This window comes from Ahaetulla prasina, chromosome 2 (assembly GCF_028640845.1).
Source record: "Ahaetulla prasina isolate Xishuangbanna chromosome 2, ASM2864084v1, whole genome shotgun sequence".
NCBI classification, from domain to species: Eukaryota; Metazoa; Chordata; class Lepidosauria; order Squamata; family Colubridae; genus Ahaetulla; species Ahaetulla prasina.
In genome coordinates, this window is record NC_080540.1 from 135854929 (window position 1) to 135999107 (window position 144179).

A 144179-nucleotide genomic window follows, 5' to 3' on the forward strand; every position below is an offset into this window, starting at 1 on the left:
CCCCCATTGACTTTGCTTGTCAGAGGTTGGCCATCATGTGACCCCTGGGATGCTACAAACTTCATAAATGCATGCCGGTTGACAAGCACCCAAATTTCAAACATGAGACCACAAGTACATTATAATTGGCATAAGTGTGAGGACTGGCTATTTGTCACTGTTTTCAGTGCCTTTGAACAGTCACTAAACAAATGGTTGTAAGTTGAGGACTATCTGTACCTGATCAGAAATGTAAAATTTTGATAATTAAAGTGGAACACTAAGCTTTGAAAAACAAATACTCTACCAGGCTCATGCTAGCAAAATTTCATTAACGTACTTATTGGATTTATTAGTCAATAGTCTAAAGTCCCTCACAATATAGCAGTAAGTCATAAGAAACAAAACATTTGCAGTAAAAATGTAAGAGCAATTTTAAAGACTATTCCCCAAACCAGAGTACATTCCCACATCCTAGGCATCATTGCTTCACCAAAAACCCTCCAGAATGACTCCACTTTCAATTGTTTCCAAGAGGTCAGAACTTTATGGGCCAACCCCAGTTCAAGTAAGAAGCCATCTGAGAAAAGCAGCATTTACATGACTCCATAGTACAGCGGTGTCAAACTCGTAGCCCGCGAGCCAGATTCGTCATGCACTGGCCACGCCCACCCGTTTAGCAAAGGGGGGGGAGTTGTGATATATCACATGATGACGCAAGTTTGACATCCCTGCCATAGTATGTACCTCATGGAAACAGGCAACTTTCAGCCATTTATCCTGGGGCAAAATGAGTCAGGCAGGTTGATTCTAGTTAGGGAAGGCAGTCCTGAAAACCTTAATAACAGTGATGGGTTGCTACCGATTCGCCCCAGACTGGGTGAACCGGTAGCAGCAGCAGCGGGAGGCTCTGCCCACCCGCCCAGACACTTCTGCACATGCGCAGAAGCATTGCATGCATACATGAGCACATGCACAGAAGTGTCACGCGCACATGTGAGCGCATGTGCGCCCATGAGCAAACTGATAGCAAGGGGTTTTGAAACCCACACCTGCTTAATAAGGTATCTTCAATAAGCAAACTAGTGGTAGCAATTAAGCAGAAACCAGGGGCAGTCAAGACTGCTAAATATAAACTTTCTATAACATGCAATTGTACATATGCTTATTTATTTACAATTTGCTTTTGTGGTTCATCAGAAAGCAACAAGGATCAAAAAAAGGCTGTGTAGGTCAATGGAAATCCTGTCTTTCCCCTGCTGGAAATCCCGCTGAGCCCTACCTGTGGCTTCCAAGTTCCCACCAGGCATTGCCTACTCGCCTTTTCAAACTTATCTTTCCAGACATGAAAGCCCGGAAGAACTTTCTAAAAATGAAAGCTGTATTCTCAGAAGAATGCTGCCTGTGCATGGACAAAGATATTTGGTATATGGACTTAGCATCCTGAGAATAAGGGTACAATACAGTTTGTTCTGCTTCTATTTCTAAAAGGTCCTTCTTTGTAAAACCCATTTGGAACAGGAACAATTACACCAAGAACATTAATGCATCTGCGGACATTCACAAGATTCTAACTTCCACTGGAAGAGAGCGCCGGACAAAAAGCAGAAAGAAAAATAAATGCCATAAATACAACAAAAAGACCAATTGTAACAGAATTACACTGATCTACCTTTGTTCATATTCTGCAGGTGGGAAGATGCAAAAGGCAAAAACTACCAGGTGCAGAAAATTATTTGTCAAGCTGATTACCAATGCATTTCAGGCATACCAGGGCGCCTTCCTCTGCCAATTATCACCTCTTTTTCTCCTATGTATCAATCTGCAACAAGGGAGTTTAAATTTTCTCCAGTAGAATTATCTGTGTTCTGCATTTGGAAAACTCTGACTGTGCTTGTCAGAATAAAATACTTAAGTAGGACACCTTTTCCATAGAAATTCCAAAATATTCTCCATTTTAGAAGACGATATATAGGTTTGGCAAATATGGTGCACAACAAACATCAGAAGACAGACTTTTGTCAGAGGGGATTAATTTAGGCAACATGGTAGAAATAATTTTTCCTTTCCAGAAAAGATATCTGTGAGAAATTTGATCTCCAATTATGTGCACAAATTGTGTTTGTGTGTACAGTTTGCACCTCTGTTGTATTTTTTCATATTGTGACTTCTTAAACAATACAATTGTTTAAATGTGTGCAGATATATACCAAACAGTACAATTATTTTATGAAAAATTAAAGTGGATGAATGTTCATACCATAAACAATAGGGTTGTGCAGCATTTTAGATTCTATTACAAAAAGATACTTAAAAGCATGTGGAAATGTGATCTTAAAGAGTAAGAGAAGAGAGGGCAAGGGTGAGAATCCATTAAGATTCTAATGGAAGCTGGCATGTCTGTCATTTTATCACAAATTAAAAATGTGCTTGTAGGTCAATTGAGTAAGTTTCAACAACAAAATTAAAGATTTAGCATAATTAAATTGATCCTACACAAACAACATTGTTTAGGAGTAAAATTGGATTCCTGTAAGACTGATATTAACAATAAAGGTCAGAGACAAGGAAGATGGAGGTTAGATTGCCATCATTAGAAACAGAACTGCATAAAAATAATTTAAAGGTAATAGAATTACCTGAAGATTTTGGAAGAGAGGAGTTAGAAAGAGAAAGAGAAAATTTACTCAAAGAATAACTTGGCTAAATCAGAAGGAATGATTAGAAATTCAGAGACAGTATGAAGGAACTTATTTTATAAGACTCTTTTGCCTAGTTTTCACATTTATCCTCCCAAATTCACATTCTTTAAGACAATGGACACAATATTAGAATGATAAAAGAAAGGACATGATATTCCTTTAAAACTTCAGATTTTACCAGATGTTCTGATGGACATTGGAAAGAGATCTGAGATTTCGGAGATTTATTCTATAAGAAAGGAAAGTCATATAGAGATAGACTACTCCATTTTTTTCTGGAGGTCTTTATGGATGGAAGTACAGACTATCCTCATTTAGTGACTGCCTCCTTTAGTAACAGTTCACAATTATAAGTGATGCAAAAGTAACTTTATGACTAATCCTCATGTTTACAACCGTTGCAAGTCTACAAAAAAAGGAAAGCAGAAGTCAGATCTTAAGCACAGATCTTAAGCAGTGTCATTCAGCATCTGTTCACTTAACAACTGAGTTGTCAGTCCCAATTATGGTCGCTAAACAAGAACTACTTGTAAAGTCTTTGTAAATTCAATAGAGAATTTTAACAACAGTTGAGTTATTAGCTGTTGCAGGACTGGTTTTTTTTTAAAAAAGATCAGAACAAGCAGAAATTCAAAAACTGTATCAAACAGCATTTTTTCTTCATAAATTAACCTGCTATCTGGCACAATGGGTCAAGTTAAAATATTTTCAACCAACATTAATTGACTGAATAATCCACTTTTTTTAAAAAATGATCTTTTTGATCCTAAAAAGAAAAAGAGGAAAAAAATGGAAAAAATCCTACCTGAGTATCAGGTAGATAAAAAAAAAAGTAATATGTTAGAAATTCATTGTGGAATCTGGAGAAACCTCAGGATGAAAAATGGGCATTTATACTATTATGATTTCAGACAAAAACACGGAAAATAATAATTGCTTCAATTTATGTTCCAAATGAATGCAACATTTTTTGATTTTTTTCCCAATCATTTTTTGAAATTGCAGAGGGAAATGTTTAAATTCTTAGAGATATAAACTGGATTCTTTCCCTAAACCTTGATCAATCTGCACCATCTAAAAGGAATTCTACTTTCAATTTTTAAAGCAGGGATATGATGGCAGGAAAAAGATACTGTTTCTTCAAGGAGTTGAGGGCAGGTGCTCTGTTCATCCTCCCACACATTCTGAAGCATTTGGCAACAACTGGTTCAAGTGATGCTTGTTATGTTGGTAAATCATAAATGGACTGTGCTAGATAGAAATGATGTCCATGCAGGCTGATGGTGGGAGATGGAGTCACAGATAGTTGATGCTGTAGTTAAACATGTCTAGAAACTCTAGACCAGGGAAATTTAATAGTAGCTTCAGGCAAAGATCCAAAGGAAACAAGGTGAAAGCTTTGCTTAGCCTGCTTTAAGTGTTTTCAAAACTGCAGCATAGCAATTTAAAAACCAATTTGAAAGGACAAGGCTTAAATGCCTAGATAACATCTCTGCTTTGAACCATCTTTCTGGGACCAAATCTGAAACATTGCAGATCCCTAATGAACCACTTACCTTCTTTCAAATATGTTTTAATTTCTCTGGTGGAAATAAAAGTACAATGAAATAAAACCAAATTCTCACCCGTCACTTGTCACCAGCCTAAAAGGACAAGGAGTTATAAGAAATGTAGTGACCTAGAATACAAAATCCTTTTCTTCACTTAACTGACTCCTAAATAAGATATTTTTTCATGCCACTACACAGAGGGCAAAAGTGCCATTTTGGTATAGTGATTAAGGCACCCAGGTAGAAACCAGGATACTGTGAGTTCTAGTTCTGCCTTAGGCATGAAGCCAACTGGATGACCTTGGTGACTCTCACCCACCTCTAGGAAGAAGGCAGGAAAGCCATTTCCAAAAATACTAGCCAAGAAACTACAGGGATTTATTCTGGCAGTTGGCAGGTGTCAAGACTGACTTGAAGACACAAATATATACCCACCCAAACACAAAATTACAGGTCTTATTCTCTTTAAATAAAAGATAAAATATCTTGCATTGTTATCTTGCAAATTCTAGCTTCTGGACTAAAAAGTACAATTTCTATTTACATTTTAATTTGTCAAAGTAGTTTTAATACTTGTTCTTTACATAATCAAGGTAGTTGGGTTCAGTGGGGTGGGGGGGGGGAAGCAAAGAAAATACTTCTAAAGCCCAGAAATAAAACCTCAAATATTTCTTTAGCACAGAACAACTATATAGCGAAGTCTGTCATGCCACCAACCTTTCTATTTGCTAATAATTCACAATACATCTTAAAACAAACCCATAATTTATGTACATTGTTCTAAACATTTGCAGGTCTGGGATGCTTTTATTGCATTGTGCTCCGTGTTCACAAGTCTGGAGCTTGCAGATAACTGTCATTGCTCAGTTGAAGCATGTCAGTAATTAAGTAATGTGTTCACTAGCGGTTTGCAAATCTTGACTCCTCATAAATTTAAAATATCCTATCAAGCAAATGGAATATTCTGCTTTGGAAAAAGTTATTCCTGAATGTAAAACTTTTCATAACAGGAGCATGGCAAAGGGGTAGGAGAAGAGAGAAATAAAATCAGGCTAGTTAATTGAGCAATTTCTACAACCCTTTGACAGAGTCCTGAATAGGCATACATGTACCCCAAAATAATTGTCTTTGTATCTGAACTCTCTCCACACCATTCCACTTTCTCTTTTCTTTCTCCCCATCCATAAACAAATATGTTCATATACTATATAAAATTTTCCTTCCTCAGGACCATATTCCTTACATCTGATTAAAAGGATTGTAATCAATCAAACTGTAAGTAGCAATTACATTTTGAAATCAGAATTCTCACTTATAATAAGTATGCAATGAGGATCATATATGTTTCTTCGTAGAAACACCTTATTCTGATCAAATTTTCTCCCCCAAAATCTACATTACTTAACTAAGATTAAGTTGCTATTGAAGACTGAAAGAGGTTTGGAGTTGAGCAGAGATCCTAGACCTACAATATCCATCACTCTCCTCACTAGTGCATTGTAAAATACCAAGTATCCAGATGTTTTAAATATGCACCAAGGTATTCAGATAGATATGATGATGTTGGACAAATTCCGGGCTATTGGAAACTTCCATTATCATTAATATCGTTTCCTTTGCAACAATTACTGGACTTGGGTGACACAAAGATTCGCCTTGAAAATAATGGCATTTGCATGGCACTCCAAAAATGTGGTCAGGCATAAATCATGGCTAGGAGTGTCACCTGGCAAGAAAAGGAAAAAAGTGTCCCGCTGGACTTGTTCATTCCAATCCATTCTTCTGAAATTCAGGGTCTTTCAATGACCTTGAATCTCAATTGCAAGATGCTCAGTAGAACAAAGAGGCAATATAGGGCTACATATTGGGGGCAGAGAGGAATGATGACACATCCCACAGCAAATGTTTCCATGTTAATAAGCTGAACACAACAGAGCAGAGCTGGGATGCAATCCAATGTGCATATGTTACAAAGCAGAAGGTGCATAAAGAGTGACATCTTGAACCAAGTTAGGCTTTTCCCCAGAAACCATTGGTCTGGGGACTGCAGCTATTTCAGGCACACTGGAGGCCCTGGCTATGATGTGGTGGCTGAGAGCACATTAGTAAAATCTGACCATTGCTGACCTTGTGGGAGGTTTTTTTTAAAAAAAATTATCATTTCCATGCAACAAAGGGGAAAGTGCACTGAGAAAGAAAAGTACAGGAAATGCTGAAAAGAATCCAGATCATTTTGGAGAGAAGCCCAGCCTCCCTCTGCCATTTTCATTCTCAGTTAAGCTACCTTCCCTTCAATCTTCAGCATTTTTCTCCTTCCCACACTTTGGACAGATAATCAGTATTTTTCCTACAATCAAGGAATGGGTAGCCCACAGCCTACATGGGGCCCAACACTCAATTTCATCTCTTATGTCTCTTCCTACAGATGAAGGAATAATATAGGAAAGGTGGCATGGCCACGTTCAGCCGTTTCCTGCTCTTCATATGACTAGTAACAAAATGTATTTCAAATTCATCAAACCAGGGCCATCTCTCACCCATCCAGTTATAGCAAAGCTGTATTAAAGAAAACGCAGTTGAAAAACACTCCCATAGAGGCATAGCATTCCCTTACTATATTTAAAATATTGTTATAGAGGTGTATCCCCCAATTCACAAAATTTCAACTCTCATCTTCAACAGCCAATGAGATGTTTCAGTTGGGGATGATGAGAGTTCCCAGAGACTACCAGTTTTAACTGACTCCTCAGGGTGCCGTCGGCCAAACAGTGCCGGCTGGCGACACCCAGGGGAAGGGCCTTCTCTGTGGGGGCTCCCACCCTCTGGAACGAGCTTCCCCCAGGACTTCGCCAACTTCCTGACCTCCGAACCTTTCGCCGCGAGCTTAAGACACATCTATTTATTTGCGCAGGACTGGACTAGATTTTAAATTCGAATTGGTTTTAATGGGGATTTTATTATTTTATTATCATCATTTTAATTATTCGGCCAATTATAATAAGTTTTTTAATGGATGTTTTTATTTGTATTTATATGTATATTTTTATCTGGTTGTTAACCGCCCTGAGTCCCTAGGGAGATAGGGCGGTATAAAAATACGAAAAATAAATAAATAAATAAAATAAATAACAGGTCTAGCACACTCACTTCATTGTATTTCTTTGCCTCATCTTATGTCAGGGGCAAACAACCAGATCAACACATGAAGTATTTAATTAGTTGTTTAATTGTTTAAGCCTGTACACAGGAATTTTCTCAGACTGAAGGTTTTCACCTAGGTTGAATTGGATGAAGTTCAATGGCTTTGAGGGGTGGGTGGTGGGTATTTTTTTTCAGACTTAGGACTTTTGTGCCCACTTAGGAATTCTAGACTAATTTCCCTTTTGACTCCTCCCAGTTTCTCTCTAACATCCTATTATTGCTATGAAAATTTTTCTGCTTAGTTCTATTTATTCTTTTCTCCTTTATTCTTAAAAAAATTACTCAGGATGTTTTACAAATAAAAAGCAACAGTATATCACAATGAAATATAATTACAACAGATAGGCATAAATTCAGATAAAAGACTAGATGATTATATAATTTGAAAACCTGTAAAAAAAGTTTTATATTATAAATTCCAAAGAACAAAAAAAAAGTCCATTAAATTAAACACACAATTGCCTCTATTTTGAATACCATGAAAAAAGGTTATTCCCACAGAGTTCTGGCAAGAGAAAATTTCATGCTATCTGGAAGCTAATACTTTGTGCGCGTGTGATGCTAGTCTAAATGTTATTTCTTTTCATCCATCAAGTAATCATCACACAGTTTGTTTCACTGTAAAGGAGAAATTCTTTGATGAAAATGAAACGGCTCTTGTCCTTGGCTTTGAGTCTATGGCATCTGACAGAAATCAGAGACAGCTATCAAAATAACCTGCTATTTACTCAGAATCAGGATTATCATGTTCTTTCAGGAACACTGATAACAAATGAATCTGCCCTACTGGATATCACTTTGGTGTGTGGCAAGTCAATTATTACACACCGGTGATGCCACCAAAGACTAGAAATGGAATGAAATAAATTCTCCATTAAGACTTTTCTGGTGCATCAGGGGAAGGAAAATGTATTAACTGTTATGGAAATATAGAGTCAGCAGATATATCATTGACTACCAATTAAATACTGTGTTTCCCCAAAACTAAGACCCTATCTTATATTTTTTGAACCCCAAAATAAGCACTTAGCCTTATTTTTGGGGATGTCTTATCATTTTGGGGCACGTGGAACAAGATGGGGCTCGTCTTACTGTCTTACCTGATTTCCAGCTCTGTCTCCCTAGCCCTAAGCAGAGGAAATGGCGGGGACCGGCTGTGCATGTGTTTAAATATTTTCGGGGAGGGCTTATTTTTAGGGGAGCTTATTTTAGCACATGCACTCAAAAGCCCGACTGGGGTGATTATCAGGGTATGTCTTATTTTTGGGGAAACAGGGTAGAAGATGTTTCGTTTTGTGCAGCCTGGGGATGTGGTTAGGATTCTGGAAGATTAAGGACAACTATGTGTCTACTTATCCCATATTAACAAAACTGGCCCAATCAGAGGTGGGAATGGTATGTCCGCCTCTGTCAGACTTCATCCCATTTGAAAAAAAGTTCTTCTTACCAGGCTCAGCAGACTAAGTCTGTCTGTTATTAAACACAGCAGCTTGCAATTACTGCAGGCTCGAGTCCCACCAGGCCCAAGGTTGACTCAGCCTTCCATCCTTTATAAGGTAGGTAAAATGAGGACCCAGATTGTTGGAGGCAATAAAAAGTTGACTTTGTATATAAATATACAAATAGAATGAAGACTATTGCTTGACATAGTGTAAGCCGCCCTGAGTCTTCGGAGAAGGGCGGGATATAAATGCAAATTGAAAAAAATATGAAACCATTACTGACAAACATGCTTTTTAAATGTTGCATTATTAAACAAGGTTTCAACCTGGTTAGACCTTCTACGTGTACTCTGTTTTTGTGTATAGGATCTGAACGGGGGATCTGCATCACTGTGTGTTCTATTATACAGCACTTGCCTCTACTAATTACCACAAGGAAACAATAAACTGGGAGCCCAGCATTGCAGTGGATCAGTACTGTATGTCCCACTTATTCCCACTATTTACGGAAGACCAAGAATTATAAATAATGAAGAAGTGATCATATCCAGATCTGACTACTTCATTGTACTGTATATGAGGTTGCTTGGAAGATCATTTGGCTATAACAACTACTTTTAGAACATAACCATTCAAATATTCTTTGGGTCTACACAGTCAGAAATATGGAATTAATATTCTGAAACTTGCATTACTTACTGTTCTGTTTTATTTATGGCTTTTTAGCTTAGAAGGTGTATAGAAGATTTTGTGTACAGAAGTGAGATAGGGAAAACATATTTCTCATAATTTAAAACCTCATGTGAACCAATAAACCTAATGGTGCAAGATTCAGGAGAGACAAAATGAAATACATATTTTATATTGTGCACAAAACACATAATTTATTACTATAATATGGTCATTCCTAGGCAGCAGTGCAGAAACTTTATAAAGGAATTAAACAAGAAGTACCTTATCAACAGTTCCTATTCATGATGGCTAAACATCCAGTATCAATATTCACCTACAGTGGTTGAACGGGAAAATGCTACTGTCTTCAATTCTTCCTATCAAGTTACCATAAACATCTGTTTAGCCACTGCAGGAACAGAATACTGGATCAGAAAGGACTCCGATCTGATCCAAATGGCTCCTTTTCAATTCTTACACATTCCCAGGCATCATCTCAAAGAACTTGGCTTTTACTTTTAAAGGTTTAAATGTTTGAGGGCAATGTTATCTGCAAAGGGAATATGTTTATATAAACCTCCCAGGCCATGAAATCGTAGCCATGTATAGCTTGCCTGTAGCCTATTAAGGTATCCAGTATACCAGATAAAACATAAGAGATGGTATTATAAAATGAAGAAAAAAAGACTAAATCTTTTCTTCTTTTCCTACCAGCTGGTAAATATAGAAAGAGGAAACATAAAGTACTCAAATGAAAAATCTTAAAAGTTCATGACCCTCATTGCTTATACTCTAATGCTTAGAATATGGGGAATATGATGAATTTCAGCTCTTAGTACAAAAGATAAATATGACATAATAGATATAGAAAACAATTAGTGTGCTGAATCCCAGGACTAGAATATAGTAACTGAAATATAGTTTAATCAAGAGGAAAAATAGCAATAGAGATGAAGGGGAAGTTGAACTATTTGTTAAAAATATCCAAATGAATTAACTTGGCTATATTATAGAGAGCATCTATAAGCAGCAAATAAAAGCAATATCACCACCCAACTAAGCCAAAGATGTAGATGACACCTTACAATAGCAACCTGATGCCGGGAGATGTCAGTTATGCCAATAACTACAAATAGTTATGCCATTTGTATCTACTGAGAAACAAATTCTGCCAAGCACTATCCTTCCAGGAAATTATTGGCATTTCCTCTTTAGAAAATGCAGGAGGGCAGAAAAGAATCACCAGTCCTTGACTGGACACTAATGAATAGAGAAGACTTCACTGGAGAAATGGAAATAGTAGAAACATGGAAATAATAGAAATGATGATGTAATACATGCACACAAAAACAAATAATAATTTTAAAGCTTTATGGTTTGACTTCAAGTGAAAGAAGAGCAGAACAAGTGTTTTCAGTACAAAAATATCTTATTTCTCTGTTTTAAGGGAAACTAAAATTCAACACATTAAGACACATATCTTAGGCTTAAAAAAACCCCACAGATTTTAATAAACTCAAACCAATAATAAATAGGGCAGGTGAATCTGATAAGAGGAGCTCCTACAGAAGAAGATACTAAGATCACTATTTCAAAAAATTACAATAAATTAAAATAAAAATTAGACTATAGCCAAAGAAGATAATATAACTACACAAAAGGTTTGCTGAAGAGTTTTCATCAGAAAAAGATACATACAGAGAGACCACAATCTTGGAGTCCTAGTGGACAACCATTTGGATATGAGCCAGCACTGTGCAGCAGCTGCCAAAAAAGCCAACACAGTTCTGGGCTGCATAAATAGAGGGATAGAATCAAGATCACGTGAAGTGTTAATATCACTTTATAATGCCTTGGTAAGGCCACACTTGGAATATTGCATTCAGTTTTGGTCACCACAATGTAAAAAAGATGTTGAGACTCTAGAAGGAGTGCAGAGAAGAGCAACAAAGATGATTAGGGGACTGGAGACTAAAACATATGAAGAACGGTTGCAGGAACTGGGTATGTCTAGTTTAATGAAAAGAAGGACTAGGGGAGACATGATAGCAGTGTTCCAATATCTCAGGGGCTGCCACAAAGAAGAGGGAGTCGGGCTGTTCTCCAAAGCACCTGAAGGCAGGACAAGAAGCAATGGGTGGAAACTAATCAAGGAGAGAAGCAACTTAGAACTAAGGAGAAATTTCCTGACAGTTAGAGCAATCAATAAGTGGAACAACTTGCCTTCAGAAGTTGTGAATGCTCCAACACTGGAAATTTTTAAGAAAATGTTGGATAGCCATTTGTTTGAAATGGTGTAGGGTTTCCTGCCTGGGCAGGGGGTTGGACTAGAAGACCTCCAAGGTCCCTTCCAACTCTGTTATTATGTTATGTTAATTAAACTCAAAATTTCCATTGATAAGCAAGACAGATGATTGAGTTGTGCCTCATTTTATGACTTTTGCCAGTTGTTAAGCAAATTACTGCAGTTGTTAAGTGAACAATGTGGTTGTTAAGGGAATCTGGCTTCCTCCATTGACTTGTCAGAAGCCAGCTGTGAAGGTTACAAATGGTGATTTGTGACTTTGGGATACTGTAAAGGTCTTAAATACATGCCAGTTGCCAAGCACCCGAATTTTGATCACGTGGGAATGCTGCAATGGTTGTAAGTGTGAAAACGTACAACTTCGTAAGTCACTTCTTTCTGCATTGTTGTAACTTTGAACGGTCATTAAATGAGTGGTTTTAAATTGAGGACTACCTGTACAGGAAATTTTAAAAGGGCCAGGTCATAAAGGAAGAGTGCAGATGGCTAAGAACCATAGCATTGATTCCATGGAAGCAAAAGTTTAGAGTGAACTGAGATCGATGAATTTTTTTTTTTTAAAAAAAGGAATACATATATTAGCTGCTCTGTAAAGATGGCAAAATGAAACTACTGAATTCCTATTTTAATTCAATCTGCTCCCGCCAAAAAACACATCTTCCATCTGGAAATTGTGAAGAGCTGGGTGAAGGGGCAGGCTTGAAGCTTCATTGAAGATTAATAGAAACATGATCAGGGAATACATTTTTACTCTGAATGAATTTAAATATCTAGGGCCAAATTAATTGCATCTTATGGAAATGAAGGAGCAAGCTGCTTGTTTGGCCCAACCTTTATTTCATGTATCTTCCAATTCTGAGAAAATCTGGCACACTGGTGCCAAATGCCTGCAGGAGAGAAAATATTGTTTCTTTCTTCAAAAAGAGAGGAAAAGGAAGAATACCAGGAACTAGTCAATCTGAGATCAATCCCTGGGAAGCAGAGCAGTTCAGCAGTAGTCCATAAGCTACTTGAGCTATAAGCATCTAGCAACAATGCAGTAATTACCAGAAGTTGGCATGGATTTTTTAAAAAATAGATCTTGTCAAAATAAGCCACTAATTTCTAATTAGACAAATTCCTTAATAAATTCTGACCCAGCTGTAGACATAATATATCTTTGATTTCATCAAAACATTTTACCAAATATCCCATAATAACCTGATTAGGAAGATAATCAAGTGTGACCTAGAGGCTATGTTGATTAAATAGTTACATAGTTGACATGAAAATCAATGGTACCTCATTCAGTTGGAGAAAAGTATCAAATGGGATGCCTCAAGTATCACTATCCTTAATCATTACTTTGATGAAGAAGGGGGGGGGGATTATTTTCAAGTGTGCTGATGTCACCAAATGGGTGGGATAGATAATATATTACAAGACCAAAAATAAAATTCAGAATTATTATGCTTGGTTAGAGAACTAAGCTGAAAATTAACAGCATGAAATTTAACACCATTTGTACGTTATTCACATAGGAAACAAAAATTAAATGCACAGGTATATTATGATGACAATATCTGAATTGCTACTAATAGTTCTCAAAATGACCTTAAAATAGTAATTAACTGCAAAGTGAATATGAGCCAGGAGTGCAACATGGCTGTAAAGAAGACAAATACTATTTTAAGCAGCATCCGTGCAAGTATAATTCCCAAGTCATGGAAATGGGCGTTGGTCCTGAATGGACCTGAACAACATTTCTAGTAGAGCTAGAAGAGAGCATCCAGAGTGGGTAGTAGCTCTATGTTCTGCATACAGACTGAACACATGATCTTCATTTGCATTCCTGGTCACTCCTCCCTCGCCTGGTGCTTCCCCAGTTCGGCGAAGGTCAAGCGGTGCATAGACTCGTGTCCTGTAAAAGAGCAGCTCCTCCCAGACTGTGGACCAGACAATAGTAAAGGTGGGGCTGAATGCTCTCTTCCAGCTCTACTAGAAATGGCGTTCAAGTAGGACCAATGCCCATTCTCCCTAGAGCTGGATCGACAGCATCCAGAGTGGGACATACCAAAGCCAGCCTGTCCCTTTAATGGGTGGGTAATATCTGGTCCTAAGTCCCCCCGGCATTATGAACCCTCTGAAGGACCCTTCACCCAAAGGCCACTTCTGCCAAAGCAAAGGTGTCCAACTTATAATGCGGAATGGTGAGGGGGAGGACCAAGTGGCCACTCAACCCACCTCCTCAACGGAGGCCTGTGTCACCCATGCCACTGTGGTAGCCGCACTCCTGGTGGAATGAGCCGTTATGCAGCTGGGAGTTGGGAGGGCCTGTACTTCATACAGCTTAGCTGTGCAGGCTCTCAGCCACCGACCCACTGTTGAAGGAATGACCTGTTGCCTAATGTTGATGGTTGGAATGAAACAAATAATGATTCTGTACATCGGAATGAAGCGTACGTTTGATATAAGTACGGAGGGCCCTTCTGACATCCAATGTATGCCACTTGTGTTCAAGGACACGTTGTGGCTCTGGGCAGAAATTTGGTAAGATCAACTCCTGTGCCCTGTGAAAACACGTGTTAATCTTGGGAATGAAAAAAGGGTCCAGCCGCAGTACAACCCTGTCCTGGTGAAATATGCATAAGTCTTGTCTTATTGACAAGTTCTGAGATCCTATGAGCTAAAGTGATGGCAATGAGGAACGCCACCTTGAGCGTTAGAAAACGCAGTGCGGCTGACCGTAAAGGTTCAAAGGGGATGCCAGTGAGGGCTTGCAGAACCTTAGTCAGGTCCCAGGTGAGATACCTGTGGATGACTGGAGGGCACAAATTAGTGCCCCCCCCAAGGAATCTGCATACCATGGGATGTCTAGAAAGTGATTCCCGTGTTCCTAGGGATAAAAAGGAAGACAACACTGCAACCTGTCTTTCGATAGTGTTGGGCGTCAATCCCTTATCTAACCCCTCCTGGAGGAACTTCAGGACCTGGCCCACCGAGGCTCTTGATGGAGCTATCTGTAGCCTGGAGCACCATGTGCAGAAAGACCACCAGCTTGCATTGTAAATTCTAGATGTGGACTGTCATCTAGATGCCTGAATGGTGTATATAACCCTGGGAGAGAAACGTTTGCTCAGGGTCCGCCACTCAACCGCCAGGCAGTCAGTTGTAGCCACTGGGGCTGTGGGTGGATCAAAGCCCCCTGACTGAAGTGGATTCTGTTGTCTGGAATTCTCCAAGGCCGTTCTACCAATAGACTCATCAGGTCAGTGAACCAGGGCCTCCTGGGCCAATGAGGAGCCAAGAAGATCACCTCCGCCTTTTCCTCCAACAGCTTCCTGATGAATGCTGGAATCAGGGGAAGAAGAAGAGAGGCATATAGAAGACCAGGGGAGTGGAGGGCATCTATCCCTTCTGCTCCCCATGTCTGGTATCTGCTAAAGAAGCGAGGGAGCTGGGAATTCTCCGGGGATGCAAACAGATCCATATTGATCCAATAGTTGCTGGAAGAGCGAGGGATGTAATTGCCACTCCGCTTGATCCACCGTTGCCCTGCTGAGACTGTCTGCCTGTACATTCAGAACCCCTGAAATGTGCTCAGCCTTCAGCGACAGAAGGTGCCACTCTGCCCAGCAACCCAGCTGTCCTGCCTCTGCCACGAGGGACCTGGAATGTGTCCTCCCTTGATGGTTGATGTGTGCTTTGGCCGTCACATTGTCTGTTAGAACTAACACGTGGCAACCAGAGATTGAGCTCTTGAGAGCCAGATGAACCGCTCTGAGCTCCAGCCAATTGATCCTGTGGGTCAGGTCCCCTTGGGTCCACCTGCCCTGGGCTAGCATCTGCTGGCCGTGTGCTCCCCAACCAAAAAGGCTAGAGTCGGTTGTGATGGTGACTTGGAAGGGTTCCTTGAACAGGCAACCCTTGCAGAGTGCTGTTGATGTCCACTACTGTAAGAAATGCCGCACGTTTGACAGGAGTCTTACCTTGTCCTGAGAGTTGCTCTTGTCCAATCTTTGAAATGGCAGTAGGAGCCATTGCAGCGTCCTGTTGTGTAGTCGTACCCATGGAACTATGGCGATGCATGACATCATTTTGCCAAGGAGCTGCAACAGTAAAGGTTCTCGGTGCTGATGATAGGCCGAAGAGCATGGCTCTGTACTTATAATGTCTGTCCAAATAGGCAAAATGAAGGAACTGTCTGTGTGCTGGTTTGATCAGAACATGAAGGTATGCTTCTGTTAAGTCTATCGAGGTGAGGAAGTGGCCCTCACGCATGCTGTCTAGTATTGATTTGAGAGACTGCATTTTGAATTGTTTGAACTCCAGACACTGGTTCAGGTGCTTTAAATCTAAAATTGCCCTCCATCCACCCAAATTCTTTTGGATCACAAATAGGATCAAATAGAATCCCTGTCTGTGCTGTTCTTGAGAAACTGGCTCAATCACCTGGATTTCCAGCAAATGTTGGATTGCTGTCTCCATCAGGCACCACCTGGAAGTGTCCCTGGATACAGGGCAACTGAGAAAGAAGGTTGTGGGGGGGAGAGAAATTCCAGCACCAACCCTGATCTTATCGTGTTGAGAACCCATTATGTCTGAAGTTGTGGCCTCCCACTCTTGGAAATGGAGGCTGAGCCACCCACCTATGGGTGGTGCGGTCCTGCAATCACTTTGCATGGGAGTAAGGACGACTTCCTGCCCCTTGAAAGGGCCACTTGTCCTGAGGTTAATTCCAGTTCCTGAACTCTGACCTGTCAGGGTGTCTCTCCTGTTGGTTAGAGTACGTCGTTGAAAGTTTGATAGTCATGGCCAGGTTCAGGGGCCTGAAAGAGCTGTTTCCTATAATAAGGAGACAGCCGGTGTTCTCCCCATCGATAAATGGAAGGCATGGCTTTACCCTTGCCTCTGGTTTCCACTAGTATGGGATCCAGACTTTCTCCAAATAATTTGTCACCCAAAAAGGGAGCTGAGACTAATTTCCATTTGTTTCTATTGTCGGCCTGCCAGTGCTTAAGCCAGAACAGTCAACGAGTGGTAATTGATGATGCTACGGACCTTGAAGCGAACTTAGCCGCATTCAATGTTGCATCAGCTGAGAACTCAGCAGCAGCAATTAATTTATTTATATCTTGGTGTACCCGCAGATCTTCTGGTGGAATGCATTCCTGCATCTGGCGAAGCCAGAGCAGGAAGGCACGATTAAAGAATGAAGCCGAAGTGGCAGCCTTCACTGCCCAGGCAGCCGCCTGATAGGACTTAGGTAACAATGCCTCAGCTTTCTTGTCATCAGGTCTCGGACAGTCCACTGCATCCACTGTAATCAGAGCAACCGATGTCAGTGCTGCCACTGGCTTATCCACCATGCATTTTGGTGGATAAAATGTCTGCAAAATGTCAGCCAAATCTGAAGCTACATTGTATAGCTTTTGTTCAGTTCTGGAAAAGGGTAATCCTGCCCCCGGATTATGCCATTGCTGTTTAACTATGTCTAAAAATAGTTTGGGCAATGATACCACCTCAGCCTCAATTGCAGGCTCTGTACAGAGCAAATGACCAGGACATCCCAGGTTGAGATCAGGTTCTGTGACTGTCTCAAATTCCATCTTTGTAATGGATTTGGTCTTGCGAAGCAAGGGCTTGAAAAGATCTGGCTTGAAAAGGCCTGTAAAAGGAGAAGGTTCTGCACCTCTCCTTTCATCCTCAGAAAGGGCCATCAGGTCCTCCTCCTCAGCCGAGAAGTCTCACTTCTAACTGAATGGGCCACAGATGGAATACTTTGAGGCATCATCCAATCCAGGTTGCAAGCCTGTAGGCTGATGGAGTGGAACCCCTGGAGAAGGTTGGTTCCTTTGTTGTAAACCAAAGGCTATTCACTGAGTAATAGCCTGAGCAATCAGTTGTTACAACTGTGTAGGCATTGCTGACATAGTTTCCTCCTGTGGGCAGATTCCCGCTACAATTGGAGTAAAGGAAGCCCTGGGGCCTGAAGTAGATGACTGTGGAAACATCGTTGCAGGCAAATTGGGATTTGCAAATGCAAAGGCCTCTGACCTATCCAAAACCTCTCCTAAAGTGGGAGACGAGGGCTCCCTGGTGCCCTCTGGCGACCAGGCCTCATGGGAGGCAGGCTGCAAAGGAGATGGATCATTTGTGGGATCCACTGGCTCCTTTCCTGAGGATGGGAAAATTCCGTCCCTCTTCTGGGGTTTTCATTTCGCTCCTGGCTTTCTTTAGCCTTCTGGAGCTTAGCCAGCTCTTTTTTTAGGGCCTTTTGATGCCTGTCTGTGACTTTTTCGGCCAATTTGGAGCCCTTCTTGCCACTTGAACTGGCTACCTGGCTCATGGTAGTTGCTCCTTTGGCTGCAGTTCTCTGGCTGCAAGCCTCTTGATTCTGGCCTGGGGAGGAAATAGGACACACCCTCTTCTCCCCTTTCTGGGCCTGCTGGCTGGTAGAAGGCATGCGCTACGCCATTACCCCATTTAATAAAGGCAAGCCGCTCACAAAGAGCTGAGGTTGCTGCCATTGTAATTAGTGCTCCCACACGCTCCCATCGCTTCAGTGTGTCCAGGCAATCTGGGCAGGGACTGATTCCCCCTCTGCCGTCTAGTGGGAATGCCTGCCCCCCGCCCCCCCGGCTGTGATCAACCACCTCGCAGTGGTGGGGACTTTGGCTTTGAAGCCAGAATGGGACCTTTAGCTAGCAGACCAGCTAGCGGTCTGATCGCTGAAGCAATCCTCCAAACAAAATTAATTGTGAATCTCACACTTAGAAGATCACAGATAGAAAGGCAAAGCCGCTCTTCGATTATGTCTGCTTGCAATGCAGACTGAGCCAAACTGAGAAGCACCAAGCAAGGGAGGAGTGACCAGGAATGTAAATGAAGATCACATGCTCAGTCTACATGTAGAACATAGAGCTACTACCTACTCTGCATGCTCTCGATTCAGCTCTAGGGAGAAGTAATCATTCCCATGTATTCTTTTTTGACCTCTCTAAACCTAGATACTGTGTCCAGTTGTGGGCACCAACCTTACATTAAAAAAGATTTAGAGAAACTGGAACAAGTTCAGACAAACAAGGAAAATTAGAGAGCAAAATTGTATGAAGAGAGAGAAAGGAAGGTAGATATATTTAAACTTGAGACAAGACAACTGAGGTAAGTTAAAACAGCATCTTCAAATATTTGAAAGGATGTCACAATGAAGATCAGAAACGGTTCTTTCTCATTCCAGAATGCAGGACTCAGAATAATTTATTGAAATTACAGGAAGATAGAGATTCCTATTTTGAGGGGAAAGAAACTTAACAGTAAGAGCACTGGAGGGGATAAGGAATGACCTTGAATGACAGGAGGAAGAACCGCTTCCAAGGCAATGCTTAGGTAAGACAGACATGAGCCTGGGCCAAGAAAACAATGTGAGAAAACATATAATTCCTGTGAATTTCTGCTTGTGAAAACTCTTAACCCTTGGACTGGCTGACTAACATGATTTAGCTCTCTGAACTGGGACTGGATTTTGACTATTTTTCTGTGTGCTCCTGTTTGAAAGTGAGATCACCTGAGCAAGTTTCCTTTTTTCAGATACTTTGTTTTGGTTTACATTCTTTTCTTTGTTTGCTGTCATCTGTTCAGCCTTAAATAGATTCTACCTAGCAACTATGTGTGAGTTTGAAACTTGAAAAAAGACAGAGGGAGAAACATTCAAGTTTGTACAATTCTGTTATTTTCCCAAGGGGCCATGTGAGAAACTGGCATTGTTGGAGAGCTGAACCAATGTACTCTGATTTAATGTCCTCAAATTCCATCACCTCAGTTCCTCAGGTTTCTCCAGGTGAGCGTTGAGCACTGTGTAGATGCAAAAAAACCCACTTTTTCTCCTCTCCCTCCTGTAGCCAACAGCTGACTGAAGAAGCACATGCTGACTGTGTGGGCCTGACTAGGCTTCTTCTCCTATCCCGTGTGGCATACTTATTTACCTCTGATTTTTAATTTCTGATTGACCTCAAGCAGGCCAGACAGGGGCAAGCAAAGGGCTGGATGTGGCTCAAGGGCTGTAAAATGCCCAAGTCTACTATAGCTGCTATAATAAAAGCAGTTTTGACTTATACAGCATTGGTTTCTTAGTTTGGTCTACCTTGTTGGGCTGACAAGTAGTTTGATAGTAGATAGTCAGAAAAGTGATAGGGTTCCACATCTAACTCTGGGTGTGTTTAGGATGCTTAAAGCATTTTGGATGCTGAGGTGCTTTTTTTTTAATTTGCATTTATATCCCGCCCTTCTCCGAAGACTCAGGGCGGCTTACACTATGTCAAGCAATAGTCTTCATCCTTTTTTTTTGTTTGTTTGTTTACATTTATACCCCGCCCTTTTCCGAAGACTCAGGGCGGCTTACAATGTATAAGGCAATAGTCTCATTCTATTTGTATATTATATACAAAGTCAACTTATTGCCCCCAACAATCTGGGTCCTCATTTTACCTACCTTATAAAGGATGGAAGGCTGAGTCAACCTTGGGCCTGGTGGGACTTGAACCTGCAGTAATTGCAAGCAGCTGCTGTTAATAACAGACTGTCTTAGCAGTCTGAGCCACCAGAGGCTTTAATTTGGATCCCTACATTGTATCTGATGGTTCACATGGCTCCTCCCAATTCTATGATTCTATTAAATCTAGGAACAAGGGTGATGTAAGAGCAAGCAAGACTGTACCTAGGGAGCTGGCCTTGGAAAGCATCTTGCTTAAGTCTACAGAACCATGAAATCATCACTAAGGCTGAACTGAAGTTTCATATTCAACTGTATCGTTTCCTTAATGATGTAGGGCTATTAAGTAAGTTAGATTGCAATCGCTGAAAGGTTTATTTTTTTTAAAAATGTTAAATTGCTGACTGTTTCTTTGCAATCTTTCCCTTCTTGGTATATTAAAATCTGACACAGAATAAGAAAAAAAAGTCTTTAATATCCTCATCATATGTTAGATATTATTGAAAATATATTCTATGGTTTTCTAAAACATACTTGCCTTTCAAATTCAGAGAAATGAGTACAGAAAATCTTCACATCTTTTCACTGAATGACTTATTACTAGCACCAACCCAAATTAAATTTACTTAAGCGAGGTCATAAATGTAACTTTCGCTAAACTGTAAGGCCTCCTGAGTGAATTCTGGTGTTCTAAGAACCGACAATGAATATATTTCTGTTTTACAGCTCACAAAGTACTTTTCTGTATGTTTTCTGAGTTTGATGGAATGGTACAGAATTGCAACCTTAGCTGCAAATCCCATCTATATGCTTCTTAGGAACAAGGCTCACTGTCTGAACTGCATTAGCAGAATTACTGCCATTTTGGGGGAAATTAATCTATTTAAATGTAGGTACTGAAAAGGAAGTGGAGAGGAAAAAATGTACAAGTACAACTTAACAATGATTTTAGTGTTTTAGACCTCCAACATGAGGTATAGTGACATTTTAGAGTTAAAAACATGCTCTTCTTCATAGCACAGCACTTAATGCAGTCATTTATAGGGTTTTGTTTCCTTAATGAAGTAGGCCTACTTGCAGACAAATAAGCAACCTCCCCCAAAGGACAGGAATCTCCTCCCAGTCCTGCTTTAATTCTCAGTTTTGTGCTGTGTGAGCACTCCCTCCCTTGTAGCTGCAATGGGTTCTAGAAAGCAAACAGCACTTTTACCATTCACAAAGAAACAAACAAAAACTATTTTCTGAATGGATCTCAGAGTGAAGCTCTCAGAAACATTTTCTGTAGAAAGCATATAAAATGGCCTTGAAGGACAGGAGGAAGAGCTGCTACCAAGGCAACGCTCAGATAAGTGGGGCTGGAGACTATTCAAAGGAACCAGTTTGAATAAATGTTTCAGGGAGGCCCCTCCCAAGTTCACACTAAGTCAAAGGGAGGGAGGAGGGCGCACAATCGTATATGCAAGATTCAGTTAGTGTAGCTGCTACACTAAAAGTGGTCCTAGCCTATATGGAATTGGCTTCTTAAGCCTGGATCAGATTTTTGCATTACTGCACGTCAAAGAAGCCATACATCTGTCATTCGGAGATGGTTGCATAACTGTTGCACTTATAATTAAATTCTCTAGCTGCTCCATTTTGTCCTTTGTGCCTTGCCTTCTGCCCATCTACCAACAGGAAGTCAGATCACCAATCAGCATGCAGGATGCGCATCTCCACACAAAGTGTCATTGACATTTGCACGTTGGCCCATCTGCAACCTACGCTTACCCTTCAACCTCTTTTGCAGCATAGCTATGCGTTGATGTCTATGTGCAGTTGCAGACAGGTCTAAATCAAGCTCTGGTCTGTCTTATAGGGCTGATACTTTCTGATTGAATCCTCATCCCTCTACAGATAAAAGCTAAGCCAATCAGCCTTGATATTTAGACAGCTTATTCAAATGTATGTTCCCTAGAACTGAATTTATCATCTGCCTGGACTAATATTCTTGCAGCTACTTTTTTGACTAGGCTGTTGCTTTCAAAATTAATATCGCATATATTTTACACATAGTAAAACTCCCCTTATCCAAATAATACATGAGGAACAGGCAGAGAGAAATATTTGTGGATAATATATTAATTCAAAGTTCAAAGAAATATAATGATTTACCTCAGCATGGTTCACGCATATTGAATTAGAGTAACGATGGTTTAGACAGCCCAATTTTCTTATTAGAATAATGAAGCCCTTTTTTATTTTTTAAGTAAAGAAATTCAGTTTTGAGACGGCTGGGAAAGCCATTTAGACTTTGCAACAGAAAGCTAAATATAATGATTTATGTCTAAGTGTATTTATAGAACGTCTGAGTATGCCACGCCAAATTAAACCTTGAACAAGAGACACAATAATTTTCGTCATCTTTGTGGCCAGAATGCTAGGTACAATACAAGTCAAGTACAGCACAACAGTTCAAGGCATGGTCATAATTCTTTTTATTTATTAACTGGTTTACTAAAAATGGATACCATTCCAACTGAATAGCTAAAAGAAAGAAGACCCATTGCAAGAATGTACTAGTTTGGGGAAAGTGTGATGCAACTTCAAAGAGCAATTCCTAGTTATTGTGTAGATAATCAGGCTGAACCCGAGGTAGGGGTCAAACATGTCATCAGTCTTGAGTCCCTTCATGCCCACAAGACAGCTAAGTCCAGCCCATCTTGAATTCCATTGACTCTTATCTATGGCCATTTTGCTTTAACTGTTAATAGTTCAGATTCTTGTAGAGAACATTAGCATTCAATAAACCTGCAATCATTTGAACCACCTTGCTTCCTGGTTTCCAAGTCTGACACTATGATAGAACACATCATAGTTTATACATTATGAATATCCCAGTTTGTATAACAGGTTTTCATATTCAAAGAGTTGGATGAGGTAAGAACCACTGCCACAATAACAGGGATAAATACATGACATTTTCTACATAGAGCAGGGGTATCAAACTCGATTTCATTGAGGCCCATATCAGGGTTGTGTTTGACCTTGGGGGGCCGGGGTGGGCATGGCCAACAGTCATAAAAGAATCTGTCTTGCTTTATATTACTAAAATTCAATATTAAGATGATGAGGCAGAGAGATGTTCAGTAATCCTAGTGCCAAAACAAAAAGCTGTTTGCATAATGGCAAGCATGCAAGTTGCTCCAGAATACTTTTCTTAATGTCAACAAAAGTCACATTGATTCAGTAAAGAAGCAAAATCAGTGTTGGGCTGCTGCCAGTTCGGACCGGTTTGATCGACCGGTAGTTCCAACAATCAGCTGGCCCCAATCACCCGCACCCACACCTGCCCTATCCTGTCCTATATTTCCTGCTTTCTGGCTCAGCTGATTCGCGCGGTACAGCTAATTTCTGCGCCTCTGCTGTTCTACTTACCAGGGCTGCCTTAGAAGGTAAACAGCTGAGCTTCAAATTGCTGTATTTTGAACACTGCACGCAAGCAGGTTAGGAGCATGTGTGTGCGAAGTCTGCGCTCACAGAACCGGTTGTTAAATTGGTTGTAGCCCACCATTGAGCTAAATATACATATAGAAATCTCCATATTTCTAGAAATATGAATAAAATCCCCATATATATCAATACCTTATTCTTATATTCTGCACCTCTGAGATGGATGGCTCCTGGTACCCTACTTTGTCAGAATCTGAATCTAATCAAATGCAGGGTTATTTTAGCTTTTTTCTCTCTCTCCTGCTTTCTTCTTTCCTAGAACTGAATAATCTTCTCTGAACCTCTTTCTCCCTTTATGGTTCATTCATCCCTTCTCCATGCCTTGCACCAGATTTATATTCCATCCCAACAATTGACGATTTACTGTTTCTGCTTTTTTCTTTGAGCCTTAGTTTCCCAGCTGTATGGTAACTAATATCAATTTTTCTCTTATCACAGTCACAACAGTAAAAAATGAGAAGTAAAAGTGGCTACAAATATGATTAATAGTGAGCAGAACGTTACCTTGATTATTTCCATTGCTCACTTCAGTGTATATTACAGTACTAAGACAATGGTTATTTCTGCTGCTTTCATCTATAATCATAAGTAGAACCAAACTGCATTTAGTGGGGATTTTGATCGGATTCTCAAACTAAGAATGCTATCCTTCAGCTTAATGCCATCCATTTCAAATGATCTAAATTATTGACTAGGAGAGAATCAAGGACTCTGATGAATTCCATCACCCTGCTGCTGGCCTGCAGATATTCTAGAGAAAGAAATGCTTAAATCCATGTCATCACCTATTGAGTCAGTAGGTAGCAGCATTTGCACAACCTTTTCTGGATTTAGAAGCTAAGTGGGTTGGGTTTGATTAGTACTAGGATGGGAGACCACCAGTGAATACTCACGCTGTCAGCTAAATTGGAAAGTTTAAACCTAACAAAGGAAGCGATGGCAAAGCATTTCCATATTATTCTCAAGAAAACTATGTAGATATAGATGTACTGTATGCAGGAACTGAACTTGACTCCAAAGAGACTTTATTACATTTACATCATCCTTTGCTGAGAGTACAAGCTCTTGTTACCTTGCTATAATTCCATAAGGTAGAATTTATTCTGTATACTTAGGACAATAGGACATTTATTTTCAGCTTGCTACAGAAGTCTTCATCCTATAGTAGCAAACCATAATTATTTCCTGTTACAACTGGAATCATAAAAGATTCGGTCCGTTTACAATTTTATGCAGTAAAATTGGTAAGAACTACTTCTCATGCAAAATAAACAATCAGACTTTCCCTTAAAAGGTTTCCTAACTAAAATCACACAAACAAGCCTCCTAGGCTGCTTTTATACCCGCTAAGGTTTTCAGAGGAAAAATAATTAAAATGCAAAATGGGTCAAGAAATTCCTTTCATTTATCCCTTTCTCTTCTCTCCACTTTTCTCTTCGCTTCTTTCTCTCTCTCTCAAAAAGTAAATAAACCAGACATTACATTTAACTTGCAATCTTGCATATAAAGAGAGCTTCTTATTTTTCATGTGAAGGTATAGATTTTTAGAACCCAAATCTCCTCAAACATCACTGAGCTTCACCTGGAATATCATCTCCAGCACTAGCAGATCCTCTGACAAAATCTGCCTTACAGTACGGACTATATTTATAAGTAATATAATTGGTTAATTCGTACCAAGATACTGTAATTCCAGATTCTGGAGAGATAACCAACATTGTGATTATTATTTTAGTTACAAAAAAATGTTTATTTTCTCACATCAGATTCAATTTCACTTGTCTTAATTTGGAAATTTGCACCTCCAATTTGACTTGGTAATCTTGCTACCTGTGGTTTGCACAGATTATGATGAATCCTTCCCAAATACCTTCAGACTTTAATAACCACTGCTCAGAGCTTGAAAACAGCTGGGTAAATTAATAGTAGGTTCCCTGACAGTCTTAAGGGTGAGACTATGTTAAATAACCCCGTTTGCTCATTTTGCTTATGCTGCAATCCCCACTCTGACAGATTAGGGGGTTAACATAAATGGTTGTCTGAAAAGGGGAGACTGAAGGGGTAATCTATTCCCAGAGAAAATAATGAAAAAATAAATAGAAAAAGATAATTGAAAATATATTGTGAGTGAAGCTGTTCATTAAGAGGGATTTTTAAACCCTCTCCTGCAGGGGAGAAGTAGTACAAAACTGTGCTGTCTCTAAATAACATGTAAATGTATTTAAAAGTAAAAACTATCCACTGTGTAATATTAAGGTTGAGCTTTGTCTTAAAACATCACTTGCAGAATGGAAAAAGTCAATTAACTGCAGGCCAGCTTAGCATTGGCCAGCTAACAATTCTGGATGAAAAAATACAGTTCAGATATCTCTGCTTTGCTTTTATTTCCACTGTATTTTAATTTTAAACCAAAACTTTTCTCCTTTAGTTTAGCCTGCGCATGCATTTTCATTTCAGTCTTTCAATGAGTCTTTGCTGAGAATGTATAATTCCCTCCTGACTTCAATCCTGCTAAGATTGCTTTTTTTAAAGACTGTTAGGCTTTAATTCTAATAAGCTATCTTTTTTATTATTGAACCAGTCCACATTGACTTGATGCAGCAAGAAAAAGAAGGGGAGAATCCTTCGTTAGAAAGAGGAAGGAAAAGATGAAAAACAAAAGTGAAGAATAGAAAAAATGGGAAGAAGCCCGAAGACATATATTTTACCCAATTTTAAAAACCTGAGGAGGGTTGAAAAGCATGGACAATAAAAATAACTGTAACTAACATAATAACAAAATGTTAATTTTCAAAGTTCAATTTTTCTTCTCTCTTTCATTTACTTAATATAAAAAACAGGATTGATGAAAAAATGAAAGTGCAGTAAGCTACCTTAATGTATTCTTATTTTGCACTGCATAAACTACCTCAGTGTAATCCATTAGTTTAATGGATGGTGCACGTCCACCATCCAAGCATACATATAAACTCCTCCAAGCAAGGAATATAGTTACTTCAGAAAAGCAATACATTCTGCTCTGCAACCAGTTTAACAACAGTCCTAACACAGTTGTGGAGGGCTGCATTGTTACTGAACTCCAGCAGTGAAGCATAAACTCAAAAAAAAGTTTGCAAAAAAGCCCACTGGTTTGAGGAGGAGGAGGAGCTTCAGTAGCATCAGTGCCAAAGTAGCATAGTAGTAAAACACTCAAAGTTAGGAGAACTTTAGTGTTAGTCATTTGTCTAATTAAAATCAATATGTAACTTATTAATCATTGGTGGAAGCCAAAACAAAGTTGTAGCAAAAAAGAACTTGGAGGACATTCCTTTAGAAACAACAACCAGGAGCTAAATTCCATGGAGGAAAATCTTTCTACAGCTGATGATGATGCTTCCAGCTCTGCTTTATTACTAGATTGTAGTACTGTATTGTATTTTGAAGTTATCATTTATTTATTTATTTATTTATTTCAATTTTTATACCGCCCTTCTCCCGAAGGACTCATAGATTGATCTGTAGCTATTGTGTGTGTAGACAAGCATAAACGGTTCAAATGGGAGACGGTTCCCTTGTGAAATGGATAATACAATGGCACTCAAGAGGAAAAGTACTAAGGGTTGGGAGAAAAGTACCACATTGTCTGACCAAGCCTTGTTGGAAGTTATGAAAATGAATGAAAATGGTACTTCAGAACCATCAGACAGACTGAATATAATGGGTTTCCCACCCAAGTCCTTCAAGAATCTGAATCTAATGTAACTAGCAAGACTTAGAGTTGGGTAGCTATGAGTAGGTTTGTATATATGTATAAGAATATAAAATTTCTAAAAAACTAGAATTTAAAACTTTTCATTTACAACATGAATAATACAAGTGGTAAAGCTGCATTCACTACACAAAAAGCTTAGAAGTGTTATAAAGCCTCTTTTATGATCTCTCTGTGCAACAACTTTGGTGTTAAAAATTGAGTACAGTACTGTAGTTACAGAATACCTCAATCTTTACTTAAGACTAAATCCAAATTGGGAAAAAGGCTAAAACATAGAGCATACCCAAGTGAAAGTTTGTATTCAAAGTAGAAGCGGAGATTGAGGTTTCAATAGTTAATCTCTAAATACAGCTCACTAACTAGGTATTACATATTGTTCATTTAGTCAATTTTCATCTCCATTTGAAAAACAGCTTGAAAAATCAAACTATATGTATGGGAATTTCACATTCAGCCACACTCTTGTTGTTTCAGAGTGGCCCCAAATTATATTCTTTTCTTCATTCCCCTTTCTACTGTCAATTTCCTTTTTAAAAATCCCTGGTTTTAGGATTAAGAAAGCAATAGCAATAGCACTTAAGACTTATATACTGATAAGTGGTTTACAGAGTCAGCATATTGCCCCCAACAATTTGGGTCCTCATTTTACCCACTTCAGAAGGATGGAAGGCTGAGTGAACCTTGAGCCTGGTGAGATTCAAACTGCCAAATTACAGACAGCAGGCAATCATCAGAAGTAGCCTGCAGTACTGCACTCTAACCACTATGCCACCATAGCTCATGGTGATTACCCATTTCCTGAGGCTTGATATGCATTTGTCACAAAATTCTATACCAGCCTAACTCATTATGACTCAAGGCAGTTTACAAAGTTAATGATATTTTAACAAGACCTTCTAATTTAATTGATTATAACATTTGTGGAGAACTAGCCAGGACTATAAAAGTAAGACATAACTAAGAGGGGAAACTGTTCTATGAGCATCAAGACTTCATTGTCAATCTCTTCCCAGCAGCTCACAATTCAGAAACCAGGATTCTTACCAATTCGAAGAAAGTAAGTTTATTGAGTGAGAAAGGTGGTAAGTTACTGAACATTGAAAACTGAACTTGGTGCTTAGAATACTTAAAATAGTACCCTTTGGAGACTACTGCTTTATTTATTATATTTATATTCTGGATCAACCCAAATGGAGATGGCTTTGCCAACAAGGGGATCTGGTCATAGAATAACTCTAGGAAGAAGATTCTATTGCAATAAAAATACTCTTTTAGGTGGGGCCTTCTTGCTGCTTTTAATCTTTATCACTGAATCTTGGTTTAACGAGGATATCTTAACTGTTCTTGTTCTGTAGAATTCTGGAAAAGTCTATTTTGACTCCGAAGGTCAGAGAATTCTGCCACAGACTCCTACGGCACTGTCTCAGGTCCTGGAACAGCGCATGAAGCTAAGCACATTTGTGAAAGTTAAAGCGTTAACCCTCTGAGAATAAAGACTTTTTACCTTGCTTTTAATAGGAAGTAACTTAGTCTTTTCAAGCAAACCCATTAGCCGTTTTAAAATACACTTATGAAGGTAGATTGCTTTGAGTATTGCAAATATAGTATATATGCACCTGCTAGCGTAACAGTGCATTTATGCAGAGCGCAATAAGCGTTTTGCTTTTAGAAAACCCATTCACACATTCCTTCGAGGGTTGTTTGGAAAAGCTGAAAAGGGCAAAGAAATGGGTGGGCCAGGCTTTAGAGTGAAATAGTGTGTCCAACTCCCTAGAGGGGCACCTTCTTTGCGATAAAGAAGCATGAACATCTCAGGAAAGGAAGATATCATGCTGAGGGAAAAAAAGAAATGTTCCCTGTTTTGAGCTGCCTCTGAAAATATATGAGCCTTGATGGGCTTGTGGTGGTGGATGATTTCATTATTACAAAAGGGTTTCAATGACAAACATAGCTGTGAGATCCTGAAGTCAATTTTGCATGGAACCTAGAAGGATTTTTATTTTTAATGTGAAATGAGAGAGAGGGACAGATAGATATCTTTCTACAAGACAATCTAACTAGGCCACCTGTCAAGTCATACAGTTACCCTTCTGGGTTCAAGAAAAAGTCGTATTTTTTTCTCTTGAGCATTTTAGGATTTTGTTCCAGGATCTTTGTAACAAGCCTGGCCCTAACTGACCTACCATGTTTAAATTTCCAAATTAGTTAACTGGGCAGCTGTTCCATTTCCCAGCCAACTTTGCTTTGCAAAAGCACAAAAATGCCTGGCAAAAGATTTGCCACTTCCTTGCCCATTTTCACTAATTAGGCAAAATAATGGAATTAAGTGTCCCACTGATGGTTCTTCTCTTGCCTATCTGCATTAATATTATTATACCTGTTAGCCATGAGAAAAGCATCCCATCAAATTTGTTACCTCTACAACCTGATAATGGGACCCTTTCTTTAATACCCCACTAAGAAGTGACTAGTTTAGATTAAATTTTCAGTAAAAAATTCGTTCAATTGGTATGTGCTTTCTAAATTTAATTTTTCCTTCTTTTATGTAACCCACCCAGAGAACACTTATTATCTGGAGGACTAAAAATACATTAAATAAATATTCTGCGTATATAGCTAACAAACAAAACTGAGGAGTCTTAATGCACGACTGCAGACAGGAGCAATTTACATTAGTGAAGCACCAAGAACCATTTAGCGCTAACTAAGACTTATACAAAAGGGGCAAGCATCCCAGGATGAGAATGAAAGGAGCCTGCTGGTATTTAAAATCAAAATGGTGCCAGAATTACTTTTAATCTGAACCTTGAGGAAAAAAGCTTGAAAAAGCTGTGGGATATCCTTTGGAGATGAAACATCCTCAGCAAAGCTGAAGAGTCAAAAAGAAAAATACTATTTTTAAGAACTTAATTGGAGAAGAATGCAGTATACAAGTACTTCTGTTGACATGGAATAAAACTAAACCTGAGTTGAATGGAGTGTGGGAAACTTACATTATAAAAGGCTAGTTGAATTTTCCACAAGACTAATTATAGAACGTTTTGACTTAGGGAAATTTATGAATTTGGGTTTGGCTTAGTATCTTGTATGAATCTAGCCAACTGAGGTCACAATAGAAATATGGCTGAATAAACTAGAAAGAATCTGGTATCGCCTTTTACGACTGGCAAAGTTTATTAAAAGGCATAAGCTTTTGTGAGTTCTAGATCACTTCACCAAATGTGTAGAGTAGCTAAACTAATAATGCAGGATTTAAATTGCTCCCATAAACTCTCTTGCTACAATGGCTGAATAAACGAGTCCATCAGTTAAATTATCTTTGGAAACAAACCAGGAAGGAGTTATCAGATATAATATTTCTATGTATGTCAAAGAGGGCAATGTTAAACAAGCTAGAAACCTCAGTGAGGGAGAAACTCTCAAAAGAATAATTGTGAGTGACAACATCATATCCCAAAATAATGTATTAGCTTCTAACCAGAATGCTTAGGGCAATCTTGAGATACATAATAAAATCAGAGAGGAATGCAAAGGAGAGACGAATTGTAACAACGACTAACTTCATTTGTGTGAGAGTTTATGTCTGTATACAGATGGAAACCCCGTTCTCTGTATTTTGTGGGATGAGTGTATTTTTTGTAATGAGTGTGGGATTTGCTCCGTTCATATATTGGACTTTTCACGTTATGTAATCCATGCTTACCACGTGAATATGTGGGCTGTATGTTTCTTTTAACCTTATTGCTTTTTTATGATACAAAACAAAGCTTGGTATATTTTTACATTTGCAGAATGAGGCATTTATTTGATGGAAGGGATTTAATATTGAATAATCGCAAAACTGAGAGCCAGTTTATTCTGATGCAATGTTTCTCAACCATGGCAACTTTAAGATATATGTGAACTTCAACTCCCAGAATTCTCTAGCCAGCACTGAATTCTGGGAATTAAAGTCCACACTTCTTAAAGTGTCTTTGTTTGACAAACACTGCTCTAGTATTAAAACACTTGACTAGGTAGGGAAATCTGAGTAGTAGTCCTGCTTTATGCACGTAAGCCAATAGATGACCTTGGGTCAGTTATTTTATCTCTTCTCTTAGAAGAAAGCAATATAGGTAGTCTTTGAGTTATGACTGTAATGGGCAGACTCCCACCTGATCAATTCCCACCACTGCTCTTCCTGATGCAGCAGTTAAACGATAGGGCAGGTTGTTAAGTGGAACATGGTGTGCCTCGGGGTGGTGGAAGCCCTGGGGGCCCAGGACAAGCAAAGGACCTCTGCCCCAGACCTCCTGTGGCCTCTCTTACCTCTGGAGGCACCCCATGCTCTTCTTCCCACCCCTCAGTGTCCCTGCAGTCCTTGGGTCTTCTTCCTTTCCCCACTGGATCCTCAAGACTTGGGCCTGCTTTCTCCCCCACTCCTCGGTCCCCACAGGCCTTGGGCTTGCTTTCCCACACAACTACTGGTAGGTTCATGCAAGACTTGGGTGTGCTCCCAATTCCCTCCTGAACCCTTGGGCTCAGAGGCTACCAGCATGCAAACAAGCTATTGCAGCTTCCAGGAAGAAGCCTGCCCCTCAGCCAGCTCTAGGGTCCAGCAGAAGCTTTCTGTTTTTCTGCAGCTTCTGACTGAAGCGCCCAACCAATACAAGGCTCAGCTTTCCTACCTATGGCAGGCTCTTGCCATTCTGTGAGCAGGTGCCGTTCTCAACTATTCTGCAATCCTTTGGAATGCTCGGTTTTGAAGGAGGCTCTGTTTTTAAGAGGACTTGGCAGGGGGAGAGGGAAGGGGAGGAAGCCCCAGGGGTGGGGATGACGACTACAAAGCAGCATCCCTGCAGCCAGTCATATGGGCAAATGTCTGTGGTAGTCCTGCAGTGGCCATAACTTTGATTTTTGGGGGAAAGTTCCATCATAACTTTAAATGGTCACTAAGCAACTGATCATACATCATGGACTACCTGTAGCCAACCTCTTCCAAAAAAAATAAAGAAAACTGCGTGTGCTTGCCTATGCACCTGCGAAGAGCAGACTCATACCCTCCCGCCCTTTTTTCCTCAAACTAAAATAAACTGGTTATTGATCTTTTTCTCTTAAATTTCCAGTAAAGCAAGTATTTATTTAAATATTATTTATTATAAGTCCCTTCGATGCAAGTTGATAAAGGTAGAATTTTATCTCTTTTATTCAAAGCACAAGGAAATTTCTTCTTGCAAGGGAAATGAAGATTCTATCAACAATTCTGTCTTCAGTGGCGTTGTAATAACCTATAATTTGTTTCATGCAACATCAGGTATAAAAGATACTTCCAACCATTTCAACAGAGAGACATATAATTTACATACATGTATTTGCATATTAACAGAGAAATGTGCTACTTCCCCCATGGTCTTAAATCTTTTTTTCTACATATAGGGGAAAGAGTATAAATTAATTAATGGGACATTTCTCCATTAGGCAATCTGGGAAACCTATCTCTAAAATTTCAGTCGTAGTTTCACAGCAAGGAAACATAGAGGTCACAAATGTAAAAGAGGAATCCCTAACTCTCATAGCTTGAGAAGAGTGAATAGAATAAGAGCACTTGATCCGCACCCAAATTTTCAGAAGCTGAATCCCTTAAAAAATTTATTTCAAAAACTGAATGAGGAGAAGGATTGCAAGAAAAAGTGATGCCTCAAACTCTAGTTGGCAATAACATTTCTTAGCAGACAATACTGTACTGTTTTGAACGGACATATGGTCTAGTTCTGAATTAGATACCATATTTATGAGAAATGAACCTGGGAAGGAAAGCGGAATAGTCTAAAGGGAAGCAATATGGCACTCATTGCTCAAAAAACATAAGAGGCTAAAAGAACACATGAGCCACATACTGTAGAGCAGTGCATCAAATCTATTGCTGAACTGACAAGAATGCTAAGGAAGCTAAGTACCTCTGGAAGGAGGAGAGAAACATTTTCTCCGCATTTTATTCTATTTTTCTTTTATACTGCCTGTAATTATTCTAGCATGGGAGATGGAGACGTTTTGTTATTCCAACAGTCCCAAGAGGTCTGCGTTAAAACATTCCCTGTTCTGTGGTTCCTCCGAACTGCCATAGCTGCAGCTTCTCTTTTGGTGAGGAACATAAACAGGATTTATGGCTGGCTGACATTAGGGATGTTCCCTTTGTTGATGTTTTAATTCTTGGTGGCAGCACAGCTGCATTTAAGGTAAGAGAGAGGCAAAGAAGCCACCAAGTATGGGGGTAACCATGGTAACTTCATGGAAGTTAAATAAAAAAAACTTCTTTTAAAAAATAAAGATAATGAGGTCCCTGAATCAAGCTTCATGAGCCTTGTTGTTTCAAAGATAGAGATAGAGCTACCTCAGGACTCCTAATTACCTTTGCAACAGAATAGTATAGCAAGACAGATTATACACAGAAACATTCACCTCTTTCTGCAAACACAAAACCCAGCATGCAATTTAAACTGCATCCAATACACAGAGACAAAAGAGGCACAAAATAAAGGAGTTAATGTCCCTTTGCTAAAGGCAGAGCAACCTATAAAAGTAGGAGTCAGTACAACAATCTGCAGTGAGAAGGCCAAGGAAGCCCAGCGACTTAACTATGGTGGACACTAAGGAGAGAAATGGTTTCCTTTATGTATTATAGATAGAGACTGTTGACAACACAATAGGGATCGGTCTGTGTGTTTTCTTCCTGCTATATTGCTGCTTTAACTCACTGCAGCAGACAGTGTACTTTAATGCAGATTACCTGCAGAGCCTTTCAGCATAGAACAGCACGCTCCATCCACATCTGCCTTCCAGACAGGTATACAATATGACAAGACAATACAACCCAAACACATAAGCACACAATATGTCCAACTTGGTTTTGTTTTTTAAAGATAGATAGATAGATAGATAGATAGATAGATAGATAGATAGATAGAGAGATAGAGAGATAGATAAAGAGATAGATAGAGAGATAGATAGAGAGATAGATAGACAGACAATTAGATTTTTACATTATTAACTGTGCATATTTTATACTTTTTAGCTTTTAAAATTATTAATGGTTTGTATTTCACTCTTCCTATGATAGTCTATGACCATAATAACAATTTGACTGAATGTGAAATGTCCAGTTATCTACCAGCTAATACCAACTTGGTTTTTCACAACAGTGCTATATCCTAAACTTCAGCTAATGGGACTATAACCCTTGACCAACTGGCAAATAAATCTTTGGGCATCTTCAGCCTATGTGAAATGTCATCATCTATTCCATTATCAAATTGGAACAGTATTCTGGGCTCTATCTTTTTATAATCATTCTTTCAAAAACATTTAATATACAATGAAAGAGACTGAATTTGATTGTCTGAATAGCTTGGTGAAATCAATTTTGTAAATTTAAAAAAGCCAGACTCCCCCTGTCCCAAAAATATTTGGGAATAAGGCAGGATTAATCCTAGTATAAAGCAGACAAATGGCAAAAGAAAAATACGTGTAATTATTCTATGTTCATTAGATAGCATATAATTGACAGTCTCTCATTATGAATACAATAGATATATGTATTTGAGGAACAAATGATCGCCAAAAAGCTACTTCACTTTTTTGTCTCTCCCAAATCATAAAAAGTGCTAAAATAAAGTGGGTAAATTCTTCAATGCAGTGTGAGAAGTATACCCCTGTAAGAAAGTTAACACCCACCCATCTCCTAGAAGAATGAAATATTCTAGGAATTATTAAAAAGGCAGAATATTATATTTCCCTGGATGAGAAAAGCAGAAACATGTTTTTAAAGACAAAGCAGCTTCCTGCAGCTTCCTGCCTCCCACTTCAGCTCCAGGGCGATGGGATGAAGACCTTCACCCTCAGGACTTGATAGGATTAGCTTCATCACCCAGCAAGATTCAACCAAGTTTGGGACTCACGACAATCTACAAAGTTATCCCTGCATGGCCCCATGGGAGTTTGACAACTAATCAGGATACTTGCCTTTACACCGGAACAGGAAGTTCCAAGGCAGGGCCCAAGAGAGGGTATAAATCTATCTCTCTCTCTCTCTCTCACCCATGTGCTCATTTTGCCCAGGACTCAAAAAACCCGTGTGGTAATGTCCATCATTAAACCATCTTTCCAAACAGTGTCCATGTTTCCAGTGTCTTTCTCCCCACTTGGAACTGAACCCAGATGGACATTTCTCCCAACACCCGAAAAGGACAGTGCCAGAAACCCCACAGCATCAGAAAACAGTGCCAAGAGACTCAAGCCAGCCCTCCCCCTTTTAAGAAAACCCCAGGCAAAAGCATTAGCTGAAAGGAACACTTAAGTAGAGCTATTAAGATAAGGGAAATCAGGCTATTTTATTTATTTATTTATTTATTTTATTTTATTAGATTTTTATACCGCCCTTCTCCCGAAGGACTCAGGGCGGTGTACAGCCGAAATAAAATACAAAGTATATACAATTAAAAGAAATTAAAAGAAACTATTAATAAATGGCCGATAATTTAAAAATTTACAAATATTTAAAATCTCTAAAACCCCAATTTAAAATCAACTATTTATGCCAGTCCTGCTTGAGTGAATAAGTATGTTTTTAGCTCATGACGAAAGGTCCGAAGATCAGGCACTTGACGAAGCCAGGGGAGTTCGTTCCAGGCGTGGTGCTCCCACAGAGAAGGCCCTACCCTGGGAGCCGCCAGCCGACATTGTTTGGCGGACGGCACCTGAGAAGGCCCTCTGTGAGAGCGCACGGGTCGATGGGAGGCATACGGTAACAGCAGGCGGTCCCGTAAGTACCGGGTCCTAAGCCATGGAGCGCTTTAAAGGTGGTAACCAGGATCTTGAAGCGCACCGAAGACCACAGGAAGCCAGTGCAAACTACGGAGCGGTGGTGTTACGTGGGAGCCTCGAACGGCTCCGTTACCACTCGCGCAGCTGCATTCTGACTAACTGCAGCCTCCGGTGCACCTCAAGGGCAGCCCCATGTAGAGAGCATTGCAATAATCCAGCCGAGACGTAACCAGAGCGTGAGTGACCGTGCATAAGGCATCCCGGTCAAGGAAGGGACGCAACTGGCGAACCAAGCGGACTTGGTAAAAAGCCCTCCTGGTGACGGCCGCCAGATGTTCCTCAAAGGACAGCCGGCCATCCAGGAGGATGCCCAAGTTGCGAACCACCTCCTTTGGGGCCACTAACTCGCCCCCAACAGTCAGCTGCGGGTGCAGCTGACTGTACCGGGGTGCCGGAATCCACAGCCACTCCGTCTTGGAGGGATTGAGCTTGAGTCTGTTTCTCCCCATCCAGACCCGTAAACTGTCCAAGGTAAACCAAAACTCACCTTTTCCTGCCTCCTTGACAGGATTAACTCCTAGAATAGGAAAAACAAAAGACCTGGGACCAAGATTAACCCAGGAAAACAAAACCCAGAAACACATCAAAACCCATCAAGCTGCAGGAGCTTCAAAGGGGAATTAAGCATAAAAGGCTCAGAGTCACACTTCCAAGTTTGCTTGCAAGCCAGGAACCCTCGAGCTGTGTCACTACTTTTCTTGCCTTCCTGAATTAAAGGGTCCCTTTTCTGGCAGCTGCTTCCATGTCTATTTCTTCTGAGCATCGATGACTGCTTCCCAGCTGGGAACAAACCAGGGAAATTTCTTCCAACAGCAGTTTCAATTCATTGCATCTCCATACTCCATACTCCATACTCCATACTCCACATCTCCGACGTGGACAGGCTGTTGGGGAGGCTTCACGCCACAACATGTTTACTGGACCCGTGCCCTTCCTGGATGGTACTGGCCACTCAGGAGGTGACATGAGGCTGGCTCCAGAGGATTATCAACGCTTCTCTGTTGGAAGGGGTTTTCCCTGCCGCCTTGAAAGAGGCGGTGGTGAGACCCCTCCTCAAGAAGCCCTCCCTGGACCCAGCTATTTTGGGTAATTATCGTCCAGTCTCCAACCTTCGCTTTGTTGCGAAGGTTGTAGAGAGTGCTGTGGCGCGACAGCTACCCCAATACCTGGATGAAGATGTCTATCTAGACCCGTTCCAGTCCGGCTTCCGACCCGGATACAGCACGGAGACAGCTTTGGTCGCATTGGTGGATGATCTCTGGAGGGCCAGGGACAGGGGTTACTCCTCTGCCCTGGTCCTATTAGACCTCTCAGCGGCTTTTGATACCATCGATCATGGTATCTTGCTGCGCCGGTTGGGGGGATTGGGAGTGGGAGGCACCGTGGTGGTTCTCCTCCTATCTCTCCGACCGGTCGCAGACGGTGTTGACAGGGGGGCAGAGGTCGACCGCGAGGTGCCTCACTTGTGGGGTACCGCAGGGGTCGATTCTCTCGCCCCTGCTGTTCAACATCTACATGAAGCCGTTGGGTGAGATCATCAGTGGCTTCGGGGTGAGATACCAGCAGTACGCTGATGACACTCAGCTGTACTTTTCCACCCCAATGAAGTTGTTGAAGTGCTGTCCCGGTGTTTGGAAGCCGTACGGGTCTGGATGGGGAGAAACAGGCTCAAGCTTAATCCCTCCAAGACGGAGTGGCTGTGGATGCCGGCATCCCGATTCAGTCAGCTGCAGCCGCGGCTGACTGTTGGAGGCGAGTTACTGGCCCCAAAGGATAGGGTGCGCAACTTAGGTGTCCTCCTGGATGATCGGCTGTCGTTTGAAGATCATTTGACGGCCGTCTCCAGGAGGGCCTTCCACCAGGTTCGCCTGGTTCGCAGTTGCGCCTTTCTTGATCGGGATGCCTTGTGCACAGTCACTCATGCGCCGTTACCTCTCGCTTGGATTATTGTAATGCTCTCTACATGGGGCTCCTTGAAGTGCACTCGAGGCTTCAGCTAGTCCAGAATGCAGCTGCGCTGGTGATAGAGGAGCTACGTGTAGCTCCCACGTAACACCGCCTCCTGCGCAGACTGCACTGGCTACCTGTGGCCTTCGAGTGCACTTTAAGGTGTTGGTTATGACCTTTAAAGCGCTCCATGGCTTAGGGCCTGGGTACTTACGGGACCGCCTGCTGTTACCACATGCCTCCCACCGACCGCACGCTCTCACAGAGAGGGACTTCTCAGGTGCCGTCCGCCAAACAATGTCGGCTGGCGGCCCCAGAAGGTCCTTCTGTGGGGCTCCCACACTCTGGAACGAGCTTCCCCCGGGTTTACGCCAAATACCTGACCTTCGGACATTCCGTCGCGAACTGAAGACACATCTTTTCATTCGCGCGGGGCTGGCTTGAACTGAATTTTATTAATTTTAAATTTTTATTAATTAATTTTAAATGGGGTTTTTAGTCTAGTATATTTTAACCTATCAGGCTAATTTTAAAATAAGTTTTTTAATCTGCATTTTAAATTGTATATTGTATTATCTGTTTTATTTTTGCCTGTACACCGCCCTGAGTCCTTCGGGAGAAGGGCGGTATAAAAATCAAATGAATAAATAAAATAAATAAAAAATACTGAATGCCTTCTTAAACAGCCATCATATTTTTTAAGGATCCAAGGTATAGGGAAAGTAGAACAATTTATTCATTGTTAAAATACATGGTTTGGAATAACGAGATTTAAAAAGTTACACTAATGACTTTGGCTTCCAAATGGCAACATTTAGTGAACGCTTGTATCATACTATTCATACCTTCTGCTTGAGTAAAAGATGAAGTCTGAGGCCAGGAGGACCTTCACACAATTACATATTGTGCGTCATTTGCAGCTATTTCTGCAACATAAAGTTTCGTTCTTGGTTATTTGAGCCTAGCAACTGGACTACTGCAATTGTCATCATATGGGGCTGCTCTTAAAATCTTTTTTAAAGCTTCAGCTGGTTCACCTATGTAATACACTAATGTGGGAGCTAACAAAACTGGCTATTGGGGTATGCAATTCAAGGTGCTCATTTTTCACTTTAAAGATCAATGTGGCCAGTGGCGGGCCTAACACGCTTGTGTGCAGCATTCAGAACACAATAATTTGAAGCTCAGCTGCTTACCTTCTAAGGCAGCCCCGATCAGTAGAATAGCAGAGGCACAAAAATCAGTTGTGCCATGCTAATCAGCTGAGCCAGAAATAAAATATAGGACAGGATAGGGTGGGGGCAGGTGACGGGGGGGGCAGCTGTTGGTCAGAACTACCGGTTCGCTAGAACTAGTCTGAACCAGCAGCAGCCCACCACTGAATGTGGCTCAGGGCTTTTATATCTCCAAGATCACCTTCTTTGAATTGATTCTACTCACCCAGGGAAATTTAACAAAGTTGCTTGTTCAGAATCCCAAACCTGAAGGAATGTCATGCTCAGATCTTCCCAGCAATGGTCCCTACCTTTACAGGGTCACTCACACACACACACACACACACACACACACACACACACACACTCATGCCAACCCCATTCCACTTTCAGACAACCATTAAAAACATGGCTTTTCAGAGATGTATTTGGGGCCACTTAAAACATTTTACTGTTTCAATAGTAACACATCAGGGCTTTGTTACTTGTTTAGCTTATTGCCTTTTTATACTTCAAAATCTCAAGCTAATTGGAGATTTTGAAAATGGAGCAGCAAAATGAATGTTGCAGATGTTCTGAAATTGTAATAAATTGTTGAGTAATGGAGAGTCATGAATTACATCTAACTGCATTTATGCCACCTTCATCATGCTAGCTTGAAAGGCTTAGACCTCACCATCACTCTCTAATACGACACTCCAGAAATATTCTCTGCATGTTTTAATACATTCCAGTAGAGAGAACTACTGTAAAACACTTCATTGATTAAATTATTGCTATTTAAACTATTAGTTGAAAAGTAAGAATAGAAAGAAATAGTCTTTGAACTTGCTTGATGTTAGTTGATTATGTTTGTTTTATTACATTTTATTTTATCTGTCTGGCTGTCCATCTCACTTCAAGGTCTCAGAGCAGCTCACAACAGATGAATTTGATGGAATGGGAAAATAATTATGATGCAAAAACTGCCTTATAAGAGGAGGGAGCATTGTGAGGGCTGGAAAGGTGATATGAGATCAGGACAGAGATTATTTATTTTTTACATTTATACCCCGCCCTTCTCCGAAGACTCAGGGCGGCTTACAATGTATAAGGCAATAGTCTCATTCTATTTGTATATTTTTTTACAAAGTCAACTTATTGCCCCCCCAACAATCTGGGTCCTCATTTTACCTACCTTATAAAGGGTGGAAGGCTGAGTCAACCTTGGGCCGGGCTCGAACCTGCAGTAATTGCAGGCTCTGTGTTCTAATAACAGGCTTCTCTACTGCCTGATCTACTGCCTGATTCTATTTCAGAACATATCCATAGATATTTTCTGGGCACCCGGAAAGCAAAAAGGAATTGCCAAATTCCTTTTTCATATTCTTCTCATTCTCTTCATATTCTACCTATAGTTTCCAGATAATTCACTTTTGCTTCATATGCCTTTATTTATTTATTTATTTATTTATTTATTTGATTTTTATACCGCCCTTCTCCCAAAGGACTCAGGGCGGTTTACAGCCAACATAAAAAACAATTGTATAAATAGAATTAAAAACATTTTAAAAATCTAATTCAATTTGGCTAACCCCATTTAAAACTATTAATAGAAAAATGATAAAAACCCCAATTAAAAACCATAATGCATTAGGCCAACCCTGCGCGGTAAAGCAGAAAGGTCTTGAGTTCACGTCGGAAGGTCCGCAGGTCGGGGAGTAATCGTAACCCCAGAGGCAGCTCATTCCATAGGGCAGGTGCTCCCACAGAGAAGGCTCTCCCCCTGGGGGTCGCCAGCCGACATTGTTTGGCTGACGGCACCCTGAGGAGACCCTCCCTGTGTGAGCGCACAGGTCGGTGGGAGGCTATCGGTGGCAGCAGGTGGTCCCGTAAATAGCCCAGTCCTATGCCATGGAGCGCTTTAAAGGTGGTAACCAACACCTTGAATTGCACCCGGAAGTCCACCGGCAACCAGTGCAGCTTGCGCAGGAGAGGTGTTATATGGGAGCCACGAGTAGCTCCCTCTATTACCCGCGCAGCCGCATTCTGGACCAGTTGGAGCCTCCGGGTGCTCTTCAAGGGAAGCCCCATGTAGAGAGCGTTACAGTAGTCCAGGCGGGAAATGACGAGGGCATGAGTGACCGTGCAAAGGGAATCCCAGTCTATGAAGGGGCGCAACTAGCGTATCAGGTGCACCTGATAAAAAGCTCCCCTGGCGACAGCCGTCATATGTTCTTCTAACGACAGCCAAGCATCCAGGAGAACGCTCAAGTCGTAAACCCTCTCCATAGGGGCCAATGACTTGGCTCCAACAGTCAGCGATGGAACCAGCGGCATCCACTGCGACTCAGTCTTGGAGGGATTGAGTCGAAGCCCGTTCCTCCCCATCCATTTATCACGTTTTTACATTTAAAATTCACTCATTACCAGTTTTAATGTTCTTTTTTTCCTTCCTAGCATTTTCCCCCCCCCCCACTGCAAGTGCAAGGTCTGTTTCCCCCAACCCCACCCCAACCCTGATCAACTAAGTGTTGATCTGTTGATTGTGACAGGAATCGACTGACTGGCTTATTGCCTGAGCCTGAGCCTGACGTTATAGATTGAGAGAGAGAGTGATTGGCACAAAGTCACCCAACTGGCTTTCATGCTTAAGGCAGGACTAGAACTCAGTGTCCTGGTTTCTAGCCTGGTGTCTTTACCACGATTATCAGGCAAAATAAAATTGGTGTTGTCTGTATTCTAGGTTTTGTGCTGCTATCTACAAAGATAATGGCATCCATATCTGTCGTGTCCCACTCCTCCGCTGACGGCTGGGTCCGGGAAATCCGAATCAGGCGTGCCTCTGCAGCTCTGTCCAAAGTCCTAGCAAAGTCCTCAGAGCAGGCAGGAGACCAGTAAGTGACTTCAGCAAGATAAGTTTGACTTTTTGCCTGACTCAGAGACTGCCAGAAAGTAGCTCCTTTATATAGGCCATGGGGTGTGGCACCATGACTCAGCACTCATTAAGGCCTGCCCCTCCCTTCCCTCTGTAGCCTCCGCCTCTCCAATCTTCTGATGCGAGGGTCACACCAATCAGCTGTTCTTGGGAGTAAACCCTCCTCAGGCTCACCTGCTGTGGAGGAGGGGGAGGGGTCTAGCTGCTCCGTTTGCCTGGGCATGGAGTCAGGGCTGGGGCAGGGAGATTCTCCTTCTGCAGTTTGTGTGGGCATGGAGCCAGGACTGGGACCGGGAGGCATACATTCCTCAGTGTGCGGGAGCAGGTAAGAAGGCCCCGGCTGCTCTGAGGGCGGGCAAGACACAACAATATCCTAGAACAGGGGTCCCCAACCTTTCGGACTTCAGGGACCACTAAATTCATAATTTTAAATCCCGTGGACCACTAATATGATCTGCCTAAAGACTGGGTGGGCGTGGCTAGGTGTGCATGGCCAACTCGATGTCACTCATGTCGAGGAGTGCCTCGTGGGCCTTTACTCGCCCCTCCCCTCCCAGCCACTCCTTGCCTGCCCACCCGGGCTCTTTAGGGTCCCAACAGGAAGCAATTCTTGGAGCTAAGCAGCCACAAGAAAAGAGTTGCCAAAACAGCTGGCTCAGTTCAGATTGGATCTGACTGAGAAGGAGGCTCAGCAGAAGCACCTCACTGAGGACTAGGAGCATAGGCTTTCCAAGCAGAGGGAAGACCTGCAGGAAGGCAAAGCCAGGTACTGGCACCTGGAGGCTCAGCAGGATGAGATGGTCAGCCAGTTCCAAGCCATGAGGCAGTCCCACCAGCGGCACTTCCCTCCAGCCTTCGCCCAAAGCCCCGTACCGGGAGACTGAAGCAGATCCCAAGTTGGAATTTCTGCTCCACTCCGACTCGCATAAGAAGACCCCAAAGGGGGAGACTCTCTGCAGCAACACAAATGTTCATTGCACATATCCATTCCAGGGGCCATAGTTTGAGGACTCCTAATTTAGTGCAATATAAAAAATGCAAATAATTTTTCTGCAGACCACCAAATTTTTTCGCGGACCACCACTGGTCCATGGACCGCCAGTTGGTGACCGCTGTCCTGGAAAAACATCTGGAAAGCTAGTTGAGCCAGAAGATGACAAATGACAGTCTCCATGAATTACTAGCATCAAAAGACTGATGCTTCCCCAATATCCTTCAAGGGAAAGGTATACATGGTTGTATGCAAAGCTACTACTTTTGCTTAGGGCTTGTCACTTTCCTGCCCACAACCCCCTTTCAGAAAAACAAAGAGCTCAATACTTGTAGAATTTTTCATTCATTCATTCATTTCATTCAACTTAGATATCAAATATAAGTTGCAAAACTAAATGGTAGCAAACTTTATAGCTTTCTGCAGCTATTTGCTAACATCTAAATGTCTGTCTGGATTTTTGCATTTCGAATCCAATAGTCCTAAAAAGACTCTTATAAATTTAATTAAACTCTTTATACCTGTTCTGATGATCTGACCTCTGGCAAAATGAAACAGAATCAAGTCATTCTGAAACTCGATGAGGAAAAAATCGCTCAAAATGGGTTTCATACGAAGTCTTTGGGTACCGTAAATTAGTAGTACTCAAACACAGTCCAGCAGGAAATTTCCAGGTATCCTATTGATGGGTTTTAGGGATTTTCCTTTTTTGCAGTTCTTTAATTGTTTATCACATGAACAAGAACACTATAACTATTACGTGGTGAGGTTGCAACCAAAGTTTCTCAGTGATTCAGAAGAATGGATGGAATTTTCTTTTCCTCTGGAATAACTGCGAAGAATGCTGCATAGACAAGATTTATCAATGCAGCAGGAAAACGCCAGAGATCTGCAGTGCTCCTGCTAAAAGATATTGCATTCTGATTTGCCATCACAGTCTCAGCAGGAATTTAACAAAGAAACGAGGGGGCAGGATATAGTCATCCATGGCACAAATAAATTAATACACTGAAAAGCTACGCCCTTAGCACATTCCAAGTTTTAGAAATATATTTCTACAGAACTATAACCAATCTGAGGCGTATTCATATAGTCCAGCAGTTTAAAATATATCTCCATCCTTTGTTAATATACTGGTAGTGGATTGTACACAAATCACACAAGGACACATCAGACAATTCTACATGGACTATAAACCCATCAACTGCTCCAACCATTGTCTTATTGATCCATCTAGCTCTATGGGCTAGCAATCTGACTCAGAATAGCTGTGGCCAAGAAATACAATTACTTTTGTTGCTCTTAATAACAAAAAAAACACATATTCCTTGTTCGCATACATCATGCTAAGACATAATCCAGTTTGTTTGGCTCATTATTTTGTGTGATTGTGATCATCGTTACTGTGATTTGTAAGTCATATTTATGTTGTGTAAACTGAGTAATTGTAGTAGATTCAACAAGCGGTAGCTAAACCATAGCTTAATGCAGGAGGAGCAGTATTTTCAAACAGTGGATGCCACTATGAAATTTTAAATGATGCTGCAGTTCTCAACAAGCAAGGCAAGGAAGTATATTTGGAAATATGGGTAAATGTGTATAAAAACATAAGTTAAAATGACTAAAATCTTATCAGATACCATGCAGGAATATAGATCTTATAAGACTGGGGTAGTATTGTTTTGAAAAATGGAAAGCAGATTCTATAGGACAATTGTGGGTATTGGGATATTTTAGTTTAAGCTGTAAACCCCATTTGTTGAATTTCTAAACTTCAGTAGTCTTACAAAATTCACAGAGCCAAAAGAAATAGGGGAAAAAATAAAAATACATTTTGCCAGAAATTTTTCTGCAAGCAAATAGAGGTACCTCCTGGTGTGTGTAAATGTACGTGCAGATACACACACATATAATATATGCTAATTAATGTGTAGTACTTGATTTTTTATGATCATAGTGAAAAAGAGTAGAAGGAACACTTTAGAAGGAAAAAGGATATTTCATTTCACACCAACATTGTCCCAGACAACTGTTAAAAGCACTCTGAATGCAAAATAATGGCATTATTTCTCATACAAGATTCGTGTTTTGTTACTTTTACAATTTAAAACATGTTTTAAATTTTTAAGCAGTTATTACTAATTCCCAGTTGCTAAAATAAATCTGGTAATTTCATAAATGAGTCAGTTGAATTGCTTAAGAAGTCTTGTTCAGTATGCAAATAGTTCTATCAATACTGAATGTTATCTGCTTAAAAATAGAAATTTGGGGAAAGTGATATTTTGAATTTCAATTTTAAAAAACCTGGCAGAGGTTCAAAGTACTTAGGAAAAGTTCATGTCTTCAAATTTCAAGTAGTTATCATACAGCAACCTCAATTAGGACCAGCAACTTGGTTGTTAAACAAAGCAGTTGCTAAGTGAACAATCACATAACTGTGGCTAAGTTCATAATCTTACTTCAGCTTTCCCTTGCTTTACAGACCTGTGAAGGTCATAAATAGTTGCAAAGTTAGTTTTTCATCACCATTGTAACTGCAAATGATCAGTGTCTGAGGGAATAGCTAACCCAAGACTACCTATATAAGCTTACTCATTCTTGACATAAACAGGCCATTTTCCAAGCTGGCTGGAGAGAATGGAAATGACTTATATGAAGACAAAATGAAGGAAAATATATTCCATCATCAGTTCTGAATACTCAGATGTGCATTTTGAGCAATGCTTCGTGATTGAGTTTTTGACTGCCAAAGGAACCATTCAAATTGAAATTTATCTCCAAATGCTGGTTATTTATAATTATGACTATGTTGACAAAAGTATTGTGTGTCCCTGGCCAACAAATGTACAAATGGTGAACCAGTAAGAGCTGATCTGTGTAATCAAGAATGAAGTGGATGAGCTGTGACAGCAACTAATGAGTTTCACATGAGAAAGTCTGATGAGCCAATTAAGGACAATCTTAGGATCTTCAAAGGGAAATTGTTATCAAGCTTAATATTTCACAGGAATTTGTAGGTCACATTGGTGATGTTTTTTAATAACTGAAGATTTGTGCAAGATGGTCCTGTTATGCTGATGGCAGAGATGAAAGCTTCAAGAGTTGAAATTTGCCAAAAGATGTTCTTTGCCTATAAGAATGAAGGTGAGGAATTTCTTCATAGAACCCTGACATAGAAACATGGGTTCATCATTGTGACTTAGAAATGAAGTCTATGGAAAACCTTCATAAAACTTCACCTCTGGGGAAAGAAAATTCAAAACTAGATTTGAATGCAGTTACTTTTTTTTTTTAGTATACTGAAGATATTATTCATGTGGATTTCCTTGAACCTGACACCATTATTAATTCACAATACCATACTGTAGCGGACAAAATCTTGAAACAAGAAACACAAGAAGAAACTTTTTCTATAAGATATCAGCAGTTGGCCTCACACCTAATGAGCCACCCAGGGGACAAATGTGAAATTGGATCTCTTTGGCTGAAGAGTGAAGTTTTCATGATGGCTTTAAGAAGCTTCTCTGTTGGTTGGCAAAATTGTGTAGTGAATTGTGATTACGTGGAGAGGTAAATATAGGTAACCAAAGAACTTATTTCAAAAGCCATTTTTCTGTTTCATTTATTAAAATATCCCTATTTAAAATTATGGAAGTGGAAGCATTAACTTTCATTCAACCTCTTATTTGCTCCCAGTTTCTACAATATCAAATAATAGCCATTTTTCTGTTTTAGTTTCAGCTGTGTTTGAGCGGATTATTCTGGTTTAAGCCCCCCAAATTTAAGAAGCTAGTTTCAGACATAATGAGCCAACTGGAATTTGGATTCACATGAAAAGCAGACATAGCATCTGTTTTATTAAGATGCTGCTATGCATATAATTTAAGATAGGCAATTTCATTATTAGATTGGGTCCTAACCTGAATGGTTAAATATAAAAGGAAACATAGGAACTACAAGTTAAAATTACATAAGAAATGAACATAAACATCTTGTGCTATTATTTGATATTGAAACCTGCTTGATATAGAACAATGTAGAAAATAAACAGTACCTTTGTTTATATATTTAACAATTTTTCTACCATACCTAACCTAGGTAGAACATTACAAGATAAGTGCAGAATTTACCATCAAATATACAACCAGTATAATCTATACAGTGGTGGGATTCAAATAATTTAACAACCGGTTCTCTGCCCTAATGATTTCTTCCAACAACCAGTTCAGCAAACTGCTCAGAAAGTTAACAACCGGTTCACTCGAAGTGGTGCGAACTGGCTGAATCCCACCACTGCATCTATAGGAAGGACAGGAACACCCATTTTCCATGACCATAGACTGCTGATAAAAATAAGAATCTACAATACAGCTACGGTAATCCTCAATTTACAACAGTTTGTTTAGGGACCGTTCCAAGGTTACAATGGCACTGAAAAAAGTAACTTAGGACTGTTTTTTACACTTGAAACTATTGCAGCATCCCCATGGCCACGTGATCAAAATTCCGACACTTGGCAACTGGCATATATTTATGATGGTTGCCGTGTCCCGGGGTCATGTGATCCTCTATTGCAACCTCCTGACCAGCAAAGTGAAGAAGGAAGTAAGATTCATTTCACAAGCATGTTATAATGCTTATGATGTACAGACATTCACTTAACAACTGTGGCAAGAAAGGTTGTAAAATGGGGCAAAATTTACTTAACAATGTCTCACTTAACAACAGAAATGTTGGCCTCAATCGTGGCCATAAATCAAGAATTACCTGTATCTAGTTCTACAGACATGACAGCCGTGTCATGTGACTTAAAGGACAGAATTTTTTTTGGACCAGAGTTGAGGTCTACCCCTTCTTACAATGAGGAAGCTGTTTCAGGCAATACATAAAAGGCAAGCAATGGGAAATACTGAGTCATGTGGCTTGCCCTCCATTCCCTAAAATACTGCCAGTGGGGCAATTCTGCCATTTTGAGGCAGAAGCTCTTGCCTGTTTCTGTCTCATCACCAACACTAAAGCAAATTTGCTATTTTTCTTCAAATGGGTGTAGAAAAATGGTATCTTATCACTTAACTATCTTGGGTTGGCCTGGATTTCGGCAGCATTGTGAGCAGTCTGTTTTTCTCAAAGCTGGTAATTTTTAGCTAGGATAAAAGAAGAATTAAGAGGGATGTGGTAGCATTATTCAAATACGTGAGAAGACTGTTACATAGAAGAAAACCAAGACTCTTCTCTCTTGCTCCAAAGTACAAGAACAGAATAATGGACTGAAGCCATCAGAAGGTAGCATCCAGTTAAATGTTAGGGGGAAAAAACATTCCTTACAGGAAGAACATTTCAAAACCGGATCTAATTGATATGAGAACTAGTGGATTCACATTGACTGGATGTATTTAAGCAGGGGTGTCAAACTCAAGGCTTGTGGGCCAGATCCGGCCCACGGGCTGCTTAAATCTGGCCTGTGAGGCCGGCCTGGAAATAGCAAAGGACTGGCCCGCAGTGCCTCTGGCAGCTAAAACTGGGATGGGGGGATATGTGGCCCCCCGCGCCCCATTTTTTACCTGGATAGCCTCCTGTAGCACTTCACCGGCCAAAACGGGGCACGGAAGCCAGGGGTAAAATCTAATTTATTTATTTTTGCTACTGGTTCTGTGGTCGTGGCTTGGTGAGCGTGGCTTGGTGGTCATATGATCGGGTGGGTGTGGCCAACTTGTAAAATGAGGTTAAACTCACTTAACAATGCTCTTGCTTAGCAACCAAAATCTGGGGCACAATTGAGGTCATAAGCTTTCTTTCTTTCTTTCTTTCTTTCTCTTGTCTCTGTCTCTCTCTCCCTTCCTCTTTCTTTCTCTTTCTCTCTTTCTCTCTCTCTCACACTCTCTCTCACACGCGCAAACACACACACCCCTAGTCTGGGCACATAGACAGAGCCCTTCCCAGGGAATTTTCCTGCCCGGACGCTCCTGGCAGCAGCAACTGTGGCGGCGGCGGCAGCAGCAGAGCTTGCCTGGGCTCCCCCACCATCCCGAAACTGTGCTGCGCTGGGGAGTTTTGCCACGTGGATGATCCCGGCAGCAGTGGCGGCAGCGGCAGAACTTGCCTGGGCTCCCCCGCCATCCCAGAAATGCACTGAGCCAGGGAGTTTTCCCACGTGGACGATTCCGGCAGCAGCGGTGGTGGCGGCAGAGCTTGCCTGGGCTCCCCCGCCATCCCAGAATTGCACTGTGCCGGGGAGTTTTCCCATGTGGATGATTCCAGCAGCAGCAGTGGCGGCAGCAGAGCTTGCCTGGGTTCCCCCGCCATCCCAGAACTGCACTGCGCTGGGGAGTTTTCCTGTGCGGCCATGGTGCCAACAGCTGCAGTTGCAGCAGCGCACACCCTGCCCTTCAGGGACTCGAAGGTGGGTGGCCCGGCCCAGAAGCGATGCGTTCCCCATCATGGGCTGGATGCGGGGGGGAAGGCAAGCAGGCGGCAGTCAGCCAAAGGCCCCGCGGAAGCCAAGCGCAAAAGCCGAGCACACCATGCCCAAAAGGCGAGTGAGACCTTGCCAGGTCCCCCTGCGGCCGAGCACAGTAGGTCTCCCTCCCCCCCACCTCACTGTCAGTATTGGCTTACTTTCTAGATCCTCTCCCTGCAGCCCTGCCATGCTTTCCTCAGTTTCCTGCCTTTCACGTGGCCATCCGCTTGCCTGCCTTCACATATGGCTGTGGGCCACAGACTGGTTCGGGGGCATGGCCAGCCAGCGATTGCTACCAGTGCTCCGAACCAGCCCCAATCTCCGCTACCTACTCGCCCGATCTGGTCCGATCCGGTAGCATTTCACCCCTGACAGGGGCCGATATGGCCCCCCTGCACCCCGCTTTGGCCAGCAGGGTGCTGCAGGAGGCGTCCATCCTGTCTCTCCACCCACCCCTGGCCAGCCAGCAGAGGAGAACTACAATGCTTATCCAGCCCTTGAAAAATCCAGTTTGACAGCCCTGTATTAAAGTGAAAGCCAGGCAACCATTTCATCAGGAATGTTTTAATTTGGGTTTCTGCTGTGAGAAAAAGGTTGGACTAAATGGCCCCATCCAACTCATGAAACTATGAAATCAAAACAGTTATTACCATACAACCATGGTTAGAATTATTGTGAAATGTATCATTTTCCAAAATGGTTCTATGCTATCTCCTAAGCACTACAACTGTTGTTGTTAGTTGCGAAGTCGTGCCCGACCCATCGCGACCCCATGGACAACATTCCTCCAGGCCTTCCTGTCCTCTAGCATCCTCTGGAGTCCATTTAAACTCATGCCTACTGCTTCAGTGACTCCATCCAGCCACCTCGTTCTCTATCGTCCCATTCTTCTTTTGCCCTCAATCTTTCCCAGCATTAGGCTCTTCTCCAGTGAGTCCTTCTTTCTCATTAGGTGGCCAAAGTATTTCAGTTTCATCTTCAGGATCTGATCTTCTAAAGAGCAGTCAGGGTTGATCTCCTCTAGAACTGACTTGTTTGTTCGCCTTGCAGCCCAAGGGACTCAATATCAAGCACTACAACTAGCAGCAGCTTTTTTTATAAACAATAGAAAGAATGGTGCCTTTACAAAAGGGTGGCTTCTCCCCGAAATAATTTTGCGCATACTCTTTTTTTAAATTTTTTTATTTGCATTTATATCCCGCCCTTCTCCGAAGACTCAGGGCGGCTTACACTATGTTAGCAATAGTCTTCATCCTATTTTTATATTTATATACAAAGTCAGCTTATTGCCTCCAACAATCTGGGTCCTCATTTTACCTACCTTATAAAGGATGGAAGGCTGAGTCAACCTTGGGCCTGGTGGGACTAGAACCTGCAGTAATTGCAAGCAGCTATGTTAATAACAGACTGTCTTAGCAGTCTGAGCCACCAGAGGCCCTACTCTCTTTTGCAGGAGGTCAAATACACACAACATAGACTGAAAAGAAGGATTGGGTGCATGATATTTGCGAATTATTGTGTGTGTGGAATGGGTACAGGAGGGTTTTTGTTACTCCAGAGACTGTGCTGTAAACAACTGGAAAAAGAATTGATGGCGTTCCTCACTTGTTCTTAGAACTTCGAGGCCGGGAGAAAATTGTTGAGTTTCTAAGTACTGGGGAGAGGGGTAGAAATATAGTTAATGATGTGCCATGATGCTATGGGGTTTTTTCCCCAGTGTCTGGGACTGAAGATGGTGACTTGGAAAACATGCAAATTCAGAGCATCTGCTCATTCTTTCCAAGCAAGTAACTGCTTGTCAAAGAATTGGTACTGTCAGGAGTAAGGAACCAGAACAACTCTGTGAGTAGGCTCAAGTAGTTTCTTTACTGTTATTCCTATGCTTACAAAAATCTTGCCAGACTAACTGCATTTTCTTGGGAACAGATGTCTTTGAAAGTATGGCCTCTGTTGATTCCTTCCACAAGCTAGACCAGGTGTCAAACTCGATTTTATTGAGGGCCGCATTATTGTTGTGTTTGACCTTGGAGGGCTGGAGGAGGGCGTGACACGGGACCTGTGGTGGCCAAATGCTGAGGCAGGACTTCCCTGAGACCCTCCCTCACTCTCATTATAATCTCCTTCCTTCCTTCCTTCCTTCCTTCCTTCCTTCCTTCCTTCCTTCCCTTCTTCTTTTTCCTTCCCTCTTCATTCTCCTTTCTTCTTCCCTCCCCTTCCCTTATTTTTCCTTCCTTGCTCTCTTCCCATCTTCCTTTCTTTTTCTTCATCTTTCCTTTTTCCCTTTCTCCTTTCCTGTCCCTTCTTGCATACTCAAATGTAAAAGAGGAAACATTTCTCCTTTTGTTTCATTTTTGTTTTGCTAGCCCTCTGCCAGTGAAATCAGAGCTTGCACACACACCCTCCCCAGCTCCATTTTAGCTGGCAGAGACACCGTGGGCTGGTCCTTTGCTGTTTCCAGGCAGTCCCCATGGGCAAGATCTAAGCACCCCGCAGGCCAGATTCAGCCTGCAGGCCTTGAGTTTCACACCCCTGAGCTACACCATCTTTTTACTCCCCCTCAGCTCTAGATGGAGATTCCACCACAGGTATCAAGAGAATGTAGTCCACCTACCAATTTTTTTTTTATTGGCCAAGTGTGATTGGACACACAAGGAATTTGCCTTGGTGCATATGCTCTCAGTGTACATAAAAGAAAAGATACCTTCATCAAGGTACAACACTTACAACACATTCAGAAATCAGTTGGGTCCTAAAAATGAAAGTATTCAGTTTCTGTAACTTAATTCCTTTTCTCTTGTAATAAATCTGGGTAGAGACCCTTCTGTAACAATCTTGTTCTTTACTGTGCTCACATATGACACATATGAGAGAACCATTCCAGTTTTAGGTCCTCATTCCACCTTCTGTTTCCTGGTTCTTTATGATGAAAGATTACAGAATTATGTCAACACCAAAGCATAAAATGATTCTTGCCAATTAACTGTTTTATGCAGCCATGGTTTATTTAATGGGGACATATACCAATATATAATTTTTGCTAGTTTATAATGTGGAAAGGGTAAATATTGGCACTGATTACGTTAGGAATGGAATTTACAAACATATGGGGGTTATCAGTATGAGATCAGAGCTGAAGAAACTTCTTGGATGAGAAGTGAAATATCTTCAAAGAAAAACCAGAAAGTCCAGTTGCCTCTTGAAAAAGCACTTTTGGGACAACCATGACCTGGGTGACTCAGAATCTCCATAGATATTTATGAGATCAAAAGAAATTATTCTTGACAGCAGCAGCAGCAACAGCTGAAGTAACTAGCACCTATGATTGGTAAAGGAATTATTTCAAGGAGGCATTTGAGACTGGTGAATATATTGAAAGAACCAGGACAGCCAAGAAAACAGAACAGTGAGTCTGGGGCTTGTCTAAAACCAGTGATGGATTGTATATAAATTGATGAATTGAATTCTAATCAAGGAAGACTTTTGAGTCAGTAGGAAAGCTAATCTAGGCTTAGAAATATAGCCAGTACTGGCTTTCTATGAATCACATCTATATTTGTGAAAGATTTGGACCTGACTTTGTCCCCATTTATTATTTATTAACAAGATTTATAAGGCTGCTCAATTCAAAAAGTGTGACTTGGGGCAGCATACAGCACAAAAAAACAATAAATCAACCTCTACCCAAAACCTTATAATACTAAACATATACAATTAATTAAATTTTAAAAAAATGGTCATTTGACCAAAAGGATACTTTCATTCAAGTAGAATTCACCTAGAATTAGAGCCTGTCATATTTCAAGGGGGGTGGGGAGATCAATCCATAAATTATAATAAATTATTTTGGTTGCAGTGATTTCTACTAATTGTTTTTCATAATGTATTATTACACCCATTTTTATTCATTTGTATTCGTGTTAATGGATTACTAAACAACTCAACCCAGAGTTCTCACTTGAGGCACAAATAATCAGGCTCAAATTATCAAATTTGAGCCTGGACACATTGCCTGAAGATCCAGTTCTCTGGAAAAGTCTCTAAGCTAACAGTAGGAAAGGTGGAAGGAAGGAGAAGAAGAGGACAACCACAGCAAAGTAGATGGACTCAGTTTTTACTGAGTGCCCCCTCGGGAGATTTGAAAGAGCAGGCTGGGGATAGATTGTCATGGAGAAAAATCTATCTATATGGTTCCTAGGAGTCAAAAAAATGACTTGATGGCACATAATCAATCAACTAGTTTCTAGTTTGTTCCTGGAAACCACTCCAAGTGCTGCTTTATAATAAACATAATAAAGTCCTAGACATTTGGGATCACATTATTTAGAGCTATTTCTTCCCACGCTGTTTTTTATTATTTAGTATCTTTATCTTTTTAACAATCTTAAAGACAGTGTTTTTTAAAAAGTGCAAACTAAAGAAAAATACTAAGGAGGAAAAGAAGAAAAAATTACCAATGAATTTACTTCTACAATATGAACAATATAATACTACAAGATATCATAGGCTATCTGCCATAGTAACTGCATTCTTTAGATTAGTCGAAAATATTGCTTTTTGTAAAACATATCACAAATTTATCTTTCCACATTTTAATCAACAACCAGAGCTTCACATTATATTCTACTGTCTCCAAACTAAGTTACACTTCTCAGTTCCAGCACATTGTTTCGCAAACAAAATATTTTAATTGGCCCGTGCTCTATCATTTCAGTAATATGTTTATTGCCTTGCTGTAAAAATATTTTAGATTTTTTGAAATAGTTGATTAAGAAATAATATTTTAGTTTTGCTTTTATTTCGTTAACTTTATTCTAGAATTGCATATTTTAATTTGGAAGCTAAGATACCAATTTGGTTAAGGCACAAGGCCAGAAACCAGCAGACTGTGACTTCTAGTTCTGCTTTAGGTATGAAGGCAGATACGTGACCTTGGTGACTCTCACCCACACCTAAGGAAGAAGGATAAGGAAGAAGGCAATGGAAAACCGATTCTGAAAACTTTCCAAGAAAACTTTAGGGACTGATCGAGGTGGCCACCAGAAGAGATTGATTTAAAGGTGCTCGCACATGTATACCATTGTGAAAATGAGGACTATGCTGTATTGTATATCAAACCAAATGAAGTGGGAAAGAGGAAAAAAAACTGTTTTAATGTTTCCAAACGAGTTGAAGTGATACTGTCAATGATGAATCTTAATTAAGTGTGTATGCTTTTCCAACCTTCTCTATACCCAGGGATTATCCCAGTTTGGCTACAATCCAGTTGCATACCCCATTATAATTTCAATAATCATGAAATAGCCTGCTGGCTCCCCTCCTGTTCTCATTTTTTCTTTAAATCAATTACATATGTTTAACAAGAACAAATGTGTGCACTAGCCATACAAATATGCTCTAAAAGCATACCAACAAATTAAGGACTTCCTTGCTTGCTCTTTATGATCTTAAGTAACCTTCAAAAGGCATTTATCTGCCATCAGCTGTTCTCTCTTTAAAAACTGTGATGACAAACTGATTTAGCAAATGCATACACTTAAAATCTGTGTTTACAGAATGAACAAGTAAATTCATCCCATAGGGTTTGATAAACTATCTTGAAAGCAAACACACAAGCACACTCACCATCTTTAGATAACAGTACTTACAATACATACAGTAATTATAAATGATAGATCAGTGTTGGCAAACCTTTTCGGCGTGGAAATGTTGAGGCTCGTTAGGGCTACACTCCGGAAAAGCCAAACTTCCAGGTTCTAGAGTGCTGGCGCGCCCAACAATCAGCTGGCCAATGCACATGCACAGGCTGGTTTCTGGCACTGCTGCGTGTGTGAATGGATTGTACTCCGGAAAAGCCAAACTTTGAATGGATTGCGCTCTGGAAAAGCCAAACTTCTAGCGCACATGCGCACCCGACAATCAGCTGGCTGGCACGCATGTGCATACTGGTTTTCAGCACTACTGCGCACATGAAGGACGCTGACTGTTATTTGTGCCAGAAACCCAGAAGACAAACAGGCAAAGCCGCGCATGCCGGGAGACATGACTTTGTGTGCCATTTTGGGCATGCATGCCATAGGTTCGCCATCACGGTGCTAGATGAAGTTATTCGGTCTTATTGTTCCAAACACACCTTGCCTCAGTATGGTTCAGGACACACAACTGAAGCTCATCTGGCATCTTTTTGTTACTAGCATTTTTTCACAAATGCTTTTCATATTTTTATGAAAATTTCCTCAAAATTCCTATAATGTGTGATAACAGTAGAGCATCAGAATGATGAATCCTCCTCCATATACTAACCTATCTCTCCGAGTTACTCTTAGTTCAAGTTGAAGCAACAGTATTTTCAACAGTTTGCAAATGCATACAATCTACCTAGATTCCCTCAGGATGCAATTATACTATGCCGATAGACATAAATAATTAAACTGATTCCTGATGGAAACAAAGAATAGCAAACTAATTGTATAGAATTTTCTGTGCCAACAATTACCTATCTCTGGACAGAAGGAGCAACTTTTTCTTCACCACTACATTGAGAGCCTAATGGTAATGTAGCCTGATACAGCGAACTTCAACAAACAGGCTGTGTCCTGTTTAAGAGGGTTCAAGCAAAAACAAAAATCACTCATAAATCAAGAATAGGAGCATGTGACAATACAGTAAGTACTAGAAGTCCTTGACTTACAACCATTGATTTAGTGACTGTTCAAAATTACAATGGCACTGAAAAAGTGATTTATGACTCAACCTCACACTTATGCACACTGAGAGCTTATGTTTGTATGTACACTGTATGTTTGTATATATACTGAGAGTTTATGCACCAGAGACAAATTCCTCATTTGTCCAATCACACTTGGCCAATATTCAATTCTGTTCTATTCTGTTCCGTTCCATTCCATTCCATTCCATTCTATTCCCATTCCATTCCTTGCACTTATGATCTGTGTAGTATCCCCATTGTCAAATGATCAAAATTTGGTGCTTGGCAACCAACCATGTATTTCTGGCGGTTGCAACAACCTGGGGTAATGTATTTGCCATTTGTGACTTTCCCAGCCTGCTTCTGATAAACAAAGTCAATGGGGGCAGATGAAGTCATTTAACAACTGCAGTGAGTGGCTTAACAACCATAGCAAAAAAGGCCACAACACCAGGCATGACTCATTTAATAACCACCTTACTTAGCAACAAAATTCTAATCCCAGTTGGGGTTGTAAAATTTATGCTGTAAGATCCGCGTAAAATATACTGAAAGAACTCAGAAATCCAAATGAATGAGATTAAGACATCTTGGGCACACGACTACAAGTTATTATACAAGGAATGTTTCAACAGTAGATTTTTTTTTCACATATAGTGCTTTTGTAACAGAATCCTCAAGTCCCACTGTAATTCAGTCAACATGCATTAGCCTTGCTCAGAAAACAGAGTACTGTACTTTTTGGAATATAAGACGCACTCCCCCCCCCCAAAAGAGGATGAAAATTTGGGTGCATCTTATACACCCCACCCACTCACCATTTTGGGCTTCCACACACTGTTTTACACTTGTTCCACGCTGCGGGGATCAACACAGCACATCACCGCCTCTGTGCCTTCATTTTCAGCTTCCGCACATTATCACAGCCTGATCTAGCATGAGCAGCTGATTGGCGGGTGGATCGGCCTTCAGGAATACCCCTAGTCAGCTGCTCTAGGCTGCAGGGATTGCCAGAGACCATCGCCGCCTCCGTGCCTCGCATTTTTGGCCTCCGCGTATCATGTTTTAGAGCCCAAAAACGCAATGAGCAGAGGCCAAAAATGGGGTGTGCGGAGGCCAAAAATGTGACGCGCGTGGGCAGCAATCAGTGGCGATGTGCTGCGGCGATCCCCACAGCCTGGAACACGTCTAAAATGGAGTGTTCTGAGGCCAAAAACACATGGCACAGAGGCCAAAAACGCAAGGCATGGAGGTGGCGATGGTCTGTAGCAATCCCTACAGCCTGGAACAGCTGATTGAGGGTATTCCTGGAGGCTGATCCAATTGCCAATCAGCCGTTCGTGCTAAATCAGGCTGCAACAATGTGCTGAAGCTTGCCAGGCTGTTTGCTGCAAGGACACTAGCTAGATGAATACCGATGGATGCTGGTAGGCAGAGGCAGATTTTTTTTTCTTATTTTCCTCCCCAAAAATTAATGTGCATCTTATACTCCAAAAAATACAGTAATTTGAAAACAATAGCAACTCTTGAATACAGTAGACCATTACTCCCTTCCCTGCCATTTGGTAGTTCTGTGGCTTGTAGATATTTTATATTGTGCTCTGCATACTTCATGGCCTTGGAGCTTGTGCCAAAGAATCTAAACTTGAGTCTGAGGCTCTGGGCTTCGGGAATTTCTTTGATCCCCATGCTGTGGTCTGCATGGTGGCTTCCAAAGCTACTCACTTCCTTCCTCAAAACAAATGAGCCAACAAACGAGATCATGGCAGGAAGCTGAATCTGGTCCAAGCTATATAGACTTTAGACATATGGGTAGTCCTCAAGTTATGATCACAATTGAGCCCAAAATTGCGTTGCTATATGAAACATTTGTTAAGTGAGTTTGCCCCATTTTACAACTTTTCTTGCTGCGGTTGTTAAGTGAATCATTGCATTTGTTAAGTTAGTAACACGGTGGTTAAGTGAATCTGGCTTCCCCGTTTAGTTTTGCTTGTCAGAAGGTTGCAAGAGGGGATCACGTGACCCAGGGACACTGCAACTGTCATAGATATGAGCCAGTTGCCAAGTGTCTGCATTTTGATTATGTGACCATGTGGATGCTGCAACAGTCGTGTGAAAAACGGTCATAACTCACATTTTTCAATGCCATTGAACGGTCACTAAATGAACTGTTGTAAGTTGCGGACTACCTGTACCAACCTATCAAACTGGACAAGTTATTTCCTGCCATGCTTTTCCACTCAGAAAAAAGAAAGCCTTGTAAAGAAGACACTGGTTATAGGGAGACTCATGCAAAAGGAGAAAGGAACTACCTTCTTCTATGTCTAAGGGAAGAGTCCTATACAGGTAGCCCTCCATCTATAACTATTTGTTTTATGACTATTCAACGTTACGATAGCAGTGGAACAAGTTGCTTGTGACTGTTTTCATGACAATTGCAGAATCCCTGTGTTCATGTGATCAAAATTCAGATGCTTGGCAACTGGTTCATATTTATGATGATTGCAGTCTTCCACATTCATGTGATCACATTTCACAACCTTCTGAGTCAAAGGGGAACCCACATTAAGATAAGATAACTTTATTGTCTTTTTTTTTTTACTGTGAGCACACTGGCCGAAATTAAAAATGAAATTCTGTTGCCTGCTCTCAAGAGAAACCCAAACACATACATAACACATATACACATGTTCTCTCTCTCTCTCTCTCTCTCTCTCTCTCTCTCTCTATATATATATATATATATATATATATATATATATATATATATATATATATATATATATATATATATATATACACACATATACATATAGGTCTTTGGTTATTCGGGTTTCTCCCGTGTAAAATTAGAAATGTCTTGCCGACGTTTCGACGAAGTCTCATTCGTCATCTTCAGGCTTCAGCTTCGTGCTTCTGGGAGCAATGTGTGATTGCAGCTGTTTCTTCCTTTTTAACCCCCACTAGCAGTTAAAAAGGAAGAAACAGCTGCAATCACACATTGCTCCCAGAAGCACGAAGCTGAAGCCTGAAGATGACGAATGAGACTTCGTCGAAAAATGCTTTTAAAAGTAAAAAACGTTAGCCACGCCCACAGAATCGGTAGTAAGAAATTTTACATTTCACTCCTGACCTGCACCCATACTTATACATACATATATACATATACATACATACACATATATATATACTACATACATACATACATACATAAATATATACCTGCACCAGGGGTGAAATGCTCCCGGTTCGGACCGGATCACTCGATCCGGTAGCGATGGCAGCTTGTGGTTCGGAGAACTGGTAGCAAAAATCCCTGCCCCCCTTCCCCCACATGCCCAGCTGAGTCGCGCGATCATCAGAGGCTTTTTTTTTTTACTTTTAAAAGCATTTTTTCTTCGGCCGAAAAAATGCTTTTAAAAGTAAAAAAAAAGCCTCTGATGATCGCGCGGCTCAGCTGGGATTGTCAGAACCCTTTCAAAGTATTTTTTCTACAACCTCTTCGGCCGAAGAGGCTGTAAAAAAAAAAGCTTTTAAAGAGTTCTGGCGATCAGGCAACTCAGCTGGGATCGTCAGAACCCTTTCAAAGCATTTTTTCTACAAGCTCTTCAGCCGAAGAGGTTGTAGAAAAAATGTTTTTAAAAGTAAAAAAAAACGTTAGCCACGTCCACCCAGTTACATTACCCCCACCACCACCAAGCCACGCCCACAGAATCGGTAGTAAGAAATTTTACATTTCACTCCTGACCTGCACCCATACTTATACATACATACATACATACATACCGTGTTTCCCCAAAAATAAGACCCTGTGTTATATTTTTTTGAACCCTGAAATAAGCGCTTGGCTTTATTGCCATGCGCTCAAAAGCCCGATTGAGCTTATTATCAGGGGATGTCTTATTTTGGGGGAAACAGGGTACATACATTAATCACTGTCCATTTTGAATACTTAGTGGAAAAAGGAAACTTGAGAGTTCACAAGGTTGATGCTATATGGAACAAAACTGATTAAATTTAGATGTTCTGCTTCAGATATCACGAAGCCTCCTCCTGGAAGGTAACAAGGAAAACAAGTCATGAAGCAGATGTGTAGCGTCCCAGACAATCCTGCAGACTCTGCTCAAGCCTCACTTATATGCTTCTATCCCGGATAGAAGGAAGGGAACTACCAATGATCTTTTCTGCCCTCCTTACCTCTCTTTGCACCGCCTTCCTGTCTGAAGCAGTAATGCTTCCAAACCGGACAGTAATGCAATACGACAGGATGCTCTCAATCGTCTCTCTATAGAAAGTGGTAAGGACAGGGGAAGGCAGATGAACTTTTCTCATGCGACACAGAAAATGCAGACGCTGCTGTGCCTACTTCACCAGTGTCTCACTGTTGAGTGACCAAGCTAGCTTACTCATTAGCTGCACACCCAGAAACTTGATGCTGGTAACCAGCTCCACAGGTGAATCATTAATACGCAGAGGTGTGTGGCTGTGCCTGCCTTTTCTGAAATGACAATTATCTCTTTAGTTTTTTTTACATTTAAAATAAGGCTTTTCTTTGTTACACCAGTTCACTAAACCCTTTACCTCACTTAACAAGCATGTTACTAATTTAAAAAACTGCAATGATTCACTTAACAACTGTGACAAAAAAGGTCATACAATGGAACAAAACTCACTTAACAACTGTCTCACTTAGCAACAGAAATTTTGGACTCTCAATTGTGGTTGTAAGTCAAGGACTACTTGTTATCTCTATTTTCCTAACTCCAATATTTTTCTGTGCAAATTCAGAGGGATGAAACTGACGCTCGACTTCATTGCAAGCAACTTCTAGACTAGTGAACTTCTCTACCAAATAAATAGTACTTCTGCCATTTAAAAGAAGCAACTGAATTAGTAACACAGCGAAATGTGGTTCTTTTTTCATTATTAATAGAACTCCTTAAAAATATTTAAATCGAAATCTGAAGATAAGAACTACTTTAAGTTGAGACTGATTATATGTGGATTTTCCATAGCTTTCTTTTTTAAAAAAATCAGGGTTTTTTTTGAGCTGTAGAATCTCCCATCTAACCACTGACTAGCTCTTACCCTATTTCAGGGGTGTCAAACTCGCGTCATCATGGCATCATCGTATGATGTATCACAACTTTTTCCCCCTTCACTAAACTGGGCACGGGCGTGGCCAATGCATGCCACATCCGGCCCGCGGGCCATGAGTTTGAAAGCCCTGCCCTATTTAATTGGGGGGCTGGATAAGCCAATTATAACTGAGCACTGCTGCTTGCTGTAGTAAAACAAAATCTACTTTGCTAACCAGGAGCATAAAGAGGAAGCAATAGAACTGTGCTATTACAGATATTAAATAAGCAATGGAAAGCCCCATTGTACAAATTTATCGCAAAAATATAGCTTATACTTCAGAGAGGTTGTTTTTAGGAATAAAAGTAAGATTTGATGCAGGGGTGATTGATTATGCAAGCAATCCTGTTTGAATTGCTATTGGCTGGATTGATTCAACTCATAGCAGAATCCCCATCTTTTCTCTCTCTGCTTACAAGGACCACAACAAATTATGAGGAAAGGCTAGAGCCATGATGGCGAACTATGGCACGCATGCCACAGGTGGCACGCAGAGCCCTCTCTGCAGGCACGCAAGCCGTCGCCCCAGCTTAGCTCTGCCACACATGAGCATATGCCTCCCGCCGGCCATCTGGTTTTCAGGTCTCTGCCATGCATGCATGGGGCAGGGCACATGCAGCGGACGCACACACATGCGCATGGGCGCACATGTGGGGGTCACACACACATGCGGGGGTCACATGCGGAGGGGGGTCACATGTGCATTACATTATGGGTGTACGCACGCACATTCATCTGCACACGCGTGCTTTGGGCACGGTGCTGAAAAGGTTAGCCATCACTGGGCTAGAGCGTCACAGCTATTGGGAGAGGCCTGACCTGGGGAGAAATTGTACTCTGCAGGCAAGAATCCTTAGAACAGTGGTCTCCAACCTTGGCAACTTTACAACTTGTGGACTTCAACTCCCAGAATTCCTCAGCTAGCATGCACTGGCTGAGGAATTCTGGGAGTTGAAGTCCACAAGTCGTAAAGTTGCCAAGGTTGGAGACCACTGCCTTAGAGTACCATTTTCCATCAGAAGAGAGGCTTGGTTCTGATGCTTGTTATAATTTGCCCTATCCTCCTTATCCAAAATTATTTTTCCTTCTGTTCATTTTTTTTTCTTTTTGCTGAAGATCATGGAACAGTAGGCAAGGTTGGTTTGGCACTTCATATTTCGAACATGAAAATTGGTGTTTCACTACCTCTTGCCAATCTCTGTTACCAAAATGTCTTAAGTGTTGTATCCAAGCACTATGGCAGGATGGTCACGAACATAAATATATGCAATACTGTTACACAAAGCTCCAGGCTATCAATTTTGCGAAATAAGTATCTGTATTCAATTTTTTTTCTGTAGCCAGGAAGATGGAAGAGTCAAGTCTCTTTCATCTTTAGTTTATATGTTGGTTTTGAAACAGAAGCTAAAAGAAGTTGAGAAAGTTAGCCCAATCAGCTGCTCTGGATTTCATTTTTTCATCCTAGTTAATGCTCTAATAAAGAACACTGATTTTGAGATATAGATGTATGTTCAATACAGAGTTCTTTTTGAAAATAAATGAGCTGAGAATAACTCAAAACAGGAAGCAAAATTAGAAAGAGGGTGATATGGCTGGACTCCCATGGAATCCCTTTTTCATGCAGACAGGCTGTCTCAAATAGCTTCTAAATCAATAATATTGTAAACAAGCCTCCATTTAGGAACAGTTCTAGTTTTCATCTCATCATTTGAATAAAAGATGCAACTGAGAACAACAGCAATTAAAACACTAGAAATGTTTCTCATGGAACTGGAAGAATTCATTATTGTTGCCCAATTCGAAGGTTTTAAAAACCTTCAAAGATACTCCAAGTTATTTTGCTATTATAAACAATACACAAAACATAATTTTATCTCCATTCATCACTGTCTTCTGCTTTTTCTGTTATTCTTCCTGCTCCATTGAATGAACTAGAGACAATAAGGCATTATGGAGATCATACCCCATTCTATGCAAAATTAGCTAAGAATTTTGTTCAGCTATAAAAACAAATAGCCTGAGAGCAGGTCTAGAAAGTAGCAAAGAAAACATTACGGAAAGAAAAAGGAACATTGAATATCCCTTTCCTTGCTTTTCACTTCTTCACAGCAATTTCTGATTCTACAGAGATGACCATTATTGGCTTTAGAATGCAAGAAGGCCTCCTAAGACCTATAAATGTAAAAAGTCTTTCCTTTTTTTGTCCCTTTGAGTCAGTGACTGCTTGGACAAGTCCCTGCGGTCTTCTTGGCAAGGTTTTTCAGAAGTGGTTTCCCTTGCCTCCTTTCTAGGTCTGAGAGTGACTGGCCCAAGATGACCCAGGTGACTTTGTGCCTAAAGCAGGACTCATGGTCTCCCAGTTTCTACTTTGATGCCTAGAGTAACAAAAAAAAGTATCGTAACTTAGACAAGAGGAAATCTAATATATTATTATATATAATATACAAAAGGAAGCCATTTCCTCTATTGGACCTTTATTGTCATAAACTCTTATTATAAGTTTTATAGCATCCAACAGCCAACAGAAATCATGTAGAAATTATAAACAACTATCTCCAATAGTTGACAGACTGTTTCTTTTGGGGCTTACATCAAAGATTCAATTGATTGAACCAAGAATATACAATCTACAGCAAGGGAAGTAATGCCAACAGCTTCAGATATTCATGGCAGAGTTTTGTTCTTGAATGCTCTTTGAATCTCTGGTAAGACCACCACATACTACCGTGTTTCCCGAAAAATAAGACCCTGTGTTATATTTTTTTGAACCTGAAATAAGCGCTTGGCCTTATTGCCATGTGCTTAAAAGCCCGATTGGGCTTATTATCAGGGGAGGTCTTATTTTGGGGGAAATATGGTAGTAAGTGCCAGATAAAATGTGCACTGGGTATGTATGTATGTATATATGTAAGTATGTACGTATATATGTATAAATGTGAGAAGTAAACACAAGAAGACAGTTTGCAAAAAATGCTCTGGGGATATCAGCTTTCTATAGGAGACTACCTTAATATATCTCTCTTGAAGTGGAAAAGGTGCTCTTCTCTGTCTAATGCTGGGCATTTCCAGCTTCCTTCCAATGGTCATGAGGATTAAAAGAAAGAAAAAAAGAGGCACTCACTAGGCTTGTAAATATTTGACAATTATTGCAATACAAGAATAAGACCTAAACTTTTATTCACCTCTCAATCCTTTATTTACTTAGGCATTAAGACTTTTATTTCAGAAGTACTTGCTTCTGAGTAAAGATGCTTTAATCTGTAGAACTGAATTTCTTTTCCCTACTATAAAGTATAATTCACACAAAATTTTTATTTAATTCTTCTTTCAGGGATTATAGTCTTAAATAACTACATCCTGAGTCAAATACCTATCATATGAAATGGTGTTGCTCTTAGAGAGATCCCATAATTTTCTCTCAGCTATTATCTTCTTTTGCTTAGAACATCTGGGGGTTTTATTTATTTTATTTATTTATTTATTGAATTTATATTGCCATCTATTCAGCCATGGCGACTCAAGGCGGCTTACAGAATATAAAACCACATTTAAAACAATAAAAACTAACCAAAAAAATCAAATAAATTAATGTAGTACAATATAACAAAATCATCCCCCACCTCCCCCACCCACCCTCACCCAGGCGACAGCAGATCACATGAGCCATTTAATGGGCTCCATCCTGCTCTGGGTTTCCCAGGCCCTCTGGCAGAACCAGCTCTTCAGCGCCTTCTGGAAGAGTACTAGAATGGGGGGCATTCTAATCTCTGGGGGAATGATGTTCCAGAGAGAGGGAGCCACCACAGTGAAGGCCCTTCTTCTGAGTCCGACCAGGTATATCTCCCTCAAGGATGGGACCTGCAATATTCCCTGCCTTCCCACTCTGATGGGTCGGGTCGATGTGACCGGCAAGAGACGGTCCCTCAGATAACCTGGTCCCAAGCCATGAAGGGCTTTAAAGGTGACAATCAGCACCTTGAATTGCACCCAGAAGCAAATCGGTAACCAATGCAGCTTCCACAGGAGAGATGATGCATGTGCACACCAGGCTCTGCACAAAACCATGCAGGTGGCTACATTTTGCACCAACTGGAGCTTCCGGATGCTCTTCAAGGGCAACCCCATGTAGAGCACGTTGCAATAGTCAAGACGGGAAGTGACTAGTGCATGAGTGACTGTGAGTAGGGACTGCTGGTCCAGGAAAGGGCGTAACTGGCACACAACCCGCAGTTGCGCAAAGACCCTCCTGGCCATGACTGCCACCTGCTCTTTGAGCAGGAGTCGTGAGTCCAGGAAAACCGCTAGATTATGCACAGGGTCTGCTTGGGGTAGTGCCATCCCATCTAAAACCAAAGTTGGCAATTCTCCCTGAGCCAACAAACCCCAAACCCAAAGCCACTCGGTCTTGCAAGGATTTAGTTTCAACCCGTTGCTCCCCATCCAGCCCCTAACAGCCTCTAGGCACTGCAAGCAGGAGGACACAACATCACTTAACTCACCATGGGCCAAGACACACAGCTGAGTATCATATGCATGTTGGTGATACCTCAGTCCATGGTGACGGATGATCTCACCCAACGGCTTCATATAAATGTTGAACAGGACCAGAGAGAGTACCGAACCCTGTGGAACTCCGTAAAGCAGTGGGCGAGGGCTGGATCTCTCCCCTCCTATCAACACTGACTGAGAGTGGCCGCAGAGGAAGGAAGTGAACCAGGATAGCACAAGGCCTCCCACTCCCATCCCCCAAAGCCACCCCAGGAGAATACCATGGTTGATGGTATCAAAAGCCGCTGAGAGGTCAAGTAGAGCAAGGATGGATGCACTACCCCCATCCCTCTCCCGCCAGAGATCATCCAAAAGTGCGACCAATGCCATTTCTGTCCCAAATTCAGGCCTGAATCCTGATTGGGAGGGATCAAGATAATCCGTTTCATCCAGAAACCTCTGGAGCTGCTGCGCGACCACCTTCTCAACAACCTTCCCCAAAAAGGGAAGACTGGAGACAGATCGGAAATTATCCAACCAGGTGGAGTCCAGCGATGGCTTCTTTAGAGAAGGGTGGACCACAGCTTCCTTAAAGTGCCATGGCACTGCCCCCTCCTGTAAGGAAGCATTAATCACTGCCAGAATCCACCCACCTGTCACTTCCTGGGAAGCTTTCACAAGCCAGGAGGAACTTGGGTCTAAAACACAGGTGCTTGCTCCCTAGAATCCTGTCCACTTCCTCAGGAACAACAGGGTCAAACTGTTCCCAGATAACAGGGTGAGAACCTACCTCGGGCTTCCACCAGACCAGCAACCACCCCAGCATCTAACTGGGAACGAAGTCGAGCGATTTTGTCTTCCAGAATGCATCTTCCAGACTGTATTTAATAGTACAGTCCATAATATGATATATTTATATTTATTTGATTTTTATCCTGCCTTTTTACTCTATAAGTAACTCAAAGTAGCAAGCATACATAATACTCCTTCCTCCTATTTCCCCCCACAGCAACAGCCTTGTGAGGTGGGTTGGATTGAGAGAGAGTGACAGACTGGCCTAAAGTCACCCAGCCAGCTTCCTATATACCAAGAAGCCGAATTTCCCTTTACTGGAATTCTTCTGAGATTTACTATGCAATATAGGTATAATTAAGAACTTGACTTTCCAGATAAAATCTCAATTTAGCAATGCCAATTCCCTTACACAATTGGTATTATGGATTACTAAGGATTATAAAGGGGAAGGGGCTCTATTCAATCATGTCTGATTCTCAGAAACCGTCTGCTTGGCAAGGTTTTTCAGAAGTGGTTTGCCCTTGCCTTCTTCCTAGGACTGAGAGAAAGTGACTAGCTCAAGGTCATGCCCAAGGCAGGTCATGCCCTAGGCGGGATTAGAACTCACAGTCTCCTGGCTTGTCCCTTGATGCCTTAATCACTACTCTCTTAACCTTAACCACAGCTCTCAAGGATTTTGGTATTCAAATAATCATTATAATAATAGCAATATTCTCTTTAGCCCCAATATTCTCTTTAGCCCCAAAATGTTTGTGGAAAACTGGTTTCATTTTTCTTAGCACACTAAAGCCGATCTAACTATGAAAGTACCAGTGTAACACACGTACAAATAAATTTCCTTTTAATCTTTACCGACAATGCTGAGCCCCACAAACAATGGCACTGCTTTGGTCTCCTGAATAAGGATTTCTGTATGTGTTTCAGTCATGACTGGTAAGCAATAAATATACAGCTCCCCATCCATTCATCCCCAAGGTACAAAGAAGTACAGACATCACTGTCCCCCAAAGAATCAAAGGTCTGCTGATCTCCCACTACAAATTTTCCTATGGTTGTTTGTGTTCTTTAAAAAATGCCTCTCCGTATTTTCTGCCTTGGGCTAAACAAAACACAGGACAGATTGAAAGCCACTTGTAAATATTGAAAAGTACATTGGGGATTTTTTTTTTCTTTAGTTAGTCTCTCCTCCATTATAGCCTAAAGCCCAGTTGTTCTCCAAGATAAATGGTGTTTCCTGTCACCTCCTCCTCAAATGTAACAAGATTTCAGTTGCAATTTTTTATTCCTCTGGCATGCAACATCTCAGCCTGAAAGTTACCTGGAAACATAAAATCTGTGAACAAAAATACAATACATATACATTTTAAACCCAAGCCTGGTAATATTTTTATTAAGGCCAACGCAAAATCAGGATGATTACAACTGTTTCCTAAAAGTTAAGCAACGAAAAGCTATATTTTCTTAACTTTCTTATACTTAATACGATATCTGTTCAATTTCCTTTTTGTCATTCTTCATCCAAAGGCCCATTTCCAGAAGTAACAAAATCCATTCAATCATCGCTATTTACCAATTAGCAAAATTATGGATCAAGAAATTAATAAGGCAATAAATAAACATGGATTTGAATTTAAGGAGAATAGAGTTTTTCTTGGGATGCAGAAAACCACATGAAACCCAAGAGGCTAAACAGATATGCCACTCTGAAATCCCAAGTCCCAGGTTAGGATGGGATCAATTCCCAAACAGATGAGAATCTTTTGCCAACTGCCTACTTGAAACATAGAGAAAGAAGATGCTAAATTTCAAAGATGAATCCACTTTGCTCCTAGAATGCACTCTCGCTCAAATTACATAAAAGAAAAATTCAAATCACCCCAAGTATGCCATCACACAATACCTAGGACTACAGAAGTATGCTTGCTGTTTACATATTCACTAAAATACAGATAGATAGATAGATAGATAGATAGATAGATAGATAGATAGATAGATAGATAGATAGATAGATAGATAGATAGATAGATAGATAGATAGATAGATATTAATGCAGAGGGTATTTCTTTCCCTTTCTTAAACAAAATGCAGTGAATGTCGTAGCTTGGAATACCTTTTTTGATGAAGACACAAAGGTTTAGATTACTTTCAATCTCCAATTTAACCTTTGTCCCTAATAACCTTTTACAGATATTGTCTTTTCTTCTTACTTTTGCACCCTAAGTAAAATCAAAAAAATGAAAGTGGGGGGGAGGATTATTCATACCCAAAATGTTAGTTTAAACAATCATTTGAAAATAAATCACATCAATCTGTGGGACTTATACCGGACTCTTAATCTAGTTCAGACTGGATACTCTTTTCCTCCCTTTTAATCAACCAGCACTCCATGCAACTCTTTTCTTTGCAATTTACATTCACCTAGAGGGGCTCATTTTAATTAGTGTTAACGGGAATATTACAATAGTGCCTAATTAAGATCTCTATTAAGAATCCAAAAATGCAAACTTAATTGGGAGGTGGTTGTAGAGAAAAAATGATGAAAGTTTTACATTTTAATAGATGTAATTATTAATGGATATATTCAATTAAAATCAGCCATTCCGATATTTTTGAAAACAAAAAAGGAGGGAAAGTGCAAATCTTCAAAGTGGCACATTCTTGTAAGAACTGCCTGCTGTTTAGGATGAATATTAGCAGAAGATAAATGCATCAGTTGCCTTTATTTACCCAATAATTTATTTAGTCATCCGCAGTACTAATACATACATACATACATACACATATATTCCTGCCCTCATTTAAATGTTTGAAAGTGCATGCTATCTGTATTTGAAGAGTTTTCAGTGGCTCTGAAACAATTTGTTCTGCCTCTTATCTAAAACTGCATTTACACACACACATAAACACACCCATTGTCTGCTTTTCTATTCGAAGAAGGTATCATACCCTTAAGAATTACAGTCCCCACACACATTTAATATGTATGTTTTTGCTCTTGCATTTGATTTCTTTTCTCCAAATCCCAGAAAGAAAAACCCACTATTATTCCTAATAGTCCCATCCTCAGTTTTCCATGACAATCAAAGTATGATGTTTTTTGAGATTCAGAACGCTACATTTCCGTCTCCAACTGATCACTGAAAAGAATTGGTTTTAAATCCAGCACGTTTCCTGGTTATCTTCAGTCCTAAAGTCCAAAGGAAAAGACAGCTGCTTTTCAAGTCATACCTTTTGTTCTGGTTCTGTGCAAAAGGACTAGTCTGGAATTACAGGCACCTACTTCAAACACATTATGCCAAGACCCAGCTCTCTGGAAAAGGTTCCAGTGCTTGAAAAGGTGGAAGAAAAGAGAGGAAGAGGATGATTAACTAATAGCCAAGTGGATGCATTCAGGTGCCATGGTAATGAGTGCACGATTGGGAGACTTGAAAGAGCAGGTTAGGGATAGATCATCAAGGAGAAAATCTATCTATATGGTCACTAGGATCGAAAATGATTTGATGGCACACCATCAATCAACCAACATATGGTATCACTTTAATCCCTGCTTTACTTAAGATAAAGCAGTTTAAGGCTGAGTTGAAAGTTGAATCCACGTCTCATCTGAGCTATCACTCTGAATTCTGAGGCAGAGTGCACAATACACATACAGAAGACCAAGGTTCAATCCTTGGCATCTCCAGATAAAGCAGAAAAACTCTGCTTGAAACCTTGGCGCTGTCAGTTCATAAATATGTCAGTGATCTAACTCAATAGAAAGCCTCTGATGTCCCGATGCCCACATCCAAGCTAATTGTCTACCTGCAGTCTCTCTTTTATGTTGTATCAACCCGTTCAAAGCGTCTTGATTTGCTGATTTATATGAATGAGAGTTCCCCTTTCCCACATCCCATTAAAGAAAAAGAAATGCAACACCTAAATCCTTTCCCATTTAGCACTTACAAACTGTATCTAACAAAACCGAAAGAACAGAGCCTGCTAACTCCTGTATTAATATCAAACTGATAAAAGGCGGAGGTGATGGGGAAAGGAAGGGAGAGAAGGGAAAACAAAAGCTAAGGTATGAATTTGCACAATACAGTAACCTTCAAGCCCCGCTCTTATTTGCTTTTGTGGGTTGGCACTTTCTCAAGTTATCTCTTATTTCCTTAGGAGCTACTTTGCTTCAGACTGATTCTATAATTCTAAGGGAAGCTCTTACTGCGAGCTCCCTGCTGAGGTGTAATAATGTATGTGTGATAACATAAGAGGAAGGGGGAGGGAAGCACCGTTGGGTAATAAATCCCCTCTCCCCTTCCAGTCTCTGGCAATTCAGCTTGGGATGGTGAGGCTGATCTCGCTCGGAGAGATTAGCTCTGTATTGTTATTCTGCACAGCAACCCAACTTCTCTGGGAAGGCTGCAGAAGAAACAATAAAGAGAAGGAAGGATTTGGCTAGCGCTGCTCCCACCCTCCACTCTTTGGAGCCCGTAAAAGAGCAAGAGGGTAGAAGACGGAGTGACACCGCCATCCTCTTTGCTATCTTGATAGTTTCTACCCAGAGGTTTTAATTAAGAAAGTGTCGGTCCTGAGAACTCAAACGCAGGTTTTCGCCTTCAGTAGCATCCCGACCTCCCGCTACCTTAGAGACCGTCGAATGAAATAAACCCAGAACCTCTATATTCTCTCCCCCAATCTGGGCAGGATCGAAAAGTTCCCTGGGCGGTCCTAAACCTGGGCCAGATAGATTGCTCAGGAGCCAGCCCTTCTCCAGAGTTCAATGACACGCGTTTCCAAGACCGCCGCGCCGCGCGGCCACCCTAGTTTCCAAGAGGACTGCAGGGGCAGGAGGTCAAATGTCGCGTCCTCCGGCATCCGGAACGCTCCACGTCGCTCCGAAACCACCCCACCCCCACCCCTTGCCCGTCTCTTGCCTTTGAAGGGGAGGAGAAAGAGGGCACCCGCTGGGGGGGGGTGTGTGAGATGGTAGGACAAGCTGCGGGGCTCATCTCCCCGCCGCACAAGGATCGGAGGGTTCGCCTCGGAGCCCGCCTCTCGGAGCGCGCGCGCTTGCTCGCTCGCTCGTCATAGTTGGGGGGCGGCGAGGGGGGGGGGTTAAGCCAAGCGTCTGAACGCCTCCCCCGCAAGAAATGAATCATCTCCCCGAGCCAGGCTCCGGAGCAGCCTCGCACACCAGAAGCATTGAGGAGGGGCAGCAGCGGCTAGCGTTGGCAGAGCCCCCTGCCTCCGCCCGCCCTCGCGCGCCAGGATTTTCCTTGTGGCGCGCAGATGCCGCTCTTCCCAGCCCGAATCGTGCGCGCGCGCCTCCCACCCCCACCCCCGCTGCACCTGAGGAGAGGGGGGAAAGCCAAGAAGAGCCCCCTCCCCTCCTTCCCACGCAAAGCCCCTTAAAGCAGAGAACAAGCCCGGCCGGCCGGCCCCTTTGCTGGAAGCTCCCGGGCAGCCCTCGAGGGTGACTCACGCGGTCTCAGTAGTCCCTGCGATGGGGGCAGGCAAGCGCAGGAGCTCCAAGTCCCTTTGCACTGAGCGACATCCCAGGGGCTGCCCAGCGTCAGAAGGAGGAGGCGGTGGCTACGGCGAAAGAGCGCGTGGAGCGAGGCCGGGAAAGACTGGGAAGACGAGCCTCTTCTGCGCTCGGCTCCGGCTTGGCAGGCTGGCAGAACATGCGGCTGCGCCCGAGCCGCCTATAGCCCGGAGCGAGCGAGCGAGCAAACGAGAGGAAGGAACGCGCGAACCCGCCCCCGTCGCGGGGGAGGGGGAGCCCCGAAGAGGCCACGTGCGGCAGCACCTGCGGCCGCCTCCCAGCCCGTCCCCCGCCACAAACTTGCGCAGCGAAGGCTAAGGCTCCCCGAGCAACCTCTCGCCCTACTTTGGATGTATCAATTTGGGGGCCCTTCCACCTCCCTATCGACGCCCAGAGGCAAATATGCTTCCTGCAAAGTGAGAATTCCGCTTGGGTCTCCCAAATCCCCTATTCCACCGGTATCTGAGGTGGTAAGTACTTAAGACGCTGGGAAACCCTAATCCGAGTTGCTTCTCTGAGCGGGCCGCAGCTTTACAGTCACAGGATGGTTCTCAGAATTGTAGCAAGTATGGGTCTTGGCAGAAATTCCGTTATACATGCTGCATGAATCCAAGCCCTGGTCTTTCCATCCCAAAGTGGTTCACTTGCCAGCCATTCGGTTTCCTGTATTCCTAAGTATCTCCCATCACACCAGAATTCCTATGTATCTCCCATCATCCTCACTTGAACATGCACCTGCTCTATTCTGCCTTCCCAAAAAACTGCTCCAGCAAAAACTAATCAACAAATATTCTATTTGCAACACACCAATCTAAAGCTGAATTTCCCAAATCGTAGAAGTTAATATTGTACATTTCCTTCCAAAAAAGCAGAGTAAAAGTTTAGCAATCTTCTTATTACTACTGCTACACTATACACCCATACATACACGCTGCCATTCTCACGAACAGGAATTTGGCACCTACCAGCTTAAATATTCTCAAGTCTATATAAGATAACCATCTCTTTCAAGAAACTGTCCCCAGCAGTGCCTAAGTTTTTCACTCCTGCATAGTTCTGAATACTCATTAAAGACAGTTACTTCTTTCTGAAGAAATATGTTGTTCATTGTCTGTACTAGCCAGGTTTCATGTCTTCTTAGTAAAGGGCATGCATTCTTTTCCTTTTAAATCTTGTTCAAACACTTTCTTTCTCATCAATTCTATCTGAAAATATATTAATTCTTTTTTCAGCAGGTTTCCAAGGATTCCTTCACCTTTCCTAGTGACAATTTTCTTAGCCTCGGGGCTTTCAACTACCTGAAGGAGTAATAGCTGCTTTATCATCCTACACTCTGAGATCATCAGCTAAAGGCTCCTGTCTTTGTTCACCCCTTCTCAGAAATGAACAAACAAAGGGGTTTATGTCACCCTAATTTACAGAATGCTTCTTCAGCACTGCTTCCTTTTCAGAAACAATATTATTTTTATTTACTTCGCCTTTTAAAGGATTGAGATTAGATAGCCACCTCCCATGCTAGCATAGTGTCTGGTTATCTGAGAGACAGCTAACTCCAATTGTTTTTGCCCACTCCAGATCCCTTCAATTAAATGTTGCCATCTTGTGGGATCAAGGAAACATGCCTTCTTTGTCATGGATTCTGCCCTCTGGAACAGTATCTCCCCAGATTCCAGAAATCTAGACAAGCACCTATTTTCCTGGGGTTCCAGAAGGCCTTTAAGACCAGGCTCTATTCCCAGGACTGGGGTTCATAATTTTTAGGACAGATGACAAGCTTTTAATTTTCCCAAACATTTTAAGCAGAATTTTGGTGTTTTCAAATTTTCAAATATTCGGCTTTATAGTGATTTAATTTTTTTTATTTTTAATTGCTTTATATATATAGTCATTTTGTATCTAATAATAACAAAGTGGTTATACAAATAACAAAGTAAAATAGTTCAAATGCAATAGTAATATTGAGTAGAATACAGTGTAGTTACAGTGTAACTAGACACAAGAACAGTTTTTCCCCGAAGGCTATCACTCTGCTAAACAAATAATTCCCACAACATTGTCAAACTATTTACTAAGTCTGCACTACTATTAATCTTCTCATCGTTCCCATCACCAATCTCTTTCCACTTATGACTGTATGACTGTAACTTTGTTGCTAGTAATCCTTATGATTTATATTGATATATTGACCATCATTTGTGTTGTAAATGTTGTACCTTGATGAACCTATCTTTTCTTTTATGTACACTGAGAGCATATGCACCAAGACAAATTCCTTGTGTGTCCAATCACACTTGGCCAATAAAAAATTCTATACTATTCTATTCTATTCTAGTTGCCTCCACAAAGAAGTCCACAGTACTTGGTATTGATTACCAGTATTATTTAAACATCATTAAACCACAGGAAATCCACAATGAATGATCATAAGGAATGTATTTTGGAGTGGGTGCTTGCAAGGTCTGGGCACTCCTCGCAAAAAACTACTGACTTATGGACATAATGACCACTACATGGCAAAAAGAGTTGGTCTCTCTTAACTACAAGGCTGTGGTTGCTTGGAATTGTATATAGTCCAAATGCAGCTGCTGCATGAGTGCTCTTCAAGGCAGATTTTTAAAAGGGGGGTATTGATGTTTGAGAAAGATATTCAGCCATATGGTGCTCCCAGGCACATCTACATAATTTATCCAAAATGGTTATTGACCTTTTCAACTAACAACAAAGAATAAATTTTTGTCTCTCTTACCTGCCATCTAGTGGTTGTCTGAACTTGTGCAGCTATTACTGAAGAGCTGAGATTTGACAAATCACTTTCCTGATTCTTATGTCGAATCACACAGCAAATAGGCAGATCTCATCATCCAATAGGGTAGGAGAGAGGGAAAAATAGAGCTATATGTTAAAATGTTGTATCCGTAGCAGATTGCACTCTACAATAGACATGGTAACAGGAAAGACACATTAGCACCTTTTCCAACTAACAAATTTCCAACAAACGAAAGACTCATAATTTTTAATCTATAGAGTGAGGAACTTTCTGTGCAGAGGAAACTGGGGAGCCCACAGGTTACATAAAACACCATGCCATTTTGTAATGTTCTGAGAGGGGAGTTTCTTTTAATTTCTACCAAAATATACACAGAAGTATATTTTGTGATTACAGATTTCTGTTTTGCGACACATCAGATTTTGAATGACATCCCAAAGAAGATGTGATTGGTGCTGATTCTTTTGGCACCCAATCAAAGCCTTTTGGTCAGCATATTAGCAGATGAGTCAGGCCCCCATGTTTTGGGGGGCGAAGTCTGTTGACAGGAGAATGTTTGGATGATGACCACTAAATGGCCAGTTCTACTACTCTATGAGTTAAAGAAGATTGGTCTGTCTGGTCTAGACCAGTGACTCCCACTTTAATTCATATGAAAGTTGCAGAGGAGGCTGGACTTTTGTTTTTATTTTTCTCTTTTTTATCTTGCATGTTTTTGCCCATTCTCTCCTTTAGTCAGAGCAGTTTGACTGGAAGAGTTTCACATCAATCTTTCAATCTCAGTTTCCTGTGTAAATTATCAGCACAAGAAGCTTTAAATCAGGAACAGGATATTGCAGTTTGTCAATAATAATAATGTGCTGGTTGAGCAAAATGGTGGAGAAAACCTGAAGTGTGTGTCTTGAGTTGCCAATAATTTCTCTAGCTATTCCATACTAATTTTTGTAATATATCATCATTCTTATTAGAATGTGAATATATATCTGTATTCGAGGCTATTTTTCTTAAAGTGTGCCATTTTCCAAATGCTCTTAAGATATGTGTTAACATTTTGGAGTTATGATGTCTCAAGAGGATTAATAAGGTACCAGATACCTATTATCAATTGCTATGGCACTATCTACTATACAGGATCATATATTTATATCATGACCTTGATTAAGAATTCCAATCAACTATCCAATGAATATTTAGTGTTTGAAGCTCAGTAAGTTATAACCATGTCACCACAAGGAAGGTGGCTAAGAAAACACAATGAGTAGTCATTAATACTCAATCATTGACCTCTCTTTTGAAGGTTATGTTGCTATGTAGCCATGATTATCTGGAGGTGAGTCCTATTTAATTAAAAATAATATTTGTTGTTTTCAAAACACATGAAAGATGTAGGTGATCTATTCAAATTACCATATATACGTGCAGATAAGCTGAGAACTTTACATCCAAAATACACCCCCAAAATTGAGTTTGGCTTATCCTGAGATGAGCCTATCCATGAGTATATATGGTATATGTATCAGATATCAAGCCATCTCACTCTTTCTGCCAATCCTTTGAGGCAGCCCACACTAGGAAACCAAAGACATGAATGCCAATACTGTTGGGTTCAGGCCCAGAGATGATATAGTGAAGTCTAATTGAGTTCAGTACTTGTAGTGCTTACACCTAATGGACAGAATCTTGCCAAAGTACAGCTACAACCTTCTAACCTACTAGATATATCCTGAGGAATTCTCAGGTATGGCTACCCTGAACCTCTTCTTCCCTCCAGTTCAGGACTATACACTCTCTCAATCTGGGCCTGTCTCTGGAAATAGTATATGTTGCCAAAAACTCTCTCACATACTTTTCCATCATAATTACTGCTTTTATTACAAGGTTAGAGTAGGAGAATCTTGCAAAGTCTGAATGCATCTCCTCTTTCCTCCCCTTATCTAGAAGAAAACTGAGGAGGGTCAACCTGAGATGCTTTCTCAAATTATATTTCTCCTTTAGACTCAAATTTCTTTTCTCTAACCAATGTCTTAGTTGTGGCTCTTCCTCCTGCCCCCCAAGGTGATTCTGTAAGATTGTGTCATGCCAGACTTCTGGTTCTACAGTTAGCCGCACACAATATACAGTATTTCCAATAGCAATTGCTTTCCAAGATTTCCTGAAAAGAAAGAGGAAGTCCAGAAATGCATATAAATAAGTTTAATATTTTGTCTGTGTTCTTGATTTTGAGCTGCTGAATGCTCTTCAACTGTAGAGTTGTCACTCAACATGATTCTGTTCTTTCTCCAGCCACCTTGAAAATATTAAGACAATTAGAGAAGTTTCAGGGTTTTCTGGAGAATATTTAAAATTCTGTTGTACGTACTTTGAGACATGACAAAAATCTCTTGTTCAAATTCATACCCTTTGTCTTCTCTAGCTTTGGGGAAGCCATTTTTCCTAGTTATGCTATTTGAAAACCTTTCCATTGAAGAAGACTTTGTGCGTGTATGTTTTGTAAGATAATACGGGAGGAAGAAAGGAGAAGAAAATATTTTAAGACTGTTATGAATGTAAAGTACATGACCAACCTGATGTGGCCTTTTTAAAACAAAAGGGCAAATTTGGTAGAAGAACATGGGAAGAAATTGGTAAAAAAAGGGGCTTCCCATCTCCCCAACAGTCTCTGATTAACAAATTGGAATCTCCAAGAATTCAAAATAATTAATTGTAGCAGAGAAACGTTTGCTCTGGGAAACTTCTATTTCTTAGAAATAGGAAAAACATAGGGTCAGGAATTTGTACTGTTTTTTCCCCTTATTAAATTTCAGTTTGCTGTATTATACCTCATATTCTTTATGGCTCTGTAACACTTATGGAAATGTTTAATGTCAGCTTTCCATCAAATATCAGGCTATGTTCATGATTTTTTTTTTTTAATTTAGAAACATTCTGTGCTCTCTTACAATATTTGTAACCTTTCTTCCAGGAGAGGAGATTTGGAACCTCTAGGCTTCCACCCTGCAGGACTCAGCAATTAACTAAAAAGACATATGATGAAGCGTGAAAAGGATCAGACTACAAAAATCTGAGTAAACATTTAGCAGGAATAAAAAAAAAGGACAAGAGTGTTTATCTACAAGGCTAAAGCATTCCAAATATAAGGCACCATATCTAACCAATAAGATAAAACTATTGGCCTTGAAATTTGAAATATCATTATATGTGCATTCAGACTTATAAACAAAAATGAATAAATACAGTAAGAATAAGAAACCACAATAAAAGTAACCCAATACTGGTGAGTTAAGAAATAAAACAAGAACAGAAAAACATAAGGTTAGTAGGAAAAGATCAAACTGAATGATTTTTCAATGAGAAATGGGGACGCTAGAAAAGGAGAGAACAATCTGGTCTGGCAATAACAACAACAACAACAACAACAACAACAACAATAATAATAATAAACCCAAGCAAGAACTTCATTACTAAGAAAGAAAGAAAGAAACCTATGTTTAAAGAATGGCATAACAGCATGTTTTGCCAAAAGATTTGGCAAATGTATGTAGTTAACCAGACATAATGGCTTATATGTAATAATAAATCGTAATGGGTGGGTTTATATATTATACTAAGACAGAAACAAGCATTTAATTGACATTTTATTTTATTTATTTATTATATTAATGCCACCCATCTCCCGTTTAAGGTGACTTTGGATCGGTACGAGTAAATTCATGAAGTGCATTTTTCTGGATTCTGCCCTCATTCCAGTTTAAGATTTAACTATTCAAATATTTTCCCAGTCATACTGAAAACAATTATGTCAGCTATCTCTCCTGTCAGAAGTCCTAAAGTCACCTAATCCGGTGTAAAACTGCTACTTAGCAACATGATCACTTATGAGAAGGTCACCATTGTAGGACAGCAATGAGCATCTATAACACAAAAGAGTTTTAAATTCCCTAGAAAGAGGGAATAGAGTCTAGAACATAGCAACCACCAGCATTTCAAGCTGCTGCCCAACTGCTTCAATTCATTGGGGCAATTTCTCAGTTCATAACTGGATTCAGCCAATTTTTGGTACTAAGATATTTCTTTTATAAGCTTCTCTCACATCAAACCACATCCCACTTTGTTCTGGTTTAGGGAAATTCTTCTGGTGGCTGAAATATCTCGAGTTCTTGATATAATTTCTTCCTAACAATTGAAACACATTTATTTATCATATTTATACAATACTGGATCGCAATACTGAATTAATTATGTTATCATATTCACACACATTTGCCTATTAAGCAGACACTCTTCATGTTTTTCATCTCATGGAAATGATTCTATGCAGAATACCTGCCAATTCCTGAAGGTTGAACCTTTTGCTTCTTTTATACTTTGACTGAAGTCATATATACATAGACTGATAAATATATTATTATTCTTTGTTTATGTGATAGTGAAGCTGAGTCAAGACATAAGGGTTAGCTAAAATAGAAAGAACATAGCAAAAGTAGTCAAAGGCAGAAGCAAAAGTTGAATTGATATTAATAATAATAATAATAATAATAATAATAATAATAATAATAATAATAATAATAATAATAATAATTTAATTTTTATACCGCCCTTCTCCCGAAGGACTCAGGGTGGTGAACAGGCAAATAAAATAATACAATACATTTCAATAAAAACACTATTTAAAAAACTTATTCCAATAGCCTAAATTTAAAATACAATACAAAATATAAAATAAACCCCAATAAAATCCATGTTTAAAAACCCTATTAAGCCAGTCCTGCTCGGAAGAATAGATATGTTTTAAGCTCGCGGCGAAAGGTCCGGAGGTCAGGAAGTTGTCGAAGTCTTGGGGGAAGCTCATTCCAGAGGGTAGGTGCCCCCACAGAGAAGGCTCTCCCCCTGGGGGTCGCCAGCCTACACTGTTTGGCTGACGGCACCCTGAGGAGGCCCTCTCTATGGGAGCGTACCGGCCGGTGGGAGGCATGTGGTAACAGAAGGCGGTCCCGAAGATATCCCGGTCCTATGCCATGGAGCGCCATGGAGCGCTTTAAAGGTGGTAACCAACACTATGGTATTCCTGTACCATAGCTTTCTATCATAACTTGTTTTGCCATATATCATGATATATGATATCATATACACTTACTGAATTAATTATAAAAGTGCCATCTTAAAAATGTATTGCTGACCTCCAATCTGGCATCTTTTATCACTGGTCAAGGCCAGCTGGGGCTGCTGGAAGATTTTGACCCTCAAATGTGCTAAGCTACATATTACTTGTTCTGTTAAATATTACTATGTTCAATTGCACAATAGCAATATTTAATGATCAGACTTGTATTATTGTTTAACACATGTAAATAACTTGCATGGCAACCTTGATTCTTGGTGATTAAAATGTTACTTGAATTATTTAAATTGTTTTCATGCTAATAAATACAATATTTTAGGCGAAGAACAACTATAAATATTGGATGAGAAAAAAGATAGTCCAGAGAATGCTTAGGAAAACAACCTGAAAGTTGAATCCTAGAGACATTAAATTTTAAAATATGATGATATATGTGAGATGGGGGAGAGAAGAGTTGGCAAGAGAAATGGTCTTCAGATTTCAATCTTTGATTGATAAAATAAGAGCAATGTTTGTTTTTCTGTTCCATGTGGGATTTTTTAATTCAAACAAACGAAGTGAGCAAATACTGTGGCAAGCCAGTTCGATAATTGTTTCTTATTTGAGGGCTAAATAATTGCACCAAATAATAAATACACAATTTTTATACTAATGTTATTTTCTTTCTTAAAGTAGCTCTCTTCCTGATAGTATAGTAACTTAGGTGAAGGGGAGGTTATATTTTCCTCCCGTTGGCCAATTGTTTTTAAGCATTTAAAGCTTTATGTAGCAATATTGTATGAGCCAAAAGGTTCTTTCCTTTTCCTTTCTTTACTCTCTTTTTATTTTGTCCACAATCTTTCCCCTCTCTTGTCTTCCTAATGAATGCCCAGTTAATCCTTTGCTTACTTCAAGAGAATACAAGTGTTGTACCATTTCATCACATCCAGAATTTGAGAGGCTGCCACAAAGATGAGGAGGTCACCTTATTTTCCAAAGCACCAGAGTGCAGGACAAGAAACAATGGATGGAAACTAATCAAGGAGAGAAGTCACCTGGAATTAAGAAGAAACTTCCTAACAGTGAGGACAATTAACCAGTGGAACAGCTTGCCTGCTGAATTTGTGGCTGTCCATCACTATCTGAAATGGTATAGCAGGGGTGTCAAACTCACCAGATACATCATGTGCTGGCCATTCTCACTCCCATTTTAGCAAAGGGAGGAAAAGTCACGATACATCACGTAACGACAAGGTGACACCGCGAGTTTGACACCCCTGTGGTATAAGGTCTGATTGAGCAGAGGACTGGACTAGAAGACTTCCAAAATGCCTTCCAGCTCTATTCTGATTGAAGGTAGAATGCTATATGAAGCCTACATCCATATCTATACAAGAAGAGAAAGAATTATTACTTCTATTATTGGAACTTTATGTTCATTCTTTCCTCTTTTCAGGTTACTTGCTTATTTCTATAAATGTTGACCTAAGGCAATCCTCCCACTGACTTGAATTCTAAGAGGCCTTTTTGTTGAAGGGTATGTTACCCTGAGAAGTAAAATTATGGGGCACTTAGAAAATGTTGGACAATTTTTTTAAAAAATTCCTGCAGAAGACAGATGGAACCATGATGGGACAGCTGCAGATGTGTCTATATGCATGTCTGTCTTTTGTAAAAAAAAAAAAAAAAAAGTCAAGCCAACAGAGAGGAGCTGTATAGTGTGACATACTTTTGTGAGCAAAATGCACCTGCTGTCTTTGTGCAAAACATACAAGTTTCTAGGGCAAATATCTTAGGTTCTTCCCTACTGCCTTATGCCTAATGATACCAGCTTTTATTATCCAATTTAGTGCCTGTTCTCACACTAAATTCCCCATGTCTCCTGTAGCCACACATAGAGGCTGCCCTATTGCTCCTTATCAAATATCACCCTTCTAACTTGTCTTTGCCGATCTAAATCCTGACTGTGGTCCAGCAGTTGGTGAAGGAAAAGTACTGCTTATACCGCAGGTGATTAGTATCTTTCACTTGTTTCTTTGAGCACTGCAAGAGCCCACCTGCTGTCTCTTGTCATATCAGATTCACATCACTGGTAAAGTTTTGCAAACTATAATCCAGCCACCAACTGTGTAGCCAGTCAGTTAACCCTTTGTGTTTCAGAAAGAACAATACAGCAGCACTGCTGGTATCATTACTATAATTAGAGATTTGACTTTGTCCCTGGGGTCCAAGAGAATTTAATAGCATTTAATATTTATTTATTTCATTTATTACAATGATCTGCATGCTGCCTACATATTGGACTCTAGATGGTTTAAATTATTAAAACAATAAAAAATATAATGCATTATAGTAAAACCACAGACAAAAACAAATCTTCCCTCAGCTACTGAGGATCCCTCATCCCAAAGGACTCTTTCGACCTTCCTATTTCTATCCACCCCACTTTCTAAATACCAGAAAGGGCGGGGGGGACATTCAAACTCCGAGGGAAAGATAATTCCATACTGAGGTGGCTCCTATTCAGAAAGCCATCTTATAGGCTCCTGTTCCTTTGGCTTCTCAGCAGGTGAATTCTTACAGCACCTCTTCCCAGTTAGAATGTGCTGTTCATCCAGATTCCAGTTGAAACAGGAAGCCCTGAAGGTAAGAAGGGCCCAAGCTACAAAGAGTTTTATGGATAAATACCATAACCATGAATGAGGTCCCAAACACCACTGGCAACAGTGCAGCTCCCACTATGAAGGTGTCATTCTATAGACAAGCACCTGCCTTTTTTGCCACTTGTAGCTTCCAGGCCATCTGTCGTGTCCCACTCCTCCGCTGACGGCCGGGTCAGGGAAATCTGAATCAGGCTTGCCTCTGCAGCTCTGCCCAAAGTCCTAGCAAAGTCCTCAGAGCAGGCAGGAGACCAGTAAGTGACTTCAGCAAGATAAGTTCGACTTTGCCTGACTCAGAGACTGCCAGAAAGCAGATCCTTTATATAGGCCATGGGGTGTGGCTCCATGACTCAGCACTCATTAAGGCCTGCCCCTCCCTTCCTTCTGTTGCCTCCGCCTATCCAATCTTCTGATGCGAGGGTCACTCCAATCAGCTGTTGGAAGTAAACTTTCCTCAGGCTCACATGCTGTGGAGGAGGGGGAGGGGTCTAGCTGCTCCGTTTGCCTGGGCATGGAGCCAGGGCTGGGGCCGGGGGATGCTCCCTCCTCTGCAGCTTGTCTGGGCATGGAGCCAGGACTGGGGCCGGGAGGCATACATTCCTCCGTGTTCGGGAGCAGATAAGCAGACCCCGGCTGCGGTGAGAGCGGACAAGACACAACACCATCTTCAATGGCATCCTCATGTAGACCAAGGTACAGTACAGAAAATCCTTGACTTAAGACCACAATTGGGACTAAAACTTCCATCACTAAGCAGCACAGTTAAATGTGTCATCATATAACTCAGGGGTAGTCAACCTTTTTATACCTACCGCCCGCTTTTGTATCTCAGTAGTAAACTTTTCTAACCGCCCACCGGTTCCACAGTAATGCACGTGTATTGTCGTCTGTGCATGCCTCTCGCGCATCGTGGATTGGGTTGGGGGAGGCGCTGGCTACCAGCTCTGCTTGTGTTACAGCTGGGTGGTGTGGGGGAGATGTGTGAGCTATTCTGGGACAAGGCTCTTTTGTTTGCAGTCGCACTATAGTGCCATTTAGTTTCACTTACGTAATGTGAACTAAACTTATGCGCGGGTGATACAAATAGTATATTTTCAGAAATTTAAATTGTCATGGGGAATTTTATGAAAACCTAATGAAAATGTTTTTAAATAATGCTATGAATTTTTTTTAAAAAGTCAGTTAAATAAAAAAAAAGGAAAGTGCTTCAGTATCGGACAAAACCCCTACCGCCCACCATGAAAGCTGGAATGCCCACTAATTGGCAGTAGGAACCAGGTTGACTACCACTGATATAACTGCTCAATTTTGCAACTTTTCTGCCACAGTCTTTAAGCGAACCCAGCTTTTTTTAATTTTATTTGAATTTATATCCTGCCCTTCTCCAAAGACTCAGGGCGGCTTACATTGTGTTAAGCAATAGTCTTCATCCATTTGTATATTATATACAAAGTCAACTTTTATTGCCCCCAACAATCTGGGTCCTCATTTTACCTACCTTATAAAGGATGGAAGGCTGAGTCAACCTTGGGCCTGGTGGGACTTGAACTTGCAGTAATTGCAAGCAGCTGTGTTAATAACAGACTGCTTTGTCTGTAGAGCCACCAGAGGCCCTTCCCCCATTGACCTTGTTTTCCAGAAACGGGTTGTAAATACATGCCTGCTGCCGAACCACCAAATTGTAATCATTGGTCAGAGCCATATTTAAAGGGGTTAAAATATGGCTGTGTGGCTTTGTGTGGGGAGTCCAAGGGATCAGGCAGTTGTAAGGTTGGTTTCTGCCATAAGAGCCCTCCCTTTCCCTTTGTCAACTAGTTTGTAACACGGTTTATTTCTTGTCTCCTAAAAGTCTTCAAAATTTTAAAAACTTTTAATTCTAAACTTTTAATTTTTTTTATTTGATTTTTTTTGTACATCACTCAGAGTCTCTCTTTGAGGGAGATGGGCAGTTCAGAAATGTGAAAAATGAATGGATGGATGGAGAGAGAGAGAGAGAAGGAAGGAAGGAAGATGTGAGTGTGATGACTGGTTATAAGTCACTTACTTTAGCACTGCTGTAACTTCAAAAGGTCATTAAATGTATGGTCATAAGTCAAGAACTGCCTGTAATCTGAGATGACAAAAGTATGAAGCACTATCTTCAGTGCCTCCTGGCCCAAGGAAAGTTGCAACTGGTAGGTCAGCTAGAGTTGGTGAAAAGAATCTCCTAGCAATGGTTTTGCCATTCTGCCATACCAAGAATTGTGAATCCAGGAAAACACTCAGATTGCAACCGCCTGCAACCCTTCAAGAACATGAAACATCCATGGATTCAGAAAGCCTCTGCACCATCAGCAACCCTGTCTTGCTGGGATTAAGTCCCTTTCACTCCATCCACTTATAGCCTCTAGAAATTCAGCAAAAATTTACACATCATCTCTTGCTTGGCCTGTCATGCAGACGTAAAGCTGGGTATCATCTGCGTATTAATGACAACTAAACCAAACTGACAGATGACCTCACCCAGCAACTTCATGTAAATATTGAAAAGGGTGGGAAGGAAGGCCAAGATCTGCACTGACATACCCACTCCCCTATAATACCCATTGTAAAACAATGCCCCTTGTCAACAAAACTTGTGACTGACCAAAAAGGATATCACGATTGATGATACTGAATGCCAGTGAGAGAGCCAGGAGGGGTGCAACACTCCTCTTGTCAGCCCTGCAAGGTAGACCATGTCAGAAACACACCACAGGAATTCTAGGAAAGCTATGCTACTGTTATAGGCTATAATGACAGAATCGTGAAACCCCATCTGAGTTTCTGTCATCTTATACCAAACAGAGTCAAGGTGGCGTTACTTTCCCCCATGTTTCCTACTTTCCCTGGACTGAGTTTTTATTTTTCCTTTGTTAACAGATCATGCATTTGTTCATCAACATATCTACCTTCTTTTTCACCATCTTCTCTCTCACCATCTATAAGTCTTCTCTTCCATGTGTGGGAAGACCCAGGCAAATCACTATAGGAAATTTCCACAGATTTCTTTTCTCCTGCCCTCATTTGCAGATGCTCCTGGCAACTTCCCAAGCTGTGTCTGACCACAAAGAGTCAGTTCCCCCTTGCTTCTTGTTGCACAGCAACTGGCACTGGTGAGTGTAACCTGGCAGGAAACAACGAGTCTCCTTCATTTTGAGGTTTATTGTTTATTGATAGTGGTGGCAAATGACAAGAATGTAGCTTTGTGCAGAATTTCAGGTGGAGCTGGTGTACAAGGTATGAAACATAGAAGTTATTTTTTTTTCTCCCATAATCTCTCCAATTACTGAATAGCCCTTCCAATAAATAAGCCATTCCAGACGTCTCCTTCTGTGTTTAGAATCCAGAATATGTTCTATGTCAGTGATGGCTAACCTTTTTGCCGTCACATGCCAAAAGCGTGGGGAGCGTGGGGGGTCGTGCATGTGCATGCCCACACCTATAATTCAATGCCCCCCGGTACCCTGCACCTCCCACCCTGCATGTGCGTACAACTCCCTGTGCTCTTCCCACATAATAATAATAATAATAATAATAATAATAATAATAATAATAATAATAATAATAATAATAATAATAATAATAATAATAATAATAATAATAAAAAATTTTAATTAGTATACCGCCCTTCTCCCGAAGGACTCAGGGCAGTTAACAGCCAAATAAAACAACAATCAAGACACATGCAATACAATTAAGACACATACAATACAAGTTAAAAAACAATGATTAAAAAACTTATTTAAATTTGGCCCAACTAATTAAAATACATTTCAAGACCCTAAAAAACTTATAAAAATTAAAAACCCATAAAATGATCTAAAAATTTTAAAACTTTAGGCCAGTCCTGCGCAAGAAAATAGATGTGTCTTAAGTTCGCGGCGAAAGGTCCGAAGGTCAAGAAGCTGTTGGAGTCCAGGGGAAAGCTCGTTCCATAGGGTGGGAGCCCCCACAAAGAAGGCCCTTCCCCTGGGGGCCACCAGCCGGCATTGCTTGGCTGACAGCACCCTAAGGAGTCCCTATCTATGAGAGCGCACGGGTCGGTGGGAGGCGCCCAGTGGCAGTAGGCAGTCCCGTAAGTAACTCGGTCCTAAGCCATGGAGCGCTTTAAAGGTGGTAACCAATACCTTGAAGCGCACCCGGAAGACCACAGACCGCAGTGCAGCCTGCGCAGGATAGGTGTTATGTGGGAGCTTCAAACAGCTCCCTTTATCACCCGCGCAGCTGCATTCTGGACTAACTGGAGCCTCCGGGTGCTCTTCAAGGGGAGCCCCATGTAGAGAGCATTGCAATAGTCCAGGCGAGAGGTAACAAGAGCATGAGTGACTGTGCATAAAGAATCCCGGTCCAGAAGGGGGCGCAACTGGCGAATCAGGCGTACCTGATAAAAAGTTCTCCTGGAGACAGTCGTCAGATGTTCCTCAAATGACAACCGCCCATCCAGGAGAACGCCTAAGTTGCGCACCCTCTCCATCGGGGCCAATGACTCGCCCGCAACAGTCAGCCGCGGTTGCAGCTGACTGTACCGGGATGCCGGCATCCACAGCCACTCCGTCTTGGCAGGGTTGAGCTGGAGCCTGTTTCTCCCCATCCAGACCCGTACGGCTTCCAAACACTGAGACAGCACTTCAACAGCTTCGTTGGGGTGGCCTGGGGTGGAAAAGTACAGCTGCGTATTGTCAGTGTACAGTTGGTAACTCACCCCAAAGCCACTGATGATCTCACCCAGCGGCTTCATATAGATGTTTTTTTTAAATTTATTTACATTTATATCCCGCCCTTCTCCAAAGACTCAGGGCGGCTTACAGTGTATAAGGCAATAGTCTCATTCTATTTGTATATTTACAAAGTCAACTTATTGCCCCCCCCAACAATCTGGGTCCTCATTTTACCTACCTTATAAAGGATGGAAGGCTGAGTCAACCTTGGGCCGGGCTTGAACCTGCAGTAATTGCAAGCTGCTGTGTTCTAATAACAGGCTTCTTACCAGCCTGAGCTAGTTGAACAGGAAAGGCGAGAGAATCGACCCCTGCAGCACCCTTTTTGGCACGCAACATCACAAAGGTTACCGGGGGCCTGGCAGGCTCATTTTTTGACCTCCCCAGGTTCCAGAGGCTTTCTTGGAGCCTGGAAAGGGCAAAAATGGCCTCCACCACCATCCCGAGGCCTTCTGGAGGCCGGAAATGGCCTGTTTCCCAACTTCCAGTGGGGGCCCAGATGGCCTGAAAATCAGCTGGCCAAGCACGCACATGCGTGCTGGAGCTGAGCTAGGACAACACTCACTTGCCCACAGATATAGCTCCACATGCCACCTGTGCCATATGCCAGATGCCACGTGTGCCATAGGTTCGCCATCATGGTTCTATGTCATATTACTCTTCACACCAAAATCAAGGTTGGTGACGAGGTAAGCAGAGGGTTTGAATACAATGTGTAGGGTGGTTCTTCACCAAAATAGATGCAACTAATGGAAACCTGGAAGAATCTTCACTGAAGCAAGCAATTGCAAATGAAAAGCCACTGGTTGTGTAACTGGGAAGGGGACAGTACACATGAAATCCTGTTTTTGTGACATTATGTGGGAATGATCTTGGGAGACGAGAAGGAGAGCTGCAAGTTGGGTAACCAGAATGCAAAATATATCTCAGCACACAGAAGGAGCACAGAAACATTTCAGAAGGGACCCTTCCTAGTTTTCCAGAGAGTAAAAGGGGCAGGTGAAATATTTTCAGACTTTGAAGATTGTATTAATGTAGTCTTACAATAAAAATAGAGCCAGTACTGCTGGTTTTGGTTCTTGGCTGGACTACCTTGCCGGGCTAACACTATCCAACTCAGTAGGTCTTTCACCAACCCGGACTCCTTAAGCTTCTATTCTTCCAAGGCTCCTGAACCTTTGCTCTCCATATTCTTCTATTCCAGAGCACTTTGATTCCATATTTCTCTCTGCCTCCTATGCAGAGGAAGAGCTATTTACCTAAGCCACAGGTTCCCTTTTTCTTTGTCTAATGTTGGTCCCCCAAACTTTGAACTTCAGTCATCTCTAGATAAACAGAGCCATTCTTTTCTTGATGTTAGTTCTGTTACTTCTCATTGTATTAGCAGGCATAGTTCTCCCATTTTGACACTCAACAGAACAGATCTTTTCAAAGATGACAATCTCTCCCCATTTCCAGCTTGCTCACTATCATCAGTTTCTCCTCCAGTCATGCCACTAACCACTAGCTCCTGTCCTATTTTGTTCTAATTTCCCTCCCAGCCAGTCATTTCCCATCTACCTTCCTTCCCAACACCCAACTTTCAGTCTTCTACATATCAGCTCTTCCATATTCCTGTCACCATTTCCAGTTCTTAATCTCTCTCCTTTATTATCTTGCTATGACAATTTCCAGCTTTCTCTCAAACTGGCCTAATCCACTTACCCATTCTTTTGTTTCCATAGTTTTCTTCTGTAACCTCTCCCAACAACCATTTTCCAAATAATCCTTCTCTGTTCTGCTTTGGCAAGCTCCTTTATCTCCCACAATTCACAGCACCTGGGAATCATGGCCAGCCTGTCAAATTCTCCAAGTTATATCTTTATCTGTACTTCAATTTCATTAGTATCAGACAGATAAGATAGATAGATAGATAGACAGACAGACAGACAGACAGACAGACAGACAGACAGACAGACAGACAGACAGACAGACAGACAGATGGCACACACATACATACACACACACATACACACTCGCTTATAGTATATATGGTTTCAGAGTTTTAAAAACATACAATATATTCAGAAAGAGTAGCTGAGAATTAAGAAGTGTAGAAATCCTTCCAGCAAATTCAAAACTGAAATGTATTTTGTATCTCAGTAAGCAATCAATTATTTCATGTCCGTTGTACATACAACTATTTTACAGCCATAACTTTATTATCCAAAGAACTCAAGGTATATTGCCTTACTCACCCCATTTTATTTTCACAACAACCTTGTGAAATAAATTGAAAGGCAGCGGTACAGTATGACCCTATGAGCTTTATAGTAGAGTGAAGATTAGGATGGGGTCTAGTTAATTACACTTCAGGGCTAGAGAACCTGTGGCACTGAAGATGCTGTTGACTTATATTTCCAGCATCCCTCATCACTGCCAGAACTGACTGGGGAACAACATCTGGAGAACCACCGATTCCAACCCACTCCTAATCCATTAGCAAGTACTGTTGACAAACTGTAGCTGGCGATACTTCTTTTCTCTGAATATTTTTTATGAGAAAATTAACCAAGCAAGTATAATTTGTTTTGTAAGTTGCGCTGATTCCTTCTCAAATCATCGAGAGTTCATTTCTTATAGCCCAGAGAATGGAAAGAGGCACAGTATCAAAATACTGAGTTCCTTAAGTAGCCAACAAGATCCTACCTGAAATCTATTTGTGCAAATGCAAAACAGAATGTCATTTTGCAGCTCCATATTACAAATCAAGAAGTACCTCACTGTTAACCAGAGCATAGTGCAGGAAAAGCTTCCAGTCACTATGAAGAGATCGTAAAAGATTGCTAGGCAACCCCATGCTACCATGTGGAAAAAAAGTCCTACCCTGAACTGATGCCAACATTTTCATATTATGTTTTATTATTATTTTTCCAGAGAAAATGTTACCATACTTGGGACTGTTCAAATGTCATGTTTCAAACAAATAAGAAAGTGTTTAGAAGAAAATAACAACCAGTTTGAACAATGGATCTATAATGCTTTCTCCAAAGGAGCTGACTTTTGCGTATCCTGTGCATATATATGCACATGTGCGTACGCGCAGACACACATCTTTATACATTTCTGTGGGAATGACTTAACCATCTGAGACCTTTAGGAAAAATATGAATATGGAAAAATAACCAAAACTAGACAGCTTTTGTGCAGAATTAAGGCTCTACAAAGGGATGATCAGTTGGAATCATAATATTAAAATTCCATATTTTGCAGATTTATCCTTAATTTAGAGGAAGAATTATTTGCAATGAAAATGGGGATGGGGAGGGAGGGATTTCCAGAATGTGTAAAAGAGAAACACCTCCCACTGAGTTTCTAAAGTTGAGTCTGTACCCTTGGTTGCCACAGTTCTGAAAAAAGCTGGAAGTGGGAGAATAATCACAAGGTACGCTATGCTTCTAAAGGAGGAACAGCCTGGTGTGGGATGATTTAGTACTGATAATAATTTGGAGCTCAGATTCTAGCAAAAATGAAATTCAGATCTTGCAACATAAAAACATAATGTCAGCTCACACAGGAATCACAGGCCCGGTTATGTCTCCAGCCCACAACATTTCCAGGTAAATACAGTGAAATCAGTTTTCTCAGTTAAAAATCTGAGAAAGCAACAACAGATTAATGATTAAGCACTATTATATATTCATATGCTCACCAGATCTTTAAAATGCTAATCGTTCTTCCTCCGCTGGTTGCAAAACCCAACAGCTTAAAAATTAGTTTGAAAGGATAACCCTGGCCTGCAACAAGGAAGAAGTGATTTACAACCTTAGCAAAATGTTACGGCTGTTGCTTTGGTGTGTAAAGCTTTCCCTTTTCTGAAAGGCAAAAAGAGAAATTTTTGAACTCTACCTCAAGTATAAGGAAATACCACTTTGTTAACAGAGATATTAGAGGGATGGCACCATATGAAAGAAGACATTTGCAGGTGGCTGTGACCTTTGTCTGGGTGGAGAATGAAACAGAAAAATCTCTAGTTTCCTCCTATGTGTGAATGCTCCATTCTGATCCAAGGCTAGGAGCAGTTGCTATAATTACTGCAGTTTCACAATGCCACACGCCATGTAATACTGGGATGCTTACTCAAATCAGTTCATCTCTGGCCTTTTGCCTCTGCCATAAGCTGACACAGCTCCCCTTCGACTTTTTTTACAGCTGCACCACTGGGGCTCAGGCTGAACATTAATCGTACCCATCTTTTTAGCATTTCAGAAAACACAGGGCCCATCCCTCCCTCCCTCTTTCTCTTTCTCTAAAGGCAGAGGTACTTTCCCATTTGCTCCAGAAGAAAAGGTAAAAGTGGAGGACACTCAGCATTCTATTCATCTATGAATTTACTCACTGATACAAATAAAAGAACGTATTTGTTTTGATATGCAGATTACATAAAGTAAGGCAATAGGAATTTTGGCAATTACGTTCAACACATGAACAGTCTATAGATCTGTATGGAGATTGTTAATTCATGTCAGTGTGTCTATCGGTGTGTGTTTATACACACACACACACAAGTTTTTGACCTGTGGCAACTCCTTGAACTAGTCCTTGCAGTTTTCTTGGCAAGGTTTTTTCAGAAATGGCTTGCCATTGCCTCTTCCTGAGGCTGAGAGAGAGTCACTGGCCCAAGATCACTCAAATGATTTTGTTCATAAGGCAGGACTAGAAGTCATGGTCTCCCTGGTTCTAGCCTGAAGCTTTAACTGCTACAGTACACTTCCCTTGGCACTTCTCTTTGTTTCTTTCCTGGGCTTTTTTAAAATGTTCCTTTTAATACGTTCAGTATTAAAATAAAGCATCAACTTCTCTTATCAATTTTCCCATATAAGCTTCATATGTCTTTTTTTAAAAAATAAAGGCAGGGGATGGCTACAGCCAAGCATTTCATTTGGAAGTACAACCACAAGCACAAAGAAACAAAGATAAGCAGCAGTGACAGGCAATTTTCTGGAGGAGTAGACAGAGGAGCTACCTTCCCTCTTTATATTCTGATAAATGGGATGGTGTTTTGTGACTGGCCATATCCACTGTGGCTGGAAAAACGCCTTTGACAGGCTCTCAAATTTCCAAATTTGTCCACTAATCCAAAAAGCTTTCCTATTCCTTTCCTCAGTGTTATCATTTGTAGCTTCAAGCTACATCAGAAGCATACAGGGCAGGGATACTAAGCTCCTCCTTTATTCTTGCCATTTTCTTCTTTCTCCTGCCTCATTTACAATTTTAGGAAATCTCCAAAGTTCTGTATCAGAGATGATACAGAGTTGGTCATGTTTGACTCCTGGTGATTCTATGGGCCAGGTCTCTCCACATCTTCTGATCTTGCACTGCTTCTTTGAGTTTTTCTATGCTTTGGCTGGTGTCAGCTTTGATGGTGTCCAGCCATCGTGTTCTTTGGCAGCCACATTTCCTTTTACTGCTAACTCTTCCCACCATGATTGCTTTTTCAGTGAATACCAGACAAAAAGGGGAAAATTGTGTGGGAAAAGTTTAAAGTATGATTGGTGCCTAATTTCACAAGCTCTTTTAAAGTCAGACATCTATGCCTTTAATACTCTGCATGAATGGGGAGAATACAAGAATGGAGGTCTCATCACAAGAAGCTTGGTCTTAAATTCTGGCATTTTTAAAAAGTAATTTAGGTAGAATTACATATATAATTACCAGGAAATCTTATTAAACATTGCAATGGCTTAGAAAGCCAAAATATCTAGGTAAGCTACCATTCACCTATAACAAGATTATATGTTTTAATACCCACACACATTTTTAAAATATGTTAAAAAATGTTTCATTATAGGATCTTTTGATTTTTTTTTGTAGAACTTTGTTGGTTATTCATTCATTCTTGTGAAGAGTTCAATATATTTGTCTTCTATATTTTTTGTTCTCAGGTGTATGGACATCGACCTACAAGCATTTTGATTTGTGCAATGAAAATGCACAGTTCTCAGGTGAGATGTAGGCCTTGGTTTGCAACAGGTTGAAGAAAGAAATATGCCAGAGCCAAATTATCCCATCCTGCTGGGTAAGAGATTGCAACCTCAGGCCATAGATGGTTTAGAATCACAAATCTTGCAACATAGCTGCACATCTAAGACAAGCATGACTAATAAGATGCTTATGTTACAAACTAAAACAATTAAACATAGTCACATTGGCCAATAAAAATGTCTACAATTGGAAAAATATGTTGCAGATAAGCGTACTTTACCTAGCATTTTGGAATAGGATAGAAGATGACAGATGTAACTTTAATCTTTCATCTGTTATGGATTTTATTCATGGCTACCTGGCCTGACAGAGAGAAGAAGCTAATAAAAAAAAAGCATGATGGTTTTTATATTAGCAAATGTGGAGATTAAATTTGGATGAGCAAGGAGAAAAGGCCAATTAAAGCCAAATGGCGTATTCCACTTAAATGTTGGCAGGAAAGGAGACATGTGATTTCAAATAAAACATGTGATTCCAGGTACTACAATGCTGCCTGCCTTCTTTTTTTTAGATTTTTTTTAATCACACCATTATTATTTTTATAAATCACAAGGCGCCAAATATACCTAATACTCAGGGATGAAATCCAGCAGGTTCTGACAGGTTCTGGAGAACCAGTAGAGGAAATTTTGAGTAGTTTGGAGAACCGGCAAATACCACCTCTGGCTGGCCCCAGAGTGGGGTGGGAATGGAGATTTTGCAATACCCTTCCCCTCCAAGCCATGCCCACCAAGCCACACCACGACCACAGTAGTAAAACAAATTTGGATCTCACCTCTGCTAATACTCCTTCTTTCTTCTATTTTCCCCACAACAACAACAACCCTGTGAGGAAAATTGGGCTCAGAGGGAGTGACTGGCCCAAAGTCACCCAGCCAGCTTTCGTACCTAAGTCAGGACTAGATTTTACAATCTCCTGTTTCTAGTCTGGTGCCTTACCCACTAGACCAGGGATGTCAAACACAAGACCTGCGGGCTGGATCTGGCCTGTGATGTGGTCAGATCCTGCCCACAGGGCCATCCCGGAAAATGTAAGGGACCGGTCCGCGTCGCTTCAGCCCGGTCTACCTAATGCAAAGAGGAAACATCGGGCCAGCGTGGCTTTGGCCCGGTCTACCCAATGCAAAGAGGAAACATGCCAGCAGTTTGGGGAGTGGTGTCAAGCTGGTCACACCCACCCAGTTGGCCACACTCATCCAGTCAACCACACCCAGTGAGTGGCGGCAAGCTGGCCATGCCCACCCAGTTGGCCATACCCATCTAGTCACCACGCCCCCCCGCCCCCCTGAGATCAACCACAACCCTGATACGGCCCTCAGTGAAATTGAGTTTGACACCCCTCTACTAGACCAAACTGGCTTTTGCAGATGTGCAATTAAAATACAAAATGCGAAACAGCCATTGAGTAGTTTCTAGGAATCTTAAATAACCAGCTCATCAAAGCGTATAAATGATATTGCTCTATGGTTCATTCTCTTCTCCAGCCTGATTTTACCCCCATGATTTCTTAGGGTTCTAGGGGCCGCTCCTATTTTTTTAAGGGGGTTTAACTCAAACCTGCTTTGGCTAATACAGAGTTTTCTCAGACTTTCTGTGGGATTGCCACTAGATCAACATTCAGAAAATGCAAGAACCACCCTCCTTGCCCTTTACTTTTTTCCCTGAAGAGTCTAGAGACCCACATTTTGAGAGGAGTAATGTAATTATTATACCTGCAGTTATACATGCCTTTCCATTTCATCCTTCCCTTAAAAAGGCATTTTTAAAAACTGCATGTTGTACCAACATTTTAAATTCAGTTGAAATGTATATTCATCCAAAATTAACCTTTGAATTGTTGTCTGCCCTCCGTACTATAAAAACAACTGTGAGCATGAATTGCTACTCATGAATATTCTTCAGTAGAAATCTTTGAATAGTAAAGAGTTAAAGGTTTTGCTCAATGATGAAAGTCTCTCTCCTGTACAAGTTTCTGGAAATGAGTATAATCTCTATTAGTTTTAAGAAGCCAGATTTAAAAAAACAACAAAAACAACAACCCTCAATAGGATTTTTACTGGTTCATCATAAAATGAAACACTTGAAAATGTTTTAAATATAAGGAAAGCACGCATCACCATCATCAACTTTTTGGAACAATCTAAATCTACAGAAAATAATTTTTTATTTTTTATTTTTTTTTTGTTTACATTTATATCCCGCCCTTCTCCGAAGACTCAGGGCGGCTTACAGTGTGTAAGGCAAGTGTGTAATTTGTGTTTGACCCACAGGACCAGGCTATTTACGGGACCGCCTGCTGCCACCGATAGCCTCCCATCGACCTGTGCGCTCCCACAGAGAGGGTCTCCTCAGGGTGCCATCAGCCAAACAATGTCGGCTGGCGACCCCCAGGGGGAGAGCCTTCTCTGTGGGGGCAACCACCCTCTGGAATAGGCTTCCTCTGAGGTTACAATTACTCCCCGACCTCCAGACCTTCCGACGAGAGCTCAAGACTTTTTTATTTCACCGAGCAGGGTTGGCCTAGGATACTATTGTTTTAAGTGGGGTTTTATCATGGTTTTCTGAATAATTTTAATTGGTATTTTTAATTGGTATTAGCCAAATTGAATTAGATTTTTATATTGTCTTTTAATTCTGTTTGTATTATTGTTTTTATGTTGGCTGTAAACCGCCCTGAGTCCTTCGGGAGGAGGGCGGTATAGAAATTTAATAAATACACTAAATACTAAATACTAAATACATCAATGGGCAATTAAATTTAATCAATGTTCAGGCAAACCAGGGCAAGAGGGCCCTAAATTGCAGTATGTTTTTCAGAAGCATTTTCATGGCAAGACGAGAAGTCTAAGTATAGAGCTGTCAGTTGCTCATTTCTGTCATGGACGGGTGGATGGATGCTGTAGATGGATGGATAGATGGATGGATGGATGGATGGATGGATGGATGGATGGATGGATGGATGGATGGATGGATGGACGGACAGACAGGCAGGCAGGCAGCAGAGAGACAGACAGACAGGCAGACAGACAGACAATGAGAGAGAGGGAGAGAAAGAGAATCCACTTAACTTTTTGTTACATAAAGGTAACTGAAAAATAGCTTACCTTTGGGTAAGGTAAGTCTTAAACTATGTACAAACATAACTGGAAGGATGAGGAAAAAGCGTTCCCCAAGAATTCATAAGATGAGAGAAGAATAATTTCTGAAAAAGTGCATGCTACAAGTATAATTTATAATGAGTTGCTAAATTATGCAAGGTAAGGGAGAAATCTAAAATACAGTTATTGCAATGTGTTCATACTGAGATCTTGAATCTTCATTAAACAAACTAATGTATTTAATTCATGAACCTCCTACTGCATCAGCAAGTACTGCAACAGTACAAGGATCACTGTGGTATGTATGTACTCAAAGCTGACCAAAGCAATTACTACTTATAATAAAATATAATAATAATTATATTTATAATATAAATATATAAATAAATAAAATAATATAAAATATTAAGAATGTTTTTGATTATAAATACTGTATGATAGAAAATAGCACTGCTTGGATAGGAGGTTGCCAAAATTCCTTTAACATGTACAGGATGCTTTTCCTAGGAAATTTACGTTTGCATAAATGAACTTATCCATGTATCCCATTTCTGCCTGAAATCATCATCTCACACAGACCTACCTCAGTAAAGATATTTCCCACTGCAACCTCCACCACGTCAATGTATAAGTTTGTCTTTCTAGAAATGATAGCAGCATAGCATTCTAAGCACTAAACTCATTTCAGAGACTTCAGCTGAGCAGTAATGCATATATTAAAACACTATTGTAGATGGCTATAATGAGAGAAAAATCCTTCAACATTCTAAGTATTAAATTTCCCCCTCCATTTTTACAGAAAAATTCTTTACATAACTCGCACATTTCAGTTCACTGATTCTACACAACTCTAATTGCACAAACTAATGATTAGAAAACTTGTGTGTGCGTTTATGTAGGTATGTGCATGCTTACATAGCAACTGACGCACAGTAAGAATTATAAAAATGGAGGAGCTGCTCAATTTACTCTGATAAAAGTGTTTGGTAAGATGTTACAAACTGCAAACCACTTCTATCCATGCCATCTCTTCTCTTTCATTTCCCTCTCTTCCCTCAGATTAAATTTTAAATTGATTTGCTGATACCAGACCATTCATGGCTTTCAATATGTCATCACAGGTAATGAACCATGCCACAGATACATTTATAAAGCTCGATTAGCTTCCTCCAACAGGAAAAGAATGGGTTGCTTCTTGATTCATTTTGAAAACTTCTTCTGAAGTTGTAAACTTCAAAAGAAGGGTAAAACATAAGGGCTGACCCCCAAAATGTCTTTTAGTATAAAAACAAAACTTGTGGGTTTCTTGGTGCTCTGTGAGCCTGGCTGCTTTCTGAAAGACCATCAAGAGTTTGATCCCAAGCTACATATGTTCTCTTCTAAAAAGAGAAGTTACTGGCTGAATTAAAGGCCAGTATGGACAGTAAAGAATCATGATGCCACAGAGCGAAATTAAAGTTCTACTCCTGTAGAAGCTGATGTAATAATAATAATAATAATAATAATAATAATAATAATAATAATAATAATAATAATAATAATAATAATAATAATAATATCAGAGTTAGAAGGGACCTTGGAGGTCTTCTAGTTCAACCCCCTGCCCAGGCAGGAAACCCTACACCATTTCAGACAAATGGCTATCCAACATTTTCTTAAAAATTTCCAGTGTTGGAGCATTTACAACTTCTGCAGGCAAGTTGTTCCACTGATTAATTGTTCTAACTGTCAGGAAATTTCTCCTTAATTCTAAGTTGCTTCTCTCCTTGATTAGTTTCCACCCATTGCTTCTTGTTCTACCCTCAGGTGCTTTGGAGAATACTTTGACTCCCTCTTCTTTGTGGCAACCCCTGAGATATTGGAACACTATCATGTCTCCGCTAGTCCGTCTTCTCATTAAACTAGGCATACTGAGTTCCTGCAACCATTCTTCATATGTTTTAGCCTCCAGTCCCCTAATCATCTTTGTTGCTCTTCTCTGCACTCTTTCTAGAGTCTCAGCATCCTTTTTATATCATGGCAACCAAAACTGAATGCAATATTCCAAGTGTGGCCTTACCAAGGCATTTTAAAGTGGTATTAACACTTCACGTGATCTTGATTCTATCCCTCTGTTTATGCAGCCCAGAACTGTGTTGGCTTTTTTGGCAGCTGCTGCACACTGCTGGCTCATATCTAAATGGTTGTCCACTAGGACTCCAAGATCCCTCTCACAGTTACTACTATTGAGCAAGGTACCACATATTCGGTACCTTTGCATTTTGTTTTTTTTGGCCTAAATGTAGAACCTTACTTTTTTCACTGTTGAATTTCATTTTGTTAGATTGTGCCCAATGTTCAAGTCTGTCAAGATCTTTCTGTATCTTGAGCCTATCTTCTGGAGTGTTGGCTATTCCTGCCAGCTTGGTGTCATCTGCAAATTTGATGAGATCCGCATCTATCCCGTCCAAGTCATTGATGAAGATGTTGAAGAGTACTGGGCCTAAAACAGAGCCTTGTGGTACTCCACTGCATACTTCCATCCATGTGGATGTAATTCCATTGAGGACTACACGTTGAGTGCGGTTGGTCATCCAGTTATGAATCCATCTGGTGGTGGCACATTTTTTTACTTTATCTAGTAGTAGGTTATGGTCTACTTTATCAAATGCTTTATTGAAGTCCAAGTAAATTATATCGACAGCATTCCTCTGGTCCACTAATTTTGTCACTTTGTCAAAGAATGCAATAAGATTAGTCTGGCATGATCTGTTTTTGACAAACCCATGTTGGCTTTTGGTTATTATTTTGTTTGCTTCTAGGTGTTTGGTGATTCGTTCCTTGATTATCTTTTCCAGAATCTTCCTTGGTATTGAGGTTAGGCTGATAGGTCTGTAGTTTCCTGGATCTGTTTTTTTTCCTTTTTTGAAGATGGGAACTACATCAGCTCTTTTCCAGTCCTCTGGCAGTTCCCCTGTGCTCCAGGATCTTTGAAAGATATAGTTCAGTAGTTCTGAGATTTCGTCTGCCAGTTCCTTCAGAACCCTGGGGTGTAATCCATCCGGTCCTGGTGATTTGAACTCGTCTAGGGTAGACAGATGTTCACTTACCATTTTTTTCCCTATTTTAACTTGTGTTCCTAATTGTTTTTTGTGCTACTGATTTTGATAAGTTGGATTGTTTTTTCCTTTTGTGTAAAGACAGATGCAAAAAATGAGTTAAGTAGATCTGCTTTCTCCCTGTTGCTTGTCACCTTCTTGTCACTTTCTCCCAGCAATGGTCCAATTGTTTCCTTGACTTTTTTCTTGTTTTTAACATGTAAGAAGCTTTTTTTGTTATTTTTTACTTTTGTCGCTAGCCTTTGTTCATTGTGAGCCTTAGCTTTCCTCACTTCATCTTTACAGGCTCGGGCTATTTGCTGATATAATGATAAAGTTTCTGATCTAACTTCACAGACATTTTCTCCATTTAGCAATTTGGGTCATACTTTGCACAAACACATCGTCGTTTTAGGCTTAACACATTACATGAATCCAATAAATGCAGTTTGTAAACCATGGATTAGCAACTTCATCTGAACCCAGCCAACTGTGGTTTACTCAACAAATCACAGTGAAACCATGGCTTGGAGAAAGATGTTAGTTTGATTAATGTCATAGTATTAGTAGGGTACATTTTTCAGTTGTGATATTTCAGGTGCTAATGTACTCTTTCCCAGATTGTATTAATATTACTCTCCAATTGTTTTGGACTTCAGCTCTGGGTTGCATATCAGTTGTCCAGAATCCAGTGAGGTGGGTAAAAGCTAAATTGTGGAATATTTTCTTGGATTCTTTGAACTTATTGTAGTTGAGGAAATTGATAGCTTCTCTGCAGCACTATCGTATATAATCATGGATACGCTGAACATTTAGGTGCTCCTCCCCCAAAAAGCAAGTTTTGCTTATTTGTGAACGGACTTATCCATGAGTATATATTCAATAGTTCTTCTACCTTGGTTCATCTGGGTAGTTAGACAGGATGTGTGAATTGCTGGATCAGGAAAGTTATCCATGTCTCTCTGTGGGAGAAATAATGCCACCTACTTATATAAGGTGATTGACCACTACCTCTTGAAAAAAATCTTGCTAAAATCCAACCAGTTCTTGATAACTTCTACCCTGTCTCCAGCGTGCTCCTTCTGGAGAAAGTTGTTGAAAAAATAGTGGTGATTCAATTTCAGGAACATACAGTATTACTTGTATTCGTGCCAGTCAGGTTTTGGACCTAGTCTTGGAATGGAAACAGCATAGCTTGCTCTGATCCAGCACATCTGTCAGCACCTTGATTTCTCCTCCTTTATCCGAAGTTGAGATAATATGGATAAAGCAACACAGGCCTTCTCTGTGGTGGCCCCACACTTCCAAACCCCCATAGGTTCATAAAGCTCCCTCCGTCATGGCATTTAGAAGATTATTGAAGACAGTTGATTTCACTGAGATGTCAACCTTATAGTTCAGTATCCATGCGGTTCCTCTTAGGGGAAGGATGATTTATTCTTATAGGTTTTAATGTGTTGTAACTCATCTTTTGATTTGGGTGGATTATAAAGCAGCATTAAATGTAAAGTTGCAGACAAAAAGATACATCTGCCCTGTCTGGACACGCATTTAAAAGATGCCTGTATAAGAGAACTTCAGCACAAAGTATAAAATCTTTGTCTCACATTTGTTGATCTATCTACAGCCAGTCTCTTGATAAGTCAGATCCAGATGACTGGTTAATGTTATCCCCATTTTCAAACCCGGAGAAATAAGGCGCCAATGAATTCAGATCAGTCAGTCTAAAATTAATACCCGGGGGGATTCCAATGCCATAAAGTAAGATTCTTGTTCCTAGAAATCAGCAGAGATTTGTCAAAAACTTGTCAGACTACTCTTATTTCATGTTTTCCATCAGATAACTTATTCCATAAACTTTGGGAATTCTGCAATCATTATATATCTTGACTTCAACAAAAACCTCTTAGAGTCAATAAATGTAATTATGTTTTCATCCTATTTAACAAAGATAAATGCAAATTTTACTTAGGAAAAAAAATCAAATGCATAGGCATAAGGTGAGAAATCAAATGCACAGGAATAAGGTGGGAGATAACTGGCTGCTAACAGCATGCGTGAGAAGAATCTTAGATCTTACTTGATCACAAGCTGAACATGAGTCAGCAGTATGACATAGCTGCTAAAAAGACAAATGCAATTTTAGGCTACATTATTAGAAGCATAGTTTGCAAATGATGAAAAATAGACTTGATAGGATGATTTTTTTTTAAAGAATGTAAAGGGAAAGAGATCAGGGATTTAAGCTGCTTCCAAGAATTTTGTCCAACATATTAATCTCTCTAACTAAGAAAGAAACCACCCATGGACATGCACAAAGTAATGTTCCTTCAAATTCATTACACCTTCAGCATAGAAAAGATTAACTAGTTAAGGTTTCAAGAGATAAGTACAATGTTAAATTATATTCCAAAAATGTGGAATTTGTCTGTGCATGAGGATCTTTGGGTATAACATGTCATTTAAGGTTTGGTTTAATGATATATGACAATCTTCTGTCTTCTGCCTATTCATTACCTATGGTCTAGTTTTAATTCATCAAATAGCATGTTGATTAATTGTTTATATGACATCAAATTGTTTTCAACTCCTAGTGACAACATAGATTTTCCCCCCATGACGATCTGTCCCTAATTTGGTCTTTCAGCTTTCTAGCAATGCACTCATTGCCAGTGGGAGTCCATTCACCTTTCTTCTAGTCATATTCTTCTCCTCTTTCCTTCTACCTTTCCCAGCATTTGAGTCTCTTCCAGAGAGCTAGATCTGTGCATAATGTGTCTTTGTGTTAGATACTGACAGCCTGAAGGTTTTCTATCAGGTCCAGTGTTTGAGCGGCAAGAACACTCAAAGGTGATTGGTTGAACTCCCTGACAGCTCCCTATATGAGGGCAAGTTGTCAGAGAGGCGAGCTGCTGGATTGTAGGTAGTTATGGAATAAAGAGCTGTTGTCTGAAGCCTGTTTCCAGTCTCTTCACTCACCCAACTTAACAATTTGAGCTTGATCATTTGTGCCTCGAGGGAGAACTCTGGGGATGGTTTGTTTGATGATTCATTGATTTGTTTCCTTGGCTGTCCACAGTATTCTCAGGAGTCTTCTTCCATGCCAACATTCATAAGGGTCACTACTCCCCTCTCCTGCTTCTTCAAAGTCCAACTTTCACTTCCATAGAGTGTTACAGGGAATACCTTATACAGATAGTTTGTTGTTAACAGTGGTGATTGGGACCAGAATTTTTGTCACCAAGTGATGCAGTCATAAAATGAACATATTGCTTAGCAATGGCAATTCTGGCAGTCTTTGCTGCCATTGTTAAGTGTGGTTTGTAGGTATTTTTTTATTTATTTATTTATTTATTTTGTCGAATACATATTAAATAATATATATATAAGTATAAGCATGAACTGAATACATAAAATGAATACAATTAAAGGGAACATTAGGACAGGGATGGTAGGCACACTGGTGCTCTTATGCATGCATCTCACATCCAGTCTAGTTAGAGTCTGGCTAGTAGAGAAAAGAAGGACCAGGGTTGACAGGATAGCAGTATTCCAGTATTTGAGAGGCTGCCACAAAGAGGAGGAGGTGAACTTATTTTCCAAAGCACCAGAGAGCAGGACAAGAAACAGTGGATGGAAACTAATCAAGGAGGGAAGCCACCTGGAATTAAGGAGAAACTTCCTAACAGTGAGGACAATTAACCAGTGGAGCAGTTTGCCTTCAGAAGTTGTGGGTGCTCCATCACTGGAGATTTTTTAAGAAGACACTGAACAGCCACTTTCTGAAATGGTATAGGGTCTCCTTCTTGAGCAGGGAGTTGGATTAGAAGACCTCCAAGGTGCCCTTCAGCTCTATTTTGATTACATGATTACATGCCTGCTGGCTTCCAACAACCAAAATAAATGGGAAGCTGGCAGGAAGTTGCAAGTCCTCGTCAGCTTGCAAGTAAGCCGGCAGGCAGATAAGTGGTTGCTGCCAAGTGAGGGGAGGATGGACGGAGGTGTGGAAAGAGCTGATGTTTGCAGGCTGAGTGATCTGGGGCTTAGGATGGCTGCTGCTGAATGGCGGGGGCATATGAGGGTGCCTGAGGGGCTGGTATGGCACAAGTGTGTTGGGGTGGGGGTGGTTGAAGCAGGCTGCAGAAGGGCACATGAGAGGCTAGTGTGGCACAATGCAAGTGCAACAGGGCTTGGAATAGCTGATGCTGGGTGAGGTAGGGCACACAAAGATGCATAAGGGGCCAGTGTGGCACCAATGCATTGGGTGGGGATGGCTGCTGCAGAAGTCTTACCAGAGCCACTTGTAACCTTCCCCGTCAGCTTCTCCATTGACTTTGCATGTGAGAAACAGGCAGGAAAGATTGCAAATGACATTCATGTGACTGGAATGCTGCAACGATCATAAATGTGAGCGGGTTGCCCAGTGCCCAGATCATGATTATGTGACCACAGGGGTGCTGGGTGGGCCGAATTTCGAGGATGGATAAAAGTACCATTCATTCAGTGCCATCATAATTTTGAACAGTCACTGAGTGAGTGATTCTAAATAGAACTATTTGCATTAGCCTTATTTTGAAACAATATAAAAAGAGTTTCTTTTCCTTCCCCCTTTATCTTTGCTTTTTTCTGTTCCTTTTACTGTTTATTTAAGTTTTGTTTCATACTTTTTATATTTTGAATGAAATAAAATTCCCTTTGAAATATTACAACTGAAAATGTTGCTGAAACCCCCACCCCAAATTTAAAAAAAAGATTTAGGCTTGCTCTCTATTATTTCAGACTGCGAACTAATCATATTAAGTTGTAGGAAGGCAGATTCAGATTGAATAGAGCCATGATGGTGAACCTATAGCATGTGTGCCAGAGATGGCATGCAACACCCTCTCTATGGGCAGGCAAGCCGCTGCCCAAGTTCAGCTCTGCCGCACATGCGCACACGCCTTCCACTAACCAGCTGGTCTTCGGATCTCTGCCGCACGTGTGGGGGCGGGGCACATACGGGGGGAATGTGCAGGGGGGCTGCATGTGTATACGTGGGGCAGGGCGCATGCAGGAAGGCCGCACGCGTATGCGTGGGGGCAGAGTGTTGCAGGGGGGCTTTGTGTGCATGCATGTGCAGTGCACACATGTGCGGGGCATGCGCACATGCATGGGGGTGTTGTGAGGGTGTGCGTATGTGCAGGGTGCATGCATGGGAAATGGTCGCATGCGTGGGGGGGTGGGGCATTTTGGGGATTTGGGCATGTGTACACGCATTCGGTTCAGAAAACGTTAGCCATCACTGGAATAGAGGGAAACCTTTTTAACAGTGAAAGTATTTCAGCATGAGTGGGAATGGACAGGAGCGATGGATGGATTCCCTTCACTGGGTGAATGGAAGTAGAGGACGAATAGTTTTCTGTGAGGGAATCCCAATTCTTCCATTGGGATTCCAACCTTGAGCGCAGATATGAATTAATGGCCTAAACTGCCTCTTCAACATCTTTAAATCTATTGCAGAGGTTGGATTGCAGGTATTCCTCAACATATGATTGAAATGGAGCCTACCATTAAGATCATATGCTATTAATGTCAACTGCAGGAAATCAGAAGTCCAGGCAATTCAGATGAATATAGATAGATAGATAGATAGATAGATAGATAGATAGATAGATAGATAGATAGATAGATAGATAGATAGATAGATAGATAGATAAGATAAGATAGATATAGATAGATAGATAGATAGATAGATAGATAGATAGATAGATAGATAGATAGATAGATAGATAGATAGATAGATAGATAGATAGATAGATATTCGGGTCTTCTCCCGTGTAAGGTTGAGAGTATCTTGGCAACGTTTCGACGAGGTCTCACTCATCATCTTCAGGCTGGTGCTTTCGGCTTCGTGCTTCTGTGAGCAAAGTGTGGTCGGTGCTGCTGTCTCTCTATAAATACTAGTCGGGAGGTGGGGACTGTTGCTGTGAGCGGGTTGGTTGGCTGTGTGGTTGCATCTTGATTGGTAGATGGAGTGGGTTCGGCTGTTTCATAGCATCCTGTGTGGGTGTGGTCCTACACTTTTGTTCCTGAGCTTTGGTGTTGTGGCCTCTGGAGTTCTGTGATGTGATGTCTTGAGCAGATGGCTGTGATGCAGCATCCCAGGTTTTGGTTTGGCTCCAAGTCTGAGGTCTTCTCATGTGTTCCTGGCGTGTGTCAGCTTGCTTTGTGTGGGGATCGGAGGGGAGCGCAGCAGCCAGTGGTGCCAGCATGGTCTGGCTTCTGGATGGTGGTTGTGTTTTGTCCCAGAAGCACGAAGCTGAAGAAGCACGAAGCTGAAGCAAGAAGCATTGTTCCCAGAAGCACGAAGCTGAAGCCTGAAGATGACGAATGAGACTTCATCGAAATGTCGCCAAGACACTTCCAAAGACCTGCATACAAATACCTGCAAAAACCTCAGAAAACGTGTGTGTGTGTGTGTGTGTGTGTGTGTGTGTGTGTGTGTGTGTGTGTGTAGGTCTTTGGTTATTCGGGTTTTCTCCCGCGTAAAATTGAAATGTTTCTCCTAGAAGCACGAAGCTATAAACACCTAGCCTGAAGATGACAAATGGGATTTCGTCGAAACGTCGCCAAGACACTTCCAACTTTACGCGGGAGAAAACCTGAATAACCAAAGACCTACATACAAACACCCACGAAAACCTCAGAATATATATATATATATTTTACGCGGGAGAAAACCCGAATAACCAAAGATCTACATACAAACACCCACGAAAACCTCAGAAAACAAATATATATATATATATATATATATATATATATATATATATATATATATATATATGTTTATTGCATGTTAATATTCTCTACAAGAATCTGAACTACTAACAGTCAAAGCAAATTGGCAATAAATAAAAGTTGATGGAATTCAAGGTGGGCTTGAATTAATTTTTACTCTGTCTCAAAATTAGTAAATAGATTTCACATGTAGTTCTGCAACCTAGAGTAGCCATATTGACTGAAACTCACTTCAAATTGTCCCAGCACAAATCCTCCTGGTGCATTTTCACCCAACACATGGCTAATATGTAGTGAAGCTCAGTTTATAGGGAAGATAATTGTGGTGTCTCATCTACCCCTTCTAACTATCATTACATGTTACAGAAAACATGTTGTACAGTTTATCATCAAAAGCATCCATCAGAATTGAGCCCCTGTGTATCCTACTTGACTCTTGCCCATTCTCCAAGTTGCTGAGGGAGGGAGGAAGGGAGGGAGTGTGTGTATGTGTGTGTGTGTGTAAGTGACTCAAAAGGATTATTCTCCTATTTTATTTTAACAATCAGCAAGGAACAAAGGAGAGGATGGGAGTGAATGAGCTGCCCAACATTCATAGAGGAACAAATGCCCATTGGCACTAGTTAAGCCATGCATCAGGTGGATCATTCAGTGGTAGAGAACATATTGAAAATATCCTAGAATTTCAAGTCTGTGATGCAATCCGTAGCATCTACTGGTATTTTTCTGCCAGAAACCTGCCACTCCATGACAATATTTCTCAGCCAAATGAACCAGTGATATGATTCAGTTTAAAGCAGCTTTTCTTTCTCCCAACACAAACGAAAATAAAATACACTGATCATCCAAACTGCTTTTTTAAAATTAAAGAAGCTCTTTAGGTACTATAGAAGTTCTATAACAGGAAACAAGTAAAGCATAGAATCGCTGCAAAGAAGAATTAAAACCTCCAGGGCTGCAGACAGGATGCCTTGAAAAGTGTCGCATGGGAGATTCATTGCCTGTAAGACCTGTGATGAGAATAAAAGCCCCATTTGCAAAACTCTTTGTGAGACACCTATTTTGTAGACCACACGGGCAAACCAATATCATTTCCTGGAATGTAGCTCCTGAAGACAAGGAGGATTTTTTTTTTTTACAAGCTAAGACATAAAATTATACCGAAGGCCACTAGTCATATAATTGGGTCTCATAGAGATGCATTGCTTGATAAAGAGAATACTGTTTCATGCATATCTACTTTTGCTGTCCCCTTAGCAACATAAATTATTCAGGGAATTTTCCCAGAGAAAGCAGATAATCTATTTATTTTTAAACTGCCTTTCTCTCTAAGAAATATCCTGAAATAGTACATTTATTATTTTTTTATAAACTGTCTGAGCCATCTAATCCTAAATGAAAATAATTACTAGTATTTGAACAATGTCTCCATCACACATCTCTTACATGTTACTTTTGTGTGTTACTTCCATACTGATCTTTGTCTCCTGTATCTACATTTTTCCCTTTCTTTTCAGCTTCTGGCTTGTAATTGGCCTCAGTCCTTTGGCTTCATGACCTATCTTGTAATTTGTGAAAGTATTAATTAAGTACAGGTATTCCTCACTTAATGACCACCCTGTTTAGCAACCATTCAAAGTTACAACAGTGTTGTCAACCCTCCCAGGTGTACCAGACACAACACCAGATTAGATGAACTAATTCTACTTTATTGTAAGGCAACATTAGCAAAATCTTACAGGTCTGAAAGAACAAACTTCCTGTCACCACTTGTAATTGCCTAATCAATTAGGGCAAGTCACACATTGCATTACAAATGCTGAAAAAGTAATTGGTTCTCACACATTCAACCATTGCAACATCCTTGTGGCCACATGACTGAGATTCAGGCACTTCACAGCTAATGGGCATTTACAACGGTTCCATGTTCCATGGTCACATGATCACCATTTGCGAACCTCACCGCTGGCTTCCAACAGACAGAATCAAAAGACAAGCCAGGTTGAAATTGCAAGTCACCATTAGATGGTATCTTGCTTAATGACCATATCACTTAGTAACAGAGTTGCTGATCCCAATTGTGGCTATTAAGTGAGGACTACCTGTAACTGATACTATCAACTTCATCCATCATTCTGCAAAGACTTTAAATTTTATTATGGGTTGAGGGATATGATAATATGATAATCCTGATGAAGGAATGCAAGCATCATTGAATTAAAGTAAGAAACAACTCAATTCTGGAAAAAGAGGAGGTGAGAGAAAGGAACTCAAAATAACTTTACCTTGATTCTGTTTGGTATAAGAGGGGGTCGATTCTGGAAGGCTTTAATATTCTATTATTATACCCTATTCAGGGATGTCAAACTGGCGGCCCGCAGGCCAGATGCGTCACATGTAGGCCACACCCATCCCAACTCTGCGAAGAGAAAAAATGTGATACGTCACATGACGGCAATGTGACACCTTGAGTTTGACACTTGTCCAACGTATCTTGCTCTGTTCCCTGATATGAACTACCTTGAAGGGCTGACATGGGCTAAGTGTAGGTGGCATTGTTTTAATAATTGTGTAATCCTTAACTCTTTGATTTTACATTATCAATGATCTTCTATATTAGTCTCTCCCAGTCTAACTGCAGCTTCATCATCGTTCACAGCCATCTTGTCCACTCATGCTGGCTAGAATTATTGGGACTTGTAAACCAGTGAGGAAAATTGCTGTAGACAATTGACTGTGAATGTTTATGTGTCAAGGGAAACAATGGTCATTATTACCATTCTCAGTGCATTGTTTTTATTGCAGTGCAGGAATATGTATTGTGATTGATTAACCAATCATGAAGCAATTAATGGTCTAATAAAATATCTGCTTTGACTGCCAGCCTGATTTCCCATCCAGGACATTTTAGGAAACAAAATTAATGCTCTATTCATGTAGTTTTATCTGTACTGCAGCAGAAGTGGGCAGAACCGACTTTTCATAAGAACCTCTGTGTTCCAAGTATTTGGGCATAAAATAGAAGCTCAGACAGGCAAGCATAGAAAACAAAGTATCTCCGTTTGAGGCTGGATCTCGGAATTCATTTCCAGCACCAGAGGCAAAGGTCGTGCATCTATCCTTTTGCCAAAACTTCTATTTGGATACCGTCCAAATTTTTCTTTCTTCAGCAAGTAATTAGGAAGAGGAAAAGGTATGTTTTACTGTCATTATCGTTCAGCTATTATTACTCAGAACCTTTTACTGATCTGCCATAAACCATTCACGGAACTCCTGGAGGATCCCAATTTATTTTCTACCTGTCATTTATATTCTTTCAGGGCTTCCTAACTCTGCCCGTACCATCATAGTCACCTTCCTTGCAGTAAAAAAAGATACCAAGGGTAAATTATACAAAACTGGATAGGTTGTTAATAGATGGTTGAAACACTCCACGTTGAAAACCTGCCTAATTAGGATCCGATCACCTCATTTCAGTTTGCTATTCCTTTTTCCGTATCATCTAAAATTGTTATAAGATGCAATGTTATCATTGTTCATTTTATTATCGCAAAATGTTTTGTATTTCCTGCAACTGGGTTAAGAACTGTTCTGGACTTCCCATCCCTCTTTTTGGTATTATAAGGATTTTGCCCAAGGTCAGAACAATAGTCAAATAGCAGATACTGTATCATGAGAGAAATGTAATATTTTGAGTCCTAGTCTGATATGTAACTACTGCATCAATTCTAGTTAACATTCAATTAGTATGTTTAGAAGTTTCAAGAATTCTCTGGATATATTTTCCACACATCTCCTCAACTTGTTTGTTGATGCAGGTGGTCTGCATTACTAGATCTTAGTAAAAGATCTTCTGGATGTTTGAGTATCAAATCCATGTGTGGATTCATTGAAGAAGAAAATGTTGAAGGGAAATTTCAACATCCGTGGGCTGTCAAGACTCCTGAATGCGAAATAACATCATAACTACATAGTACGATGGACTTGCAGGGCCGGCACAACGTGTAACATGTTCACACTGTTACTGTTAATATGATTTATTGGGTTAGGGATTTTCTGTCTTCACTGTGAGTTGTATTATAGGTGCACTAAAAGAGTTCAACCAATCTCATTGCACATATGTTGTGCACTGACAATAAAGGTTTGAAATTGAAAAAATTCAGGCATCATAAGCTTAGTACCGTACACAAACACCTTCCATTGCTTTGATTAAATAAATATATACGGTTTGCAAATAGAGTAATTGCAAGTTATATAATTGGAAAACTGTGAATCTGGTCATTTTAAAAACAAGATTTACTGGTATATTGTTTTCTATAGTACGTCTCATATTTTCAGTATGGAAATTTACCAATTGGGTCTACCTTAGGGTAATGAATGTATTGTCATATTTCAGAAAAACTTGGATTTCCCATATTTATGACCACTTAGGGAATGACTTTTTCTGAATGTATATACTGTATGCCTTACACAATATCATATCCTTGAGTTGCACACATATAAGCAAGGATGGAGGAGTACAAAAGCAAAATTACTGCTACTTATAGCACTGTTGTCTCCAGCTTCATTCTTGTAACTATTTGCAGAGAAGCCATATTTCTTCTACAAATCATGAAGTTATTCTTAAATTTTACACCTTCCTCTCCTCATTCTGCTATTACCTAAGTTTGCTGAAGTTTGGCTTGTTGTCAAGCTTAAATAGCATCAAGGAGAACTGAACAGTGTTAGAAAGGCTACAGATTTCTCACCTCCAGTCTATGTAATCCTTTGACAACAGGGGTCTGATGGTCCTGCTTTGAACAGATTCTTTTCTTGTCCTTCTCACAATTACCCAGCAAAAGTTCAACATCTGATTCAATAATGCCCAGACATTGTTCTCCTGTTTCTCTTTCAGGCAAAAATTCATCCACATAGAAAGCCAAGCATTAAGAGCAGGGTTTAAAGTTAACCTTTAGTGTATAACCTGCCCCAGGAGTCATTTTGGATTTGGTGGTCTCTAGATCTATATTATGGCTGACTGGGATAGGCAGATGTTGGTTTTGATGGTATTAAAGGTATTGCCACAGAACATAAGCTGTTCCAAAAAAAACCACACAACCCTGCTTTTTGCAATTGATTGCTAGAGAATTTGTCAATGCTGATGGTGTTCAAGTGATGCTATGATCATTTTGGAATTGTACTCAAAGGATCTGTTGATATGGATATTATCTTTGCTTTCTTTTGACTTGGTCATTCTACTTCTGTTTGTGGTTCTTTGTATTTTGCTATTTTCTCCAGTTCTTTCTCTTCTCTTCTGCTGTCTCCAGATACTGCCATGTCCACTATCCAGACTGTTTTTGCCTTTCTTTTCAACAATTGTTAAATTTGGGTTGCTGTGTGGCAGGAACTTGTCTGTTTTAATTCTAAAGTCCCAGAGCATGTTGGCTTCTTCATTTTCTATTACTTTGTCTATTTGTGGTCCCACTAGTTCTTGCTTGCAGGCAACTGGTATTACTTGCAGATATTACGATTGCTGCTACTTTGTCGTGCCATTGTTTGTATGATCTTCTTGCAGCAGCTAACTAAGTTATCCATTGTTCTTTAGCTTCTTCGCAGAGGCAATATCTGCTGTTTGTTTCTATCTTCCCAAGTCTGACTTTATACGCATTTGATACGAAGGCATCGTGCAGCCAGAATTAGTCCCTCTGCCTCTTTCTTCAGCTGTCCTGCTCTTAGCCTTTGTCATTTCTTGTTGTTATCTATTTTGCTTGTTACGTTTTTTTGTAAAGCGGCCATGTAATACTTTCCCTAGCTATGTTTGTTTTCTATTTTTCGATTAGTCTATCTTATAGGCCAGTTTGGTCTCTCCTATATTCAGTAAGCCTTCATGATGTACTAGTTTCAAAGCATCTTCTTCAGGATCCCCTTTAGTTATTCTTCCAGTTCCTTTTTTTCCCCATCAACTAACTCAGGGGTTCCCAAATTTTTCTATACCCTGCACCTCTAGAATGCTTCTGATATATTCTCACACTCCTTACAAAAGTAAATAATTATATACATATAATTATGCATATACACTGTAATTTTGAAACTTCTAAACCCAACTTTTTGCACCCCCTGGAATATCATCTCGCACCCCAGGAGATGGGAGCACCCCTAGTTGGGAACCCCTGAACTAACTGGTGTACTTGCACCATTCCATGCCTACCTTACTTACCTCCTTGGTAAATGGTACCTGTCAAAATGATAGCACAGATGAAGAGTATGATTCATTCATTGTCATTATTTTTCTGGTCTTCCTATCCAAGGCTTCTAGTTGTACTTGAGTTTAGTCCATTATTCCAACTGTATATCTAATGACTGAAATTTCCCAGGTGTTAATTGCTGTGATGGTATTTTTTCTACTGAGTTTGAGCTTTAAGAACTTCTTTAGTCTTCTGATGTATCTTCTACTTGACTTCAGCGTGTTTGATATTGTCAGCCTGAAGGATGCTCAGATATCATCTTCTTCCAGACTCTTGTTGTTATTTCCATAGGACCATTTTACTCCTTAAGTTTTCATTATTTTTCCCCTGTTGATAGTAAGAATTGTGGGGTGCCGCAGGGGTCGATTCTCTCGCCCCTCCTGTTCAACATCTATATGAAGCCGCTGGGTGAGATCATCAGTGGTTTCGGTGTGAGTTACCAACTGTACGCTGATGACACTCAGCTGTACTTTTCCACACCGGGCCACCCCAACGAAGCTGTCGAAGTGCTGTCCCGGTGCTTGGAGGCCGTACGGGTCTGGATGGGGAGAAACAGGCTCAAGCTCAATCCCTCCAAGACAGAGTGGCTGTGGATGCCGGCACCCAGGTACAGTCAGCTGCAAGTGCGGCTGACTGTTGGGGGCGAGTCATTGGCCCCAATGGAAAGGGTGCGCAACTTGGGCGTTCTCCTGGATGGACGGCTGTCCTTTGAAGACCATTTGACGGCCGTCTCCAGGAGAACCTTTTTACCAGGTTCACCTGGTTCACCAGTTGCGCCCCTTCCTGGACCGGGATGCCCTATGCACGGTCACTCATGCTCTCGTGACATCTCGCCTGGATTACTGCAATGCTCTCTACATGGGGCTTCCCTTGAGGAGCACCCGGAGGCTCCAGTTAGTCCAGAATGCGGCTGCGCGGGTGATAGAGGGAGCCCCTCATGGCTCCCATGTGACACCACTCCTGCACAGACTGCACTGGCTGCCTGTGGCCTTCCGGGTGCGCTTCAAGGTTTTGGTAACTATCTTCAAAGCGCTCCATGGCTTAGGGCCGGGCTACTTACGGGACCATCTGCTGCCACCGATTGCCTCCCACCGACCTGTGCGCTCTCACAGGGAGGGACTCCTTAGGGTGCCGTCTGCCAGGCAGTGCCGACTGGCGACACCCAGGGGAAGGGCCTTCTCTGTGGGGGCTCCCACCCTCTGGAATGAACTTCCCCCAGGACTCCGTCAACTTCCTGACCTTCGAACCTTCCGCCGCGAGCTTAAAACACATCTATTTATCTGTGCAGGACTGGACTAGAATTTTAATTTTTAAATTTAATTTTAATGGGGTTTTATCATTTTAATTGTAATTTTAAATTTTGGCCTATTTAAATAAGTTTTTTAATTAGTGTTTTATCTTGTATTATATTTGTAGTTTTATCGGGCTGTAAACCGCCCTGAGTCCTTCGGGAGATAGGGCGGTATAAAAATTTGATTAAATAAATAAATAAATAAATAAATAAATAAGAATGGAATATTTCTCCGAATCCAAACTCGGCTATATCTTGGCTGTATATACAGACATTGCTGAGCAATTATTCTATTTTAGGTAGTGTTTTTCCATACAGCTTCAGATCATCCATGTAAATGAGATGGGATAGTCTAGCAGATGTTTTTGATGTTTGATATCCATGGCCTGACTTGTTCAATATTACTGACAGAAGAATCAATGCAACAATAAAAAGTAGTGGTGACAGTAACTCTCCTTGAAAGATTCCTCTCTTGATGTTAACCTCTCCCTCTCCCAGTTTATCACTATTGACCAGCAACCTTGCCTTCCATTGTGCCATTGATCTTTGCACGAAACTTCTGATGTTTCTATTGACTCTGTTATATCTAGGCATTTGATTATCTAGTCACATGGCAAGGAGTTGAAACTCTTCTTGTAATCAATCCATGGCACATTCAAGTAGGTTTCCCTTCTCTTGCAATTTTAGCTTCTTAGCCTTTTTTTAGTTGTTGTTGTTTTAATCCTGTCTTTTTTGGGGGGGGATTTTTTTATTTTTTTAAAACAAACCACATAATATGTTTTTTGAACAAAATATCAGCCAGGTACATAATCAAAATTTTTATAAATAACTTAAGGCAGTGAATATACCTAATATTCCTTCCTCCTCCTATTTTTCCCACAACAACAGTGCTGTTAAATGAAGTGGGATGAGAGAGAGAGACTGGTCCAAAGTCACCCAACCAGCTTTCATGCCTGAAACAGAATTGGAATTTACAGTTCCCTAGTCTGGTATCTTAGCCAATAGACACCACCAAAATAAGTGAGTTTTAGTTCAGTAATCTTAGCTTCTAATGACACTACTACTGAGTCCTCCTGCTTTGCCTCTACAGACTGAACTACTTCTGGCAAGGCTGTTTTAGCTAAGTGGGGAAAAGTCGTGAGACATCACGTGACACCGCTGTGATGCTGCAATTTGACACCCCTGCTATAGTGGCTTCCTCTACTATCTACTATCTACTTCCCCTGGTTTGCCTCCACATGCTGGAAAGGCTATTGCTGTAATAGGGTCGAGCTGAGGAATTTGGACAATATCTGTTTGATAAAATCGCTCAAATTCGGGAGGGGTTGGACACAGACTGGGTGGATCCAGACGGGGTGGAGGAGGCAGGTCTTGATGTTATTATCTGGGATGAGTTTGATCCTGTGACTCCTGAGGACATGGACAGGTTAATGGGGAAATTGAATGCGACCACATGTTTATTGGACCCGTGTCCCTCCTGGTTAGTTTTGGCCACCCGGGAGGTGACACGAGGCTGGCTCCAGAAAATTGTGAACGCTTCTTTGATGGAGGGTGTTTTCCCTGCCGCCTTGAAAGAGGCGGTGGTGAGGCCCCTCCTCAAGAAGCCTTCCCTAGTTTATCAAATTATCGTCCGGTCTCCAACCTTCGCTTTGTGGCAAAGGTTGTCGAGAGTGTGGTTGCACGACAGTTGCCCCAGTACCTGGATGAAACTGTCTATCTTGATCCATTCCAGTCCGGTTTCCGGCCTGGTCACAGCACGGAAACAGCCTTGGTCGCGTTGGTTGATGATCTCTTGAGGGCTCGGGACAGAGGTTGTTCCTCTGTCTTGGTCCTATTAGATCTCTCAGCGGCTTTTGATACCATCGATCATGGTATCCTGCTGCGCCGACTCGAGGGACTTGGAGTGAGGGGCACTGTTCATCGGTGGTTCTCCTCCTACCTCTCCGACCGGTCGCAGACGGTGTTGACGGGGGGACAGAGATCGACCCCAAGGCGCCTCTTATGTGGGGTGCCTCAGGGGTCGGTTCTCTCGCCTCTTCTGTTCAACATCTATATGAAGCCGCTGGGTGAGATCATCCGTGGTCTTGGGGTGAGTTGTCATCTATACGCTGATGATACCCAGCTCTATATTTCCACCCCTAACCACCCCAACGAGGCTGTTGAAGTGATGTCCCAGTGCCTGGAGGCCGTACGGGTCTGGATGGGGAGGAACAGACTCAGACTCAATCCCACCAAGACCGAGTGGCTGTGGATGCCGGCGGCCCGGTACAGTCAACTAATTCCATCACTGACCATTGGGGGCGAACTATTGGCCCCCACGGAAAGGGCTCGTAATCTGGGCGTCCTCCTGGATGCACAGCTGTCTTTTGGAGGTCATATGATAGCCCGCACCAGGGAGCTTTTCATCAGGTTCGCCTGATACGCCAGTTACGCCTTTCTGGATCGGGCTGCCTTATGCACGGTTGCTCATGCCCTGTTACATCCCGCCTGGACTACTGTAATGCTCTCTACATGGGGCTCCCTTGAAGGGTACCGGAGACTCCAACTGGTCCAGAATGCGGCTGCTGGTGATAGAGGAGCACCTTTGGCTCCCATGTGTCCCCCATCCTGCGTAATCTGCACTGGCTCCCAGTGGTCTTCCGGGTTCACTTCAAGGTACTTGTTATCACCTTTAAAACGCTCCATGGCCTAGGACCGGGATATTTACGGGACCGCCTACTGCCACCATTAGCCTCTCACCGACCAGTGCGCTCTCACAGAGAGGGCCTCCTCCGGATACCGTCAGCTAAACAATGTCGGCTGGCGACCTCTAGGGGGAGGGCCTTCTGGGTGGGGCCCCCTACCCTCTGGAACGAGCTTCCTCTGGGGCTTCGTCAACTCCCCGATCTCAAGTCCTTCCGCCGTGAGCTGAAGACGCTGCTGTTTCGAAGAGCAGGACTAGCTTGAACGTAGTTTTAAACTTGGGATTTTAAAAAAAAGGGTTTAAATGAGGTTTTAAATTTGTATTTAAAAGTTAGAGCATCAATTGAATTTAACTGTCTATTCTTTTAGCTTTTTATGTATTATATGTTTTTCTGTTGTTTTTGACTGTGAACCGCCCTGAGTCCTTCGGGAGATGGGCGGTATACAAATATAATAAATAAATAAATAAATAAATAAATAAATAAATTCACTCTCTGCTTATTGGTCAGCAAAACATGGATATTCATACAGACAGGTGGTGGTGGTGAAGAGACTAAATATTTAACAACATTCCACCTGAAGGGTCACATTCCATAAATAGGACAGCTGCCTTTGTGAGATTTGGAAACTGTAATCTTCGTGTTGAGCAAGAACTCACAAATTAACCTGAATTTCCTATAAATACAAATAACAATAAAGGTTGCTTCAAGGTAGGCTCATGTCAGGGAATTGCACAGCCTGTGTCCAAATGAAGTCAGAGACACTGACATGAACTTATAATTTTATATCAGTAAATATATTTTACATTTATATTTACAGCAAACAAGGTAGTCAGGCACATCACTACATCATGAGGTAAATCATCAGGTAAATCACAGAACAGCAGGCAGAACAAAAAGGTGCATAAGAGCACAAGCGTGCCTACCGTTCCTGTCCTATTGTTTCCTTTTGTTATATCCAATTAATATAGTCATTACATATTCATACTTATATATATGCTTATATATTGTATAGTCATTACATGCTTATGCTTATATATACTGTGTGACAAAATAAATAAATAAATAAATAAATAAAGGTGGGGGAAAGGGGAAACTCCCCTTTTACACCCAGCAACCAATCATAACAACCGATCAACTACCACTGTGTATTCTGGCCCATCCACTTGATTGTTCCAGCTATTAAATTAAATGTCTTAACAGCTCAATTCTTGGTAACTCTGTGGATAACTTACACCATTTTCTTGGCAACAATTTAGACATGGTTTTTCACTCTGTTCAAGGTAAAGATAAAGGTTCCACTCGCACCTATGTGCTAGTCATTCCTGACTCCAGGGGGCAGTGCTCATCTCCGTCTCAAAGCCGAAGAGTCAGCAGTCTGAAGACATCTCCGTGGTCATGTGGCCGCCATGACTAAATGCCAAAGGTGCACAGAGCACTGTTACCTTCTCATCAAAGGTGGTCCCTATTTTCTACTTGATTTTTTACTTGCTTTCGAACTGCTAGGTTGGCAGAAGCTGGGACAAGTAATGGGAGCTCACCCCATTACACGACACTAGGGATTCGAACCGCTGAACTGCCGACCTTTCGATCGACAAGATCAACGTTTTAGCCACTGAGCCACCACATCCCTCCTTCACTGTGTTAGGAAGGTGGGTTTTTGTTGTTGTTGTTTTTTTAAATCTTCCCGGTTTAGTCTAAAGACCAGGGATTCCCTGAGAGTTCCACAAAGTACTAACCAAGCCCAAAGATGCCTAATTTCTGAGCCCAGGCAAGACCAATGAGAGTCTACTATCTGCTGACACACACAAAGAGAGGCCTTTAAAAGCAATTTTGGCATGGGGAAAAGGATAGGCTGTGATATGACCAACATCATGGAAACTGAAAGAGCAATGAAAAAGGAAAGCAAATGGTACCAGCAATGTAAAACAACATATTAGCACAAATCAGAGCTGCCATCTGATGGAAAGGGGTCTGTTGGATGTTTTATCAGCAGCACAAAACCTGGAAAAACACTTCTGTACAACATCATGTTCCTACTCACCTTGGAATAGATGCAAATCCATTCCCACAAGGGAGGACAGCAGGTGTCTGTCTGCTTGTCAGGTTCTCAACGTGCTGAGAAGGTAGTGGAAAGAAATGTGTGTGCAGCCTTCTGTAGGCATGTTCTCTGGCACTGATTTAACAGAATACAAATACAATTCATGCCTATATGTTATCATGACAAAGCCAAAACCATTCAAAAAAATGCTGTAGAGCTGGGTTAACAGTTAAAGCAACATCAATATAGTTAAAGCAACATCAATTGAGGAAAAAAACTTTTTTTTTGCTACAATGAACCTGCTGTGAAATTCTGTACAGATCTCTAATTCACTTAACTAACGGCAAGAACCTGTGAAAAAATAAGGCAATTCTCAATAAATTAAAAAATCTATGACCATGAAATGGAGGTTGAAATTGATTATGTACCATCAAGGCAGTGTTGATTCTTACTGACCAGTAGATAGATTTTGTTCATGACAATCTTTCCTTAAACTCAGATCGGAAGATTTCAGATCTTCCAATGGTGTGCCCATTGTCACTGTAACTGAGTCCATCCACCTGGTCATCCTCTTCTTCTCTAAACAGGTAGGTCTTTGCATAATATGTCCAAAGTATAACAATTTGAGCTTGAGTGAGAATTCTGGGTTGATTGTTCAGTGATCCATTGTTTTCTTTTCTTGACTTCTCGAGCCCCCAAGTTTAAAAAGTGTCAATATTCTTCCTCTTATGCTACATCAAAGTCCAACTTTCCATGGATTGTCACAGGGAATTCCATTGCTCCAGTGGTGGTTTGCTACTGGTTCTCCCTGGATGGGTAAATTGGTAGCAGTGGCAGCAGGAGGCTCCGTCCACCCACCCGGATGCTTCTGTGCATGCGCAGAAGTTTCTGCACATGCACAGAAGCATTACACACACGCATGAGCGTGCGCCCACGAGCAAACCGGTAGCAATGGGTTTTGAAACCTGCCCCTGCATTGCTCCCATTATTCTGATCTTTGTAGGTATAGACATATCATGGCATTTGAATATCTTTCCCAAGAAGAGTGAAATTAGGAGGATTAAAATACAATCACTACTCTAAAGAAGAGATACACAACTGGTCAAATTTTAGATGCAATTTAATAAGGATAGTCAGTTGATGTAATCAAAAATTGCATGGTACAGAGGAAAGAGAGTGCTCCAAAATTATAAGGTAAATAAAAGTATAGATTGAGGGAAATGATTTTTTTTAAAAACTCAACCCGGTAACACTGGAGTGGAAATTTAATTAGGCTCAAAGATCAGATAGTTGGAGGAGGAATACAATGAAAGAAATTGTGTAGATTGGGAGGAGGTAGAAAATTATTTCAGAGATTATAAAAAAGTGCAGGTTTAGATATGGAAAAGCAGAAAAGGGACAGAGAGGAAGGGAATGTATTTTGAAATCAGCAGAGCTGAGAGTCTTCTTTCTGACAGAAACACTACTAGTGGAAGTAGAGGTGAAAGAAAGGAAAGCACTAGGCTTTTCTTCCTGCTGCTCTTTGCCTATCTGGAATTCCACTCCCTATAGCCAAGAAGGGAAAAGGCAGCCAATGGAGTGCAAAGGAGTCAAGAAATTAATTATTATTCTTGCCAATATGGGGAGAGAGAGACTGGCAAGTTTCACCGCAAGGAAATTCCTAGATGATAGGTTGAAGGAGGGCTGGGTGGAGAAGTAGACAGGATTCTGATGAACCAAACTGGAAGAGATCTAGACTAGAAAGAAGAATTAAGAAAAAAGAGAGTAGGGAGAACAGCTATGTGAGATTTTACAGAAATAACTGTTTACCATGGATATGTTTGCAGGGAAGACAAAAAAGGTGCTCAGTGAAAGTACAGTAGATGAACTGTATCTTTAAGGAGCCTGCTCAATTTATTATATGACACAGAGAGAGAGACAAAGAGAGACAGAGAGAGAGAGACACAGAGAGAGAGATTTATTATATGAGAGAGACAGAGAGAGAGACAGACACAGAGGGAGAGGGAGAGAGACAGAGAGAGATAGAGACAGAGAGAGATTTATTATATGAGAGACAAAAGAGAAAGAGAGAGAGAGAGAGCGAGAGCAGGTCACTTAGAAAAAAATACCACCAAGTAGAACCCTGTGAAAATCAGCCCCTTAAATTCAATAATGTTGTTTAAAGTACCTGTGTCTATGGGGATTCTCAGTCATCCAGGTCATGGTTGTCCCAAAGATAATTTTTCAAGAGGCAACTGGACTTTCTGGTTTGAAGACATTTTGCTTCTCATCCAAGAAGCTTCTTCAGCTCTGACTGGATGGTGAGGAATGAAAGCTGTACCTGTGCTACACTGTTCGTACGTAACATTAGTCCAAGAACTAATACAAACTAGATTAGAACAGAGAAAATGACAGAGAGAGAAATAACAGTTATAGGTACAATTACATTTTAACCTCTTTCGCTAAAGAAACATCATGACTCTCTTCTTTCTCTAATCTATCCTGTCTAATCATCAAAACCATAAATCACAAGTTCATTTTTTTTCATCTTTGTGCAAAAAGTCCAGAAGGTGCTTCCAGCCACCAATTATAGATATTGGCTTTTCTCTAATCAAAGAACTCAATTTTTTCCATCTCAGCAGGTTCTGCCAATTTCACCATCATTCCTCCAGCAGCGGGCTTGATTAGAATAAATTCTTTTGGAACTGTGGAGATCTCTGGGGAATCGACTTTTAAATTCAGGACTAACTTCTATGTTACAGTAGGGACTACACAGAGGTTCTTCAGCAATCCAAGCATACACAAGATAAGTAGCCAACAGTCAAAGATGCTGGTTTAGATCTAGAGCAGGGGTGTTAAACTGGCTGCCTATGGGCCCGATGCATCACATCCAGGCCACGCCTGCCCCAGCTCAGCAAAGAGAAAAAATATCACAAAACATCACATGATGGCAACGTGATGCCACAAGTTTGACACCCGTGATCTAGAGTGATATGCAGAGTTCTATAGGTGATTCTGACATAAATCTAGAAAACTGTGTCAGGATACTAATCCTTTATTAATCAGAAGCTGTATATTATTTCTAATGGAAAAATGATGAGGCAACACATCAATATCTCAAAATAGAAAAGCATCGTATTTTGAAAGCATATATTTCATATTGAGCAGTAAACAGATACCATAAACAATATTCAAATGATGTAAAGATCCCTAAACAGAGGCCTCCAGATGTTCCTTAACTCCGGTTTCCAGTAGCCCTAGACAAGGTAGTCAATGATGAACGTTGCTAAGCATCCATTATCACGTGATCAAAATTCAGATGCAACTGACTCATATTTATGACGGTTGCAGTGTTCCAGGATCATATGATTGCCTTTTTAGACCTTCTGATAAGTAAAGTCAATGGGGAAGCCAGATTCACTTAACAACCTTGTTACTAACTTAACAACTGCAGTGATTTACTTAACAACTGTGGCAAGAAAGGTTGCAAAATGGGGCAAAATTCACTTAGCAAATATCTTGTTTAGCAACAGAAATTTTGGGCCCAGTTGAGGTTGTAAATCAAGGACTGCCTATAATCTTTTCAGAGTAGTTTTGTAGTTAGACTAAAACTTTAATTAATTAGGAGGAAGGGTTAATGGGTGGGGAAACAGTTCTGAGGCGTCCAGATCAGTGGTGGGTTTCAAAAACATTTACTACCGGTTCTGTGCGCGTGGCCTGGTGGACATGGCAGGGGAAGGATACTGTAAAATCTCCATTCTCTCCCCACTCCAGGGGAAAGATACTGCAAAATTCCCATTTCCTCCCAATCAGCTGGGACTTGGGAAGCAGAGAATAGATGGCGGCAGGGCCACTCAGAGGTGGTATTTACCGGTTCTCCGAACTACTCAAAATTTCCGCTACCGGTTCTCCAGAACTGGTCAGAACCTGCTGAAACCCACCTCTGGTCCAGATGGCAAGAAACATAGTCCAATGTTATATTTCCAAGATGCACTTAAACATGATTAACTTAGTTAACCCAGTTTGCTGGGTTTGTATGACATGCTGAACCAGATGGGTTGCGGGTTAAAAAGTGTCTGCCCAGTTAGTTGTACAACATGAAAATACAGCTCAAATCTTTAAGCTTATTTCTCCATCAGGCTCCAGGGGAAAATATTTGCCTACTGCTAGGTTTTTATGCGTGATATAGGCACAGCTCATATGAGAGCCTTTGCATATTGACACCTCCAGCCTAACCATGAAATGAGGTTTTATTGCACTAAACAGAAGCCTGACATTTACTTCACTCCACTATACTGAGAAAAAAAAGTGGGGGGGAGAGTAGATTAGGAGAAGGAGTATTTAAGAAATATTTTACACTCATGTTACAGTAGCACTTTATGTAATTAACAGTCAAGGTTTAATTAAACATTGATTAGCCAGTAATTTGTCTAATGATTAGTCACCTGGAAGAGATGAAGCATAAATATACACAGAGGCTGCCAAATGATGGGAGGAAATGGGGAAAATGATAAAGGAGCAGATTAGTTGCAGGTCTCAGGTTCTGTTCCCTTAGGGCTAAATGCTTTGTGTTATTCAGATGTATTATAAATGGTACTTCCAGCCTGATTTCTTCTAATCAGCAAAAAAAAATCTGCTTGTGTTTCTTGTGTGAGAAATTAAACTAAAATTGAATTTATCTCCCTGTTCTATCAGATTTTGCCTTGTAAATGCAATTAAACAGTTTTTGCCTCACTTAGTGAAAAATTGGCTCATTCTGTTTAATGAAGTTTGCTATGGAGTTAAGGTACACCTCCCCAAATATAATACAGAAAGGTTGGCTCTATTAGCTCTATCTGGCCCAGGTGACTAAAAGAACTTCAATGGGTTATGAAGGCAGCTTGGCGTTTACTTGATTGATAATAGAAAAGCCTTTGGTTGTGTTGATTACCTCAAGCTGTGAAAAATGCTCAGAAAAATGAGAATCCCAGAAAATCCCATTGTTTCCATGAAAAATGTATATATACAGTTCAAGAAAACATAATATGGACAGAACATGGTGAAACAGATTGGCTCCAGGTTGGCAGTGGAATGAGACAAAGTTATATGCTCTCCCCTTATTTATTCAATGTACATGCTGAATATAGATTAAAGCTGGATTGGAAGATGATCGTGGTTTTAAAACTGGGCAAGGAAAAGTCAATAACCTCCTTAATGCTAATGACACAATCCTGACAGCTGAATATGAAAGGAACTGCAAGCTCTAGTAATGAAAGTCAAGGAGGGTAGTGAAAACATGGGACTAAATTTACGTATCTGCTCTTTTCCAACCTAGTAGGAAGAAGTTATGGAGGTCTGAAATCTGCATTTGTGATTAAGAGTATGAGTATGTGCATATAAGGGGCAGGTATCAATATGCATGTGAATGAGTATGTTTGTGTATGTACATACATTTGTCTGTGTGATAATGATCAGTTATTTGTATAACAGGTGCACCGCTATTTTTTGGACTACCAGAATCCCAGGATGCCACTTCCTAAACTTAAGTGGTACCCTGAGAGGAACATTTCAGAAAAGTAGAAGGGGTCAAAAGGTCAAGATGGTTTTTGCAACTGGTTGATTGAAACTCCAACTCTTTTTTTTTTTACAATTTTTTTTATGCATGCATGTACATTCTTTACATGCATGAAATAAGGGTAGGGTTTCATGTAGTTGCAGTCACTATCTTGACCTTTTGACTTCTCCATATATCCCCAGGCGAGATTCAGTCTTCACATATTCTATTGTACATCTGTGGTGGAATGTAGTATGGATTCCCAAGAGGAAGAGAGGCAGCAGAACTTGAAAAGTTTGGCTGACAGAAAGAGTAACCCTCTCTAACTCCTCCCTAACTTTTCTGAAGATATCTGTAGCTAGGCAAATCACTACTTTAGTCTGGCAAGTTTTTGTATATACGTGAACAAGATAGAAAATTACTCTAATGTAACTCCATGTGTTATTCTTGGGGCTTGACAGCATCCCAGTGTACAAATGTAACCACAGTGGATAACCATAAGCTGCCCAGAGGCATTTTTCAGATTGCGATAGGCAACATATAAATTTAATAAATAAACTCTCCATTTCAAACCCTGCTGTCTTTTTCTGTTACCTCTGGAACTCTCCAAAAACAATAGTGGATTTAAATATTAAATATAATAATTATATTTAATATATTTAATATTTTAAATATTAATTATATTTAATAATTAATTAATATAATTAATAATTAATTATAAATAATTAATAAATAATTAATTTAATAATATAATTAATAATAATTATATTATTAAATATAATAATAAAATATAATAAATAATAATTATTAAATATTATTATTATTAAATCCTTAAGTAGATTTAATAGGTTTAAATCCTTAAGTAGATTTAATAGGTTCTTAAACCTATTGCCTTGTGGCGGTGCCATGTTGCTTTTGTCATCTGCCCTTCTTGACTGCACTCCCTCCCTCCCTCCCTCCCCTCCTCGCCCTCTGAGACTTCCTTGTGGGTTTGGACTGGTAACATGATCATTTTCAGATCTACTTGTGAAGAGTTTGGTGTTCTTACCTATGGTTCTTTAGTAAGTATAGGAGCATGTTCCAATCTCATAACTCATCATCGGGTACCTAAACAGGTCCAGACATTTCACTTACATCTTCAAATTATCTTGGCAACTATCAAGGTTCACAGGCGGCCTTGGCTTTAAATCCTAACTCCCTCCACCTTAGGCCTTGGCCCACTTGGCAAAAGGCTCACAGACATGACTCAGAAATGTTAGTCTCTTTAGCGCAGACACGAGTGAAGTCATATAAATGCATATTATTATTCCATTGCAGTACACAATATAATTAATAATAATTATATTATTAAATATAATAATAAAATATAATAAATAATAATTATTAAATATTATTATTATTAAATCCTTAAGTAGATTTAATAGGTTCTTAAAGAAATCCAAAAATAAAACAGGCAATGCCCTCCTCATGTGTGCAAATGCAGACTTACAAATTTTGCACCATTGCCCAGTTCACTGTAATCCTCATCTTCCCTCTGAAATAAATTGTGTAGATCCCTAGGCACCAAAAGATTGCCCACACTTAATCTAGAATCATCACTTTACCAAGAACTCTCATCTTGCAGTTGTAATTGGCCTACCTAAAGTATTTTTCCCCTGCTGTTCTCCATCAGTTCCAGATAAAACCTTTTGAGTCTACCTGCAGCTAACTCTCAGTTCTCATCATTTGCTTGAAGGCAGATCAGAAATTGCCTTTTGATTTAGATCTGGTAATCAGTGACCATTATATGTGGGCTATTTACAATGTACATTGAATTGGCAGCAATGACAGGCTGTAAAGCAGGATTCACTAAGCTGTTTGACATTCACACCTTCAGTTCAGGTTTTGTGGTCTATCAGATCACAGAGCAAGCAAACAAGAAGGGCTTGCTCAGTAATTGTCTCTTGTATGCTTGAATAGCCTGTTGGGCTTAATATGAATTCAGCAGGAGTAGCATCTTCTCTGAATGCGCTTCAGCCAAACCTCCATTTTTAACCTGATGAAAACCTGTTCTATTTCTCCTGCAAGGATGACAAAATCACCATGAGTCTCTAGGCGAGATGGTCACCATGTGAAATGAGTCACTATGTGAGAAAGACTGAAATGGACAGCTATACAAATGTGATCAAATAAATAAATAAAATGGAGACATTCCTCTTATCAATGTTCCTCATTTTTTAAAAGGGCAACAAAGAGGGTTGTAAGGGCAACAACACAAACTTATAAGGATAAATACAGTGCTTACTATTTTATCAGGAAAAAAAACACATTTTAAAGCTCTAGTTTTAAAAATCACTGTTTTTTTTAATGAAACCATGATTTCATATTCAGTATGTCCATTGGAGGGAGTTCAGTTGACAAGGACCACTTCAAAGTCCACTTTTTTCCATGCTGCCAAAGTCCATACCCTACAACCTACTGAGATTATTGCACTGAACGCAGTATGCGTCTTTGAAATATTTTCTTTCATGAGCTTTATTTTATTTTGCCTACACTATAGTGGCCAAAACATAGTCACAAAGTCAAAACATCTGCTATTTTATTTATGCTGCATTTGAGAACATATTTCGAAACATCTTCAGTCTATTTTATCCCCAAATAGGACACTTCATACTCTGGGAATGTAGAAATAGCCATGTGTTGATTTGTGAGTGAGAAAACCTGGCTGGCCAAATTTTTAAATCTAGAAACAGAAACCTCTCATATTCTACACCTCTTAAAATACTAAACAATACAGTATCAACAGTACAGACCTTCAGGTTTCTAGGTTCTATAACATCTCAAGACTTAAAATAGATACCTAACATAAAAAATGTCATCAAAAAAGCACAAGGAATGTTCTTCCTGTGCAAACTCAGAAAGCCCAAACTGCCCAGAGAGCTGCTGATATAGTTCTACAAAGGAATTATTGAGTCTGCCATTTGCACTTGTATAACTGTCTGGTTTGGCACTGCAACCAAACAAGACAAAGATAGACTTCAACAGATAGTTAGAACTGCAGAAAAAACAATTGCTACCAGCTTGCCTTCCATTGAGGACCTGTATGCTGCACAAGCCAGAAAGAGGTCTATGAAAATGTCTACAGACCCTTCACATCCTGGACATAAACTGTTTCAACTTCTTCCCTCAAGACAATGCTATAGGGTATTGCACGTCAAAACAAGGACAGTTTTTCCCCCATGGCATCACTCTGCTAAACAACTAATTCCTACAACAGTGTCAAATTACCTAGTAGGGCTGTATTACTATTATCCTTCTCCTCTTTCCTCTTTCCTATATCCTTATCTTCTTATGACTATAATTTTGTTGCTTGTATATTATGCTTTATATTAATTGTTTTATTTAGTATTGTGGTATGATTTATATTGATTGCTTATTTAGTTTCCTAAGACTATCACTAAGTGTTGTGTCTTATGATTTATGATGAATGTATTTTATGATGATTATGATTCATGATTTATCACTTGTTGCTTGTATGTATACTTAGAGCTTATGCATTGGAGACAAATTCCTTGTGTGTTTAATCACACTTGGTCAGTAAAGAATTCTATTCTATTCTATTCTATTCTATTCTATTCTATTCTATTTCTATTTCTATTTCTATTTCTATACAAGTAGTCCTTGATTTACATCCAAAATTCAGCTCAACATTTCTGTTGCTAAGTGAGACATTTATTAGGGGAGTTTTGCTCCATTTTATGACCTTTCTTGCCACAGTTGTTAAGTGAATCACTGCAATTGTTAAGCTAGCAACACAGCTGTTAAGTGACTCAGGTTTCCTCATTGATTTTGCTTGTCAGAAGGTTGCACACATGACCCAGGAACACTGCAACCATCATAAATATGAGCCAGTTGTCCAGTATCCAAATTTTGATCACGTAACCATGGGAATGCTGCAACAGTCGTATGTGAAAAACGGTCATAAGTCATTTTTTTCCAGTGCTCTTGTAACTTCCCCATGATCATTAAACAAATAGTAGTAAATTGAAGAATACGTGTAGATTGTGAAGATTTATGAATATTTATGGATCACAAAGCTGATCAGATTTATGGATCACAAAGCTGACCAGCCAGACTCAATAAGATTGCATCTAATTTCACAAGGTAAGCACATCCAAAATCTCTTTTGTTTGCTTATGTTCCAGACGATATTACTTGCAAACTAAGTTACACTGAGCCATTTCTAGTGGTGATTTTAAATTGTTCAGGTTGTTGCTGGTGGAAGCTATGAAATGGCATTGGTTATGCATTTTTCTCCGGTATTAGTATGGGCAGTCCTAAATAATTTGAACCCAGGTTATTTAAAAGGTGACCTCCACTCATGTGATTTTTCTCAAACCTCAATATTAACCACTGAGAGACAGCTTGCTAGACAGTCATTAAGGTCAAAGAGACAGAGTCTTTTCCATATTTATCCAAGGGGTACTTTTGACTTTGTCTTCTTCCTGTTTGCTTTTAATAGACCTTAAATATTTATTTTATTCTCCTATGTCTTCAGTTAAAATGATGAGCTGGATTTTTAAACTGTTATTGGATTTTGTTTTTAAAGCATAATGCTGTTTTCAGGATTAGGAATTATATAGTTCCTGATGTTCTTTCTTTAAAGATATTATTTTAGATTTTAGAGGATTGTTTTTATCGTTTTGATGAAAATGTGCCTTGAGAAAGTGTTGATATTTATATGTTATATTATGTTATTATAATATTAGAGTAAATTTGATTTTTTAAAATTACCAATACAGGGACCATCACATTATATAAAATATGTACATACCACTATTATGACAAAACCTTTTATGGTGTCATAATGTAAACAGTTTTGTCATTTACAAATTCCAATGTGTGAATAGTTCTTTAGAGTGAAATTGTTAATATGGTTAAATTAGTTTAGTCTTATCACATATATGATAAATCATTTGATGAATTCTGCATAAGCACAATTCTCAGGGAGAATCTTTGGGTCACTAAAGTGTTCTTCAGTTTAACAACAATAACAAAATACTAAGCAAGAACAAATAACTGCAAGCTAAGCTTCTGCAAATTCAAAAAAAAGGGAGAGAGACCAATATTTATGAGGTCGAGCTGCTCGGGGAACAATTCTCTGATTGTGTGCACTTCACTTCTTGAAAACTGACACTGTTCTCAGATGATAAAACATTATTAGCCTTTAATTGTTTTACAGAATGCTGTATCTACCCACACTGGCAAATACCAGGAGGGTTTGTTCAATACAGTTACAAAAACCTCCGTAATATCCTTTCTGATTGCTTCAGTTTCCCCAGCATGGTGCTCCCAAGATACTGTATATTGGATTATAATTTCCAGATTTCCCAGTCCATGAAGCTTTAACGTTATTAACTGGCTATTTCCAAGTTCTTGTCCAAGACCTCTGAAGGACATCAAGTTAGGAAAGGCTATGATTGGAAACTCCTGTTGTAAGACATTCCACTTAACCTTATTCTTTTAGGTACAAATGTTATAAAAGCAGTATGTTATTTAAAATATCACCATAAAGATACAAAAGAAGCATGGGACTGACAGAGTTGCTGTCAACTTTATTTATTTGCTTATTTACCAATATTCCCCATGTCAGGTTACCAAATTGTTGTTGGTCTAGGACTCCAGGTGCTGCTTTTAAATGCCAGATTGGTTTGTAATATATCTTCTCTGCTTCACAACCTGATTGCCACACGGAATGAGGGTTGAGCATAACTATATGAAAGGTTCTGTGGCACAGGTGTTTTAACTTCCTTCCTCAGTTACATTACTCATATAGATGATCTGCATTTTAGAAATGAGCCTGGAAATGTTTTCCTCAAGTTGTCTGGCTCAAGTGTTTTCATTCTGCTAAACCAGGCATTCAGATGGTTCTAGACCAGGGGTCCAAACTTGGCAACTTTAAGACCTCTGGATTTCAATTCTTATGGTTCACCACATCTGACAGTATACCAGACCTCAAAACAGCAATCTTTACTCTACACTTTCTAATTATCTCTATATCTCCATGGTCATGGAAGCTCAATGTCATGTCTTCCTTTCTCCCATTGGTACATGAGAAGAGGCAGCAAGTAGATGGACAACATCCTAGATTTCCAAAATCTGATGAGTAAATTGAGGTCCAGATGTGTTAGCATTTAAATTGCATCAGTTGATTATAAAACCAAAAGATGAAAAGATGAAAACAAGCAAGTATCCTTACTTATTCCTGTTAAAGTATCCTTATTTATTCATGTTAAAAATGTCAGAAGAAAGAGATATTTAATATACCACCACAAATGATGCCCTGTCTTCCTTTTAATTTTGCACCTGGCAAGACATGTGAATCATCTAATACTTAGCATATTTGCTACATTTTATTTATTCAATTTATAGGCCATGTATATATATGTATGTTGTTTTCCCTCAAACATGGTTCAGATAAATCAAGTTAAGCCAAACATTACCCTTTGGACTGGTGCTGTCTTGACTTCCTGATTTTACTGTTAAAGCCCAATTTTGATGTCATGTTCATACATTCATATGGCATCACTGTGAGCCCCAACCTCTGAATGCCAGGCTCTTCATGATCAAAGCAAACCAGATCATGGTGCAATGCCAAGGAAGAACCATCCTTATGGAGTAGAAATCCTGATTTACTATTCCCTCCTCCCCATATACATCCTTAATAATCATGTGGAGCAAGTCAGAAACCCTGCAGAGCTCAAAAATTGGCCTCACTCTCAAGTCTACCTCAAATTTCTTCATATGATGAAGATCCAGAATCCTCACTTGCCTTAAAGTCATAAAGGAGAAGTGACTAGTAATCTAGACCAGCGGTCACCAACTGGTGGTCCGTGGACCACCGGTGGTCCATGAGAAAATTTTGGTTTGCAGAAAAATTATTTGCATTTTTTATATTGCACTAAATCAGAAGTCATCAACCTACAGCCCCTGGGACAGATACATGCAATGAATGTTTATGTTGCTGCAGAGAGTCTCCCCCTTCGAGGTCTTTTTCTATGGGTTGGAGGGGGGTGGAGAAATTCTGACTTGGGGCCTGCTTCAGCCTCCTGATGTGGGGCTTTGGGTGAAGGCTCCAGGGAATTGCCGCTGGTGGCAAAGAGAAGAGGGCGTTGCTCCAGTGGGACTGGAACTGGCTGACTATCTCAGCCTGCTGAGCCTCCAGGTACCTTTACCTGGCCTTGCATTCCCGCAGGTCTTCCCTCTGCTTGGAAAGCCTATGCTCATAGTCCTCAGTGAGGTGCTTCTGCTGAGACGCCTTCTCAATCAGTTCCAATTTGAACTGAGCAGCTGTTTTGCCAACTATTTCTCATGGTAGCTGCTTAGCTGCAACAACTGCTTCCTGCTTCCTAAGGAGACCGGACGGGCAGATGAGGAGTGGCTGGGAGGAGAGGGGCGAGGAGAGGCTGGCAAGGCATTCCTTGACATGAGTGACATCGAGTTGTCCACACCCACCCAGTCACATGACCACCTAACCACACCCACCCAGCCAGTCATTAGGCAGATTATATTAGTGGTCCATGGCATTTAAAATTATGAAGTTAGTGGTCCCTGATATCCGAAAGGTTGGTGATCCCTGCTCTAGACAGATATTCTGTACAGAGTGGTCAGCTATAAAAGAGAGGAAAAGCTGTGTTTGCTTGTTGCAGCTACAACTATACTGTTAAAGGCTTCTATCAGGCCCAAGTCCAGATACAACACTACAAAGTCCAATCAAGTTCAATCCTTTATTTGCTTGCACCCAATGGGCAGAATCCTGCCAAACTAAAACTATAACCTTTTAACCTTCTAAATATATCCTGAGAGACTCTAGGGCACGGGTGTCAAACTTGCCGCGTCATACTGCCATCACATGATGATGTTTTTCCCCTTCACAGAGTTGGGGTGGGCACGTGACACATCTGGCCTGCAGGCTGCCAGTTTGACACCCCTGCTAGGTGGTGGCTCCCTGAAAGTCTTTCCTGCTTCCCCATCCAGCTCAAGACTGCACAGTTTCTGAATCTTGTCCTTTCTCCGAGAAAACACTGCGTTGCCAAAACTCTCCCCCATTGCTCCAGCAGGTGTACATTCCATCCCACTTCTGTTCATAAGATTTGAATGTTTAATCATTGTACTCTCAGTGGGGTTACTAATTCCTTATTTACATATCTCAGCAGACCTGGATTAACAAAAATCCACAGAGTCAGGTTACCAGCAATGATGACCAAACCTGTTGAGTTTGCTATTTGGATATGGAATCTTCCACCTCATTCTACTTTCCTGCCTGAAATTTCTTCACTATGTAGTCCTCACCGTGTAAAGTTTCCTATGGGGAGAAGACCAGTCCTTTCATTTAAAGACTAATGTTGAAGATTTGTCGACCTCTTATTAATAAATCAACCTTATGCACACTTACTCAGAAGCTAAGTCCCTAATAAGTGCATTTAAGATTGCAGCCCAACAGAGGAAAATTATGTCAATCAGATTTTTAAAAACCATTTTGCCATTTAGGTATCATAGCAAACGATATAAAAATCTAGGACTTCATTAATGCAGATATTTGGCAGCTGTGAGTGCCCGAATCTCTTTCTCCCAAGATCAGAAGCAGCACTCTTTAAAATGCACTTCTTTGGGAGAGAGGGGATTATTTACATTTTAAAGGGAGAAAAATGTTTGGCAATCATTTCCTGTGTTTGGAGAGAAAAAATAAACACATACAGTATCTGTAATACTGCATCCCTATTGCACATTGCAGGCAGCTGAGGTGAACTCCAACAGGCATTATGCTCATATTGTCTAAGGCACCTGAGATAGAAAATTATTTATAACCATCTTGTAATGAACTTTGCCATCACTTTCCCCATCTGGAGCTCTGGGGCTGAGGCAAATTGACTTATGAGCAATCCCAGGTTAACTCTGGGCATACAAACCCCAGGGCCAGTTTCTTCTCTAGACCGAGTGAAGCAGCTTCCTGAGGAGATGCTGAGAAGTGTAAGGTTCAGTGACAGTGGCTGCCAGCTATTCTCCCTAAATCCCCAGTTGTTCAGTTTTGAAGGTAGACAGTTCAATGTCTCCACCACTAGCTTGCTGCCATAAGGTAGGGTGGAAGAGATGCTGACTGTGTCCTAGTTATGGTTGAAATAAGATTCACTGTGTTTGGAATGGTGGAAGATACCATCTTCTTTTTTCGCCTCAAGCAACCAAACGTCTTGGGATGTGACTGTCAGACATCACTCATGTTCCTCCCAGTGACTGGAGGAAATCTGAGATAATAACCAAAACCAGGGGGCATGCAAATCTGTATTTCTTTTCTGTCTCAGTGATTCCTTTCCTTTCCTTCTCGCTTTCTTTGGAAGTGATTCCCCCACAGAATCAAACTCTTTTAAAGAGTCCCTTTCTCATTTCTGCAGATGTTCTGCTTGTCTGGGCAGAAGCTCCGTGTAAAATCAAGAGTCTGACTCACTCAGGTTTTGGAAACCTTTTTTTTTAATGGCGACATAGTGCAGAATTTGTTTCCTGGAGGGCTCAACAACTTCAGGCTTTGAAAAGCTGAGTTCAAACTCATTCAGGGATCAAACTCATTCCCCACATCCTGCTAACCACACACAAAGACACCTCACTAACCTTTATCAGAGGACATAATCTCATGAAATTGTCTTTGTCTGGTCTCCAGCCTATTGAGCATGCAAACTGAAATGTGTCTTTAACTATTCTAGTTGTAATGCACCTGGTAATGCTCCCTTTCTCCCAGTAAGGCTTCCCATACAGAAAAAAATCTGCAGTACTTTACTATCAATGTTGCTGGTGACGTGGCTCAGCTCCCATTGGCTGTTTCAGGTTCTGTTCCACAATACATGTGGCTTCTGCAAGAGCCTCTGCCGATGTAATCAGAATCAGAACAGAGCTGGAAGGGACCTTGGAGGTCTTCTTGTCCGGCCCCCTGCTGAAAGATGCCTTCTGAAGCACTTGTTGGGTGTTATATGACTGTTTAGTCACTGCTGTTAATATGTCCTGGATTGAAAGTATAAGGACCAATCACCAGCCTTGTTATTAAGACAAGGCTGGTGACTGATGGCGTAGTGGTTGGAATGCAGTATTGTAGGCTAAGTCACTGCTCGCTGCCAGGAGTTCGATTCTGATTAGTTCAAGGTTGACTCAGGCTTCCATCCTTCCAAAGTCCGTAAAATGAGGACCCAGATTGTTGGGACCAATAGGCTGACTCTGTAAACTGCTTAGAGAGAGATACAAAGCACTATGAAGCGGTATATAAATCTAAGTACTATTGCTAAGACAGCATGAAGCTCAGCCACAACAGTACAATTTATGTCAACGTAATTTTCTGCCAGCTCAGCAGCAGGGGAATACTCGTAATTGTGGCTGTGAGGAAGAGCCCTATGTGAGCATTTTAAGCATCAGGAAAATGGTAAATCACTAGAGAAAATGCACATAGAGTTTTGAGGGCTTGGTAACATATAAGCGAGCCAAACCCTGCAGGATATCATTTTTTCAGCCGTTTGCTTTAAAATGCTTGTTTCTGTAGTTTCACTGATTACTTTGTGAAGTTCAATGTGAGACTATTCAGCAAAGGTGTGGTTTATGATCCTTAGGAAGGGCACCATTTTCAGGAAACATTGGATTATAAATCTTCTGGCTGCTGAAGAAATGAAATGGAATTGGTACAATTTGGAAATCAGCAATACGTATTAATGCAGCCTCAGCCAAGAAGACACCTTGCAATTATGCGGACTTTTTTCCAAGTCTGTCATATTAGATGAGCTTACAGAGCAGGAAATCATCTCACATGATCTCATGGACATGAAAATGGGGAAAAGCCTTTCCGGAAAGGCCACAGAACTTTTAGAGGGAAAACAAAACGAGAAATGATTCCTTGACTATTTTTTAAAAAATAAGTAAATGCTGTCCCAGCTACTTCTATTCACTCTTGCAAGTTTTTAATTCAGATTTAAAAAAAAAAAAAAAAACTTAAAAAATAATGCCCCATCTATTTTTCATTATGTTTCTTAAGATCTTTTTAAAAATCTGAATAAAAACTGCTACCAAAGTAAGATAGTGAAATGGAGCAATTTTGGGGTGATCCAAGCAATAAGCAGTACCAACCCTGCTGGACCTTGGCATGCCAATTCTATACTGTTAGTTGCTGCCTCATATCTTCCACTCTCTACTAATATGTGGGAGGCTCTTAATGATGGTTGACACACATGTTGAAAGTGACATGCCATGAGGTTTTGGGTGACATGCCAAAGTTCACCAACATCCAGCAACTATTCTTGAAAGCACGCCCTATTCCCACATGATTTGTGGCAAGAATGGGATGCTGCTCTCATATAGTCTTTGAAAGTCATGTGAGATAACCAATGCTTTTGCACAGTCTCTGGAGCCTTCAAAAATCGTGTGAGGGCATGCTTTTCACATGATTTTCTGAGCTGTGGGAGAATGGGGTGTGCTCTTATGTGGCCTCTGGAGACTTCAAAAATTGTCCAAGCCATGTTTTTTTCACGGTTTTCAGAGGCTGCAGAGATGGTGGAAGAGCATTTTCCAAAGCCGTTTCAAGAACAAAAGCCTTGTGTGACCTGGAGCTGCCTCAGGTAGGATGCAGGGGCTTGTCAACAGAAAGGGAATATCACCTGAAGGTAAGCTGCACGCCACAGATTCTAGGGATCACACATGATTGGATTGCATTTTTCACAATAAATTTATAAGTAAAGAATTGTTTGTTGTTCTCTCTCTCTCTCTCTCTCTCTGTCTCTCTGTCTGTCTGTCTCTCTCTGTGTGTCTGTCTCTCTCTCTCTCTCTCCATGCATGTGGCCCAGAAAGAGAGAGAGATGCTGGCAGAGTCAAGTTAGTCATTTTCCATATTTTTTACACACTGAGCCTATAAGTTTTGCCATCGCTGCTATAGGGCCTGGATTTCAACCATGAAGTGAGTCATAACTGCTTGACTGCAGGTTTCTGTAGGTGCAAGTGATCAAAGCCCTAGCATCAGCAATTCCCTGTGAATGAAAAATTCATTTGACTGCTTCTTATATTTTCTCAAGCAGAAGATACTGACAATGAGTTGGTTAACCCGCTTTTGAGATGCTAGCATACGACTGCTTTTTGTTGTTGCACTATATCTTAATTTCTCTCAGTCCCCAAAAGAAGGCTCTTTTATCATTCTTTTACTATTGCCATTTCAGACACACACACACATACCCAAAAAATAATCATTGACCTCCTTTCTCCAGCACTGGGGCTGTTATAGCAGAGTTAAAAGGGAATCCTTAATAAGAAAGGCTGAGTGCAGAGCTTGGTCACCCTGGAGAAGCATGTGGTCCAGCAAGCCTAGGAATGTCTCTGGCCACACACTGTGGTACTCCAATCTAGGTATAGAAAGAACAAAATATGGGTTGTTTTGCACTTGAGTATTCATAACTGATTACTGCAGCATCAAGTGGTCTCTTGCAGATTAAATAGCACAGATGAAAAAGACTGTTCAAAAAGGATGTCATTATTTGTAACTCAGGACATGATCTGAGGGCATGTAACACAGCAAGTTTGCTTCAGCTAAGCCCAGTATGCTTTGGGAGAATTACAGACTCCGGATTTAATGGTAATTGCTGGCAGTAGGGTTTATATCTGAAAATGAGTGTTTGGCAGCTTGCTTGTTCATTCTGCTGAGCGGTTTCCTGAACTCCTACATGAAACTTCTGGACTTTAGTTTGAGTCTTGATGGGACACTTTTCCTGAAAGTCAAGAATGGATTAAGTGAATTAAGGAGCCCTGATGGCGCAGTGGTAAAGTGCAAAATATCAGGTAAATTCTGCCCATAGCCAAGTGTTTGATCCTGACGGGGCTCAAAGTTGACTCAATCTTACATCCTTCCGAAGTCAGTTAAAATGAGGACCCAGATTGTTGGGGGCAATACGCAAATAATGCTTACATTATAATTTATAACCCACCCAGAGAGTTCTGTAAAGTGCTATGGGATGGTATAGAAGAAGATTCTTCTTCTGCGCATGCGCGTTATGGCGGCGCCTTGAGCTTCGTGGAGATGGCGGCTGGAAGTCCTTGGGCCGCAATGCCGTTCCGCCAGTCGCCTGGCTGCTTGGTCTCTGGCTCCGGTTTTGTGATCTTTCTGGCCACTGAGAGCGAGGTCCTTGGACCGCATTGAGCTCTCGGCTGCTGAATACGGAGCCGGAGTTCCTCAACAAGCAGCGGATGGCGGCGGCCATGTTGGGGGGAGTGCGAGGAGACGCCTGGCTTGACTCAGCTGTTTTTTGGCCGTTTTCGGCCGTGGATGTCATCAAAGGCTGGGGAGCGTGCCGAACACCGGCGTAGGACATCGACGGCGGTATGCTGTGTACTGGGTGTTGGACCGCAGGTAACATCGGTTGCTGGGACGGGACCCGCATGGGCAGGAATATCGCCCCCCCCCTTCCCTCATGGGCCGGAACATCGTTCTTTCCCCACTGCTGACTTTTGCCATGGCCTGCCAAAATGCCGTAATTTCATCACGGCTTACCTCTTTCTGGGTCGCTTCTTCCATCAGCGACTGAGAGGCGGCTTGGCCTGGACATTTTCAACAGCGGCACTGCGGCACGCTGGAGCCATATTGGGCCCAGCGGTAAAATCTGGCGGTTTAGTGGTGGCGGTATGGACGGCACTGATGGCACTAGCGGCATAAACGTTGTCCCAACTATCGTACTGCACGGGTTTTTGTCCCGTGATGGTACGTTGCCGGGAACCCGAGGGAGACCGCTTTATTCCGGCTATTGACTTTTTTCACCTTCGTAGCCGAGGAAACAACCAAGGAAATGTTACTATACCAACCTCCCTGAGGGAGGCCATTAGATCGGGACCGGACCTCCGGATCCCTTGGTTGTTTCGGACCCTTTGGATTTTCTATGGACTATGACCCATACGGCTGACTATTTAATGTCGGGTCTTGGCGATCTATTGGTACGACTGGAACATCTCCGCCGGCTAGGGATGGACATCCTCCTGCTGTTTTACTGACTATTTCTCCATGAGATACTCGTCTGCCGAACTATTACGACTGCGAGGTTCCCCCGCCTTGCAGGAATGGCCCTCCAAGTTACCGAGGGCTTACCTTAACGAAGGGTCTTGGGACCCAGAGAGGTGGCATGCGGCCAAGAAGAATTTGTGGGGTTTTTTAAATAGATTTTTAAATAAGGGTTTTTTAAGGGGGGGAGGGATTTGACGGGTGGGGGAGAGAACCCGTCGGGGAGGGATCCAGCCCCTGTGCTTGTTCGCGGCACTACTTCATCTGGTCTGAAGGCAGGGGGGCAGGGCTCTGTTCCAGGACTAGAGGGTTGTTCGATCTGTCCGGTAAGTGGGAGAGGCAGATATGGCGGGGGGGGCCGTATCGAGAGTTGGGAGCACGTGTTCGATGTCTGAAAGCGATCACGTGCTCCGGCCCCTCAGTCCCTACCCGTTCCTCGGGCGGCCATGATCCTCAGAGCTTGGATCTTCGGCTGATGTTATGTAATGCCCGGTCCGTGGCTAATAAAGCTCCCCTGATCTGCGATCTTATTCAGGGGGAGTCCGCGGACCTTATGGGCATTACGGAGACCTGGTTGGGTCCAGAGGGGGGGGTTCCCCTTGTTGAGCTGTGCCCTCCAGGTTTCCGAGCATTTCATCAGCCGAGGGCCCAAGGTAGGGGTGGGGGGTGGCGGTTGTCATTAAGGAAGATCTAGAGCCGAGGGAGGCCACTGTTCCTCAGATTGCCGGCTGTGAATCCCTCTATGTGCGGTGGGGCCATAGGAATCAGTTGGGCTTGTTGATCGCGTACCTGGCTCCTTGCTGCGTGACCACAGCCCTGCCTGAGCTGTTGGAGGTACTTGCCGCTGTGGCGGTTGAGACCCCCAGACTTATAGTCATGGGGGATTTCAACCTACCATCAGCTGGCTTGTTATCGACTGCAGCTCGGGAGTTCCAGGCTTCCATGACGGCCTTGGACTTGATTCGAGTAAATGATGGCCCTACGCACATGGGGGGAGGCACGCTGGATCTGATTTATATCTCTGGACAGTGGTTAAATGATCTGGAATTAGATGATTTAGTAACAGAACCAATGTCATGGTCCGATCATTTTCTCCTTCGCCTAGACTTCCGTACCGCCACTCACCATCGCAGGGAGACGGAACCTATACATTGGTTCCGTCCCAGGCGCCTGATGGACCCCGAGAGGTTCCTGACGGAGCTTGGGCCATTTCCTGAGGATCTGGCCCACGGCACGACTGAGGAACTAGTCGTGGCCTGGGAACAGGCCACGGCTGGGGCCTTGGACCGTGTCGCGCCTTTGCGGCCTCTGACCCGGCGCAGATCTCATCCGGCCCCTTGGTTCTCCGAGGGGCTGAGGGAGATGAAACGCCAGAGAAGACGCCTAGAGAGCACCTGGAGGTCCAGTCGTTCCGAAGCTGATCGGACACTAGTTAGGTCCTATTCTAGGACCTACCTAGTGGCAATGAGGGAGGCGAGGCGTTCTTACGCCTCCACCCTCATTGCGTCGGCAGATAACCGCCCGGCCGCCCCGTTTCGGGTGACCCGCTCCCTCCTTCATCAGGAGGTGCGGGAGGACCCTTTGCAGGGACGAGCCAAGGAGTTTAGTGGTTATCTATACGATAAAATCGCTCAGCTCCGGGACGGTCTGGACCGAAATTGGGATGATCCAAGTGAGGGAGAGGAGGCACGTCTTGTCGAGTCTGTTTGGGATGAGTTTGACCCTGTGGCTCCCGAGGACGTGGACAGGTTGTTGGGGAGGCTTCACGCCACAACATGTTTACTGGACCCGTGTCCTTCCTGGCTGGTACTGGCCACTCAGGAGGTGACACGAGGCTGGCTCCAGAGGATTATCAACGCTTCTCTGTTGGAAGGGGTTTTCCCTGCCGCCTTGAAAGAGGCGGTGGTGAGACCCCTCCTCAAGAAGCCCTCCCTGGACCCAGCTATTTTGGGTAATTATCGTCCAGTCTCCAACCTTCGCTTCGTTGCGAAGGTTGTAGAGAGTGCTGTGGCGCGACAGCTACCCCAATACCTGGATGAAGCCGTCTATCTAGACCCGTTCCAGTCCGGCTTCCGACCCGGATACAGCACGGAGACAGCTTTGGTCGCATTGGTGGATGATCTCTGGAGGGCCAGGGACAGGGGTTACTCCTCTGCCCTGGTCCTATTAGACCTCTCAGCGGCTTTTGATACCATCGACCATGGTATCTTGCTGCGCCAGTTGGGGGGATTGGGAGTGGGAGGCACCGTGTATCAGTGGTTCTCCTCCTATCTCTCCGACCGGTCGCAGACGGTGTTGACAGGGGGGCAGAGATCGACCGTGAGGTGCTTCACTTGTGGGGTGCCGCAGGGGTCGATTCTCTCGCCCCTTCTGTTCAACATCTATATGAAGCCGTTGGGTGAGATCATCAGTGGCTTCGGGGTGAGATACCAGCTGTACGCTGATGACACCCAGCTGTACTTTTCCACCCCGGACCACCCCAATGAAGTTGTTGAAGTGCTGTCCCGGTGTTTGGAAGCCGTACAGGTCTGGATGGGGAGAAACAGGCTCAAGCTTAATCCCTCCAAGACGGAGTGGCTGTGGATGCCGGCATCCCAATTCAGTCAGCTGCAGCCGCAGCTGACTGTTGGAGGCGAGTTACTGGCCCCAAAGGATAGGGTGCGCAACTTAGGTGTCCTCCTGGATGATCGGCTGTCGTTTGAAGATCATTTGATGGCCGTCTCCAGGAGGGCCTTCCACCAGGTTCGCCTGGTTCGGCAGTTGCGCCCCTTCCTTGATCGGGATGCCTTGTGCACAGTCACTCATGTGCTCGTTACCTCTCGCTTGGATTATTGTAATGCTCTCTACATGGGGCTCCCCTTGAAGTGCACTCGGAGGCTTCAGTTAGTCCAGAATGCAGCTGCGCGGGTGATAGAGGGAGCTACGCGTAGCTCCCACGTAACACCGCTCCTGCGCAGACTGCACTGGCTACCTGTGGCCTTTCGAGTGCACTTTAAGGTTTTGGTTACGACCTTTAAAGCGCTCCATGGCTTAGGGCCTGGGTACTTACGGGACCGCCTGCTGTTACCGCATGCCTCCCACCGACCCGTACGCTCTCACAGAGAGGGAATTCTCAGGGTGCCATCGGCCAAGCAATGTCGGCTGGCGGCCCCCAGGGGAAGGTCCTTCTCTGTGGGGGCTCCCACACTCTGGAACGAGCTTCCCCCGGGTTTATGCCAAATACCTGACCTTCGGACCTTCCGTCGCGAACTGAAGACACATCTTTTCACTCGCGCGGGGCTGGCTTAAATTTTATCGATTTTAAATTTTCTATTAATAATTTTAAATGGGGTTTTAGTTTATTATATATTTTAAACTTTTTAGGCCAATTATAAAATAAGTTTTTTAATTTGCATTTTAAATTGTACATTGTATTGCCTGTTTTTTACTTTTGCCTGTACACCGCCCTGAGTCCTTCGGAAGAAGGGCGGTATAAAAATCAAATAAATAATAATAAAATAATAATAATAATATAAGTGTAAATTGCTATTGCTAAATGCTATTATGACTTACCTGATGCTTTTGAATTTTTTCTTCCAATGTTAGCATTAACTAGCTTGTGTGTAGTGAGAAGCGATGGAAGTTGCAGCCCAGTTCCATAGGAGGTGCTACACTTTGCTGATTCCTGCTGTGAGCAAAATATCTGAAAGTGGGGGCACCAGTAAAATAAGGAAAGTGGTACCGTAGTTGGAAGGATGGCCACGTTTAGGCAGCCTCATGGAAGAACTACCTGACTGGAGAGAAGGAAGAGATGCAATTGTCAGAAGGAATGCTGTGCTGCAGATATATTTAACAACTTCAGGGAGGGCTGAGAGCATTCTGGGGCCAAGTTAGCATGAGGCTTTCTCTCCCTTAAGATGTCTTCTACAATTACTTACCGTGAAGCATGAGATTTTCACAGACCCTGAAGCATGAGAGTCTTAAAAGGAAAGCTTTCTGGGGGTGAAGTTCAAGAGCCCTTTGTTTGGCAGACTGTCTGAATCCTCTCTTTCCTGAGAGATCACAAGTGCAATTTGGGGGCCGTAACTAGCTGCTCGTGCACCCCCTGGGACACAGACATCCATCTATTTCTAGATGCACTGTGGAGAACTCATAATATGCACACATGCGCGCTCACACAGACACAAAGGCCCATTATCCATCTGAGCTGAATTATATTTGCTAGCAGCAGGGGGAAGAACAGGAGCTTTCGCTGTGTCTCTTTAATGCTTCTAAACAATACAGGCAACTGCTGGCACTCCTGTGTTCCTTTCCCTTCAATGCAAAGAGAGAAAGATGCTCACGGTGCTAATTTATTTGAGACGCCACTAGAGCAGGTTTAAACGGGGAGCTAACTTTGAAAAAAAGAAGGAACCGTGTTCCAACAATAGGCTCTTCTACTTTTTCCAAAGGGTTTTCCTTTGTCCCAGGTGCCAGGATGGAAGTGCCTAGAGCAGCTTACTCAAATCTACAGTATTGTATCTGGACCACTAAATCAATGAGCAGAGCTTTATCTACTCTAAACTGTCTGGGAGAGGCTCTCCAGAACCAGAGCTTCAGATGGGAGCCTTTTCTAGCCCTCCTTAGACAGCCCTGGAATTAAACCATTATACTTTTGAAAGTAATGTGTCCTAGGTTAGCGAGGCATGACTCTGCTCATCTTCCTTCTTATTGTTGCTGTCCATGCTTCTGCCCAAGTGAGTGGGGTTATTAGAGTCCATAAATTACATCCACGTGTCCTGTTCTGCGTGGGGATCTCAGCTTTCATTCTTTGTAAGAAGTCATGCACATAAGTAGAAAGTTAGGCAGGTAATTTTAATGGGAATAAAAAAATCAAACTTCCTAAATGGCCATCTCCCAATACAAATCCAGTGCTTCACTCTGTTGTTGTGGCAATTCACTGTCTCTTAGGAAAAAGCAAAAGCATTCCAACAAAGTACTCCTGATTCCCAAACTATTGACCAGAAGGATATTTACTGCCATGATGCCCAAAAGACACTGATGGTATCAAATACTGCCATGATGCCCAAAAGACACTAGAACATTTTCCCATCAACATCCTAATGCAGGTCAGGTTACTAAATTACTAGGTGACTGAAGGGATTTCCATCTCATGCCTAGGTCTGAAATCTAATTGAAATCTCAGGAGTATCATCATGAGTGGAAGCAAGAAGCAGGACCTAGTCTATCCGAGGTCTGGAAAAGCTAGATGATTGGCTTGATACTGAAACCTCCACCTTTCAGATGCTTTGGGCTTTGGGGAGGTAGCTGGTAGGTCTACCATGTCATCTTCATGCAAAATATTGTTTTTCATGCAATGGCAAAAAGTCACGCAGGTCAAAAAGGGTGTGGCTTCCTAACTTATTTTGTAACCACAAAGCTAGCCAATATCCCTGTTTGCATTACATGCTTAACTCAGAAAAGAAATCAATGAAACCTTCAAACAGGTGATTTTGGCAGTAAAACCCACTAACTAGATCATAGTCACGCTTGGAAGAAATATAGTCTCGACCACTTTCTTTAGAAACTG